Source organism: Python bivittatus, unplaced genomic scaffold (assembly GCF_059951505.1).
Source record: "Python bivittatus isolate LINGU-HERP-01145 unplaced genomic scaffold, Pbiv_v1 ctg000220_np1212, whole genome shotgun sequence".
NCBI classification, from domain to species: Eukaryota; Metazoa; Chordata; class Lepidosauria; order Squamata; family Pythonidae; genus Python; species Python bivittatus.
In genome coordinates, this window is record NW_028277048.1 from 34565013 (window position 1) to 34709191 (window position 144179).

General features: G+C 38.5%; 2 protein-coding genes across 2 annotated transcripts; both read left to right on the plus strand.

Moving 5' to 3' along the window:
* Positions 1–25322: 25322 nt before the first annotated feature.
* Positions 25323–66254, plus strand: KCNJ16 (potassium inwardly rectifying channel subfamily J member 16). The gene is made up of 2 exons (XM_007421677.4): positions 25323–25399; positions 63509–66254. Exon 2 carries the CDS (start codon positions 63599–63601, stop codon positions 64868–64870), a length of 1272 nt encoding a protein of 423 aa, XP_007421739.1. The 5' UTR covers positions 25323–25399; positions 63509–63598; the 3' UTR covers positions 64871–66254.
* A 16953-nt stretch (positions 66255–83207) lies between these two features.
* On the plus strand, positions 83208–93227 carry KCNJ2 (potassium inwardly rectifying channel subfamily J member 2). Its single transcript, XM_007421675.3, has 2 exons — positions 83208–83319; positions 88878–93227. The coding sequence occupies exon 2, from the start codon at positions 89098–89100 to the stop codon at positions 90373–90375; it is 1278 nt and encodes a 425-aa protein (XP_007421737.1). The 5' UTR covers positions 83208–83319; positions 88878–89097; the 3' UTR covers positions 90376–93227.
* Positions 93228–144179: the final 50952 nt, after the last annotated feature.

Sequence of the window (144179 nt, forward strand, 5' to 3'; positions counted from 1 at the left end):
CATTATTATAATTTCTCCTCCACTTTTCTTTTGGGAGAGCACATGATTCCAACTAAGTTATACTAATATTATGTTGCTGTAAGCTAACACTGTATTATTAATTTATCAAGAGTCTCCACTCACTGTCAGGAAGAATGCTATTTTCTCTTTGTCCTCTTCTTCATGGCAGCCAAGTGCTCTCAGCCACAACAGAAATCTTTGTTAAAAGCATCATCTTTGGCCTTGCGCATTGCCAGTAAATCTGGTGGTGGCCTCAGAGCTTTTTAAAATTTTTTTTTATTGCATTGTATTCCTTGTGGCTGCCACTACTAAGGTAACACCAAAGAGGGCACTATTCTCTAATGGCTGCTTAGTAAGGCTGCACTTGCTCTTCTAGTCTTGTGCTGATGATGTGATCTGAATGGGCAATAATATTCACATGTTCTTGTTTTAACAAGGTGGTTCTTTTTCTTCCTCCAACTTTGGGTTTATAGCATGCCATTATTGCTGCATGGGAATTTGGTTTCACTCTTGCTCTTTTATGAGGTGGCAAAGGTACAAGAGGCGAACTGACAGCTTATTAATTGGACTTTATAAATTGGACAGATAATTATTTGACTCAGTTCTGACCTGAAACAAGAAGGAACTTAATAGATTGCAAGGAACTCCCTGTAATACTGGAAGTTTCAACTGTTGCTAAATACCAACTTCTTGGAACCACTGGATTATTTGGGCTGAATCTCAAGTAAAATTTAATAGAATTTCTACATTTATTCTTCCTGCCACTGCTGTTTTCCCAATCAATTTGTCATCTTCAGTTATATTCCCCTTTGGTTATAGTAGATGAATTGAGGAAAACAGCAGTATGTGTTTATCTTGTATATTTAAACGCAACATGTTTAGAGAGGAAGTGTCTATATATGTACAAAGACTGTGTGAAAGTGTGAAATAAACAACATGAGGGTGTCCATGTTGACAGTTCTTGTTACTATCACTAATTTCTTAAAGACTGCTGCCAACGTGAGAAAGATCCATGGGTATGTGTGAAAGAGTCTCCCCACTACCACCCTAAACTAATTGGACTTGAAATGGATTGTTCAGTAAAGATGCTTTCATTCATGGCAGATATCTTGATTAATTAGAGTTCTCTCTGACACATTTACTAAAGTCAGAATGATTCACACTGGCACTTTGGTTTGGTTACTATATTCTGAATTTAAGACAGGAGAACAATATTCTGGCTAATTTGCAAACTGATATTGATGAATATATCACCAGGAACCATTCCCTGCCCCCCTCCCAAAAAAAATAATTCCAGGAGGTTTCTGCAAACTTATCCTTATCCTATTTCTGAAATCTCACAAGATTTGATGATTCTACGAGATTTCAGATATGTTTTAATATTCTTTAAATCATTTTTATTTTAAATGTGTTTTAGATACCACAAGCACTGTTAGCTTCAGTAGATGCTCTGCTACCCGTTTCTGCTGTGGTCCCTTGATTAAGGCTGAAAAGCACTGTAATCTATATTTTAGGAAACATAGCACAGTATTAATTATATATTTTTAACTGTTATAATTGTTTTTGCATTTTGTAAGCCATCCAGAGTCTACTGGAATGGGCAGCTATAATAAATTTAAATAATAAGAATAAGAATACTTAATGTCAAATACTATTATTATACATTTTCTGTTCCTTGGAAAAGTAAGTAATTGCCAAAAGAAATTACCCCAACTATATCTGATTTACTGTGGAATTCAGGTACAAACAAACAAGGCCTTTCCTTCTCATAGAACAGTATTATGATAGGTTGTCTTTAGATATGATTGTTTCTAGTACCAGTTTGATTTGCTGGGTCTCACAAGGATGTTCTGGTTAGCGTCTTCATTTATGTCTTTTCCACACATACTTCTTAACTGATCTTTAAGAGACAGATTTTCTTCTATTTACATATGGTTCTGACCCCGGTCCTCAAGGCAAAGAGTCCTGTGCAGTGGACAGTCTGTTCTTCTAAACTGCCTGATTCTCATATAAAAACAGGACACCTGCAAACTGTGAAACGTTTCCCCTGAGTTTATGGCCTACATCATGCTTGGAAAATTGCAGACAAGCAATCGATGAAGTAGAGCAAAACAGCACGTCTATCAGATAATGCTTCAAAAAATTTTATATAATAAATGGAAGATTTATAAAGACTGGGGGGAAGAACTAGCATGGTGGTTGGACATGTTATGAATTCAAAAAATCTTATGCTCAGCTGCTGTGATTTGGTCATGGAAGACCACTGCCAGTCATACAAGATAACAGTGGATTGTACACACACACTGTTTTTGTGAGTAACCATTTGTGAACTCAGGGGGTTCCCTGTGATTCAAGAGGTCTCTCTGGTCTGTAGGAAAATTCAAAAGGTCGAGGTAACATCCTAGTGAATGTTATATTTCATTTTGTTTCTGAAAACTTCCTACATTCTCCTCACAGTCTTGTTGGAATAAAACATGAATTAATCTTCCACATGAGAACCAGTTTGGTGTAGGCACCAGGCTAGAAATTGGGAGACCATGAGTTCTAGTCCCACTTGAGACATGAAGCCAGCTGGGTGACCTTGGGCCAGTTGCTTGCTCTCAGCCCTAGGAAGCAAGCAATGGCAAACCACTTCCAAAATCTTGCCAAGAAAACTGCAAGGGCTAGTCCAGGCAATCACCAGGAGTCAACAATGACTCAAAGGCACACATACACACACAAAATAAAATAAAAATAAATCACAGCTTGGATGCTTTCTTTGCCTGGTGTTTTTTCAGCATTCCTTTTTATGCACTATACGATTTTGGCTTCTCCTTACCACTCCTACTTGGAGCTGTCATTTTAAACACAGCCTGGTGACTCTCCTCAATTCTGACCCTTTTTAAAATTGAACTCCTCAGAAACAGGTTTAGTCAAGCCTAAGAACCTTGAAGGAGGTTCAAGTGTAGGTTGTTTTGTGCTACTGTTCAATTAACCATGTTTTCTGGCTGAGCACATTGTACAGCTGTGGCTTATTCAATATGCCAGTTATATACAATAGGCTGATTACTGGCAATTACTGGGAATCTGGATGGGAGAGAACTGCTTTGACTTAATTCTAGGGAGACTGGGTGGTTGTGGGTTTTGGACCTCCCAAGATCCAGATCTGGGGATTTTCCACCTTTGGTTCTGGGTGGGTTTACACTTCCCTGGCCAGAGTTGGTACATGATTTGGGAGTCTTCCTGGACTCATAGTTCCTGCTTGAAGAGGTGGCAGTTATGGTCAATTACACTTGTTTCTGGATTGGGGGACCCTGCTCACTGATGCCTTAATCGCCTCCTGGTTGGATTTCTGCAATTTACTCGACATGAAGCTGCCCTTGAAGATCATCTGGCAAACTGCAACTGGTCCAGAATTCAATGATACTTTAGCAGGAGGAAAACCTCTTAGTAACATCACTACTTCAGGAGCTGTATTGGCTCCCAGTAGGCTTCTAGGTGCAATTCAGGGTATTAGTTCTCTCCTATAAACATGACATAGGACCAGGCAATTTGTGAGACTGCCATCTCCTGTCATCCCACAACACTGCACAAGATGGGAAAGCTGTAGGTCTCTTCTTTGAAGCAGTGACACCTAATGGGACTTAGAAGATACCTTCTCTTGCTGCATATGCCCTTTGGAACAAAGTTCTCCCCATTTTTTCATTAGTCTGCTGTATTTATTTATTTATTTATTTATTTTTTCAACTGCCCATCTCCCCTCAATGGGGGAACTCTGGGCGATTCACAACAAACATTAAAAACATAAAATATATAAATACATAAAACCTTAATTAAAAACATTACTAAAAAAGAGAAAGAGAGTCCAAGAGAATGAAAAAATCTGAGGCTGAAGGCAGAAGGCCTCTACGGGGCTAGCCATCCCCATGCTTGAGGTCTTCCCACCCCACCCCAGGCCAAGTGGCAGAACCAGGTCTTCAAAGCCTTATGGAAGGCCAGGAGTGTGGGGGCCAATTGCACCTCCAGGGGCAGAATGTTCCAAAGAGCGGGGGCTACCGCAGAGAAGGCCCGCCTCTGGACCCCACCAGTCGAAGTTCTTTCACTGAGGGGGCCCAAAGCACACCCTCTCTGTGTGATTGGGTGGGACGGGTTGAAGTCATAGGGGAGAGGCGGTCCCTTAGATAACCTGGTCCCATGCCATGTAGGGCTTTAACCAACACCTTGAATTGGACCCAGAAGCAAACTGGTACCCAATGCTGCTCACGGAGCAGAGGTGTTACATGGGCCCTCCTTGGGGCACCAACAATAGCCCGTGCGGCTGCATTCTGGACCAGCTGTAGCTTCCGGATACTCTTCAAGGGTAGCCCCATGTAGAGTGCATTGCAGTAGTCTATCTGGGAGATACCAAGGGCATGAGTGACTGTTCGAAGGGCATCCTGATCCAGGAAAGGGCGTAACTGATGCACAACCCGAAGTTGTGCAAAGGCCCTCCTTGCCACGGCTGCTACCTGCTCTTCAAGCAGGAGCCGTGAGTCTAGGAGGACCCCCAGAATATGCACTGGGTCTGTCTGGGGCAGTGCTACCCCATCCAGCACCAAGGATGACAAAATCCCGGATACAGAGGAGCCATTAACCCACAGCCACTCTGTCTTACCAGGGTTCAGCTGAAGCCTGTTGTTCCCCATCCAAACCCTTACAGCCTCCAGGCACTGTGAAAGGGCGGCCACGGCATCACTTACTTCACCAGGGATGGAGATGTATAGCTGCGTATCATCAGCATACTGATGATATCTCACCCCATGATGACGGATGATCTCGCCCAGCGGTTTCATGTAGATGTTGAAAAGGAGCGGAGAGAGAACTGAACCCTGCGGCACCCCACAAAGGAGGGGCCGAGGATGGGGCCTCTCGCTCCCTATCACCACCGATTGGGATCGGCCCTGGAGAAAGGAGGCGAACCAGAACAAGACCGCGCTGCCCACCCCCAATTCCCTGAGCCGTCCCAACAGGATACCGTGGTCGACGGTATTGAAAGCCACTGAGGGATCAAGGAGAGCAAGGATGGTCGTACTTCCACCATCCCGCTCCCACCAGAGGTCATCCATAAGTGCGACCAATGCCGTTTCTGTTCCATATCCGGGCCTGAAACCTGACTGGAAGGGATCCAGATAATCCATTTCCTCCAGAACCCTTTTTTGTAAATGGTGCTAGCATAGCTGGTCCCTCCTATCCCTGTTGTTGGAGGAAAAACTAGGCTGCTGGGGTAGCCATGCCAGCAGGGCCAGCCCTGTAAGAGACCATGACGAGCCCTCTGGAGAATAAAGAACCATCCATCTGCAGGTTGCTGGGTGAGAGTGACCCCATTTGCTGGGCAGCCTCTAATAAAATCCCAGTCTGGCTTATTACTTTACAGCTTCCACCCTAGCTAATTGAAGACCAGATAGGAAGTAGGCTTCTGCATGTATCTGAAAGTCTCAGACCCCTTCCTGAAAGAGATAGTGAGAAGTAAAGGCAGAGAAGTATTTTGCTGGTAGCTGGAATAGGGCTTAGCAGCAGGCTCTCTTCTCTGCCCATGGAAGAAGATATCCCTAATATCCTATAGTTAATGACTCCCAAAGCTGCACAGAATTGCAGCCTTAATTTATTTTAATGAATGTAAATTTATCTGAATAAATGAATAATATTTATTTGCTTACTAACTATATCTATACTCCATTTTTTATCTGCGAGCAGAAGATGGCATATATGAGGATCTCCCCACATTTTATCCTCACATCAACCCATGGGGTTGCTTGTGCTGAGACAGGGAGTGATCACTGAACTGAAATGCCCAAGAAGAGAACACTATCCAGCTGCCTATAAACCAATTCAGAAACATTAATATTTCAATATTCATGTTTTCTTTCCTTCTCTATTGTTTACTTTTTTAAAAAAAATATTTGCTAAGTTCAGGTTTGACAGCAGCCAAAGGTCCAATGAATATTTGGGACAAAGTGCAACATTAACTGCCTTGTAAAAATTAAATGACGCCATACATAGATTGTTGTTGAACTGGCACAGCTCAATTCTAGATACTACAGATGCCTTCCACTTTATTAAATATTTTCCAGCTGAGAAATTGCATCTAAAACTTTCAAGCACTTTAATGCACGTATTGCATGTATTAAACATTAATACATTAACGTTTAATGTAACATCTCTTTTGTAGATAATTTTTTAAAATCTTTTGAGATATATCTGAATCTTTAATTAAACATAACTAACATTTATTTGTTCATAATAAGCAAGCAAAATACCAGGAGGCATTTGACAGTAGACTTGCTCCATTAAGCCCACCTTCTTCAATCTGATTTTGTCTAAATGGATTGAATTTCAACTTCCATAATTTTTTAGTAATTTTTGGTCCTTCTGGCTGAATACCAGCCCATCTGGAGGGCACCAAGTTGGTGGAGGCCGAATTAGGAGAATAAGCTGGAAGAAGGGAATGAAGTATATTTTTTAAAAAATAGCTAAAATATGAAAGGATACAAACTAAAAATGTCAGTTTACTATGATCTGGTGTGTGTTGTATCTTCAGAGATAAATATTATTTCCCCCAGAAGGCTTTGGAGCATCTCAGGGACATTTCCAACCAAAATTCACTCTTAAATTGACTGGCAATCTTAATAATTTACTTAATGATCCTAATAAACAATCATATCTCTGCCAGTATGATGCTATGTTTCACATAATCAGATATGGCTATGCGGGTAGATAAATAACCAGCTTACAACTAAAATAAAACTTGAATACAGTAATAAACTACATAATAAAACTCTCTAATAATATTTCTCAGCTTAATTAGCAATGATTGGCTTATATGGAGGCACTGCTCAGCACAAAATACTTTCTGATTTCAAATATTAATACCAGTACTTTGAATTGGACCCAGAAGTGGGCTAAAAGCCAGCGTAATATAAAAACTCTTTTTAACCAGTTGGCCCATCCTGGATAGCAGGTTTATTGTCTTGTTTTGGATGAGCTGAAATTTCTACATCATTTCAAACACAGCCATGTCCCCAAAAACATGCAAACTGAGGATATCAGAATGTCAATAATTCTACCACACCAGCTTTGTCCAGATTAGAACTGCAGTTGATACAACAACCTAAATCAGAGATTTACAATTAGAGGCCTCCAAAAGTTCATACCAAACTTCAAAACTGGGGGAAACGTGACCAGAGAAAGCAGTTGAATAATTAGATTTAATTTGCCATTAAATGTAAACGGAACAAAATCAGACTTAGCCTTTGTCCTATTCTCCACTCACTATTTTTTGGTGTGAAGTCCCTGGCACATTGTTCAAAAGTCACAAGACTTTTGACACAAGAAATATGGGTCTTATCCAAACCTTTTAGGATAGGATAGGGAGAAAACTTTTTAAATTTAGCTTAGGCCAGGAGCAGAAAACAAAAAGCCAATATACATAGCAATGATAATAATCACAACAACAACAATAAAATTCAATTGTAATCTCCTGATATCACCAAAGAATAGACCTAGAGCCAGTGAAATAGAAATGGAACTCTTGCAGAGGTTGCACTGACCCTCCAGCTGCCTCCAGTTTAGCTGACTGTAAATCCAAAATAGAGGAGCTCCGCGTGCTTCTCCCATGTTCATCCGAAGCAGAGAAGAAATACCTAATAAACTACTGAGTGTTCTGACATCAAGTGTCAGGACCAGTGTTGTCTCATCCTTCTCTCCAAACATCCAGTTAATATATGGGGGTGAAAGAGTGGGCAGGGCTTTCTATGAAGCTGGTGCTTGCACTGAAAACTCTGTGTGCACAAAAGCTTTTCACAGTGCAAAGCACTATGAGAAGGCAGGCCACATATGACCTTACAAAAAAGGATTCCTTGATCCTTTTAACACCACAGAGTGATCAGCGCGTGAGTGAGTCAGTGAATGAATAAGTACAAGATATAAGACAGGCAGCAGCTCCCGGCTCTCTGCAGAAAATAGAATTGAAGTGTTCCTCCTATGTGGTAGAGTTAGTTAGGATCCAGCTTGAGACCCAACTGAAATCTCAGCATGCTGGGTAAACAGTATAGCCTTATGCAACCCTTCTCTATATAACTGCATAATATTTCAATCCAAGTCTCAATTTTATATAGAAAGAAAGGAAAGTGCTGGAAAAAAGCCCATGAGACAAGGATTTGCTGCATGCAGATCCACATGACAAGAGCCACGTGCTTCTGAAATGAAATGGAAATCTGGTTTTGATCGTGTGGGAGGAGGTCTTACATGAAATAGACTTAAAAAAAAAAAAAGTATTTCAGAAGTTAAGTTCCTAGAATCAGCTGGAAATGAGGTGACTATTTTTAGGTGACATTTATTTCATTTAGAAATGATTGGGGGGAGGGAAGAGCTGCACATGCTATTTTCATTCATTCCTCATCGCAGAGATGAGATGCGGAGCTACTTGGTAAATTATATGTTGCCAGCTGAGTGCCTTCAGCCGTTTCTGCACTTAGCTCACTGATTGCTTCCATCCACCAATGGAAAGATTTCTCTCCAGAGAAGTTTAAGTATTCTGGCCTTGCTTGTTACACTACTGTCTCTTGAACACATGGGCATTGTTTCCAAATGGGCAAACTGTTGTCCCTTCTTAGGAGAGTCAGTAAGTTTCCCTCTCATTTCACATATAAATAATCTCAGTAGGTTCCATTTGATGCCAAATACTATAGGACATAATGAATGGCCTTGAAGGACAGGAGGAAGAGCCACTACCAAGGCAATGGTCAGATAAGCGGTGCCTGAGCCCAGGCCAAAGAAATAGCTTGAGAAAATGTTTCAGACACGCTCAAAGAGAAGGGGGGGGGGGAGCACATTCAGGCTTGCAAGATTCTGTTACTAGAGCTGTTACAATAAAAGTAGTCCTGACCTATTGGTTTCTTAGTCTGGTCTACTTTGTAGGGCTGACAATTTGCCATTTGTACCCACACCTTGTCTATCCTTTACCTAGGAAGTATATAAAATGAATATGCAACATAACAGAAGGAAACCATCAGCATTTTTATTTGGCATTAACTATAACTAGTGATAAATGAATCTGTCCATTTCAGTTTCTCATTTACCCAATCTAATTTAATATTAAAGTATTTAATATTGTTTCTACACCAGTTTACAATTTTTGTAAAATTGCACAAAAATTCATATGCATTACTTCAATTTTTCCTATTATATACAGTTTTGTAGGCACTTCTCCTTAGTTCTTTTTAATATGAGGATTATTTTTGTGTACACATGAAAAAACAAATGCAACCATTTTTTCTTCCATCTTCCATCTTAGTATTTTCCACTCATTCTTTTACAGAGGAATGTAGGAGGAGGCCTTATACTGAATTACTGATTAATTGAGTTAATGAAATTCATTTAAAACACAGCTTAAACATTGCCTTTTTTATTGTATGAAAATATCTTAACATTATGCATGTATGTGAATGGATGGGTATATGGAGAGATGACAGAGAAAGAGAGAGAGAGACAGAGAGAAATATAACCTCTGTACAATTCATAGGTAGTGAACACAATTTTGACCAATAGTGTCAGAGGAATCCTATAACTTGGGTTCTTGCTAATCCAACCCCTTTCTTCCTATCTATCTCAATTTGCAGTTGTCAAGTAAAGAGAGCTGGTGGTTTAACAGATGCAGAACATTACCTTGAAATACATTTTTTAAGCGAGTAGTGAATTTTCATAAATGGCCATGTATGGTTCCAGGCCTGACTTTGGTGTGGGTGTGTGTTCCTACAAGCTGTTACTTGAGAGTAATCCTTGCTTAAGATTAAATCGATGGAACTTATTTCTTAGGAAAAATTGCTTTAGAAGCAATTCAGACTAAAACTAGCAAGTGCAAAGTAAAATTTCACTGTCTTCATGGACCTACTGGAAGCTGGTACTGAGCAAGGCTGGCCTCCTAAAAGGACTCACTAAGGATTCAGACCTATTGAAATTTGTGGGATCCATCCATCCATCCATCCATCCATCCATCCATCCATCCATCCATCCATCCATCCATCCACCCAACCAAATCTATCTGGTCATCATGCCACTCAAAGCTCAATTGTGCTTCTTGGTCTTGAAGAGGTTATGGAACCCTGACTTAAACTCATTTCTTTCAGAAGAGACTTGCACAAGCATGTATTATAATTCTCCTATTTATTCTCCTTCCGATGTAGGAAACTTGAGCCCCAGGTATAGTTCAACCCTTTTAAAAAAATAATTTGCAGACTGCACAAGCAGAGAATATAACATAATTTCTCCAGCCAAGTTAAGGTTTTTGATATTTCTGAAATACCGAAATGACTATATGAGATGGGGTTCTCCAAGGAGATTGGATTGCATCAGATGTAGTTATTTGTGCTTCCTAGGATGTACATTCAATATACTGCCCACAGACATGCAAATGAAGAATGTTAGCTCTTTCATGTAGAGAGAGCAGGACAAATAACATATGACTACGTTGAGAGGTAGTAGTTTCTATTGTCTTAAGTTATAAGCACTAATCCACTAATTGCAGGAATGAACAACACGCTACTGGTTAGGGGAACTGTTCTTTACACTTTAGAAGAGGCTGAGGGCTGTAATGGGGTCACAAAAAAAATGAGTGGACTTGTGTCATGTGTATGAGCAGTGCCAAATTTTTATGTGATTTCTAGAGTTATTGGGGAGTTAATAAACATGAATCCAAACTCTGTTTTAGGGCTTAGGTTACAGTTTTTCATACAAATCCCATCCAAAGTTATGGAACACCATGCTACTAATTTTTAACCTTTCTGGTTGGAGCAAGCTGTAAGGGCCACAAAAAGGGTGTGTGTGGCTGTATGTGAAATAATGCATTTGGTCCTGGAGCCTCAAGTTGACCACTCCTGATTTATTAAGAATAAGCATGGTTTTAGTTGACTTTTGTTAATTCAGTATTTAGAATTGCATTGTAAAGCTGCAAGGTAAGTCAGCTGGATATTGGTTTGGGAAGTAGACTGCAAACATCCAGAAAATCACTAGATGGAGATACAGGAAACTAACTCGACATTTTTGCAGCCTAGATTTGGTAGCCTTAATATTGACGGGGCTTATTTTTTATATGCATAGGCATCCACACTTCACCATGATGATGGAAGGATGGGAACCATGTTGTCATAATGGAAATGTCAGCTGTTCCTTCTTGGATCCTGGAGTTGGATGCAGGTGTTGAAATTGGAGCTTTGCATCCTGACATCCTGATGCATGTCTTGTCCCTCTTGTCCTCTCCCCCATTGATGCCTGTGCCTGTATGCATTGCATTACATTGTAAATTGGCTACTGATAGAGTAGAGTAGAGTAGAGTAGAGTAGAGTAGAGTAGAGTAGAGTAGAGTAGAGTAGAAACCAGAGTTCAAACATGAGAGATGAAGATGGAGAAACAACAAGAAATAACAGCAATTTGTTTTTCTAGTGGAAGAAGATGGCCAACATGAAGTGCAAAGAAATGGTCAGGTTCTGAAAAATATTTCTCATTGTTGGCATCAATTGTACAGGAATAAAGAAAGGATTCTCTTCCAATGATTTGTAATAGGAGCCAAGTATCATAATTTATAGTTTTATATAACTCCAACCAAAGAATAATATATAAAATCATTAGCAGATTCACAGTGCATCCATTTAATTTCTGTACTGGTATTTGAGTAGAATGATCTTGTCTTCCCTTTAATGGAAAGGAAGCACTGGGAAAGGAGCTAATCACAGCTACCCAGCATTACATTAACCTGCCACAGTTATAAGACTAATATACTTCTAAACATGCTTCTCTTTATTAGACTTAGCACAAGGGCTTGTACGGTTCCAATGTTCTTTAATGGAGATTAGTTTAAATGGAAAATGTGTTTTTTATTTAAGTACCTAAAACATAACATGCACTTCTGTGCTGAGGTTCCATAAAAGCACAGTTTGGTGTTACATAGAATTGATGCATTCGGTGAAAGACAATAACCCTTTGAAATGCAAGGCCTGGGGTATCCATATGGCAGTTATGGAATGGTAATCCACCTCTGATGTGTATATTATTTACTGTAATATTCTTGCACAAGTAATTGACCATGAGAGACAATGCTGTTGTAGGATTCAATGTTAATGAAATAATCACCCGTCTCTGTTATTTTTCTATTTTTTTTCCTACTCTATTAAATTGTTCTATCTCAGATGGCAGCTTTCAATAAATGAAAGGCACCTTCTAATTACATTCATCCTTGTCTCTGAAAATCACTTTGGACAGCTTGTCAAATGTTGTTTGTCTGGGTGCCCCATGGAGACAAGCTGAATAGATTAGGTCCTTCTAAACTGTACTTCCACATATGTGGGATCATATCTGCTAAGTGGGATTATAATGAAACATTCCTCAGTAGTGTGGTTCATGAACTAGTGTCAGGTCTAGCCCAAAGAACTCCAAGAGACGATGCAAATTCAGTTCTACTGTGTTTATTAGCTACAACCTCTAGACAGAAAATCTCCCCAGACTGAAACCTAGCTCCCAAGCCAGCCAGCCACAACACCATGAATTCCTCAGGGAGGTGCCAGCCTCATCCTCTTGAACTTCCCACGCTCCTCCGGCAAACTAAGAACATGCTTATCTCCCTGAGCTTGGCCTTCATAATTCCATTCCATCACATCTAGCTTCCTATTTCTCTTTCTTGCTTCCTTGAAAATAAATGTGGATTCTTAAGGTACTCATTCTCCTACTTGCTAAAGCAGGGGTCCCCAAACTCTTCAGCTCACCTACCTCTTCATGAAGTTTCAGATTGTTTATTGACCCCCAAGCATTTGTTATGTGAAAATAATTTAATACATAATAATAATGTGGACCACCTAGTTAGCTGCTGCAAGAAGATCGCACAGACTGACTACAAACAACAGCATGACAAAGTAGCAACAAGGGTGCATTGGAATATCTGCAAGAAATACCATTTGCCTGCAAGCAAGAACTGGTGGGACCACAAAACAGACAAAGTAATAGAAAATGAAGACGCTAAAGTGCTCTGGGACTTAAGAATTCAAACAGACAAGCACTTGCCACACAACAGCCCAGACTTAACAATTGTTGATAAGAAAGACAAAAAAGACTGGATAGTGGACACTGCAGTACCTGGAGGCAGCAGAATAGAAGAGACAGAAATAGAGAAAATCACAAAACACGAAGACCTGCAAATAGAAGTAGAACAACTGTGGCTAAGAAAGCAAAGATAGTACCAGTAGTAATAGGCGCCTTGGGTGCAATCCCAAACACCTGGAGCACCACTTGAACACCATTGGCATTGACAAAATCACCATCAGTCAATTGCAAAAGGCAGCTTTACTTGGAACACCTTACATCCTGTGACACTACCTTTAACATCATCAAACAACAACATCTGCCTATCCCAGGTCCTTGGGAAGGACTTGATAGGTGGATAAAAATGCCAAAACTAGTCTAAACTTCTGGCTGACTGTGTGACCACCAATAACAACAACAATAATGGATAGTCTCACTGACCCTTTGGGGTCATTACTGACCACTTTGGAGAACCCTGCTCTAGAGGAATCATCACTTTGGGCTGCTATCATGGAAGATAAAAGAAGTCATCCCAAGGGAATGGCAAGCACATGAAGTCCTGAAACCTGGCTAGCTACACAACTACTTCTAAGACTGGGCAGAGTTATAAAGGATGACCTTGGTGGAAAGAGGGAAGAACTGCTACCAAGGCATTGAGTGGATAAACATTGCAGAGGCCCCAGTGAGGAGAGAGGGTTGTGAAAACCCCCTAATTCACTTGATGTATGAAAGAGGGAGGAGGGGAAGCACATTCAGACTTGCAAAATTCTGTTACTATAGCCAATTTTAATAAAAGTAGTTTTAGGTCTATGTGCCATCTGTTTCTTGGGCTGATTTACCTTGTAGGGCTGACAAGAGTAAAGTGGAGACTTCTGTGGCTTGGTCACTCCTAGAAATAGAAACTTTTACCTAACTGAAATCCCAATCCAGATTTGCCTTCTCTTAGAACAGAGCCTGCACACTATGTTATGTGAAAGGGCAGAGCAAAAAGAGCCCCAACAGCACAGCTGTGGCTTGAATGCTGTTTGAATTTGTAGGACTTCTGGAATTGTAGTGAGAAGAAGCAGCAAGACCTTTTGTACAACACAAAGTGATAAAATGTCAGGAAGTTGTTGCTTAGTTGTTACCAAGTTTAAGATGTGAGTGACCCAGAGGCTGCATGTGTAGCTTTAAGATTGCCAAGGCAGTAAATCATTAATTCAGAATATCCTGTTACTTGAATGACTCAGATTCCAATCATTCCTTTCTACCTGTTGGACCTAGTGAAGCTTTAGTTCTGCTTCACAACCATCTAGGACAGTGTTTCTCAACATTGAAGTCCACCTATCTTCAAGTTGCCAAGGTTGAGAAACTCTGGTCTAGGAAAATGGAGCATCCCAGGACTGGGCAGGAGTCGCTCTTCCTTGCTGAAGACTCTTAGAGAAGGACTATTTCTAGGTCAGGAATTGGATTAGCTGGGTAGCAGAAGATCAAAGTCTAGAGCAGGGGTTCCTAAAACTTTTGCCATCACACCTCCCTTTAGTGTAATCTTAATGTACATGCCTCCCCTAAAATTCCAAACACCAAAATGAACACAAATGAACAATGAAAACAATACAATGAAACTTTAGAAAAGGTGGATTTATTGTAACAATGTAGTTAAAAGGTTCTTCACACCTCTCTTGGACTCTGTTTGCGCCTCCCCAAGGGAGGCTCACCTCACCATTTGGGAAACTCAAACTCTAGAAAAATGTTTCTCAATCTCAGCAACTTTAAAATGTGCGGACTTCAATTCCCAGAATTCTCCAGCCAGTGTTGGGGAATTCTGGAAGCTGAAGTCCAAACGTCTTAAAGTTGCTGAGGTTGAGAAACAGTGCTCTAGAGCATTAGGGAGACGGATTAGCATTACAATATGAAGAATGATTTCTAAGGAAATAAAATCTCAATGTTTTTAACTTAAGGGGAAATGGGATAAATGTGTTTTAGAAACATTGGCATTTATTTCATATCTGCTGTGAGTCCTTCCTTCTATACTTTTCATTCTGCAGTGAAATTAGTTTGTTCTAAATGCAGATGAACAAAGAAAGGCAGCAAATTGTACATAGTTCAGGCTCAGCAGCAGAAAGACAGGATTGATTGCTTTAAAATAAATTTAGAGTAAAGAGATGTAAAAGAAAAATTAATTCAACAACTACATTTGGAGGGAGATCTGTGAGAGGCAGTAAAATGGGCACTGAGGGCTGTATATATTCTTTAGGAAAAGTTCATAGGCAAGTAGAATACAGTGGTACCTTGGTTCACGAACTTAATTCATTCCGCGACTCTCGTCGCGACCCAAACTGGTTGCAACCCGAATCAAATTTCCCCATAAGGTTCAATGTAATTATGGTTCTGAACCATATGTATTTTTTTTTAAAACCACAAAAATATGACACAAAGTACAGTACGAAGAGAGAGAACGCTAACCTTGCTCAACACGACTTCTGGCGTGGAGGACAGGAAGGCGGGTGGGGAGGCGGTTATTGCTTGGAGGGAGAGTCCCCCTCCCCACAGGAAGCCATGACCACGTGTCACTGCAGGGAAAATGGCCACGGATCCTGTTCGTCACCCGATCCAGCATTCGCGAATGGAAGCAAAATTTTGCGAACGGTGCTGTTCGTGACCCGAATTGGTCGTGAAAAGAAGCGTTCGTGACCCGAGGTACCACTGCATTTCCTGATTTGGAAGAGTGAGGAAAACTCTGTTGCACATTTCTATGTATGCCATACTCTATTGCCCCCATCACAACTGGAACTGAACACCCATCCATGCTGAGTTGCAACACTGAATTTTGTGTACTTTATGCAGCAAGGCAGCATACCTGCATTGATATCCAGTGTGAAACATGTCTGTCTGGAGATGAACTGGGGTGGGGGTGGGGGAGGAAATAATTCAGAAAGTAGTTTGATACTTCAGATGGAATAAGAAGCTAGCAGGCTGAAACTCTGCCTGATGTAGTACAATTGCTCCATCCAAAATGGCAGTCCTTGCTATCATAGACTCATATACATGATGAGTCATATGGTCACCAAGGTGGGCACCACTTCCAACTGTAAACTCTTCTTTGTTCACAGGCTGAATATTTGGATCATGTTATGTTTGTTTAATTGAAATTAGATTGAGGGAGTCTTGTGTTACTTTGGATTTCTAGAGTGGAAAAGACAACTAGCATTTCTTACTGGGAACATTAACTACATTGTTCAGATATCATAAATATCTGAGTGAACAATGATGAACCTTGTTTGTAATTCTTAAAATATTTTCCACTGGTATTCATTCTTGTTGATGCATTAAAAGTCAGTCTTATAGGATTATGTTCAATACAAAACATTAAATATCTATCCAAGAGTAATATATCATTTTGCTTAAAATGCATGACACCAGCTAGTTCAGAGAGGTGTACTGAATCTTCATACAGCCCTGTGAATGCAATCAAACCATGCAGATTAATTTAAGGAAAAATAGTCCAATAAATGTAGAGGTGCTTAAATATGAAGGTTTGCTCCAATAGCTTATGAATGTTGCACTCCAATATGATGCAATGTTTCTAAAATACAAGATCTTTCCCCACAACTCTGTATGATGTTTTGCACCTGAATTTTGACAACTGTTATTAAAAAAGCTCTAAAAGGAAATATGATTTATTGCATAAATCCTGAGTGCGATCATTTTATTTTTTATATCTCTCAGCTTGTAAAGAATCATGATGACCTTCTTTTCAAATGTTTGAAAATGTTGCTCACATAGAGCTATGGAATAAATGTATTTTATGTATTCTGGGTGATTTGCCATAACAATCAGTTGAGGCTATAATGCAATAATATAATAATATATTCAGGTCAAGACGGCACCAATCCAATCTCATTTCTGCACTAAATGGCCCTTCCTTCCTTCCTTCCTTCCTTCCTTCCTTCCTTCCTTCCTTCCTTCCTTCCTTCCTTCCTTCCTTCCTTCCTTCCTTCCTTCCTCCCTCCCTCCCTCCCTCCCTCCCTCCCTAGGATCTGCATATATGTTTATATGTATTGTTCCAAATTTTGGTACAATTTTCCTAATACATACATTTTTCTAAACAATTTCTCCTACTATAATGGAATTGCAAAATGGGAACCTTTGTATTTAGTTGAGATTAAATTATTTTTCCCCATCTCCAGCTTCAGCTAATACAGAATGGAACCGTGGAATCTCTTGTGAAGTCCTGTACTACACCAACTGTATAAACAGCCAGTATAATTCTATGTCCAGTTCAAAGTATTAATTGTTATAGTCATGCCTTAAATGATTTGGAAGCAAATTATTGGCACCAATGTGAGTCTGCACAACCATTAAGAGAAGCCAAACGGCTGGTGGGCAGAAGAAAGTGGGGCATTTTAGTAATGAGTTCTTCATGATGGAATTGTCTGCCTCTAGATATTTGTTTGCTTTTCTCCTGGTATGTTTTTCCTAATCCTCTGGAAAATATTTTGAAGGCAGATTGGGGGAGAAGGGGAGATTGGAAAGAAGAGGAGGAAAAAAATCTCATTGTATTACAAGAAGTTGTTTAGCAGAAGCTCCTTGGAAGTTCTACAGACTATTTACCCTGGGGGCAAATCAAGATTTATTTTTATTTATTTATTAGATGGCAGACATTTGGCTATACAGCTGCCAAGATCCGCAAGGTTCAATGGCACCTACCTAATTATGTTTATTGCCTTCAAAAACCTATAGAGAACTATATACAGTTGTTATCAATATTTAAAACAAATAACATAAAAACCCTAATATTTTTATCATTATCAACATAAAAGCATGAGCAATATATATAGCAAATGTGGAGTGGCTTTTCCATTTAAAACCTTATGGAAGACTTAAGTACATATTCCTTTTGACTTTCTGATTTGGGCTGTATCAATTAAATGGTGGATTGATGATTACATAAATTACAGTACAAGGCAGTTGAAAAGTTAGAACAATGGTTCCTTTCTTACAAAATTCCTTTATAAATGCTAAAGTATCCTTTCTTAATAAGTGAAATGCAAAATTAGAGCAATGGTTGAAATGAGCTCTAAAAATCTCCTGCAGTTTCTGCACCTTCAAACAACCTTCTACTACAGTATCAGCATCAGTCTTACTGGTTAATAGTATTAAATGGTTTCTTAATTAATAATTTTCTGTTGGTTGCATATAGTGAAGCTTTTATTGGTGATTTTCTTCTTTTTACTTTTATTTTGGAAGGAAGGAAGGAAGGAAGGAAGGAAGGAAGGAAGGAAGGAAGGAAGGAAGGAAGGAAGGAAGGAAGGAAGGAAGGAAGGAAGGGGTGAATGGAGAGAATTTAACATTCACAGCTCTTTTTGTATGAAAAAGAAGCTGACCAATTAAGCAACTATTATAATCATTAATATTCTGACTTTGCTGTACAGAAAGCAGTAAAAGGACCAGAACATTTAAAGGGCAGCTTTTAATTAAAAGTACAATAGGCAAGATTTCATTTAAAATTCAGTAATCTGCATTGAATAGGGGAGCTTTGCAATGGCCTTTCAATGAAAACCTCCCACATTACTCAGGCTTAAAATAATGCAGGAGAACAGCACAAAGAATAATGGAACACAACTTTCTGGTTCTTCACCAAAAGAGAATAACATTTCTGAGAAAAAGCCTAGAATTGTCCCCTACTTTGAGATTGTTTTTACAATGAGTATGTGAATTAAATATTTCAAAACAAATAAGTATCAAAGCACCTATTATTATAAGCTAAGCAAGTCTCTTATGAAAGAACCTTAGAACTGAGCCTATGTATTTAAGTTTCTTCAAAGATTTCTCAACAATCTCATTCCCTGACCGACATGACTCTGTGACTTATACAGATACCCATCTAGGCCATGTTCTTCAGGCTGGTAGGTTTGGGGTGAGGAGTGGAACAAATTCAAGCTCTGGTTTCAGTCTGGTTAAAAGAAGAAATACAGTTAACTCAGCACAGTCCATTCAGTTACAGTGTTAAATTACAGCTAAGAACCATAAAGCAAAAGGTGAGGGAGGAAGGGAGGGAGAAGGGAGAACAGAAGTTTGCTGCACTATCCATTTTTTAAAGGATGATGCTTAACTGGTTGGCAGCAGGACAATTGCATCAAATCCTTTTCGAAGTAGGAGTTCTTGCAAAGAAGCAATTAACTCTGATAATGCATGAAGTATCTTCACTGAATTCATTTGGAAGACTGTACACCTTCCTTGTGCCTTTTAAAAATTAAATTTAACCAAGTACAGCAACTAGAACAAAATAAAATAAAACCATTCAGCATATAACACATGTAAAGACAATTTAGAAGCAATCTTGTCAAAGATGCTTGTGAAGAAGAAGGAACAGAAGATGTCTGGTGATGGGAAAATGTAATAAAAGGAAACCCATTATCATCACATGCATCTTTGTAGTCTGATCTCCATGATTTCATGATAGCATAAGGAAATTCTTCAAAGGGAGTTAAAATGCACACACATCCTGGTGGCTTTTACCTTGAGAGATGAGTAGCTGAGCTCTAAGTGGCAATTTCTATTCAAGCTGCTCTAAAAGTAGACCAATTAGTTTTTGATGTGCCACATTTACATTCCTACTGCCCAATAGATAATAACAGTAATGCTCCACAAAATGAAAGATGTTGATGGGTAATTTCAGAAATAGTGTATAATATACTACGCCAGAGGGGGAGTGCTGTAGGACAAAGCAGCCATGTGTGTTGAAAAGAGCCCAACCTTTCACATCCCCTCCAAAAATGTACAGAGATTAAAGGAAGTCGGCAACTCAACCCCTCCAATGTCTAATGAGACCAACGAACCGTGTTTGGTACACACCTTGTTTTCATAGGCTACTGGGTTCATACCTCATACCATTGAGAATTGCTGAATTATAATTATATAATTATAATTATAGTATATGTGTGTGTGTCTGTGTGTATATTATATCCTAATTCTTTTTTGATTGGAATGATTTTTATTTGTTCAAACCATCTGAGCTGTACACAAAGGTTTTCAGATTGAAAGTGCAGGGCAGCCTTTACCAAGTGGATGGTCTCCAGATGCACAAATTCATTTCCCATAATACACAGCCAGTATGAACATGGCTGAGAATTTGGAAAATTTGGGGGGGGGGCACCCACACTGGGGAAACCTGGCATAAGGGAAAGTGTACACTTCAATAAAAATGTAATAACATATTGAAATCAGTTTCTTTAAGTTTAGGTATTCTTACCTACCTGGAATTATGTCTGGAAAGGCAGTGGAAGTCTGACTGGGAAGGGCTACTATAGGCATTCAGACTATAGAGAATTTTTAGTTTAATGACCACAATGTGCTATTATAATATTGAGTATGTTAATATTTTTCAGATAACTGAACTCAGTCATCACATCAGAATTATATTAATGTAGAAGATGTTGGAGGATTGCCATTTCTGCTTTACACTGAAGACATGCAGTCTTTGTAACATTGACCTAAGACTTTTATTGGAGTCAATGAACATGTTGTTGCCTAAAGATTAATGATACATTACATTTTTTTGTACAGTTAATCCTTCCCAAAAATAAAACTTATAAAATAACTTTGGAACAAGTGCTAATGAGGATGTATGATCTACCCCCATTATTAACATAGGCAGTTTAAATAAGGAACTACTACCATTTCTGTCTTGGCCTGCAGTGTTGGATTTCCATGGTTTGTTCCTCTCTATGCTGTATGTAAGAAAACCAGGAGGAGTTATTTCCATAAAAAACAGGCCAAACGCAGTTAATCTACTAAGTACAAGTTATAAAGACTTTGGCAAACTTCCTGGTTTTCTTGGGACTTCAGAAACATTCAAACATTTGGGTTCAGCTTGGTAGTTCACAGGTTGTGTGGGCCAGATCTAACCTATACAATGCTTGATATGCTTGGTTTGATTTTTATAGGCCTCCAGAAAGCCTATGACTAGATTGAGATAACATGAACACATAGTATGAATTTAATGGTGTCTCTCTATAGGGGATGGTCCGGTAGCTACCATAATTTTGACAAAAATCATAGCAACTGCAGAGAGGTTTTCCTTTGTCACCTTATTCTAGGAGCTATATTCACCCTCAGTCCTCATGTTCAAATGCTGATTCATGCAAGCAGCACACGCTCATAGTTTCAATTATGTTTCAAGTACACTGATAGATTGTTTGCCCTGTTGATGATATTGTAGGGCACAATGTGCATCTGATTAGGGCCATGAGATAAATGGCCTATCCTTTTACTTGGCCTAACAATTCTGAGATTACAAAGAGCAATGGAGAAATATACATAGGATCACCTCAAAAGTTACATTTCTTAATATGATACAAAAATAGAAGTAAGTAAGGCTGGGCATGGATGGCTTTGTTATAATTATAAATACCTAGATTCGGTCCTCACGTAAGTCCATAAAAGGGCCAGCTGGCGTTGAGCTGAGGTGACCATACCATTCCTACTAATGTCAAAGTCTACATGAAAGTATTCAACCACATTTCAATTGAGCTTATAAATTGGCCCAGCCTCATATATGGGTATGGCTGAAAATCATCCTGATGTTGCAGATGCTGTCAGGACAGTGACTCGTAAGCAGAGGCCAAAACACTCTGTAAATACAGCAGCAGCAGTAGCAGCACTTTAAGAGCACAGGTCATTCTGCTCCAAATCCTACTCATTGTCAGCTTTTCTTCGGTCACCATTAATCTCCAATAGCAAGGTATGGATGAACAATATAACTATACTCTATTTCACCTTTATTCTATTCTCAGTTTTCTAAAAAAAAAGGGGGGGGGGATAATGGATATGTGTTTTTTTCTGAAACAGAGAACAGCATTAACAACGGCCCCCTCCAAGGTCACTTCCTCTTTGTTACCAATGCAACCAGAGGCAAGTGAACAAAAGATGTTATCTAAGTTCAGAAACTGGAATCCTGAGACCTAACTCAGTTTTCTGGACAGTAAAAGCAACACTGGCTTATAACTGACTTTAGGATATTTTAAGATATTTTTATAGTTTATAGTCTCTGAGAGTATTTGGATTGCAGAGAGTCCAGAGGGAAGACGGATGGGGAGAGAGAAGATCCGTTACCAAGGCAATGAGTAGATAAACATTGCTTAAGCCCAAAGAGGAGGGGGGATTATGAAAACGCCTCAGACAGGAACCCCCCTAATTCACATACATATAAAAGAGGGAGAAGGGGAAGCACAATCCGATTTAGAAGATTCTGATACTACAGCCAATTTAAATAAAAGTAGTTTTCAGGCTTCCGTGGAGTCTATTTCTTGGCCTGGTCTGCCTCTTAAGGCTGGCACAGCAGGATAGAAATGTGATTGATTGATTGATTGATTGATTGATTGATACATAAATAAATACATAAATACATCCAGGTGATGGCACTGCACTTTCCAAAAGACATGTCAAAACCTTTTGGGGGAGTGCTTGTGAGTGGTGTTATGCTGAATGTTCCTCTGCAGGTCAAAAGCATCTTAGGCAGCAGCTGAGGGAAACCCCACAATGGGGACCCTGAGGAGTTGTCCTGAGTGGACAAGAACAGACAGAACTGAACAGGCAAGGCAGACACAGCACTGTGATCTTCCTCATTTATTCACTGAGCTTTCAGTCTGGCCAGGATGGCTCTATTCATGAGTAAGCAGACTAAGAGAACTTGAGGGGGACATTTGCACTGGGAAAATGGCACAGGAGGGAAGGATTAAGTTTCTTGTTTTTTAGGGCAATATCCCTCAATTTTCAAAGCAGATCCATAGGACTGTTACTCAGGGAAACAAAAATGTCAAAGAAAGCTCATTAAGGAACTCTCCCATCCGAGGATATGACCACCTTCAGGACAAAGGGACTTCAAGCTTCCTTCTGACGTACTTCATAAATGAAAGCAGGTTCCCCTGAAGAAGGCTATCAAGGTGGGGACAGGGACCTCGCTCAGTCATAATCATAGCCGGAAAGACAAGCCAGCCAAAAGAGAAAAAAAATCTTCAAGTGAAGATGTCGACAATCAAATTGGCAGCTAGACCCCAAAGTAACTGTTTTAATTTCCAAGCAGTGTGTTGTATGCGCATGCTGGAAGCTTCAGCTTGCAAAACGAAGATGTTCATCTGTGAGATATTTTTCCCCCAATTTTCCTTGCTCCAATACAATTGTATTTTCTTTTTATATCTTGCGTGCGTCGTTGCTGGCGTTGCCTTTGTAGTGGTGCAGCCTCATCTTTCCTACAGGCGCAATGTTGCCAGGGAGAGGCACCCGGCACTTTATGGTAATTAAAACCTTTATAGAGCATGCATATTTTAATTATGACTTGTTTTAATGTTGAAAGTATTGACTCAGGCTGCCCACATAAGACACAGCCACACATTCCATGAGGGCCAGCAATGACGGCCAGTGCATTCCTGAAGAGCCCCAAATATTAAACAGACATGCACTCATGTTGAGCCCAGTCTGTTCTAAATATATAAAAATCAAGCTGTATAATGGGGGGGGGGGGTGTAAGAGAGGAGGGAATAAACTTCCATATGTTGGAAAGTTAAATCAAAGCTTTAGATTAAGTGGCAAAACAGTGGCTGCAATAGAGAGAAAAAAACTGATGGTTTTAGAGTTTGCCCAGAATATAAGCGTGCCTTGTCTTTGTTAAGGGACAAGCGGGAACGGGTTTTCCACTAGCATGGCCTCCAGTTCTGTTATCCAGAGGGATTCAAATGCTCTCAAGTTTCAACCTGCACAAAGGCAACTTCCTAAACTCTGCTGAGTTTTCATCAGTGGCAAGGATGTTCAATAATCCAGAAGTGCCCTAGAGAAAACAAAAGGTGTAGACAGGATGGAAATACCTCAGCTTGAAAAATCACCTGATAGGGATTAAAGGCAAACATATACAAAATATTAGCAAGAGTTCAAGAAATGAAAAAGTTCCCTGCCTAAATTTTCTGTTCTTTTTGTTGACTGAGGTGGGAAGGATTAGAGTTCATCTGCCACAAAGAAATAGCATTTGTAAGTGGTTCATTCCTATCTTTTTTTTTTTTTGGTCTGGGGGGGGAGCAGAGAGGATGCAGACCTTCAACCATTCCTCTCATTCATAGTTTGCTCTTGTATAATGCCACTCAGAGTCAGCAGTGGCAGGGTATCCACAGGGTGTGGTAAAAAAAAATTCAAAATGGTGTAATCAAACCTCCACCTGTTTTTTATGTATCACTTTGATTGCACTGTCACAGCTGACATCTTGACTTTTTGACCATACCCCATGGACAGCCTAGACTCCACAAGTTCTCTGGAGTGATTGAATGAACAAATGAACTCAGTGGCCAACAATAATTTCTTTCCTCACCACAACCTCTTTTACTCATGAAGGAATTATACTTTGTTGTGGAGAGACATTAACCACCATCCTCACCTCTTTATTCAGTCTTCTTCTGGTCCTACCAGGAAGGGCAAAGGTCAGTTATTTGCATCCTCACTGGCCCCTAATTTCACAACACTTCTTCTTATGAAATCTAGTGCTATCTTCATCAGCCGCTGATAGAAAATTAAGTGAAAGGTAGAGTTGTTTACACCGCCCCCTTGCTGGCATGGAAAAGTCATGTTATAGAGTGGGTGGTGATTTAGCTGGTGTGTTCAAAAGAGTTCTACGTACTGCTTAACTTGCGTTTAGTGATATAGCTGGAGTATACATCCTAATGAACATTTCAGAACTACCAGATGTCTGAAGGACATTGTGTTGGGCTTGGGAACCCCCCTTATTGCTAACCATTTCCCTGATTAACAGGCAGTCTCATCCAAAGCATACTTCTCCTTGTTAGCCCCTCACTCTTGCTCTGGAAATTTCCACTCAAACTTAGGGTAAATAGAGGAACAGAAGACTGGCAAAAAAAAAAAAAAAAGGTAGGCTTTTTGTTTTTTTCAAATAAATGTCTTTGTCTCTTAGCAACATTTCAATAGGTAATACCAAACCAGCCTTGATTGCAAATATTTGTATTCTGAATGGATTTTTAAAAAATCTTCCTCCTTCTTGCTATTGTTGAAATCCTAGCCTGAATGTCTTTCGTGACTTTTGTGCAAGTTTCAGCACACGCTTGATGGGGCGGGAATGGCAGCAAGCAAATGGACCGCTTGTCACCTGATTCTTGAGGTGCCAGCAACTACCTAAGCAGATTCCTGAAAGGAGATTGCTGCTCCAAATTGGGGTAAATGTTTAACCGGGGTTTGTGAAGGTTGTGGCTTTGGAATTGGTTTATTCTTAACCCAGCCTTTGCTTTCTTTATTGTCAGTTTCATGATTGCGGGCATGAAGGAGCATAGGAAGAACAGTAAGTAGCTCTATATTTCATATTGCTAAGACTGTTACATCTATAAATTGGATGGAAGACTAGTGTTTTTCTGCCGGTATTCTGTATAAAGACAGACACAACCAGGGGATCAATACAGTGTTAACATTATCCCAGGAGTAAGAAGAAGATGAATGGCTTAGAGAAAGAAAAACAGAGGGAGAAATCACAGCTGCCTGACAGTAAAATCTGAGGTTGTAAGTTATTTAGCTTTGTTAGCCTCTGTATTTTTAGCCAATTGGGCCCTATGTACAGAAGAAAACAGTTATTCATTCAGTGAAGTGTGTGGGGAAGAAAGAGAGTACCTCTGAAAAAGTCAGGATTGATTCTAAAGAATGTGTTTCCCCCCTAGAAATCAATATTCTCAGAGAAACTCATCTGAGAACTATTGGAATATGAAATCCACATGGGTTTTGAAAGATTCATAATCAGGAGTGTGTAGGAAACCCAATCTAATGAAAAAGCAGCAATCATATTGAATTTGATTTGATGCTAAAACAAGAGTTTTGAGAGAGAGAGAAAGAAAGAGGGAGAGAGGGAGGGAGACATCTTAATGGCACCCTAACATTTTCCATATGTGTTCTTCTATAGGTATTTTTCCGAGGAAGAAAAAATGTTCCATTGCTTATGTGCTCTCTCTCATTCTTTCTTTGTGTTGCCGGAGGTTGAACAATAAATGCACACCCTCCAGGAAAGACTCAAGAGAGACATTCTCCCCAGGGTTATGTTTATTATTTAGGGAGGAACATAGGGATTGATATCTGAAGGGAAATGGTCCCAGAAGATAGGTGTTCACAAAGAGGTCAGGGCAGAGACCAATGATGATTAAAAGCTCAAAGGAAAACTCCACTGGTAGTAAATGATTAGTGATCATGAAATACAATATAATTAATAAGGAATTATGGTAGACAAGAATTGCTAGTGGATTCTTCATCTAGTTTATAAATAGTGTGTTTGTTCTGTGTGTGATTCTGTTGCAATGCACCTTTGCTGTGTCATGATATTACTAAATGCTTTCTATAGGAATATTTTTATTTGAGTATAAAAAGCATGTTCTACTTTCATTTGGGGAGGCTGACCTACAGGTTCTGTCCAGTTATATGACTTAGACACAGTGTGACTTTACAAGCACAAATGGCAAATCTCTATTGGGAGCAACATTTTTCACTTTTTAAAGTGTAGAGCCCATAGTCTTCAAGTTAAGGCTGATCTAAAGTTTTCAGCATCTCTTCACGCTGGTTGGGCCTGCTGGGAGTTGTCATTCAGCAACAACTAGAAGCCGATAGGTTTCCCATCACTGCATTAAAATATATTTCCAGGAATCACCTTCATAACATGTTCCAAATGATGACCCTTCGGTAGGCAAAGTACATTAGGGCAATAATAAAGCAGAGGCAGTGTCTGAGTTCTAGATAAAAATTCACAGAATCTACATACTTTGACTTTCAGATTTCCTATCTTCATAGGAATCTTTCTGTATTTACTTCCTCATCCAGGAACTCCAACAAATCTGAGTATTATTGAAATTTCTTGGTTTTCTTTTACTGTGCATGCTCAGTTCATATAGGCTACATTGTTAGGCTTCATCATTGCCAGAACACACAGAGCATGTTCCTCCAGTTGCACATTGCTGAACTGGTCACTGCAGTGGAGGAGGAGCTAGGCATGGCATGCTGCCGATTACATCATCATTTGCGGTAGATGATGATGTAATTCATTGTGCATCATGCAGCACTCAGCTTTTTGTGCACCAGAATAACATCTGCCCCCACCTTTTCCACCCTAACAGATGGGACACAGCTGGTCATGGTGGCTGGACACTTCCTTGCCCTTGCTGGTCTTCTGATTGAAATTTCTGAGAAGTTTCCAGGGAAGGATTTTAAAGAAGACCATTTGAAAACAAATGAATTAGAGAGATTAAGGCTCCTAAGTCAGGCAGAAGGATTTCCAGACAAGCTTTTTATAGACAGATTTCTAAGCATCTTTCTGTTTCGAAATGAATTTTATTCTTAAATTATTGTGCATGTCAGAATGAAGCAAAGCATGATAAAAGAGTCAGCTTTTCCACTTAAAGTCATGGCTACCATAATTCTGGGAAATTTGAAAAGCCGTTGCAACCCAGGTGCAATAAGGGTAGGGGTTTTTGATTATTCCTTACTTCTCATTCTGGTTTGTCCTCTCCTAAGTACTATTGGGGGAGGCAGGGAGAAAAGATCTTTGTTGGTTATGGCTCATATTCACAGTAACTAAAAAGATCCAATAAAACTCAGATATGCATGGGATTTTTGACAAAATAGGGCAAATCTAGTTGTCCATTCCTTTGGGAATCTAGTCAGAAGCAATGCATTATGGATAAGAGATTATTTTCAGTGTTTTCAGGGCTTTTTTCCTTTAAAACTTTTTTTCTTTTCCTACTCAGATTTCTGATCATTTCTACATGCTGGAGGCAGAAGTATTTAGTGTGTACTTATGAGCATTTCTGAGAGCAGGAATTCCATCTCAGCAAGGCTTAGTAAAACAGGTTTTATAACTGGAACAGAAAGGAGGCTTATTTAAAGGAAATACATTATAGGAATAGGCAAAGCTTAGCACTTAGCCAACTACATCCTACCAGAAGAGTAAAGAAAGGATATGCTCTGTGCATGTGTCCTGAGAAGAAAAGCAGAAGGAAGTGAGCTCTGATTAGCCATCGCTTAGACAAAGAGTAGGCAAAGTGATGGATAAAGAAGGGCGCAGAGTAAATGCTTAACTTATGGACCCTTATGGCCAGTCATGAGGTGATGAAGTGCCAGTACCACTGAACCTGTACCACTAATATCATGATCCATACAGAATTTATGAGTAGGAATGTAGAATGTATTGGTAGGGGTAACCCATATAAGTGCTTGCCATTACTATACTAATTCTTTCTTTAAATTTTAATGTTCCCTTTTTTCTACCAGTGATCTGGTTCATACATGTAGCAGAATAAGATAACAGTTAAATTAGGAGTAGACATCCTGAAGCCCCAAAACTACATGTTACCCTCAGACCTCTTCTTGGTGACCCCATGTCCCATCCAATCATTTTTGCTTAGAAATAATGGCATCATTTCCCAGTACTTTGAAAAGAGAAGCACAGAGAGACTGTTACATAGATCTTAAGGTAAGCTTCATATACATAGTTAAAATCACCTAAGAAACCCCCACATCCTTCAGAAGAAGGAAAACAAAACAAAACGAAAATAAAAGCAGAACATTTTGGCCTAGTCCACTTTGCAGCATCTATCCTCTGTGCGCCTTGCTCTCCCCCAGATGGGAAATATTTAGCCACCAAAATTTGCCATTTTCAACTGTGGAAGCATCTTGTGGCTATAAAGATGGGCTACAGGTGAAGTGATTGTGGGCTTAGCACTGTCTAAGCTGAAAAGAACCCCAAACTCTGCAGCCCAAAAGCAGCCCAGCAAGTTCAGTCTATGGGAGAGCAATAAAAAGGGCACCCGACACATACCCCATCAGCCTGGAATGGTGCCAACCACTTAATTGCCTCAAGATCCTACTACTTCATTCAGCTACATGTATAGACACGGCCAGTGTCAGATTGCAGTTAATACAGATGGATGTAAGCTGAGATCATATTGCTCTTATGCTCTTGGTAGGGTTTAGTGTGCTTTTAATGCAAACATACACATTAACCAGTAGCAGTAACATCAGGGCTCTGAGCACTGACTTGCTGGAGGAGACCAGGTTTTGTCTAGCCTAGTCTTCTTCAACCTTTTGCCCTGCAGCTGCGTTAGATTACTTTGTCCAGATTCTCAGCCACAGCAGCCAAAGTGGCTGGGAATTCTGAGGGCTGAGTCCAAGACATCTGGATGGCGCCAGTTTGGAGAGAGCTGCTCTAGTTCAAAACACTCTCTCCACCACTGGTTATCCAGATGCTTCAGTTACACTAGAACTGAATCTACTGATTTCACAACACCAGTGAGAGAATCTCTGAAAATGGGTGAATTTTTTTTTTTTTGAAAGAAACAGAAATATGTAAGTTGAGTCCTCACTTCAATGCATTCTACACAAAGAAAAATAATCCTGTTAAGAAATATAAAACCAAGGTAGGGTCTCTGTCTTTTTTCCTAATTATTCCTTTTAAATAATGTTTTGTCCCAGACAGTAAATAGTAACTATATTTATAAATGGATTTTACTGGCATATTGCAAAACACAGTTTCAAGCTTTGGAAAATCAATACCCATTTACTCGGACCCTCAACTCTGTAAGCAAACCCAGATTTCCATTGGGACAGACTGATATGGTCACTTTTTAATAAACTGTATTTCATGTCCATTAGGTGTTTTCACAAACCATTCAGACATATCCTACTGAAATAAAATCCCCCAAATCATACTATCAACAAAGAGTTTTTGAAAAAAAAAATTAAGCATGACTTAGGAAGACCTTAACCTGGAAAGCCTTGCAATGTGTTAGACTAAAACTTCCAGAATTAGAAGGGTGCCAAGGTTGGGGAAGATTGGTGTGAACAATGAGCTAATTGAGGCCCTAGGAATGGGACTCCCCATTAGCCTCTTTGCCTGGGTATATTTAGCTCTTTGAATGCTCATGATTTGACAAGCAGGTGCAGCCTTATCTAACAAATGGCTTGTCAGATGATCTCACCAGTTAAGCCATATAAGGCCAGGCACCAAATGCCTTCCTCACATTTAGCAACACTGACAGAATGGACAGAAATGCTTTATTTCAGAAACAGAGTTCATAAGACTGAGATATTGAATGTAATCCCCTACATTTCATTTTAAATATGGTTGTGGTCTTGTATTCTTTTCTGAAACTCTTGATAAGAGGACCATAAGTACATGTGCATAGGCACCCAGGGGTATGTGTCTGTGGGGAGTGGAGGGGAATGAGAGAGAGCGAAAGGATGCTGAGGGGCAGATAAAGCAAATCACTGCCTGATGTTCCCTTATATGGAAGGCAAAATCTTGGCAAAATCTTCAGCCTGAAAGAAGCATTTAATGTATGATATAATAGAGTATGCCAGAATTTGGAGCTTTAATGCTGTTCAGAAGTATTCAGTGCTTTAAACAAGCCTGCCTGCGAAGCACATAGCCATGTTAACCTAGGAGAAGTCTTTGTGGAATGGAGAGCAGCCTTGATTGTGATACTCAGGATTTCATGGAGAAGCATATAAATATGGACAAAAACAGCTGATGACAAGCCGACCTATTGTCTACTAAAATGTGCGCCACATGAAAAGTATATCTCTCAAGCACACACCCTAGCAATATACTGCAAATTATCCTCATTCATTCATTCTTTTATATAACTTCCCATCTTGCAACATATCCCCTGAAATATCTTTCAGAGAAACTTGTCAAACATGCTCCAGGTACGTCTGGTAACAAGGCTGTCAGAAGCAGAAGAGGGAAATGAAACACAGATTAGATCTACTAAAAATCATAATTGAAGAAGGCCAAATCATATCCGCATAACTTGTACTTTTGAATTGGGCCATGCTTCTGATTGACCAGTTTACTTCCTAGCTACTCTCATTGTTTTTGATCAGCTGCATTTTATTCTACCAGGTAAGAAATCTATCCGGTCTCTATTTGGGCAGATTCTGGGCATGAAAGTAACATACTAGTGAGAATAAGTAATAGTGATAGAGTGTGGCTGTATCTGACAGCTACAGAGGCTATTTATGGATTGAGGTGTAGCAGACTGACTGGAGCATTATCTATGGAGATACTAGCAACCTTGACAGAGTAAAGCATCTTTTATCATCTGGGGCAGATACACCTTTAGAGCCTCTCCGTGGATAGACAAAGCTTCTCTGGATGTTTAACAGTGCACAGGGGACTGCTTCTGAACACTGGAAACTTCACCTAGTGCAGAATACAAATCAATCAAATGGAGGAAAGCGGGCTGATTTTGAAACAGCTGGAATAGTTTCTTCCCTGAAACTGATGTTATGCATAAATAACTTGGCAAATGGGATCCTGAAAGAATTTGTGCATCCATATAAACTTGTCCAATTACTGAGATAGCTTCAGAATCCTTGCCTGATCTTCCCCAAAAGCTGTGGAAACTTGATAGAAACCTTATCTTGGGAATTCCCTTTCAGAAAAGCTTGCCGGATACAATGTTGATTTTTTTAGCAGCCAAGGGAAAATATTTCTCTTTGCCAATGCCTTTTTCCTCTTCCTTTTCTTCTCCTTTGTCTTCTCTGCAATCCTGTATGCATGCATCTGAGTTTATATCTCCTTGCTATCCATGGGTATAATGGAATAGATACGTAGAAATTGACCCTGCTGTTATTTTTGCTTCCTGTGGCTTTCGTTATTCCTTTTTATGATAGTTTGGGATTTAGCTGTTAATTCATCTCAGTTTTCCCTTCCTATGACTGGATAGAATTGCCTCATGTCATCTCTCAGTGTGTGGTTTGGAAATGTGTGATGACTGTACTCCAGAAGTCAAGGCCAGATTTGGTTGAGGAATCTCCAGTTGTTGATGGGGTTGGAGCTGGGGTGAGGGAAGGGCCTAAATTTGGTACTTAAGCTCTTACCTTTAATGGCCAAGAGACTGCTGCTTTGCCTGACTCTTGCGAGCTACAATGTACTAGACTGTCAGTTTCAGGGAAATATATTCAGTAAATAGCGGTGTCAACTTTTTATGTGACACAATTATGCAATGTAATTGAGGAATTGGGAATAATATGTTTTTCCCATTTCCATTTATTGTACTTTGTACTTTCATTGCTCAGCTACCTTGCAGTACTTTGCTGACCTTGCTTGATGTCAAAAAGGTAATATTTTAGTTCTCAGATGGCAGACCACTAGGACATACAAAGGCTGCAAGCTAGATTGGGAAAAATAAAATAAAACATGTCCTGAAAGAGGGCAATGAGAAAACAGTTCTGTATTGTTGACAAAAAAATACCAATAGAGGCAAATATGAGGCTCTCTCCAACTGTTTCTACCTGACGAAGCCCATGCTCCCTCCCATATCAAAAGCCACTTTTCCCAGATATAGTAGCTGACAGTAGGCAAGGTTTTTGTTTTCTCTAGGCTATGAGCAAAAAAATCCCACACAGTTATGGCAGCTGAACTTAATCTGAAGGCACTCAAAGCTTTTCAGTCTTATTGGTCTAATTCTGATTGATTGGTAAACTCAATTTGAATATTGAATCATGCACAATATATGACAGAGTTTGGTGCTTTGGTGCTATACGTGCATGGACAAAACCCTGTAGAAAGGCAGTTTTCACCACATCTTATGTAGGATTACAGCCTTGTTGCTGATGCTGCTGTTGTTGCAGGGCTTCATCAATGCACACCTGCAGAAGTTTATTTAAAAATTAACATTGTCAAAGTATTTTGAGATTCACTGTGCAGCATTTTACACACTATTCTTTTCAAAATATGAAAAATATATTTTTTCAAGTTCTAAAGAGATGTATACATTATTATGCATAAGCCTGCATTCTGTTTATCTTAATCTGTGATGTGCTGTTGTGGTGCTGAAAGGATAGCGCCTGTTCTTAAAACAATTGTCAGGGCTTAAAACAAAACAAAACAAAACCCCCCAAACTCTCCGTTGGGCTCAGGAGTAATTCAATTCTTCTTATTTATTTGTTGAAATAAACCAAATCTGTATTATAACTTCAGAAGAAGACCCAGACAGTTCTATGCCAAGGTGATTTGGGCGAACATCTAAGTCCTAGTCTTTGCATTGTTTTATTATGTAATGCAACTGCATTTATGGGAGAGATAAAACTTAATAAAGTCTAAATTCCTATTTCTTCAATAAAATATATATGTAAACAGCTATAACATTTTGAAAGCATTTTAAAAAATTGTCTGAGGAAGCCCATGCTCCCTCCCATATCAAAAGCCACTTTTCCCTGATATAGTAGCTGTCAGTAGGCAAGGTTTTTGTTTTCTCTAGGCTATGAGCAATTCTTGACTCAAAAAATATCTATAAAAATGCATATTTTAATGGATATTTCAGTTATTATTTGGGGAAAATATGTATAATTTAAATGCACATTTTGGGATATTTGGAATAGAACAGAAACATGTCAGAGTCAAAATTAACAGGAAGACCTTCAGTTTATAGCGCAGGATTAATTCTGTAAGTAGCCCTGCAAGCTCAGTATTATTTGCTAACAATGACATACATTCATTGAATTCCATGGGGAGTCACGTTTACGCCTGGGTTATGTTATTACATCTTATTGAACATTTACAATCAAAATTTGAGTTCTATATCAACAGAAGCTGCAAGTCACAAAGTGGTCGTGTGAACAAGCACAACTGTAAAGTCAAAGAGAGACAGGAAATAGCACATATAAAAAAGAATAATGCACAATTTTCTACCTAATATACACCCAAGACCTCAGTAATGGCCAGTAGGATTCTTGTTGCTCAGACTACTTTGTGTCCAAAGCTACAGAAGAAAGCTCTTATAAAACTAAATGAAAGCTGTTCCATCTCTTGAAGCATGAAGAATGTTTTGTCCAGTCTGTCTATTCTAGTTTTTGACAGTACTTGTCTATAATTGTATTCCATCTATGCTTTTGTGGTTTTATCTATCTCCTTGGACCAAAAAACTAAGTGGATAATATTTATGCATTAATACAGTGATTGTGTCATTCTTATTCTTCCAAGAATTAATTTTTTGGTAGTTAATAGATTGCTAAACATCATGTGCAGAATAAATGTCATCACTTACATGTAGCACAAAACACCATTTTATGTCAAGTTGACACGAGGTTTCACAAAATTAGACTTCATGGTTAAATATCTCTCCCACCATCACCCAATTTGCGCATGTAAAATATTGACTAATTGATAATAAAATTGAACAAATAAAAAAGCCAATATGGAATTTTTTACGCGACTTTTGCAATCAAATTATTTTTGTTTGTTAAAGGGTTTATGAACCATGTTAGGATAAAGCCTTTCAAGCTGGCTTGTGACACAGTTAAAGCCTGAATCAAGCAGAGGAGATTAGACTAAACCTAATGGGATTTAACTGAGCAGATCAATAAACCCACTGAGGAAAGATGGAATTTGCAGGGATCCATGTCTTCTTCAGCCTCATCTTCTATCCTTACCTTGAAGAGAGAATTTTTCCTTCCTATTTCTCAACCTGCTCAGCTGCCCTTTTACCTATTACCCCTCACTCCAGAATTTGTTGAATCTAGATAACTTACTTCTACATTTCTTGTGAATCTCAGTTTTATTGGAGATTATATGGGCAACATGTTCATTTGGGTAGTTTCATGGTAAAATTTATGAAGAGCTATGCAAACAACTTATTCTGGTTTTTCTAGGAGGATGGAAGAAGAAAGAGATATGAAAGCTACAAGAAGTATAAAAATAGTGTTTCCTGAAAATGCTAAATAAACATTTTTCCTTAATCTGCTGCTTTTGAAAAAGTTAAAATCAAAATCTGAAGTAAAATTCTAAACATAAAAAAAATATTGATAATTTATCTGGGATTCATATTTCTAGTTGGTATTTTGACCAATCTTTTTTTCCTGTGTACATAAAAGGGACAATATTGAGCAGTTGCTATCTGCAGTTTTTTTATTATAAATATTAGTAAGGTTTTTCAATTAATTGGAAGAAACTATGTAATTGATTAAGACTGAAATCCTGTAATCACTTGCATGAGTGTAAGACCCATTACAGAACTGTGCTGTAACAAGTAAGATACATGTGGATTGCAAAAACCTGATTAAGCAGGAGATGGTAACAAAAAATTAGCATTTCTTATCTCTTTGATGTCATCTGGTGGTTGCCTGGATTTTGGCAGCCTGCATATTGTACCTCCAATAATTGTACAATTAATTCTCATCACATTCATGGGCTTTGCTCCCAGGAAAGTGTTTATAGGACTGAAGTAAAAAAGGCAATTAAATCCAAGATTCCATCATTCCAGGAGGGTGTCCCAGGGATCATTCAGATTTTTCAGATCTCCCCACTGAAAACTCTTCTTTCTGTTGAAAGAGAGATTTTGCCAAGCAAGCTTCCTCTGTGAGACTGTGGAAAGATCCAGAGCAGGCCCTTCTCTGACATTATTCCATGTGTGTTCCAGTTTTCATGGAGTCCTCTTTGATCATTCACCATTGCTCAGAAAAGAAAAGACATTTGCCTATTTTGATGTTCTTCTCCATCCACTAGAACTAAGGGAGGGAAAACTAAATAGAAAATAGACCCTAATGGTCCAATTCTGCAGGTACAAAGAAAAATGGGAAAAGAGAAGACCCTGGAAAAGAATTCTTCTGCCGCAGTTAATAGTTGGAGTGCACGGAACCTAGAGTAAGAGTGCACGGAACCTTAAGGTGACATAGATCTGTCACTTGGGTGGCCTCAGTCTTGCATACAGTATCCACTGTTCTGCAGGTTTTGGTGTCATTTCCATTGTATGGAAAGGAAAACTCAGTATAGAATTAGGATTATTCTTCATCATGAATTTGAATCTAGATATAAATAAGGACAGTATGCTAAGCACGTTCAACTGCTAGGACAGAACGGTAATTTTAACATGAAATATTTGGGAGTATTTCCAGGCATGAGATGTTTGCTTTACCATTTAAAAGCAGGAAGGCCTAATGTGCTTTATTGCAAAATATAAGAAAAACAGACAACCCCTCTCCTACGCAAGAAACAGTATCCTCTTGCTACATTCAGCTTCGTTTGTCAGAAATCATACTTCTTCTCCCTATAACTGCAATGTTGCTGCTTCCAAGTTATTCAAATGTAGAGTTACTTCAGTTGCCTTGGTGTTAAAACAGTTACCTTAGCAAATGGAAGATTCCATTCAACTGTAATTTTATCATTTGAAAAGAAGGTGCTGTGCTAAAGGGACTTAGGGCATGTCCACACTGTAACTTTATGCAGCTCCTGTTGCAGGCTGATAATGGCTGGACTCTGTCTTAAGAAAAGTGTGTCCGGGTTGGGATGTTTTGTCAGAAACTTGCTGATTGTTCCATCTGGACTGCTGGCTGCCATAATGCCCACTGGAGAGTTTCCCTGTAGCTGCGCCCTTCCCAACTTTCCATGTCAGAAAAGCAGTTACCAATCACTTTCTTTTCTTGGGCAGCGGGGTGGTGTTTACTGCACATATATACTTTATTTGTATGTACTGTATATGCACATAGAAAATATGTGTGTGTGTATATATTTGTTTCTTTATTGACTTATTTATTTATTAGAGTTGTTAAGGCCACGTGACCTCAAGAAGAATCAGAGCGGCATCCAATAAGTCCAGCGCATATATTAAAAGCACCTTCAAAACACATTAAAAACCATATAATTGCTGGGACACAAGCAACACCCTCCCCATGCAAAAACTACAGTAATAGGGGCTCCACAGCCACCCTAACCCCATGCCTGGGAAGACAGACAGGTCTTAAGAGATTTCCAGAAACCAAGGAGAGTGGTAGCCATGCATATCTTGGGGGAGGGGGGGAGGAGGGATGCTGTTCCGGAGGGTAGGGGCTGCGATAAAGACGGCACACTTCCTCAGTCCCATCAGATGACAACATTTAATTGAGGGAACCTGGAGTATAACCATGGCCAGAATGCGCCGACTGGAAACAGACGGTCCCTCAAATAACCAGGCCCTATTCCATATCAAAGTTAAAGCATCAAAATGCACATATATACAGGCACAACAAGCAGCTTTCAAATAAAAATGTCTTCCTTGCATTGTTCCCAGGTTTACCTTAAAATCTGCTGCAACAATTGTTACAGGAGCTTCTCAGCAGCATCATGGTTATAATATTTGCCTTTCATGCACCTTGAACTTCCACCACTTCAGATCTGGCAGAGTTGTTTTGTTTTCAATTATTATATTTCTTTCCCCAAGCTATTCACTTTCTTGTCTCGTTTCTTTCTTTGACAAATCCAATACTTATATATTTGGGGTGAAACCTTTGTACCTCAAGTGACTAAAAAAATAATGAAATGGTGTACTGATGAATTGGTTAAAACAGAACAGCAGAAAAGTATAACGCATCTGCTGGTTTTCAAATCAGTAACATTCTGCATGCCAGGCAGATGTTATGCTCACTATGTAACCGGTACACCACTGGTAACAGTAGCTGCACCAGATACTAGACGGCTACAGGTATCGACTGAAGGGAGGTGATATTCCTGCCACTGCACACAGAAGCCAATGAAAATGCAGGATTTGCGTAGAAAAAACTTAAGCATAGCAGGCAAATCAGGCAGCCCTGTTCAGTTCAACACCATCTGGAAAACACTGCTTTCAAAACAGAGCAGGAAAACTCAGGCAGATGTTGCATTTGCAGTGGGTAGGGTAAAGGGAGGATGTCATCCATTCCTGTCCTTCAGAATATGGTGGTCTGTACTTCCAAAAGGGCAACCTGACAGTATGGACAGTATGAATGGGAAGCTAAGAATACCCCTGTGCCTGGCCTCAGATTCTGTTCTCTGAATGTAGAACTTTTTTCCAGTCTAGGTCCCTTGATTTGCACTAAACGAATTTTCAGAATTCCTTGTATCTAGCTTATTTGTAGCCATATCTGTTTCTACCCAGTTCAGTTTGAGGTTTTCCAGTTGTTCTCTGCTAAATATATATTGACACTGGTCATTTTAGGGCTTAATTAGGCCTTATTTGACTCCACAGACTTTTAGGCTGCATAAATGGAAAAGTGTGGAAAATTGGAGAACTTATTTCTGCAGTTTCCCACAATGTTGTCTGCAGGCTTAAACCTGTTAGCTTGTGAGATCTCTAGCGTGTACTTCAATAGGCTTATTGGCCTGATGATATGTCATGAATTAACATAATGGATAACACAAAACTTGGAGGAGGGGCAATAATCAGTTACCAGTTCCATACATTAGCCATTTTAGTCTGAAGTAACTGTATGTAGCTGTTGGTCTGTACATAATTTTGTCCTATGTTGAATTTTGATATTGAAAATCCATTCCAGAATCTGCTAAAACTAGGCTAGTCTAGACTAGTTTTCTGATTGTATCTTTAATTCAAAAACCCAACAGTTCCTTCAGCGGTTACAGGAATAATGTGCTTAGTCATCTCATGATTTATCTGATGTCTGCAAATATGTAGTCAAGAACAGGTATATAATTTCACTTCTTTTCACTTTTGGGCAACCCTGCAATCTCATTCTGCTGTTTTCCTCCATAGTGTAAGCCAAGCTTATATTTCTGTTTTTTTATAAATTTGTCTAGTTCTTCAGAAAACTGGTGAGCTAATTGGCCGTTCATCTATTCCCTGATGAATTGCTTCAAAGTACAATAAGATGGATGAAAACAAATTTTCAGTCTATTTGTTTTAGACTTTAGGAATCTTAATACAGCAAGGTACACCATTCCTTCTGTGTTCTTTGAGAGGATATGGGCAACTGTACTCTATTCATTTTTTTTTTGCCACAAACAGCATATTAATAAATGTTATTATGAATGCTGTATGTAGGTTTTTTCCGTTTTGTTTATTTGAGTCCAGGAAAGTTGCATGGTTGTAAAAGTAGTAATCAGTGATGGAACCAGACAGACCTTTTAAGCAACTTGTGGAATGCAGATTTACAGGTGGGGCATTCATTCCAAAGTATTTTGAACTACTGTGAAAAATATCATCACCATGGTAACTACTTGTCATTTTTAGTGACTCCTCTGACTGGGGTAATGCAGTTTCAATAGTGGTGTCAAATGTTAATGAACATTAAATAAAATGTCCACTGAAATGATTTATAATCAGAGATTGGTTCTGAGGTTGGTTTAAAATCAGGTCAAAAAATCCATTATGGATAGCAAAAATGTCCCTGCTTAGATAACAGATTTTGTTGGGATTTTGAGGGTCAATTTCTACAGTTTACTAGAAATCAGTCACACTGCACGTTCTGAAGCTGGGCAGGGTGGGGCGGGGGTGGTAGATTTGGGAATTTTGGCACTCTACTATAATGAGAGTGAGGACTACAAGCAGAAGAGCCAGATCAGGTCCACAATGTTGGATGTTGACATAAAATGTTCTATCTTGATACCTGAACATTATTCTGCCTCTGGCCAATGATTGGTGCTGTCCCCTTTAATGGGGGTCAAATTAAGGAAAACAATTAATGGATTTCCCTGGCTTTGTCTCTCCTCCCACCAAGCATTGTTCGCCAGTGGGAAATTAACTATCAATGACTTTCTTTAATGTGGTCAGGGCAAGATTGGGCTAGAGTAAGTGGGTGTTTGTAGCCAATTGTCTAGTTGCCAACAGGTTGCAGGGACAGAGGTGCTCTGTACCTGATGCCTGTCAGTTGGGCTGTTTCTGAAGAAGGGTATAGCACTCTTCTGAAAGAGTATTAAATCCATCTTTAAAAATAGCCCAGCTGACAGGTAGCAGACAAAGAGGAGGGGCCTAGGATGAGATGGGTGGGAAGAGGTGATAGCTGTTAATATTGACAAGTGCTGCAAGGGAATAGGAATGCTAGCAGCAAGTCCAGATCTGTCCTGTTGCCAGAAGCACCTAGACATAGCCTGTGGACAGCCATGGAGCTTCAATGAAGTAGACAAAATGGCAACCCTCCCCCACCAAAATAATAAAAAGAGGTAAAGAGTATGGCCACATGAAACCCTTCTTGGCAGAAGCAGTGGAAAACCTGTAATACACCCAATGGAGGCAGAAGCAGCACACAGCTCTCTTTCCTGGTTTAAATGGAACTTCTGTGTGGCATAGGATTGGCTGCACAGGATTTTTTAAAACCAGGTCTAGTGCTCTTCTAAAAGAGCACTAAACCTATGTCCATAAGAAGTCCACTTAAGACCAGACAAGATGTTCAAAAAAGGTTGGTGCCCAACCTTTCCTGCAGCCCAAATGAACATGGAGGGCAGTTCCCTGCAACCAGTGGGAAGAGGCATGCCCAGGGCAGCCTAAAGTGGCCAAGAGGAGTTAGGCAGACCCATCATTGATGAAGTTTTCAAGATTGCATCCAAAGCAAAATTATATCAGGGTAGGAGGGAAAGCAGTATTTTAAAACTTGAACCAGCTAAAGATGACTTTAAGTTGTCTCAGGTAAGGGTGAGGTTGTGACAAAGGCAACATCTGGAGGCCATGCTACAGGAAAGCTTGCCAGGAGCATGTTTCTGCCATTATTAAGGACACATGAGGATGAAATATTAAACTGTCCCTCTCCTCTCCTCTCCTCTCCTCTCCTCTCCTCTCCTCTCCTCTCCTCTCCTCTCCTCTCCTCTCCTCTCCTCTCCTCTCCTCTCCTCTCCTCTCCTCTCCAGAAAACATTTGCCCCTACCATGGAAAATTTAAATAGTCACAACATTAACTCTCTTTATGCTCACATATCATAGAAAAATTCTGGCTCTCCTTCAGCAACAGCACGATTTAAGAAGCATGACAAAGTATGTGTACTTCTGATCAGAATATTCCTGTCAAATAAAGCTTTGCTTTGAAACCAGGTTATCATGTTTATGACAATCTATGTGTCCCCAAAGAATGTATTTCCCTTTTTGGTGGACATCAAGGTCTCCTTGCAGTATTGCTTCATCCCTGCCCAGTTAATCTGTTCTTTTTCCTTGGACTCATCCTAATATTAAAAAAAAGAACTGAGCTAGACAATGGTCCAACGTGTTTTGTGTTTCTTTGTTTTTGTTCTTGAATGGGAAGTGGGCTTTGAGGTTATTGAGGTCTTCATAAACAGTTTAGGGCGTGTATGGAGAACAATGCCCTCCGAGTGATGTTAAGTGGGTAAGAATAAAGAGCAACAAATTTCTGATTTGAAAAACATGGAGAAATTCAATGACTGTAATTGGGTCCAGACTAGCAGCACTGTCATGGCGTTGTTTGATTTCCCTTGTTGACATTTGTGCTTCAAGCTCTCGCATTGGCCTGCAAAGAAGGAGAGTTCTTCAGGAATGTTTGCTAACAACGTGTTGCAAGATAACTTCATCCATTTAGTATTTGCCTGGGAGTGAAGATTCCTTGTTTCTGCTTTCCTCAGGATGCGGTGTGACGTCACTGCCCCCGGCTTGTTTATCACTTCTTATAGCATGACTGGCTTCCTTCCCATTTTTTTTTATGTTATCTGTGCTTCCTGCGCTGAGTGCAAACTACAGTAAACATGACAGTTACCCTGTTATGCTAAGAGATATGTCAAATCCTTGTAATATTGTGCTTAGTTCTTCCACATGAGTAAACCACTTGGTCTTTCTTCCATCCTTCATGTCTAGTATCTGCCAGTGATGTTCCATTCTGTTAACCATGCACTTTGAACTACTATATAAGCCACATATCTCCTCCTATCTCTATATTGATAACCCACATGGTAGATATCAAAAAGGGTCAATAAGAACTATTTATTTAAATCCTAAATTAGCAATTTGGTCTTTTTCAGGATGTTCCTTTCTTCTCTGGCATAGAAAGTGGTAACAAGAGAAAGCCATGCCTGATCAATTTTCTCTTTAATTTTTGATAATCAAGGTGGCAACATTTCCCACCTAGAGAGATGTCATTTATTTATGGCTCCCTCTCGCAAAGACAAACACAGTGTCTCAGTTTCTGATAACCTTTCATTTGAATGCCAAAACAATACCAGAATATGAATATTCATGAGGCTGAAATCTGGGATTTTTTGTTTTAAATCAAGTTACAATGAGCCATCTTGCTTGAATATTACTGCATACCTGATAGAAAGTAAAGAAGGATGAAGGAAGAAAGAGTTGGTGGGCTGTTATGAAGCATCCTCTTCCATTCTCCATATGTATTACCAATGTGGGAAGCCATTTTAGCAATCATCTTCTAATTATGGGAGCTGAAGACCATCAAAACTGGAGGGTGTCTGGCTGGGGAAGGCAAATATACAGGATTTTAGCCTTATTTGGACAGTACATAAATAAATAATAACAAACAAACCAAAAACCTATTTGAAACTGAACAGGCCAGACACTGATTAGTTCTCTTTCACTCTCTCTCTCTCTTCTCTCTCTGGCCACATACCTAGACCCACTCCTCTGTTTATACCTAACAGCGGAGAGTTAAATTTTATTCTGAAATGTTCCCACTGGCTGAAACTGCTCTCAGTTCAGTGGGATCTCTTTCAGCATTTTTTTAAAAAACAGCTTGTAATAAACTGTGTAGAGACTATAACACATTAGATTGTAATACATTAACTTCTCAAGGGTCAGTTGTATCTATAGGCAAAGCTAAGAAAGTTTTGTTTCCCAAAACATTTTTTCAGGAGTTGCTCAACGGCAGTAAACAGATTCCAAGGCCAGTTTAGACTGATTTTTATTGTCCCTGTTGCTAGTTCTACTGTTTTATTTAGATAGCTCATTTAATGCCTTTATGATAAGATCGACCCACTCATTGCCTTTGGGGAATGAAATGAATCTCTGACTTACATGAAAACAATATAAAGCAAAGCTGTTTCAAACCAGAATTAATGAGCGGTGGAACAGATGACTTGGTAGCCTATGAACCTATTTGTTTGCTATAAAGCCAATGATTACATAACACGCAGCGGAATATTGTTGAGACAGTTGCCTTTTTATTGCATCTATATATTGTCTTTCTTGCAGGGACCTGACAGCTATATATACCAATTTCCCTACCTTTTGCTTGTGATAATTTAGACTAAGAGATTTTGAAAGGTCACTAGATGAAATGTATACCTTAGTGGGCAACTGAACTCACAGTTCCCCAGTTAAGAGCCAACTCTTACACCAAACTTATTATGGTGTCAAAACAAGTGTATTCACCTTGATGAAGATATGAGGCAATACTGAGAATTGATGTTGAGGAATGTGGTAGTTGTCCTGGAGAAAGTCTATCAATGTTGTAGCTCAGCACAGTTTTGAGTACCCCTGATTTATGGCATAGTAAATATGGCTTCTTTGTCCCCATTGTAGATCGTTATTATGTAGAGATCATGTTAAAGCATATATCATTTTGTAGTACAAGTAAGAGGCTGTAAATAGTAAAATTAATATTTTCTCTGGGAGGGAGAAATGGAGGGAAGGAAGGAAGGAAGGAAGGAAGGAAGGAAGGAAGGAAGGAAGGAAGGAAGGAAGGAAATTACAGAACGGAAAGGGAAGGTAGTTACAGTTGAAATCTATCTTGCTTTCAAAAGAAGGTTACCCACAAAAGTTCAGTATATCACCTGTAACTCTACATCATATTGACTGTAGCCATAACACCACTGACATCATTCTCCATGGAAAATATTATGAGCACATCATACATGAACAAGTATCAAAGAGAACAGAAAGTAATCTTTCAGCATGAAACCTTGAAAGCATTTGGCTTGTGTATTTGCAAATGAAGAATGAAAACAGGTTCAGAATTTGGACAAAGCTTCAACTTCACGGTGTTTGATGAGAAACCTTTAATGGCATTTCAACTATGATATAATTGTGTATATTCCAAACTTCAGATTCTAGTATGTGAACTAATGTAAAAGGATTATTTTGCCATTGGAGATTAGAAGTCAGAACTTTGAATGAAATTTGTGTTTTAGTTATCACATGAAATTATTTTTTATGTTGCTCAAAGTTCAGCTTTAGAAGATATATAACCTGACTCATCCAAATGGTATCATTGAGAAGCAACTATCCCTCCCTCCCTCCCTCCCTGGATATTGCCCAAAACAGTTGTCTAAAATTCAGTTCTCTCCATGTCATAGAAGGACTTTTATCTTGGGTCAACAAAGTATTGTGGCATCTTAAGTCTTAGGCATGTATTGCAGCATAAACTTTCATAGGTTAATCAGGCGAAATGACCTGAGACCATGACAATATTTCATGCAATGAGTCTACAAAATGCCACATGACCCTCTTGTACTTGCTACAAATAAAATGTCATTCCACTTTATTTCTATACATTTCTCTCCAATCCCCAGCAGTGAGGTGACTGAAATGTTACATCATTTATTTAGAACTTACTGTCAAGGAAACATGTGTGATAAAGTTAGAGAACTGAGTCTGACTGGTGGGTCAGATTCACTTGCCCATGTGCTTCAGACAGCCAGATGTCAAGAGCCTGATGGTGTAGAAGCTTTATTCGCTGATGTCTCTGATTTCTTTCTGTTCTTTCCTCCTCTTTTCAGTTATTACAGTAATAAATGCTTAAGTTTCAGAGTGTTGGAGAGAAGGTGACAGAACAAATTGCAGCATGTTTCATTACATTGAGATTTATTGTTGTATACTACCTGGTAGTGGAGAGCCATATTAATAGATAAGCACCATCTTGATGAGTTTGCCCCAGGTCATTTCTATCCAGGCTTGTGTTTCTTATGTCAGCCCAGAAAAAAGATGCAGTTGTGCTTTTCTAAATCTTTGCATTATCCTAAACGTGATACAGTTTCTTTTATAATTGGTTCACTGATTTAGCCATTTATTATTATTATTATTATTATTATTATTATTATTATTATTATTTAATTAAGTTTAATTTGCCAAAGTGACTGTCCTATCACTAACATGGCAGTCCCATGCCTGTTTGCTCAACAGTAAGTCCACCAGTGCTTGTCTGGGTTTATTCACCAATTCATTGAGTAGAATTAAAAGATGGGGTAGGATCATTGCAGCCCATGGTAAGGACCCGTGGTATTATTCTGAACAAGGAAACATAATAGAGTTTAGTGAAAGGGTTTCCCTAAAGTTTAGTTGAAAGAACAACAATAAAAAAAAGAAGTAATATATTCATCAACTTCTGTTATGAACACATTTAGAAATATTAAAGCAGCATTTGATGGAGAGTCAGATAGGTGATCTCAGTTCAGGACAAGTTGTTGAGGCTTATGAAAGCCTCTCTTTCAAATGTATACTTCATCCCTGACTGTAAAAAACTTTGTTCTGTGCCTTGGGAGAATCGGTTGCGTGCACAGTGTTAAAAGTACCAAAGCAGAACACTGGGTTCATTGTGAAAGCTTTGGGTGAACAGTAGCAAGACATCCAGGAAGAGATGTCAGAAGAACAACACTAAAAAGATGGAGGGCTGTAAATCATTAGAATACTGATTGGGCTGCTTAGATTTATGCCAAGTTATTTCAGGAACTGGTACGAAAGAGTTGACCCAGCTAGAAGGTGTACAAGAGGAACACCAGCCGGCTAAGAGGAATGCTTTCTTCTTACCCACCACTGGGGTTTAATAAAATAGGATGCAGTTCATAATACTATAAAGCAGTATCATAAACCCACACTTACAAATTAATGTGGTTCATGAATAACTGAAAAGCAATCTGGAAAAGTATAATTAAACTATTTAAAATAAATTGTTTAGTAAATATACCAATCATTTAGCATAAATAGTATACTAGAAGTAATGTGTACTACTTCATATTGCTATAAGTACAGCATTGTTTGCTTAATCTGTTTTATTTTCAGCAAACCCACTCAGCCCCCAAACCAAATCGCTATGCATGAGGCGTTGACCTCCCGCCATCTTTCTCTGATTATTTAGCGCAGAGAGTCCCTTCTTTCATTTTCCTCCAGGCAATCTCTATTAAAAGTTAGACTTTTTCCCTTGAGGCATCACAATGAAGTTATTTTTCATTTCTCACTTTGCCGAGGCGGAAGGTGCTTTGTACACTGCTTTAGATGCAGCCAGATATAACCCACAGAATCATTTTGCTTTGAAAAGAACCTCTGCATAAACCCCTCACTCAGAAAGAGCAACACATTTTTCTTCACTCCTAACGTTGCCTTGCTGATGTTTGGAATGTAGGGCATCACCTTTTTATAAAATCTTTGCATAATGTGGTATAGCAAGGACTTGATGGGACAGACATCCAGGGCCCTACAGCCCAGGGGGTTTTCTAACCTAATGTGGTTTGGGGAGGCTCAAATCTCTGTGCAGCACTGGAGCAGTAGCAAATAGCCCAGGGTCAATTCCCCAGCTTTGCTGAGCATGCACAGGCCCACTTGAGGTAGGGCTATTCTGCAAAGCTTCTCCTCTAGTTTACTAAGTCAAGAGACAGTCACATGACCATGTGTAGAATTGTAGGTACATATTTTATTAGATTAAACATGTATTCTTCTTTTCTACACCAGAACGATTCTTCATCTATTGGGTTGTCCAAAGATAGGCCTTTATTAAACCATGAAATCCAGGATTTAAAGTGGCCTAGTCACACCATGGTGTGACTGCTTACAGGCACCTCTGTGGAAATAAAAAAATACAATCATAGCAAGGGTCTTTCATGACACCCAACCCCTGCTGTCTGAGGCAGCTGCCTCACACTGCCTAATGAAGGGGCTGGCTCTTTGTGGACTTTATGGAGAGAAGGTCATCTCTGAACCTGCCTCCCTCTGTTTGTAATGAGCCCTCTTGGGCAGCACAGCTGTATGTTAAAAGAAGAGAAAATTTGTGGTGCTGCCATGCCACAATTGTGCTAGTACTCAGACCTGGAGGATATCACTGGGTCTGATTTCCTTGGAAGAATATTTCCAGTGGGAAAAAGAGGTGATAAGATTAGAATGACACAGATATTACTCGAATGAAGACGATGCTTCCTGTTTTTCACTGACCACTTTATTCTTCTCCAATCCCATAGAAATCGAACATATGCATTTTATAAAGGGCAATTTCCCTTCTCCAAGTGTATTTCCTCTGCTTTAGCTCACTCCTGATCCCGTCCCAATCTCTCTTTTATAGTGTAAAAATAAATTTTGAGCTCAAGGATACTTTTAATTAGAAGCAGTAGAGCTGCTGAGACTGTCCATTGAGAGAGTCTCATGAAGAATGGGAGCCTCACAGAAAACACACACAGATTATTTTAATTGTCTGCCTCCGAAAAGGCTGGCATGCTGTATATTTTTAGTGCACCACATTTATATATCCTTTTCAAACACATGCAAGTCACATCCTCTTCTCAAACTGATGCTTGAAGTATTGCCCAAATACACAATTACAAAATCAATTAAAACTCAATCCCTGTTTTATTGTTTCAAAAAAGCATACATAGGTTTTAAAAGTAATTCTAAAATACCAGCAAAAGTTAAAACAGACCAAATTGACCAGAACATGAGAACCAAATTTAGGGGGAAGGAGGGGGGAGGAAAAAGATCCATTAAAAAAAAAAAAAAAACTGTTAAGAAGGATGGAGCAAAGCCATAACAGTGATTTAAAATTGAGCTGATCTTTAGTATGCAACTTTCTCCCTGTCTCTCTCTCTCTCTTCTTCTGTTTTTTTTGGAAATATCCAATACTTAATGCGGAAGCACAAACCTGAATGTCTGCCAGAGCTATTGTGAAGTGCCAGTTTGTCCTAAATGCTCAATGAGCTGTGGGAGCCAAGGTTGCTTAGCACCCCATAGATTCAAGATCTCAAGGAAGAAAGGCTAGCTGTACTGCAGCTTTTTGAGATAGGGTGCGTGCACAAATAAGTAAATTAAGAAGAACACAAGTTGGTTCCACTTCAGTGAACCTCAGTGGTCCTAGCTAGCAAGCAACTTGTGCTGATGGTCCATCTGCCTTCTTGGGCAATCTAACTGGTGAGTGAACTGGGGACCCATATGGTAATAGATGTATTGAAAAAATGGGCTTCATAGCTGTGGGGTAAATAAATGTTATATTCCTTTGTCAATTTTGCAGAGAGAGAGCAGGTGAATTGCCCTTACGGAAGAATACTTCCATACCCCTGTGTAGCAAAATAATGAGGAGAATGAAAAAGGAAATTAGGACACTCTTCTATAAAACAACGAAGACCGTTTTGTTCAGATTCAAAGCTATGGAGAGATCCTAGTTTCATTGACAAAGCTAGTATGCTGCAAATATCAGGGAAGGGTCCATGTTGTAGAGATTCCATGCCACGTACAGTGAAGCATTCCATTTGCACATGATAAAAAGCAGTCCTTAAGCATACTAACAACCTTGAGCTTTCTTTGAGGCATGTTGCTCCTCGATAGTTCAAGAGGTAATGCTTGCACAGAAATCAAATCAAATCAAATCAAATCAAATCAAACCGATCTTTATTGCGATCATTTACCAGCATACATTTGCATTGAAAGAAACAGTCCAGAACAGAGTCTTGGCTGTTTACCCTTGTTGCTATTTTCTGACCTTAGGGCTTCTGGGAGAGATAAGGGCATTGGTAATAAACACGGAGTAACTTGTATAATCAGAATCTTGTTAGTGCTTTTCTCTGAGCTTCCTTTAATGAAATTGGCTCTCTAGAAACACAAATCGTGGAATACTTGGAACTGGAAAATTGGGGAAGGAAGAAAGCAATCAGCCAGCAAAAGAAGAATAACATTGGTTTAAAGGTTGCTGTGGAAGAACAGGGGACTGTGGCAGAAAAAGTGATGAGTTTGATGCTGAGGAAGTGTAAACGTGCAGTAGCAGTAAGGAGATAAAAACTTGGATCCACAGAGAGTGAAGTTTAGACTTTGTGTCTAAGCTCTGCTCATCTGCTGTTTTGCAAAACACCAGCATTGTGGATAAATACCCATATTTTTCTCCCTATTTCAGTATTATCCTATGGATTCCTAATCATTCAGGAAGCCAGCTTTTTAATTGCTGGCTTCCATTGGCTCCATTTCTTCTTAGTGCTCTAAAGCTCTCAGCAGGTATCCTGGTCTCTCTTGTACAGCGGTCTTTTTCTCTTCCCCCCCAGCTCCTTGACCTGCCTGCCTGCCTGCCTCCACTGAGCTTGACCTGTGACCTGACCCATGATGAAATCATTCTCTTGCTCTCGACCCTTGTTGGAAGACTTTCTTCCAGTCCTTACATTCGTGTCTTTTTTAGGTGAATTTTTCAGCTGTCGGACTCAGAGATAGGCTTTGTTGGCTAATTTTGGCATAAGCTGTTCCAATAAACACTGAGTAGCTTGTATTATCAGAACCTCATTAGTACTTTTCTCTGAGGCCCTTTAATGCTATTCTTACTATTTCATGAAACAAATATCGATTAAATGCCCAGCAATAGTGTTTTCAATTGATGTCTGGGCAAACGTTCTTATTCTTTCCTTCCACCTACCATGGTTTTCTGCAGATTTAGATGCAAACAGACGCACTAACATTTTGCACCAAGGCCATAACTGCACCATCTTGAATTCTAGACAACTAGAAGAAGAAAGAAATGTTTAAATGGGAGCTTTGAGAGGAAGTAATTGAAGCTGGAATTTCCAAAACATGCAACTGGTGACTATTGACATTTTAGTAATAAGATGTGGAAAATAAGACTCATATTAATTCCAGCTTTAGATTCCACTAGCTTACGCATCTACGAGAAATTCTGTGAACATTAACCTGAACCAAATATCTAAATTACATGCTCATGCAAAAGGGGGAAAAAAGAGAAAACAAAACTTAAATGGTTACATAAGGTTTAATGAAAAGTTTTCTAGGATCAAGAAAAACGTGTGTGTGTATGTGAGACTAATACTTTCCAGGAACCTTTGTTGGATTTTTTTTTTTTATGGTAGTTATCAACTAGGAAACTATATACTAAGTACATAAGTTAGGGAAAAGTTATGTTTGAATATATGAAACACTGACCCAGGCAGGCTTGAGACAAATTCAAACATTCTTCTAGTGTCACCTCCTCTGGTTTTTTCCCTCTCTTTCATTCAACAGACCAGCAGATACTTTTTTTATCCTGAAGACATATCAGTTGAAAACTTATTTTTTATAAAAATTCTGTGCAAACATTTGTTCATATTTTTATGCCTTTCTCCCTAATATCTGCATTTTCAATAATATTCCCCATAATATATGCCTTTTATCTGCATATATTGTGGGTTTTTTGTTTTGATAATCAGAAAGCAGCATCAAAAACTTGAGAAACATGAAAACAAAAGGATAATGATGTACCAATGTGTACTTTAGTTTGGAAAGTGCAAATTAAGCTGGAGTGTGTTAAACTATGAAGCTCATTTTATTATTTTTTTAAATCAACACTTTAATATTTTTCTGTAAATAAGATGGAAAAATTTCTTTTGTTTATGGATGGGCAAATCTGTCAGTTTGGTATGTCTCCTGTATTTGGATTTTTAACAATCTCATATTATTTTCTTCCCATTTACAAAGAAATGTTAAACTGTCTGTTAATTCCAACCTAAAACAAGGTGAACATAATTTTCACCCATCTGTACCTTTCTCAATCAATAGATACAGCTTTTCTCAACATGAAATGCTGTATTATTGTGTACAGAGTCTGATAAGAAAAAATAGGTGGCAGTTGTAGTTCAGAACATCAAGAATTTTGAGGGTGCTAGGGGGAGGACACTAAAAGTGGTAATGAAGAAAGATCTGCTTATCGCAGGTATCCTGGAAGGAAGAATTGGTATGTTGGGGCATTAGATGCTGGGTTAAAAAAAAAAAACTTCCCTCTGTACACTATATAATATGCAGGAATGTTTCAGGAGAAAGAATCTCCCCTCCATCACTTGCTTTGGTTCTGGCTTAAAAGGCTCTTTAGAAATAGCAGCAGCTAGCACATTTATTAATATTAATTTATAATAATGATTTATATTCCACTTTCCAGGGGCAACAGTCCTCCCAAAGCAGCTTTCAGATTACAAGTAGATCCACCCTTTCTGCTTGCCCATTGCCAGCATGGGCCTCCCATCACTTCCTAAGTGCAAGAACCGAAGACGTAGTCCTCTTCCTATTCCCAGTTGTACTCTATGCCCTACCCCTGAGTTTGTTCCGCTGGAAAACCAGTGTTTGGATAGATTCATGAGGCAACAGGGGAGTGATGCTCAAGGAAGAGGGCTAGATTTAATGAATGAACTTTTGTTTTGTGGGAAAGTTTAACTTCATTCTGCTAGAAAATTTTTAAAAAAATGTATAACTATTCGCAGCTTATCTCTGTTAGTTCATAAGAGAAAGTATTTTTCACTTGAGTCCAAATAACAGAAAACAGGCTTCAATTCATCCAAAATCAAAGCCATAAAGTTCACATAATGTACAGCTCAGCTGCACATTCATTGATCATAATATTGTGATCAGTGCATAGCCAGATAATTGGATAGCAAAGAACATTAATTTCTAAGTAAGGAAACATATCCCTTAATTTCTTTTTTCTTTTTTCCTCCTTTTAATGCTTCTTTTAATGGAAGAAAGAATAGGGTGGTGGAGGAAAAAAAAATTACATTTAACAATGTCTTCTGAGTTCCCTGAAAAAAAGGAGAATCTTAATGATGACCATACTTTTTAAGACTAAAGGCATCCCATATTTTTCAGTGGATATAGTGCTAATAAGACAAGTAGTTTTCCAAACTAAGCCTGACCTCCAATCCTAACCAGGTTGTAAGTACACTTATTTCATTAGGTTCTACTTCTGAGAATATGCTTAGTCCTTAGGCTTGCAGGCCTTAAATATCCTCTTCCTCCTTTCTTTCTCCCCACCCCCCATTTATTGTTAAATATCTTTGAAAGAATATAAGAAATATATGACACAAATGGAAGAATCAGGTACTGGTAGTGAAATATTGGTGGATAAGGAACAAATCTGAAATAACATGATATATTCCAATGCATCATTAGAAGCTTCTGATATTATAAGATATTTCATATCCATTTTCTAATCAAAACTCACATGTCCTGGTTGAACTTTAAGCTAAAAGTGCTTGGTTAACACAGTTTAAGTTAGAAAAAGATTGTAGTTGGTAAACAATACAGTAAATCAATACTATAAATTATATATCCAATTAAGATATGAACTCTAAAATTCACATTTTGGATGTGGCACAATTCCATGTATAAAATTATACTCCAAGAATGGTTTCCATTTAGAATTAAATTCTATAGTGGATTTATTTTTTAAATAAATATTAAAATATTTATTAAAATATTTTTAAAATTTTTAAAATTATTCTATGGGAGGCATACTCGCACAATTTCATTAGTTATTCTTCTGAAGAGGGAGAGATCTTTTCCAGTGAAAGGCATATAGAATCCTTGCATCCATTAACATATAATAAATCTCCACTTCTATTGTTAAATCCAATCAGGTAATTCCAAGTTTATACCTTATCTAATTCAATAAGCCCAATCAGGTGAAAGGAATGACCCTACAGAGGCCTTGAATCTGTTCTGTGAAGGAACCTGTTCCACCCTATTTCAAAGGCCACCTTCTGTCAAATCTCAAAGGCCAAATATCATCTGCTGCTCCTACTATAGGATCTGGTTTCAGATGGATGGATTAAATGTCACTGCAAGATGTCCTGCCGTGGATGACAGCACCTTTGCATGATATTCAAGTCTGCAGAACAGCCTTTTGCGCGGAGCTGTTTATGTCTGTCCATTTTTAATAGATTAATATTGACATACGAAGGCATTGCTCTTCATTGAGACTATGACCCAAGTATCATTTTGCTCCTACCCAATATAAATTCCAAATATCAATATTTCTAAAATTACACTAGTATACCTTGATCTCTTTTTAAAGGAGAGAAAAATAAGACAAACCTTAGTAATGAACAGAGGAAAAAGAAGTTTTCTACTCCCTTTCCCCAGATCTTCTGTCTACTATTGTGACTATTATTTTATATAGTCAAAATATGTTCTCCTTTCCTCCTCTCTATCCATATGTGTATCATATACTGGAATTTCCCATTAAGATCCACACATGGATGGAAAAGAAAACAGCAAAAAGGAGGCATTTGTGGGCACATGATGAGAGCAAGGGAAAACCACCTGCATTTTCTAAGTATTTTGAAGTGTATTCTGGGGGATACACATACACTTATATGTGCTCCCAAGTCTTTAACGTATACTGTGTTGATATTTGATTAGAGAGTACATGGATAGATACATCTCAAAATGGCTCCGGGTTAAGAAGGCTGTTATAAGTTTCCCTGAAATTTGTCAAATGTTGTAAACTGATGGGATTCAGATGCCCAGGAAAAAGTCCTCAGGATCAAAGTGGAAAACTCAGTGAAAATAGCTACTCATGTTCTAATTGCAGTGAAAAAGGCACATAATTTAATGTTCAAATTATTAGGAAAGAGCCTGTAGCTAGCAAATATAATGTTACCGTGAAACTCCATGATATAACCACAGACAGTATATTATAGGCACTGGAAACAAAATACCATGAAGCTGAGAAAGATAATACACTGAAAAGGTTGGGTCTCTTTCCCTAAATGGAAATTATGCCAAATAGAAATGTTTTCATTCAGAAAAAGAATAACTATGGGGTAAAACAGACATTTTTACATGTTGGCATAGTGTATCCTTAATGAGCAGACGATTTTTTTTTTCCCACAGTGTCAGAAGTTTGGATTTTCCAGGAATACACAAAATCAAATTTGTATGCAGTCTCCAAAGACATTTGGAGCACGGTTTATTACCCAAAAAGAAACAAGGGGGAAAAAAAGAAAAAGAGAAAAAGAGAAGGGTGTTGAAATGTTTGGAGCCACCATGTTTTTAAGTGGTGACAATGCTGTAACTAGAAGATTGTTTCCATTCATAGCCGGATGAAAGTCAGATGGTTCAAATGGTTATTATTTGATTGGTTTATCCATGGCTTCTATGGTAGCAGCTTTCAAACTATATGAGCATCAGTGTCCATAGGAAAAATGTACAAAACTGAATGTAATGCTATATTCCAAGACAGTTAATAGCAGGAGGAAACAGTAGACTTCCAGGAAGGAAAATTAAGATTAAGCATGAAGAGAAACTTTGTTGATAAGAAAGCTTAGGCAGAGCAACATTAACAGGGGAAGTTGTGAAGATGGAACACATCTGCAAAAGAATCTTTAGATAAGGGTGGGGACTGCATTCCTTTAAGGGTAATATTTCAAGGACATTTGCTAGTGACGAACCTCACAAAATTCTTTCTTCCTTTCTTTAAGATTGGCATCATCCCACCCTCTTTTCCATTTCCTTTCTTCAGATAGTTTTTACTAAAGACGATTAAGAATTGCCTAAAGTTTAGATAATTAATTTGCAATGCATTTTCCTAACTCTATTGTCTATGGCTGGCTAAGGTGCACTTCTGCCATTGTCTTCATAAGTTAGCTGTCTACTTGGAGAGATAACTGGATGAAGAATCTCATATCTATGTTGTATGGAGAAAAGATACTCATTATGGAACAAATATCTGGTTTACATTTTACCATGAGCTTTTTAAGCTATATATTCAGTGAGCTTCTTATGCACTATATTAACCAATGAAGATTACATATTTCATTTCTCTGTTCAGGTAGTTTACAGTAAGAATCTAATTAAAAATCATTTGCTAAACAATGCAGGGGAAAAAAATCACAAGGGAATCCCTTAATTCCTAAGCCCCTAAATCTTTCCCAGATCAATGCTACCAAATGTCCTTTCACTGAAAGAATTAAATATTAAAAATTGAAATGCATTATTTTAAGGTTGTCTTTGCATTAATCAAATGCTGTTTTCTGACAACTGCTATAAAATCCAAAGACATGAATGTACATGAGCTGGTTTCAAAGTTCTGAAGTTATTAGAGGAGGAAAGGGTGGGAGACCATGTACACTTAAAGAAATAAAGTAATCTTACTGATATCTAAGCAAGCCATGTGCAGACAGAACTCCTCAGTAATGAAGGATTCCATCCAAAGATTCTACATCAGCTTCAAACTACTTCAATGGAATGGAATGATGGTGGAGCGCTCAGAATGTAAAGCCTCTGCACATATATAGAAGTTCCCAAAACCCTTTGAACTGGAGCATTTAGCTTCACAGATAACTATATTAATCAGAATATCACATGCAAATATTTATTTAGGGTTTTGGCAGCGGAAACATTTTTCCTGTAAGAGGAATAAAATGGAGTAAGATTCTTCACACTGAAAATTATTGGGAAGAAGTGTTTCAGAACTTGTGCAAGCACAGCGCTACTCTGTTATTAATTAAAGCAGCCTGCCTTTTTACAATCTTCCACGTGAGCCTGAAAAATAGTTGTGACTGCTTTAAGAGTCATATTAACTTCAGTGAGTCAACTCCTTAAAGCAAGTAATAGCTTTTTTTAGGCTCTTCAGAGCCTGCTGAAGGCTCTTTAAAGAATATAAGACTCACCTTGAAGCTGACTGGATATGATGTAGCAATGCCTACTTTCAGTCTACACTGCATCCTATCCTGCAACCAACAGAACAAAGCAGAGACAAGAGTTTATTATTTTCTTCAGAAAGCCCAGTGATGGAGCCCTCAAAGACCTGCAAGGCTTTCTGAAGATAAAATCACTTGTCTGTATGCAACTGCAATGCATTTTGAGAAAGATCACACGGAGGTGTCTCATTTGGCAAAGAAAGATGGTTGTAGTTGCCTAGCTTATTGTATGCCCTCTTGACCTCTGCCTTAGTTTCTTTATGTTAGCTGAGGATGGTTGCCTGGGCGGATCCAGACAATAATGAATACAGAATATTGTCACATCATCCACTGATATTCATGGCCTTAAAGAAGTCTGTGGAATGTCTACAAGAAACTTTCCTGGATCCAGACACAGTCCATTCTTACACTTGATTTTAGCCAAAAGGCCAAGAAGCCACACAGTCATAGTCAACTATTGCCCAAATAGAAATATCCCTTGCTTGAGAGATGGTATCTGTATCAGCTGCACATGTTCTTGAAGGAGTCTCACTATCTCAGTCTAGGTTGTAGCCTCATTTGTGCACTGTCAGGCATTTTCACTCTGATAGATGACCACATGTTGGAGAGAAACAAGGGGAATATGGCTCTGTTGATTGTTTTTGATATCTTGTTGATTTTTGATACTGTTCACCATGTTATATTCTTGGACTATCTTTGTGAGTTTGGATTGGGGGCCTTGTGTTGTCTGCTTCTATTGTGAGGGGCAGCCTCAGAGACTAGCACTGTGTTCTGGACCTTGGCTGCTATGTTGTATGGCTACATTAAGCACTATTGGAACATCTAGACAAGCCATTGGGGCAATCATCAAAAGTTTAGGATGTGTGTGTGCATTTGTTATTGTATTTTTTATGTTTTGTAAACCACTCTGAGATTCTTTTGTATAGCCAGAAGTATGTAAATATATTTAGGAACAACAATACAACAGTAAGCAAGTCTGCAAGTTGTCTTTTTTCTCACCTCCTCTAAGAAGCCCCTCCCTCTGTCTTTGGTGCTGAAGCAGTATGACATGCATCTGTTACAAAATTGTTATTTCATATATTTTGAAGAAACAGGACATCATCTGTGTTACGTAGACAGCAGAGTTGGGCCAGAAGTTAGACCAAGTGCCATTACATAGGGAAATGGAGTCATAGGAAATATTTACATCCTGTTTCCATCCAAAATACTGCTCAGTGGATAGCTGTTCCTTGATCTGACTTTTGACTGACCAGAACCATCTCTGTCTAGTTGGTTTTAATGTTAATTTATCAGTAACCTTGAGAACCCTAGGTCTCAATTCATCTGACCCTTGAGTTTTAAACACATTTAGAGTAAAGAGTGATTTCCTAAACATGTTCCATATTTGCTAATATCAAGTTTCTTGTGCCTTCCTCCACTCTCTGAAGAAGAAAGTTGTCAGCAAGACAAATCAGGAATTTCCTGAAGGGACAATATTTAGCGGAGCTTATCTCTCACAGATGGTAAAGTAATTAAAGTCCTCCATCAGTAATACATCATGTTTTTTGAAAGATCTTCAGTTTACTCTTTGTTTTTATACATTATAACTGCAGCAAGATTATTATATGCACAAAAGTGGAAAGATTCAGCACTACTGACAACGGAGGAATGGTTGGCGAAGGTGATGGAACTTACTGAGATGGCTAAATTGACTTCTTTGATCAGAGAAAAGACAGTATCTACGTTTATTGCTGCCTGAGAACCCCTTATGGACTTTTTGTGTGAAACAGAAACAAAGAACGTATGATTTATGGTTTTGATGATTAGACAGGATAGATTGTAGAAAAAAGTGCTATGTTGTAATCACAGAGTAAGCAGTAAATTTATAATTGTACTTATAACTGCTGTAAAGAAGATCGGATGCTACCTCTTTGTATCTTTTTTCTTTTTCTTTTTTTTCTTTCTTGCACTTTTAGCTTTCTCTTTGATTTCTTTCTTCTTTTCCTCACTTTATTATTAGTTTGTGTGTGAATGTATGTATGTATGTATGTATGTATGTATATACAGTGGTACCTCGGGTTACGAACTTAATTTGTTCCGTGACTCTGGTCGCGACCCGAATTGGTTGCAACCCGAAGCAAATTCAGTTTCTTTGGAGCCATGCTAACAAGCACACCAAAAACCTTCCAAAACGCCATGAACGTCTCCTTGCTACCGCGATCTTGCCCACAGGAAGCCGCGACCGCGTGTCAGCAGGGAAAATGGCCGCATATCCTGTTCATACCCCAAGGTGGAGTTCGCAAACCGAAGCAAAATTTTGCGGCCGGAGCTGGTCATAACCCAAAAAGTTCATTAACAGAAGCGTTCGTAACCCGAGGTTCCACTGTATATGTATATGTGTGTGTGTGTGTGTGTGTGTGTATATCACCCCTATGGGTGGTCTATGTCTTCCTCAATCTTGGGTCCTCTACCAGAGGCCTGGGAGTTTGAGGGTTCTGCACAGTATCTTAGCTGTTCCTGGCACTGCATTCTTCTGGACAGAGAACTCTGATGTTGTTCCTGGATCTGTTGAAGCCACTTTCTCAGCTTAGAAGTCACAGCCCCAAATGCTCCTGTCACCACTGGGACCACTTTGGCCTTTACTTTCTACATCCTCTCTTGTTCCTCCTTCACGTTCTGGTACTTCTCCAGCTTCTCATACTCCTTCTTCCTGATGTTGCTGTCACTTGGCACTGCTACATCTATCACCACTGCTGTTTTCTGGTCAGAAAGATCTTCATTTGCTTTTGGAAAATATTATCCACATTTACGTCTTGGTTGAGCAAACAATAGTATATACCAGCAATAAATCTCTCTCTCTCTCTCTGTCTCTCAAATTTGTCACTGCCCATCTCACTAACATTGCTTTTATACCTTTCTTCACTAATTTTTGTTGTTGTGAGCCACCCAGAGTTGTGCTCTAAGATGGGCAGCCATACAAATCTTAAAATTATCTAACATGGATATTCTCTACAGGATCACCAAGCTGATTCATTTGGATTTTTGAGCTGGTGTGGACAGTTTTAGCACAGAGTAGAACTTCTTTTCCCCTCCTATATCTTCTGCTCCTTTTGAACAAGATGAATCCTTCAATTAATATATTTTAATCACAGGAGTTCCACCAAGCTTCTCATATCTTATTAAAGAGTATTTGCCTTTCTGTACTAAGAGTTCAGGCTCAACCTGTATATGTCTGTCAGCATTAAAGCATGGATTAAAAAGGCCACAAACTTTATAAGGCACATTTTTACTTTTTCATTGAGTAGTTTAATAGGCCCCATTATAGCAACACCCTTCTCCTTTAGACAGTGTAGAAAACCAGACCACTCAGTATGACCAACATGTACTTCCTTGTAATGTAATAGCTGCATGGAAAATAGCCTTTTCCCATCTAGGGACAGTCCTTCCACCAGAATTACACTAGAGATTGACTTATTAAAATTTAAAAAGGTGTTAAAATATTTATTTTTATGGATTTTTGAAAAGCTGGTTTATGTATTAACTTTATGCAGAAATTTCTTCTTATAATTTTAATGATTCTTTTAAATGTTATGGGCTATTCAGGTTATTGAGGCTCTGTATTTTGGTAGTGATCTGAAACTGAGTTGCAGTGAGTTATATTATTAACGTTTTATGTACTTTATTATTTTGTACTGCACTTATAGGCATGTGACAAAAAGCTACTACTACTACTACTTTAATTGACTATCATCAGTTGGTGGAGGTGAATCAGAGCAGGTGTCTATGGGCTCCTGAATTCTGCTGGTTATTTTGATGATGCAGTAATAACTGCAAAAGATGCAGTTGCCTTTATTGTCCTGAGTTAGGCATGATGATGTGTTCTTATCCATGAGTGGTCATCTTCATTTCTTTCTTTCTTTCATCATATTCATATGGCTGCCCATCTCACAGACAAGTGACTCTGGGCAGTGTACAACAAAGCTAAAAACAATACATACAAATGCTAGTATTGTTATTATTAAAAGCTTTAAAATTATAAAAGGCACAAAACTCTATACACACACACACACACACACACACACGGCAAAGAGAAGGTGTTAATTACAGTGGATCCATCTCAATATTTCACCAGTCCCCTGGGGTCCCCAGGCCTGATGACACAATGAGATCTTGAGGGACTTCTGGAAAGTTCAAAGGGATGAGGCCAGTCTCACTTTGGGGGGAAGAATGTTCATGCTATGATGTCCAGCATATCAGCTCTCCTATCTACTTCATTGCCTGTAGCTCTTCTGAAAACCAAAGTTTTCCTGACTGTACAGTAGTAGAGTGAGAGATCTTAGGCAACTGAGCCAAGAGGGCATCTCATCACACTATCCCATAGTAAAACTAGATTCTCAACTGAATTGCCAGATATCTTGTTTGGGACCCAGCCTTACCCAGAGTATCCAGTAATCCTTTATATCCTATCAATTTCTTAAAGCAGAGTATAATGGGCCTCCAACCCTTTCAGATAAGATGTGCCATGACAGTACCCTGTTTGACTACTCACATCTCTCAGATTCTTTTTCCTCTCTCTCACTGGGATGCATGGGAAAGGGAGGGAAAGATGCTCTCCTGCCTGTCATAGAGTTCATTGAGGAGGGAGATGTGAGTGGCCAGCATAGTGTATCTGCTCATCACAAGGCCCAAGAAGCCATGCTGAAGTCTGTGATTTGGGTGGCTGAAACTATGAGCTGCTTCCAAGTCAAACAACTGTTTTCAGAATGATATTTCATTTTCAAGAACTGTGTGAGTGCTGCAATAAGGTTGGTTTCTAAGACAGGGGTTGAAGAAACTGGCTAAGGGCAGCCCTCTTTGTGGATCTCTTGCCAGGCATGAGAATTTAGCCTGTCTCCTGAGAATACAGGCCCTGGTTGCCTTCCTCTGAATCCACACCTGTGAGAAACTTTGTATTAAGAACATATCCAATTATATAATACTGTATTAACCACATTCTTATTTATAGGAGAGGGCTCTTGAAAAAGCAATGGATGAAAATGGGAAAGGGGACTTAAAGCCAGCGTTACATCAAGTCTATGAATATTTCCAATAACTGCATTCCAGAAGTATTTCTGGAACCATGAATGTTATGTTGTTGTTGTTTTAATGAAGGCCACATTCTGAGGATATGCCACCATATGTCACATTCATTCTTGTCCCGGAAAAGAAAAGGAAAGTATGCTAGGTTTTAAGTGTTTTGGAAAAGTGTCTTAGCACAGCTGACATTATTGTTCATATGGCTAAGGAATTCTTGATCTTTAGCACATCCGAAATGAGATGAACTACACTTCATGGGGCAGATATTTTACAATGAAAAGCTTGAGTGTGGGGGAGTATTCACGGTTTTACTAACATTTTAGTGACTCCAAATCTGTAATCTCTACTTGTGAAAGTTATGCATATCAAAAGCATAGCACAGAGGGGGGTTGGAGGGGAGGAAGAGAAAATTAATGGATGTGTCACTGAGGTAGGAAACTTTGGACTGACAACTGATTTGAGTTCAAGTTTCCATCATTCTCACCACATAAATTCTTTGGACAGATAGATAATTTTCTCTTGCTGCTCATAAGTAAAGTAAAGTAAAGTAAAGTAAAGTAAAGTAAAGTAAAGTAAAGTAAAGTAAAGTAAAGTAAAGTAAAGTAAAGTAAAGTAAAGTAAAGTAAAGTAAAGTAAAGTAAAGTAAAGTAAAGTAAAGTAAAAGATACCCAGCAAATTGTGATGGAATGGACTTATGAAGGCCATGCTCAGGGAGATAAGCGTGTTCTTAGCCCCCAACAGGAGCGTGGGAAGTTCAAGAAGATGAGGCTGGCACCTCCTTAAGGAATTCACGGTGTTGTGGCTGGCTGGCTTGGGAACTTGGGTTCAGTCTGGGGAGATTCTGTCTTGAGGTGGAAGCTAGTAAATGCAACAGAACTGTATTTGCATTGTCTCGTGGAGTTCTTTGGGCTGAACCTGACATAAATAGACAATACTAAAAAGGTACAGGGTTGAAATAACAGAACTGATTATACTACTTCAGAACACAGGGAGATTATAACCAGGCAACAAGCAACAAAATTCTCTGCAAATATAAACTTAACGTCTAAGGGAAAAAAAGCATTAAAGTAGTGCATAAATGGCTTCTCAAAAATTTTCCACCATATTTCTGAGCAGAGAAATTGGGGAAACCATTTTGTCTTAATTTGGCGGGATTTATGGTAGCCATGAAATAAACCCGGTCTCTCCCCACTCCCCGTTAAGATTTCCTTCACAATCACTGCATACAGCAACAGCAGCCACTGTCCTAGTTGTGTGCCGGGGTCTAGAGGTACTTTGTGGTGTAGCTCTTACAGAAGAGAGGTAATAAACTGAAACTTGACAATGCAGCAGTGCTCTAACTTTAGGCGCGAGGGTGGGGGTGGGGTGAGAGATCTGCTCCAGAATGAGGACTTGCTCTGTTTTGAATGGGATGCTTTAAAAGTCAGCTTTTGCAGTTTGGATTACTTCCACACCTGCTTTTATATCTGCATGCCGAGATAGCAGCTGCGACCTCTGTTCATTGCAAATGTTATTCTGAAGATCAGATGTGGTCATGATGCTCTTTCCATAGAGGATCACTATGACAAATCTTCAAAAGCTTCAATCAGTCCAGAATGCAGCAACACTGGCTACAAATTTAAATTTTGGAAGGCAAAAAAAAAAAAAAAAAAAAGGTGAAAGGTGAAAGGAAGAGGAGAAATCAAAAGCACAAAGTTGAGGCTACATGTTGTAACCATGAGGACTCCATTTAAATTAATTCTTAAGATGTAGGTTGCAGGTTGAATCAATTTGTTTCTGAATTTGTTTTTGCTATGTGTTATAGGAATCAGATTGCATTTAGTATGTTGAGGTGAGGCACAATGGCTGACCCTCATTTTTTAAGTATCAATGCTGCCTTTTACTGCAATCTAGATGTTAAGATTTAAAATAAACCCAAGAGTTCCTAATGTGACAGTCTTTATATTACCAAAGCTAGGGATGAATTAAAACCATAAATTCATTTTGGGTGATCAGCCACGTAAGAAAAGCTGCTACACAATTTTCTAAAATGTGCAGACGTGCATTGGTTTTAAAATTTGAATCACAGTTAACTTTGCTTTGTACCTATTTGGGGGGAAATTCAATAATTTTATGGGAGATTTAGTCAGAGTTTTTCATTGGAGGTGCCAAGAACATGAAATGTTGACAAAATGTGAGATATATGTAAAATACATCTCAGCAGGTGGCAGCACCGGTATGAACTTCTCTGGGTCTAGAAGTGAAGCTGAGCTGGGCCTGGTTTATATCTATTTATTTTACAATATTTGCAGACCTCCCAACCAATTAAGAATCTGGGAGATGAACAACAAAGCAGGGATAAAAACATCATCAGAACAATAAAAAATATGATGTTCATACATACAAAAGGTGGTGCCCACAAACAATTTGGTCTAGAGGTGCACTGAAATAATAACAGGTTTCACTGCCTTGTAAAAGGTAAGGAGACAGGGGGGGCAAATATATCTCCAGGGAAAGCCAGTTCCAGTGCTTGGAGACTACAAAGGAAAAAGCTTGCTGTCTAGACCACTCTCTGCATACTTCTCGGCGGGGGGCGGGGGATCACTCTCTAGATGTTTGGATGTTAACACCTGGATGGGAAATCTCCAGGGAATAGCAGGGCTATAGACTAGACTGGGGAGTTGGAAAAACAACTCCCCAAAAATCATTGTCAAATCCATACAGTGGAAATCCATACAGTTGCCAAAGGAATGACCTGATTGTGTCCACTTTACTTTGACCGTGAGCATTGTCTTAGCATCTACTTAAGACTTAGCATATCAGGTTACAGATTCTAAGATAGGATCAAGAGGGCAGAAAATGACTAAACCACTACCACCACCAGAAAAGTGCATTCAACTGAAAACTGTATATTGAGTTAAGGGTCAAGATCAAAATAACCTGTTTATTGTTTCAGTCTCCCACTTAAGTTAGTATGGATTCCACATATGGCTTCAAAAATGTAACTGGGTCCCAACTGAAAATGTCAAGCCTTTTCTCTTTGTTTTTTTTTCAGGTTATAAATGAAAAGAGAGGAACAGATCCACAGATGAATGACTTAATTCAATGTGTCTCCTAAAATAATCTCACAATACTGACTTGAAGCATGGCGGAGCACAGTGATAAACTCATAAGCATGGAAGCAAATAAACTCAAGCATTCACAGAGTTACCAGGAAACTACTTCAGTGGGGATTAAAAGAATGCAAAAGCGATTCCTTCAGAAAGATGGAAGTTGCAATGTTTACTTCAAACATATCTTTGGGGAGTGGGAGAGCTATGTGGCTGATATTTTCACCACATTGGTGGATATCAAATGGCGCCATATGTTCGTGATCTTTTCCTTATCTTACATCCTATCTTGGTTATTGTTTGGCTTAGTGTTTTGGCTCATTGCACTCCAGCATGGTGACTTATCGCCAGAAGAAGGCGTCACCCCCTGTGTAGAGAATGTTCATAGTTTCACAGGGGCTTTCTTATTCTCTCTTGAAACTCAAACCACTATAGGCTATGGATCCCGCTGTGTCACTGAAGAGTGCTCTGCAGCAATCCTGACTGTGGTCTTACAATCTGTATTAGGCTGCATCATTGACACATTCATTATTGGAGCTGCCTTAGCAAAAATGGCAACTGCCCGAAAGCGAGCTCAGACCATCCGCTTTAGCTATTATGCCACAGTAGGCTTACGAGATGGTAAACTCTGTCTGATGTGGCGGATTGGTGATTTTCGACCTAATCATATGGTAGAAGGTACAGTAAGAGCCCAGCTTTTGAGGTATGTTGAAGACAGGGTGGGCAGGATGATCCTGGAATACAAAGACTTAAAATTGCTAAATGATCAGATCATTCTTGCTACCCCAGTGACCATTGTCCATGAAATTAACCAGGATAGTCCATTGTATGATCTTGACAGGAAAACTCTGGCTAAGGACAATTTTGAGATCCTGGTTACCTTTGTTTACACTGGAGATTCAACAGGAACATCACATCAGTCAAGGAGTTCCTATGTGCCTCGAGAAATCCTTTGGGGGCACAGATTCAATGATGTCCTACAACTGAAGAAAAAATACTACAAAGTCAACTGCCTGCAATTTGAAGAAACCACTGAGGTTTATGCTCCTTACTGTAGTGCCAAGCATCTAGATAACAAGGAACAAGAATACACAAGTTTTGATAAGACAACAAATGGAGAACCAGAAATCGCCTCTTCTTCCTCCTCAGGAATCAGAGTCCGGTCATTTAGTGCCGATGCTTTAATTATTCATTCTGAAGTTTCTGGAGAGTCAGCCAAAATTTCCAATCCAGTTAATACAATGGAGGTACCATATAAGAGAGCTCTGGAAACTTTAAGTAGAATTTCAATGGAATCCCAGATTTAGCAATCAATGGCTTTTGCAGAAGTATAGCAGCTATCAAGCGCACAAGGTTCACTTAAATACAAATGGTCCTGATCCTCAAATGGAAGAAGAGAGTTACTGACATTCCTTTTAATATATAACTATCTTCTTTAAATTATCCTTTTCACAAATTATTAAATTCTGAATAGTGACACTGATATTTATTGAAAATTCAAATTTGTTATCACTGAATTCACAAAGAGATAATCATTTGAAAAATTAGTCACATGTAATTCTACAATTTAGACACATTTTGTAATTAATCTAGGTTTATATAATTTTGGAGTTTCACACAATTTGCTAAGATTAAGTGTTTCAAAATTAGTTATTTGCATGTTGCAGCATAATTAATCCCAATTTTTGTTTCTTTATAAACTGTTAGGCTTTTCTTCAATTTATGCATTTTTCTTTTCTTGTTTAAAATTAGAATGTTTTTTAAAAATGACTTTTTTTGGGGACTGAAAATAGTACAATGAGGAAACAATGAGGAAAAAATACTGGTTTCACAGAAAATGAAAACAAGTAGCTAGTTTTGCCAAAAGCACCTTATTAGTTTGCACTTTATGTTAATAATTTAACTGCTACTAATCGGTTGTGGGAATATAAGGTCAAATGCATTCAAATCTGCATTTGTAGTATTTTCAAATAGCGGTTTTTAAATCATTTAATACTTCTGTGCAGAAAATGTTTAAAATTGGTTCTGCATATCTGAGGAAATACAGCATTTTGTAACGTAGAGTAGTGCTAAGTGTGATTTTTAAAATTAACATATAAACATTTTCTCCTCACTAGTTGGGATCTTCTTTTATTTTACTCTTCATTTTTAGGTACTTAACTAGATCGGGGCATTTTTCTCTTATCTCTATTTCGCAACCTGAACAACTGATCTGTAAACCAGGCAAACCAGTTTCATTAAGTGCAAACTGATGGCTCTCAGTTCCCACTAAAAACATCCTTAAGCTTGCTCTTGAAAACATGGGTTATGACAAGCCCTCATTGGCTAAATAGTTTGCTGAGAACCTAGAACAAACTTAACTATGCTCCAATTATGTATTTTCCAATCAGGAGCTCACAGGTTTTCTGGGCAAACACCAGATGTGATGATGGAGGCACGTGAGAAGAAATGTCTATGAAACAATGAGTATCTTTCCCATAAAAGTGTTCAGTTGTAGGAGGAAAGCTGAAAATGTGGACCACTGGTGCCCTTTGCAAAACTATGGGTTTTGTTTTCTTTTCATGGAAAACGTCTTGGTAGCTAATGTGAAATGAGAGAAAATCGTAGCACTCATTTATTCTTAGAAGATCAGCTTCATTGAACTTATTGACAGAATGAGCCTTTTTGAATAAAACAGATGTATTAAGACTATTAAGGGTTTAATGTACCTATTTTGCTGCTTATTACTTAAAAAGAAAAAAGAAGCATCACCAGGCCATAATAGGCCAGCATGTTCTCAGGGGACTGTAAAAATGGGACTTCTGGGACAGAAGTGGTTCATGGTTTGCCCATACCTAATATAAACACCAAGGGAAGGTGTGGTGTATACTACAGTCAATAGGTACAACGTCTAAAAAAAAAAAAAATTACTATAGATAATGGTATCCCCATGTAACAAAAAAGTCTAAATCAGGTGGTGTCTTTAGTGTCCTTACATAAGGAGCTTCATGCCTCTTTAATGCAGGAACCCACTTCTTAGGCAAACACAAACAAACATCACAACATTTCAAGGTGTAGTCAAGAAAGGCAAAGGTAGAAAAGGGAATGCTGTTATGTCACAAGCTGCGCAACTGATTTCCCCAAGATTCTGCAAGATATCAAGACTCTTACAGCACTTTAAAGACAAGCAGGTTGACATCGTGTAACTTTTTATAACTATATCATACTTAAAAAAAAAAAAAAAGGGGGACAAGACCATTTGATTTTACTGCAGTGGGCTGACATTCCCAGTCCTGTAGAAACTGTTGACAGTACTCAGTAACCAAAATGGAAAACAAAGCAGTTTGGTAAATGCCAGACCACATAAGGAACTGGTAAATGTGAAGTGCCCGTGTGCAGAAGCTGCCATCTGAAATGAATGAGGTTGAATCTACATGGAGGTTTCAAAATCTTACAATACCTCTCCCAAATCGTAGCTCAAGTTCCACTTCTTGGGATGGAAGATCATGTGGACAGCTCCCGAGCAGAAGTTCTGGGAAGGATATGAAAGCAGGGAAAAACAGACTCCAATGCCAGCAGAATTTGACACATTGTCCTCAATCTTATGTTGATGTAAAATTAAATCTGTGCTCGATATTTTGGGAGGCAGCTTTGCTTTCAGCTTTAAGTGGTTTACTGTAACTAAGCGTCATGGAATTTGAGCAGGGACACTTGCATAAGGGGGGCAGCTCTGCTTCCATTCTTGCACGTGGAGTTGAGTTGGACACAAGCTGGCTCAAGTGGGCCATCTGCCTTTGTCCTGTTTACATCCTTCCTCTGTCTCTTCTTGGGTCTCCACAATAGTGTTGGTGATGCTGGTAGTGAGAAGAACATCAACAACTGGAAGAATACAAACAGGCAGTATTACTGCTCTTTAGCTCTGATGATTCCTGGACAAAAAAACAGTGGGCATTGTCACTATGCTGGCAAAGTAATTTTCATTTTGGAAAGATGTGTCTGATAAGGGACAAACATCCAGTGTGGATCACCAGGAGCTGCTACTATCTCATTCTGTGCCCAAGATTAATCTTTTTCATGGAGGAGAGAGAGCATGATATGGTAACTGATATCTGAGAGGGTCAGGCCTCTCAACTCTTTTTCTAAATGCTTGAAATTCATCGGAGTTCCTGAGAATTTTTAATGGAATTCACAAAGAAATGCTGGCAGTGGGATAGTTATAATCCCTAAATGCAGCCCATACTATTTAAATATATATGAACATTTGGATTAAAATCTTTCTCCCCAAAAGCCGATACTGGTTGAGCATTTCAGAATCCACAGGCCACACTGAAGGTTGACCTTCCTCCAACCTGTTTCAGATTCTTTCTGCAAAGGAATTCTGGCTTCTTGAAGACCCAAATAAACTTTCCTCTCCTTCTAAATAAAAGTGAAATTAAGTGCAAGCCAACCTGGCTGTCACTTCTTGACAAAAATTAGCTCCAGGGATAAAGCTTCACTCCAACCCCATTCCTCCCTGTAGTTAAAAGTATGCTGCAAGAATTTCAGAGCTGTGTATCATTGATGTAGCTATATTTTTATTAATTATAGTTCATTTGCCACTTTACCTAAGTCTCTGTTTTCAAACTGGAACTCTACCAAAAGGACACAATACAAACAAATACCCAAATACCCTCATCTAACCTGGTTCTCTTGCAGTCACCTGTGGTGGAGCATTTGGGGTCATCAGGCTGCCATCCTGTGGCTCAAACAAGTACAGCATTTAATGGGCGAGGAACTGCTGCATGCCTTTGATTCATGTGATTGAGACTTGTAAGGAAGCGTTGCTGGGAAGTGCTTGCAAGTGGAAAAATTGCCTCACTGTATTACTTGCTTATTTTCAGAATATTATACATACTGAAAATGCCAGAAATTTAAACAACAATAACAACAGAAGCTGATCATCCTAGTCCAAATTCCCTTTGAAAGATTCACCCAGAATTATGTAGTTATTATAATTAATTATATCCTGTTTTTTATGGTGAGCAGAGAAAAACATCTTTTTGCTCAACTTATATTACTTCTTTTGGCCACTCCATATTCCATGTACCCAACTACCTGGTCATTATTTTGTTTTTCAGTCCCTTTCTCCATGTCTTTCATTGAATTTTTAATTTAAATTGGAGAATCAATGTCAGAACAGGTGGTTCTCTGCCTTAATTTTACTTGCACCCTTTAGACCTGGTTCATCTGATACTTCATTTTAAGTCCCATAAAGGAAACACTTAACTTACAAAACGAGGAAGTGGCAAGTAGGCAGCAAAAGGCTTACTTTGGAGATCGTAGAGGCTTATGAGATATCTTCTGCTTGTAACCTAGCACAGGACCAGGCAACCTGATGCTTCCCAGTTATGTTATACTGCAACTTCCACAATCCCTTGCCACTGCCCACCATGCCTGGGACAGAAGAAAAGGGAAATCCAAAACATATGGAAAACATCAAGTTGTTTACCTCTGAATTAGTGAGAGCTGTTGTCAGGGTTCATGGGGTTGAAATATGGGATTTATATCCATCCCAGAAAGCCAATAGTTGTGTTCAGCAACATCTGGAGATCTAAAGGCCCCAACCTCTTTGTAAAGATTGCTGGCAGCATCATTTTTAGCCTGGGGTCACAGGAGAAGGTATTAATGGCAAAAAAGGGTGGAAATAGTCTTCTCTGTAATGGGAAAGTCTCTAAGTGAGGTTCTTCCAGTTTGTCTTAACTCTCTGCTACTAACTCACTGACGCAGTAAGCTTTCCCCCCCATTCTTACAGTACGGATCAGCAAGAGGAAGAGGGAATTGGGCCCCACAAGGAAGAAGAGCAGTCTGACTGATGTTCAGGGCAAATCTTAGGTTTCTCACCTAGTGTCCTTGGAAGGCCCCACCTAAATGTCTGAATTTCACATACTGTTATTTGTATGAATGTTGAAAAGTGCTACAACCAGTCCAACAGTTTAGCTGGCAGGCAGCAAGCACCTCGATGGACTCACTTGGGCAAATCACTATGCCCCGAATGATACACAGGCCAACATGCCCTGCTTTGAACAGGATTCCAATATCTGCTTATGTCCTTTTTTTGTTCTACTAAAGAACACAAATAAAATCCCACTTATTCCCATCTCTATCTCCAGGTGTTGCTGTAAGTGTATTTTTCCTTGACTAAGAGGCAGAGGGCAGCTGGATTCACAAATCATACTAAGCTATGATACAATTTGCTTAGTTTTGGTGTAGGGTGAAACATGAACCTAGCCGCTGGAAATAATACACCTAGCTGTCCTACATTGTTCAAATAACTGCTTTCTGAGACAAATCTACATCCCCACCATTAACAGTCTTTGGATTCTGGCAGTGTATAGATGCGATAAACAAACAAGAATGCACCCAGGGCACCAGGCTTTACAAAATAGTGATGCTGCAGATATCAAGTCTTGAATTCTTTTAATTGCGTATATGTACCAGTTTTTCTACCTATATATACACTCCCGCAGAAGCATGCGTGATGGTGGAATTGTTTATTCGGCCAGGCTAAGTGCATAACAAAATTAATACCAGTTGCCCTCTACAAGGAACATTCCAAAGACAGCAGCCGTCTATTTGTGGCACAACGTAACTCCACCAAGGGGATATCCATTTCAAGAAACTAAATGCTGCCAAGTCACTTACGTCTGCACACGCTGGGTGGGTGGTTAAAGAAACGTTTCAATCCTTTTGGGGTAACTCAATTATCTAAGCCAAAGAAAAATTCTCGTGATTTTCTGCTAAGTGATATGCATATCGAGCTCAGAGGTAAGCACTTCCTTTATTAATATCTAGCAGTGTTTTTCAATCTTGGCCACTTTAAGATGTCTGGACTTCAACTCCCAGAATTCCCCAGCCAGCATGCCAAATGCTGAGGAATTCTGGGAGCTGAAGTCCACACATCTTAAAGTGGCCAAGTTTGAAAAACACTGATATATAGCATCACCCGCAGAAAAATAATTACACTGAATGGGCTTGATATAAAGCACTACTTCTGCTTTATAGAACCTGGCCCCAGCCAAAGGCAAGAGCTAACAATGCTTAAGGGCAATGAAAATGCTGAAGGCGAGATAGCCTTCTTCTTGTGGCCTCCAGATGAACTATAGCTTTCAGAATTCTTATCCAGCATGCCAACAATATATTTTTACTCCTGGAAAATAATCCACTAATGATCAGGTTACATAGGTCTCAAACTGTTACTTCAAAAATCTGACTATGAAAAACAAATGGTAACATAGGTAAATAAGAAAATATCAACATTCATCAATCCATCAACTGCAAATGCCCCAAGTATTGAAAAACTTATCCACACAAAAAATTGGAGATGTATTTTCGATGAAAAAAAATCAGTAAGCATGATTGTTTTAACATCAGAGAGGCATACCAACTCCCTGTTATGGTTAACCCTGGGTTTCTGAATCCACCATCTCGGAATAGGATGAGGAAACACAGCAACAGAACACTAATCTTTTTGCTTTCAGCTCTAGATGAGCCTAAACATAATGCTGAGCATCTTTTACAGCAAGTCATACGCTGTAGTGACTGGCATTTCCATGAACGTTCTTGACCATTTCCCTGGGCACTTGGTAAAAAAAAAGCTTTGTCTCTCCAATATTTGCAACGGTTGTTGCAAATATAATGTGAACACTAGCATATTCAACAATTAGCGGTAACTTACAAACTGTTGATCACAAACATTATATATATATCCACATCTGCAGATCAGACAGATCAGTAGCATGGGAAAAGTTTAATCCTTCACAAGGATTCCATGAAAATTTAGACTGCTACTGAATCAGCCTAATAAACCCAACTTGCTGCCAACAAATTACACAACCACGGGAGCTTCTTTTCACATGGTGCCAAATATGTTCTCAAATGTTGATGTCCATGCAACTGGTGAGAACCCATCCAGCCTATGATGGGCCCATACAATTGTAAGAAGTCATCTGACTTTCCATAGTGACTTTCTCTGGTGATCCGTGATCCTTCTGCATTCCATCAACTTTATATTGGATATTTGAAACGGGGGTTTGCCATACACTTTCAAGACCCAAAGATGTGATTTCTAAAAACTTGCAGATGGCTTCATCTTCAACGCCATGTATGGGAGCTGTAAAAAGACACACTAAATTGCCTGAACAAGAAAAAAGGAAGAGGTAATTTAAAGCAAAGGAGGATGAAACACTTCAGAGAGAGGTGCTTTTTAAAAAAATGTTGCATTGACAGCCACATTCCTCCCTGATTGGGTTTTCAACCGTTTCACTAAATGCAAGACTACAGGCAGATGTGTACAAGCAGAAGTAGCCCAGATACATGTCAATATTGCACCCCAATACATTTCATTCTTTTCTAAGTAAAATAATAATAGCAAAATAATTTTAAAAAAACAACAAAAGCAAAAAAGCCCCTTCTCATCTTTTATTTTTCTCTCTCTCACAGGCACAGGACTCTGTGTCACTGTGGCTAAAATGCAGAGCTATCATTCAAGGTACAATATGGTTTGCTTGACTGTACACAAAGGGATACAGACTCTGGAAACTGTAATGCCATTAACGTGACATCTTGTGTCACAAAACTGGGTACAGAGTGCCCTGTACACACAAAAAGCCAACAGCTAATCTTCATTCCCTTTATTGAAGCATACCGGTCCTAAAAAAGAAAATAGGGAAAAAAAAGGCGGGGCAGGGGGTACATGTCACCTTTGCAATAAATACATGTTTTTTTTTACAAGAGACCCTTTACAATGAACGAATGAATGCATGTGCTTCACAAGAGACCCTTTGCAGAATATTTGAGATGGGAATGTCAAGAAAATAAGCCTCTTTCCTCCATAAGCTATTCAGAAGATATTACTTACTCATGCTACTGATACCAAAGTCCAAATCCTACTATCAAATAGGTAAAGTTTCTTCCTGTGATTAGAACAGAAATCTGATCAACACCTGTTGAAATAGGTTCCTCCCACAACATACAGCTTCACAAAATGCTTACACTATTTGGTTTTAAGCAGCTTTTCTTTTGATAATGTTGATAATCAGTGTGATGTTTCACCTTAAATAACTCTCCCTAGGTTAATCTCACCAAAATGTACCAAGCATCTGGCTCTTCTTCCCCGCCCCCAAGCACTTGCATCCCCCCCCCCCCATTTTATGAACCTTCTTAGAATAGTAGAATCAACATCTGTGGTTTTTAAGGAAGAGGATGAAAGCACTTTCACACATGGTTGCCTTTGTAAATTGCTGGCTCTTAACCCTTTTCCTTCCAGGAATTGTCAGTTCACTTATGTCAACTCAGGGAAGGTAAAGAGTATGTTCCCAGCATCCAGCCATTTGTTTAACCATTAACTTGGTTTCTTTTTGGCACATAGTATATATTTCCTTTCATAAAAGTATTATCCATGTTTAGTAGTTCTAAATCAATGTTGCCACTGTCTTCAGAACAGAATGTGCTTAGCATCCACCTTAGCCATCAAACCATATCAGCAAACAACCCTTTTTCACTTTACAAGCAAGTAGTCTTGCTTCTGTACTATTGTAATGTTATATGGGAAAGACCTTGGGAGACTGGGCCATGAGACACTGCCAAGGGAATGATCAGATAAGAGGCAGCATAGCCCACAGTTGGATAGTGGACAGAGCAAAAGGCCCAGAAGGAACCCTCCCTAGTTTCTTGGGCTGTAAAGGAGGTGCGTGCGGGGGCGGGGGGGGGGATTTTTCTTTCACACTTCCAAGATTCTGTTAATGTAGCTTTACAATAAGTAGAATTAGCTCATCTGGTCATGTTTCCTGTCTGGTCTACCTGGTAAGGCTGACAGCTGTTAACTACAACTAGGTACAAAAAATGAAGCTGGTGGCCTTTTTACCTTCTCTGCCTCCATGCTCCTTGGCTGCTTTTATGTGCCAGGTGTATTAGTATAGGATTAAAAAAAAAAGCTGGCCATTTGCTCACTCTAGTTTTACTAAGCTACATTTAAAGCCCAAGCAAGGCTTCAGACCTAAATTAAATGGCAGTATTATATAAAAACAACACTAAAGTATTAAGAGAAAAATATTTGTATTTAATAAAAATATGCATACTGGAATAAGCAGCTCCCAAAATGTCTGCTTTCTTTCCACGGAACTCGATGAGAGAACCTAAAACTGAGGATTGGAAAACAGAATTAAAATTGATGTAGTTATCTACCCCTTATTCCAACAACTGAATGTAATTCCCAAGATGCTTAGAACTGTAGCTGCAATCAGCCCAATTGCAGTGTTCTTATAAATATATGAAAATCTATACATTTCTAAGTGCAGATTACCTTTACCTTCAGTGCTGTGCATACCACTGGCCTCTGCCCTGATATCTGTTCAAGGCAGATGTATATGAGAACATTTCCCAGCAAGCTGGGTGATACATGGGTGGATGTCAGAAGAAAGGGCTACATGATATACCCAACAGCCAGGGATGGAGCTACTTGGCACATCCCTGCCCAGTTGCTAGGCTAAGAATCTGCACAATGACTACAAAGAACTACAGCATCTGCACTTATCACAATGGGAACATGCATGCTTCCTTTCTCTAGTCATGTTACTTGCAATTTCTATTGCTGCTTCAAGTCTTCAAGATAGGAAGAGAAAAAGGCAAGACCACATTCTCTTAAACCAATGCTGATAAGTCATTTCGGGCTTTTCCACTCTACCACCTTTAGTTGCTTGATTTGTGTGTGTAAAGCAGCTGAAAATTATGATGGCTTTAGAAATCTCTTTCCAGAGTTCTGCCTGTTCTTCTGCATTGGCCACATATGCTTATCATGATCTTTGATTGGTAGGTCTTTGAGAACATGTGGCTTACATTGATAACACTTGCACTTCACTCTTCTCATCCGGGGCGTCCACTGACAGACCAACAACAACAAAAGAAAACAGCAGTTTTACCATTATTCCTATCACTTGGACTAGAAGAAAACAATTTTACCTGGTTCCAAAAACAAACCAACCAACCACAATTCCATGGGTACGCCTCTAGAAAAAAAAAAGTCCACAGAGATCCCTCCCCAACCCAAAGTGCAGCTTTACCTCTTAAGATTCCTTCAGAAGAGAATGGGCAGTCCAGGGTAAAATGGCCATGGGGGGAGCAACCTGTAACTGGCAGCGACAGAAATTCCTGCCACAGTGCACAGAAGCCAATTGGAGTGGAGGAGTTAGCTGACAATGAAAGGAAGGGTAGCAAGCGCTTAATTAACCTTAAGGGGCAAGAAGTGTTAGCAAGCTTTGGGGAAAGTGACGTACAGCTCAATCTTTGGGGATTAGATTCCAATGACGCTTCACCAAGGCCACAAAATGCTGGGTTTGCTGGGGAGGGTGAGATCATGGACTATCTCGGAAGACGACATGGCTGCCTGTAATCTTGAATGGAACTGTTCCACCATGCACTGCATTCCCAGTTGTTCAACTATTCCAATACTTACCTGAAAGGCCGGCCAAGTTTTCTTTTCCAAAGAGTTTACCTTTGAATTTGGAGAGTCTTTTTAGTGCTGCTAAGCATATAGTAATGGATGCAGACTTGACAGGAAAAAAACTTTGGGGGTTATGGGGTTGTATATTAAATGCACAGTCTTCTTTTGGGTAAATACAGTAATTTGTACAACTGAACAAATCACCCTTAATGCACTGCTGTTACATATGCCATCCACGCAAAAGTTACTTGTCACTGAACAGAAATTAAACAATGAGCTGTGAAACAAAACCAGCAGGAAAATGGAACGTATTTTAAAAATAGTATGTATGTATGATATATTCTACACTGCAAACAGATGATAAGTTATTGAGCCAATAACTAGAAGAAAACAAACCTTCACCTTTAGTAAGGGTTAACATTTCAACTGTATCTCACCCCTTCTTTCTTAGGGTAGTAATGTAACAGGAAAAGGTCATTTTTTAAAACAAACTTTTCATGTAACATCAACTTCCTTGTGTGCTAGTCATTAAGGAAACATTTGTCTTTAAACAGATGGGTTTACTAAGCATTTAACAACAGCTAGCATCTGAAGCTGTAGTCCTGGAGCTGTTCCTGGGCTTGTAAATCTGGGGAAAACAAGGTACACACCACTAACTTTCATGCGAGGAGGAGTTTAGGCTATGGAGGATTGGCAAGAGCCAATTACAATTCTTCCCTCACGTACCTTTAACAAGATCTGGGCAACACCCGAAGCCTGACAGCATCCCTACTGGGTAAATTAGACTGCAAGACAGTGATTTGTCCAAAGCTAATCAGGAAGTTCCACTGTGCTAAGCAAGGAGTTTAGTCTGCCTTCCCACATCTACGCTCGGCACTGTAGCCAGACAATTAAGGACAAGCTACACTTCACCATTGCTCCTGTTGAATTCTGGTGCCAGCAATGTGCAAAAATAGCAATGATAAACTGAGTAGCTTCCTTTCTCCAAATTCTTCAAGTCTATCACATATTTTATTTAATGCTTTAAAGGAAGAGATGGAATAAATTGATTCCCAAGTATTTTCTCATAAACTTCAAACATTAACCAGATCTTCTCTTCCCATCTATTCCCTATAGGTAACAATGACTAATGTCCATATTTGTAGGAAATCTGGATGCTAATCATGTGATCTGTGATATTTTGATGTGTGATTTTCTTACTTAACAAGCCATCTTTTCTTTTATTCCTAAACTCAAACCAGGAAGCTACAAACACTGTCAGGACCTCTGCGGTACTGGAAACAAGATAACTGAATGGTGGGATTTCATAATGCTCCTTCAACTGCCCTCCCCAAAACTACTGCATTATTGTAGGAAACCTGCTTCTGTTCCTTCAAAACCTTTGCCAAAATAATGGCTCACTATTATCTTTATCAGATATTTAGTCCCAGCAATATAAAGAGGACATTTGGCCTGCATTGAAAATGTTTGTGCATTTTCAAATCATAAGTGCACTTACTTCAGTCTGGCTTGTGCAAGGTGTAAATCAAATACATGAAAGGTAATTATAAAGTGCATGTACAGCCTGTTGACCTTCTGAACTCTATGTACTGTATTATTTATATCATTAATATGGGATAAAGAAAAAGAATATGTTGGGTGTCACATTGTCATAGACTAGCTCTCTAAGCATACTGAGGGTCCTATCTAACTGGAAATGCATCTTCTTACATATCCCTGATTCACTTCCCTTCTTTCAAAATCACACCAAACTTTCTTCCTCCCCTTCTCCTGTATCACAGTCCTTCTCAATTAATATTTGTCTGCCTCCTCTCTACAGCCATAGTTCATTTGGCTTGTTTTCACCAGTCTTGATGTAAATTGTAGGTATTTCCAATCTCCCCTCTTGGCTGTGCCAGAAGAAGGAAGCATGTAAACATGGAAGGAAGCTAAGTTCACATTTGTAATGCTGTGCTGTGGTAGAGTATCATGACTGACATAGCCTCTATTTTTCTGTTTCTTAATAATTTCTACCTTTAGCCACAGGTTCAGTGTATGCTACTGCCTAAGTCCCACCTGCATGGGCATAGCCACATTTTCAACTTTGTGACTGGCCACTGATTCAAGAACGCCAGGGATTTACTCTCTGGAAATAGAAATACTCCAAGTGAAAGGCCTTGGTGCACACATACTTTCTTCTGCTTGGAAAAGAAATTTCTTTAGTAAAATTGACTGCATTTCCTGCATTCTAGTCATGACTGCCTTTGTAACTACATGACTGTTATTACTATGGATCTCTTTGGAAGATCTCTGGATCTTCTTCCACTGGCAAATATGAAGTTGCATTATCTAAAGGAAGGCAGTGATTGCGTTTTACATGTACGGTGCCTAGAGCCACTTGTATAGTGAGATTGGTGGCGTATAAATTTGACAAATAAATATATCCAGGTAAATGAGGTTACACGCTTACCATCACTTGGAAGGCTATGGGAGGAAGGCCCAGAGCACACCACCCTGTTACTCTCCATACATTATTTCTGAAAACACCACAAGGCAGCAACTTGCAAGATTCAATAAAGCAGTGGGCAGAAGCTACATTAACCCAATTAGTAACTCACATCATGACACTGTTTGTGAAAGATATGCTTCATAAGTAAAACGGAACTAATTAAATAGTTCCCCTACAGCTAAGTGGGATTTCATCTGACGCTAAGTGTTTAAGCCAAATTTCATAAAGCACATTATCCACTATTATTATTATTTACCATATGGCACATTCACATCGCAATTCAGTAGAATAAAAACCCAAGAGATAAAATACAATATATAAAATATAAAATTATCAACTTATGTCTAAATTACAAATGCAATGTTTTACTTCATTTGTCACAGCCAGGAAGTCAACAAAATCTCCATCACAGCCTCTGTTTTGGATAGTTTGTTTTTCAGCCCCACAATCACAATTCGGCGATCTTATTTTACCCCACTTATAAAGGTGCCAAATTATCACCAGATTATCCAGTGAAATGACTTGTTGAATTAGGGAATATGCATTTTCTGATGTGTGCCACATTTTTTTGTGGTTTTTTTTTTTTTTGTTAGCCAATAAGATGATGATTTCATCTGTAACCTAAGGTTGCTTCCAGACAAGGCTTTTATTATGCAATTGCCTTGCCTTATTCATAGAATTTTTGGCAGTTCTGAATGATGTCTTATTTTTCTAACTATCCATTTCTTCCCTCATAGCTTCACTGTTTTCTTACTATAAAATATCTGATAAAGAGGGAAAGACGGAATAGCTGCAGAGTCATCTTTTGATTGATGGTTCCTGAAGCATTCTGACAGGAATGTGCACCAAATGTAACCAAGCAATGACAAAGCCAGGCAAATAAAGTCTCCTGCTGTCAGAGTTTTAGACTAGAACATGTGGAACAGTATAGAACATTTACTACCAACACCAAGTATAGGAGTATGTACATTCTATATAAGATATACACAGCATTAAGTAAATGTAAGTTTCCAAACACAATTCTGCAAAATTTCCCACAAAAGAAAACGGAGTATTTTTTTACTACTTGTCTACCAGTGGACTACTACATTAGAAGTTTATTACCATCTACTAATGGAAACCCTCAATACATATGTTGATATGTTAGGAGATTAGCAGACAAAAAAGTCAAAGTCTAGTATAAAGATGATTTCACTTTTGTCTCAGGATGAGTATTGGACAAAGTGGAGAAATACTAATCAAAACTTTTGCATGGAAAGGCTGACATCTTTCATACTCAGTGTCAAACAAAGATGAGGAAAAGTGTACTTAATGTTGCTGCTTTAGATTTAAAGGAAGAACAGCCCATTGGTGAGTGAGGCAATCAAACTGTGATTCGCAGTCTCTGTTTCCCCTGCTCAGTACCACCCTCTGGGGAAGAAAAGAGAAGAGACATCCTACTGGGAAACACCCCCACCACACACGCACACAGGTACCTCTTCTAAATTTTGCTACTTCTGGAGGACAACAGGGCAATGATGCAATATCCAGACACAAAATCTGAGTATAAAATGCTTTTAAAAGGAAGAAATCTACCTACTCCAGCCCAGGTGCTGACCCAGATATGTTTGTTGGTGGCTCCATCAACTCGTCCAATGGTTTTCTGTCCAAGCAATTGGGTCTTTCTTTGGGCCTGAAGTCCAGCCATCTCTCACTTGCTCATCCAACCTAGTAGGGAAGATTAGGCCCCAGTGCCCCTGACTCTGGCTTCTCATTTTTCTCTAGGCATACATTTGGGCATATTGTAGAAGAAACAGTCTTCTGGACACTTTTAGTCCTCCCCTTCAGGACTACTCTGCTAATGGGAAGGCTCATTACCACCTTTAAAAAAAGCTGATTCTGCTTAATGATCTTTCTTCCTCAGCCCAATCCTCTTAAGTCCCTCAAGACCTGGTTATGTGATCAGGCCTGGGGCTCCCAGGGGACCGGGGAGATTTTACAATGGCTCCCTTATTAATTTCATCCTCTCCTGTTTTGTGTGTTTTTACAGTTTTTTATGTGTAATTGTTTTTATATATTTATTTTTTAATTGTTGTACGCCACCCAGAGTCACCTTGTGTGAGTTGGGCGGCTATATAAATATGATAAATAAATAAATAAACAAACAAACACTTCCCAGAGGCTGTGTCTACCTAATATGCTATCCAAAGCTTACTGAATGAACTCAGTCCCTAAGGCTGGCCCACAAATTAATCATTTCAGCCTAGCATGTTTTACATACAGCACACCCAATTTTGAAGCGGGGGGGGGGGGCGGAAGAGAGGATTATATGACCAGTCAAGCACTTGGCTGCTATTCCTTTAAGTGTGGGAAAACTTTACTCACTTCCACTTCCTCCTGCCAGAAAAAAAATATACAAAGAGGAGGAGCATTTTGCAGGGCCCACACAAGTGAGCCAATGGAGGGAATTGGTACCATCATTTACTCAGCCCTTCCTGCCCAGAGGAAACAAAGCAGGAGGACTGAATGGATGGTAACCAGAAAGCCAGTGCTAATTGTACATCACCCCCCTCCTTGCCGTGGATGACACATTCTTTCTGCAGGCAGGCTGAAAAGCATTCAGCCAGGAGGTAGCAGCAGCTCCTCCAGCTCCTCCTCCTCCTCCTCCCTCTCCGTGGGCAGACTGGGGGAGTGGGCTGCTTAGAGAGTCTGAACACCTGCTTCTGCTCAGTCACTGACTGTCTCTGAGCTGCGCAGTGTACTGGGATCCTCATGGAAAAACCACAGCCACCCACCTGAACTCTCCTTTGGGTAGTACAATAATGGAGCTTCTACCAAATGAACGAAATGCTGGTCCTTTGGCTGAACTTCAGGCACGACCAAGAGTACCTTTCCTCGAAGCTGAAGACATGACCGCTTCCTATTCTCTTGACCTCTCCCACTGGATGGTGCGGAGAACTGGACAACCACCTCACCATACTGCATGGAGGTGAAAGAGGGGAAAGAAAGTTCTTCTTGCTACCTGCATGACCTGGGGATAGGGTAATTCAGCAGGCAGGGACTTTGCTCAGGTTGTGCCCTGAATGTGCACTGTAGTCCACGAGTGTGCCAGAGAGGATGACCAGGAGAAGATAAAGAGTATCTGCTCTCTTCTCTTTCTTGCATATGTCCTTTCTGCTCTGAGAAACATTAGAATTCAAGGCTTTTTTTTTTTTTGAAGGGGGGGAGTTCCCGTTCCTTAATCTTTCCTAGTCCTGTCCACAGAGCAGGGGGAAAGAGGAGGAACAGCTGATGATCCTTTGATTTCTTCTTTTCACCAACGCTTTGTTTCCCTTTCAAGTTAAAAGTGGCAATGTTAATCCCCCCCCAAAAAACAGGTATTTAAAATCCCACATAATTTTGCCCTCAGTTTTATTACCTGCTGTAATTTGCAATTAATCAGCAAATTGGGTGCTATACAAAAACAGATTTTTACAAGGAGCATGTGTAGCAATGTGAGTTCTTTTATTTGAGGTCTTTACAAAACAGCAATTTGAACTGCTAGTAAATTTATGCTTTTTTTCCCCCCTTGCTCCCTTCAGGTCAACATGCCCAAATTCTCAGACCAACATCAGCAGCTGTCTGGCTTGTTGTTCAAAACAACCCTTTATTTTTTTCCTTCGCCAAGCAATGCCCTCCTTGCTTCCATCAACCTCTCCCTCTCTCTCTCGACGTTATTACCCTTCAGCCCCGACTTTCCCCAGAGACTGATTTCCCAGGCAAGTCCTCTTTCTGTCCCAGCTACGCTCCGTCCGCCAGGAATCAAAACGATCCCGCAGTCCCGGCATTTCGGGGGAGCGTCAGCGGCCGGCACAGAATTCGCCAGGATAAAGGAGGCGGACAAAGCTTCTCCCCGCTGCCTCCTGATTGGTCCTTGAGGTAGACGGGAGGGAGGAATAGGCCAATGGGCACCATAAACAGAGGCGCGGGCCAGGGGGCATCAGAAGGCGTCGTCTCAGAGTTGGGTGATTGAGAACTTTTTTCCCCTGCTTGAGGGATTATTTAGGCACTGATTTAGCTGGCAGAGACGTGTGTTTTCTAGCAGCAGCCACCCGTTTGAAGGCAGAAGCGTGTGATTTTATACACAAAGACTCATTTAAGTGACGGAGAGTTGTGATTCCATATCGCCAGCGCTGGTTTAAGTGGCAGGGTCTTTAATTTGTGAACGACTGCTTCGGGCCCGGATAACTTTGATGAAAATGATGGATCATTTAATCCATCACGGAGAAAAATCTATCTACGCGGTCGCTAAAAGTCAACAAAGACTTGATGGCACGTAATCAATCAATCGTAATCAGCTTAATGACCCCATTCATAATTTCACGGCGACAAAAAAAAGTACGTAATTAATTTGCTGGGCTACACGCTGCAAAAGCAACCCCCTTCCTTTTGTTTTTAGTCGAAATCTGCTAAACCTAAATAATGCCCCCCCGTATCTTATCGTCGCTTCTTCCAACTTTTTCTGCTCCGTTTTAAACTTCTCCGATTTTTATTGCTCCCCACAAGATCCCTTTTGCCCAACAAACTTCTTACCTTCTCAACCCCCCTGCTTTGGAAGGCTTCACCCCCCCCCCCCGTTCCCCAAGCTAGCTTGCTAACCGGATCCATTCCTTTCTTCCTGCTCACCACCTCATCCTTAATACAGGCCCTCTGCCTTTTTAACAAGTTGAATTTCAACAGTATGCTATTCTTTTCCTACCATTACATGACTTGACGGTAGTCTGCACCTGCTAAATTGCTGTTTGAAGCCTCTTCTACAGGTCTAGGCGCCAACTCATCGCGGGGTCAGCCTGTGGATCCCCGTAACCCCCTTTCCAACGCCAGACCTCAACATAACTTTTCTTCCCACCACCTCTGCCCTACCGCAAGCCCTCGTCAACCCCTTCCCTCCATTCTTTGGTTTACCATTTGCGGCCCCTCCGTCCCGCTTCGCCGCACAGAGCTTCCTGCCGTCTACGGAGGACCGAAGGCTGAAGAAACCAAGCCTGCACTACTGCACTGTTTTCCCTCTGCCAGTTCCACACAAGACTCTCCCCCCGATTCTCCTGCTGCTTGATGCTGCTTCTCCGGCCCCCGCCCCAGCAGAGCCCCAGCTCCTTCACGCAGACGGCGGGACCTTCGCGCCTCAGCAGCGCCCGGCCAGCCTCCCCTCCCCGCCTCACGTTCCCAGCCACCTGCTCGGCAAAAGCTGGCGGCTCCCGGGCCTGCAATCCGTCCAACGGCGGCAATCGCAGGATTTCAGAGCTCAGAAAAACTGGGGAGGAAGGGAGCCTCCGTGGAAAAGGGCGCAAGACACCCATTTCCCCCCTTCCGCGCAGATTAACCGTGCCTCGCTCCTGCACTTTCCCTAAGATCGGCGCAAACCCCTCGGCGTTCTGCAGAGTTGCAGCAGGTCTCCGAGGCGCGCGCGCGGAATTCGGCGCCGCGGATGGAAGCTGTGAGCTGCCCGAAGTTAGTTTCAACTTTTCCTTTTTAACCCCCCTCCCCCCCGCTTCCCCTTCAGCTTAGCTCCATCCCTCCGGCTTCCTCCGGCAAGAATCCCTCAGCCGCGTCGCTGCAACGCAGCCTCAGGATCCGCAAGACAGCCCCGCGACTCTCATTGGTCTCAAGAGGTCTGGGGGTGGAGACGCGCGAGCCGGTATTAAAAATCACATGGGTCCTTCAGGCGGTAGCGTATTCAGTTGTTTCATTTGGAAAGGGTGCAGCGGCCGGGAGCGGCGCTTCGGCATGGTTCTCTGGATCTTACTCTCTGGTTAATAATAATCATAATTGCGTAGCTTAAAACTCACCCGCAGGTAAGGAAGACTTTCTTTTCTACAGAACGCTTACTTTTGTTTTCCTAAAGGAGAAAGCAAGCTCGAAAGCTGGGCGAGTGCTTTGGGGCTGCTGAGATTCGGTGCAGAATTGCAACCCCACAGCGGTGTTTCTGAGCGTCTTGGAAATAATAATAATAATAATAATAATAATTAATAATAATAATTAAGTTTCTGATTGATTAGAAGTAGGGCGATTTTTCCCCGGCGCCCCCTCCTAAACCCTCCATTTAGCGGCTGATTGAATCGCCCCATTGGGATAGTCGGTGAAGTAGTTCTGGGTAGATCCGTGTATAATTGCAGCGTTTTAGGCTCTTGGGTTTCACTGCATGAAGCCGACTTCGCGGTGCTGCTCTGCATGGAAGTTAGCAAAGAAAGCTGCTAGTTATTAGGGGCTCTGTCTTATTTTTGCTATTTCCTTTTTTTGCCTACGATTACAAAAATGTTGTGACTCAGGAAAAGGTCATAGCATCTAAACCCTTAGGTTTGCCCAGTGCGTTCTGAAATGTCTTTCACAACAACCTAAAATACCACATGTTGACTTGAGTGGGTCTTTCCCTTTATAGAGAGAGAGAGAGAAAGAAAGGGAGAGAGAGATGATTCGTGCCAAGGACTGGAAGCAAAAAGCTGGTGAGCGTTTTACAGCTTGGGAGAGATTGCATTGCATTAACTTGATTCGTCAGGATTTTTTCCCCATTTAGATGAAATAATTTTGGTTATGCTATAGCCTGTTACAGATTTTGCCATCTGAAAATAGTTTGTACTTGGAATGCTTAGCTGGAAGCAGCTTCAGCAGCTTAAGGACTACTGTGAGAAATTAAAGGATGACCTATCCTTATCAGGTTCTCCTACTCAACCCGATATTTCTGCTTTCCAGATTGTGCTGGGTCAGCCTCTCTCTATGCATATAGATATATATATGTGCTGCATGCAGGCACATATTGCGTATACCATGTTCTGTTCTTGTTATATTTTTCCATCTACAAAAGTGGCTTATCAGTGGCCAGCGATGATCCTGTTATTTGTAATGACTTTGTCATCCTCTAGAAATATCTTCTCATCTTCTTCAAACAAGCTGGCTAGGTGTATTCCCACCACATTTCTCCTCACTGACATTGCTAGTGCCTGTGTTTTTGTTTTTAAGAGGCTTTCCATAGATATCTTTGATTATGTCATTAGGGAGATTTTGCTCTCTACCCACAAGGAAAAAAAAAAAAACCCAGATAGAATGGAGCTGGGATGAAGAGACAGTGAGTACTGGGAGACTGCACAGATTCTGGAACACCTAGAAGAAAAGAGCATTGATTTGCGCTCTGGTTCAGAGCCATTCTGTTTACCCAAGGCACGGAGCAGTTAGGTTCACTTAGCAACATGTGCCTTGAACAGCCTCAGTAGAGGTGTGTGCTGGCAACTGGGAAATAACTGCTATATGCTCATTAACTATTTCTCCCTCCTCTTCCCTCCCCAGTCCTTTTAGCAACTAAAATCTCTGATCAGTTTCTCTGTGTGTTTTTGCTCCAGAGCTTCTGTGTAGGTGCAGTTGATTTAGATTCAGAACCCATCAGCTGTACCCCTTTTCCTTGATACTCCCCATCTGTCAACACCTACTTCCAAAGTTTGGTTGGTTTTAAACAAGAGTTGCTTTCCCTTACTAAAGCGGTAGAAGAGCTTAAGAAAAGGTATTGAGCTGATCCATGAGGCTAGTCTCAGACATTTTTTATTCTCATATTTGGCATGCGAAAGAGTCAGCTCTGTGGTGTAGTTCTGTAGCATTCAGCTGATGTTTTCTCCAGGTGGAGTGTGGGATGTCTGGTGGTGGGCAGGAGAAAAGAGAGACAGGTGGGGTTGAGGGACACACAAGCTTTCAGTGTTCTCAGATGTCTGATGACATGCTTCTTAGTAAACATTTGCAGCTATATGAGGAAAATGCACTGTCAAACATGATGCTTGACACCTTTTTGGATAACAAGGCTAATGTGACCACATTGCTGCAAGAAGTGTGCATGTGTGTTGGAAGAGGAAGGGAAAGAAATGTTAGGTTTCTGCAACAAAGAAATGACCATTCTGTTGTTAGAAATAATTGCTTATAAAGCACTTTGCATAGCATTTTCCACCAAATTTTGTACGTTTGCTACATAGGACACTGCAGGAGTTCACTTGTGTATCTGAGGCATATCTGCAAAAGTTATTTGCTGTTATCTCCCAAATATTTCCAGAGCCTGATTCTGCCTGGATTGATATTAGAAACCAAATTCCTAATATGCTGTTCTCATTCTTATCTGGAGATTGAGTGTAATTGTTAACCTCTGGCCCTATGCCTTTTTCTTGGTACTTAAAGGAATGTAAATTGTTGAAAGGGAGAAGTTAGCCAAGGCTGTAGTAAAGTGAGTGTGATATGCCACACTTTATTCCCCAAAATTCTAGATGCAGTCTCAGAGAATTATAGAGAGTTACAGCTCAGGGGTTTTTTTTTTCTTTAAAGGTCACTATCTGACCTGTGTGGAGGCTTTGCTTGCAAATATATAATGCTTACAGTGATTAAGTGATTAATACAGTGATTACTCTCTACTTAATAATATAACGGAAATGTAGAACATATGAAGCAGTTGCTAATACTGATAATGGAAATCTGCCAATTATAGATACTTCATGCTCTTTCTAGGGTTCTATACTGAGCCAGTGTTTCATAGGAACCTGATTTTATGTTTGAGTGGATCTGATCAAATGCCCACTGGTGAATTTGGCTAGTAAAATCTCATACTGTATAGACATCCTGTGCCCCATTTAAATTCAAGGATTCTTCTATCTCATCACCCCTCTCTGAAGGGGTGTGTGTATGTGTATATATGTATAATTTGAACATGAAAGTTCAACATGATAGCAGTTACAAGCAAGTAGTTCCTGACAAGGATTAATCTGCAGATTGGTTTTTCAGTTAGTTTCTTAATTTGAATAGAATATCGTAATCTGACTCACTGTATGTAGATATTCATAAGCCCACCATAACAATCAAATTCTGAAGGGGGATTTGCCTTCAAAGCTTAATTTAAAAACCATATAACTGGTTATATGAAAATTGAAATTTTGCCTTGCAAAGAAATTATCAACTGATTAAAACATAGTAAGGCTTATAGTATATTTTTACAGCCTCAGAACTAATGTGCATTTGAGAAACAGTGGGTTGTTGGAAGTTGCCAGAAGATAATACAACAAAAAGCTTGCAGATGACAAATTTCAGGAAGTTATGTATCAAAATCCAGGGATAGGGTTCTGTTATCCATCTAGGTTATATTTTCCTTTTTCCATTATTTGGGAAGAAATACTTCTAAACTGCATAGTATATGCAGGTAGAATCCAGAAAATTAGATAAAAATTCGTACAGTGTACAAATCATACAGTATGATTTGAAGGCAAGAAAATTCCCTTCTATTTTTAAAGTTTTGGACTACTAAAAAGTATGGCATAAGCTGATATTGAGTATGAATTACTAACTCTGTGTAATCTATTTGATATCCTGCCTTTCTTCCAGGAACTCAAGGCAGTTTACATGGGGATCTCCTTTCATTTCATCCCCACAACAACTCTGTGGGATAGATTGGGCTTAGAGAAAGTCACTGGCTCAAGGTCATCCAAGAAGTTTTCATAGTGAACTTAGGCCTGAATCTGGGTCTTCCCAGTTGTAGTACAACATTTTAGCCTCTGTATCACACTGGGGAAGCTTTGATATTTTATTTAAACCAGTGAATTTTTCTTCAAGTCTCTGTGGGATTTCATATCATAGAACCTTATTGTTTCTTTTTAAGGTACAGTATTAGGAAGGTGCCTTCTGTATAACTATAGAAAGAGGACTCTGAATAAGAGGCTGTAATAAAGAATAACAATAGTAAATCAGTGCAGCACTACTAATGGATAAACACCTGCTGCAGTTTAAAATCTTTGGATTTTTATGGAAAATGTAAGGATAGTGAAATATATCCATTTATTCTAAGGAAAATGAACATTTCTTATGGTTTCAGAATGAGGAAAACTGCAATCCTATACACTGGGAATACTCTACTTCTGAGTAAGCCTGCATAGGACCCCTGATTCCCCAGAGTAACCAGTGGGTATTTACTTCTGAATAACCATGGTTAAAATTGTGATTTATGACTGCAGCATGTGATCCTAAGGATGCCCACCTGCTATTAAGCAAACTTGAAAACAGTGAAACTTTACTTTTGAATATAATATATTGAATATATGTATGTATATATACTGTTCAGTTAGTCTTTCATTATTTGTTAGTCATTTGAAAAAAAAACATAGCTCTCTTGCTCTTCAGGTTCAAGAATGCATACTTGTCTTGTAGAAATATCTTTTGATTGAAAGATATTTTAATTAACAGCATTGACTATGAAGAATTAAAAGCATACGTCATCAAAGAAGACTTAAATGAAGAAGCAGGTTTTTAAATACGCAGGCAGTGTGATGCAGATTAGCTGCTAATTGGCTGGCTGTATCTTTTGGCTTGGCTTGGAACATGGATCCCAATCTGAGTCCCTAATTGTTGTATGTCACTAATAAGGCAAAATCAGGGCTATTCTTTACCTTGCTCATTAAATGCTTTGGTGTTTGCATCTCTTAATCACAAGATTTATATATGTAGAATAAATATGCCTGTTTCTGATGGTTGCTGTATGTTTGGACAGCATAAGATATATGCTTATTCAGTTATACTCATTGGCTTAAAAAGCACAGGTAATTAATAAATTTAACCTTCCCCCTATAAAGTTAATCTTGGATCCTGTTCAAGTTTCCATTAAATATTTACTGCATTGCCAATAAATACATTTTGTAGCTTTCATTCCATTAAAATAGCTACCATGAAACTACTTTGCTTTTACAATCAGTACAGAGCTTCACAAAAATAATAAAAATGATATTCAATTATTGTTTTGCAGTAGATTTGAACAAACTGCCTTGAAAGGGAAACCTAACCTGTTGAAAATGCATTAAAACAAGGGACTTAAAGAGTTTTCTATTCCAAAATCTCAAAATTGTGTGAAAGCAAAAGACTTGGCAATGGATATGGATGGTCTTTAAGAAGGAATTCCCTTTGATATCACTTGGAAGGTTTCTAGCAGTCTTAAGCCAGAACTGACAAGCTGAACCTCACATCGCAAAATGCTATCAGAATGATCCTGTTGCTGAATGATTTTCAAAAGGCTCGCCCTCTTGTTTTGCACACAGGAATTAGATGGCATCCCTAACAGTTTCTGAGACTGGTATACAATTTTAGAATAATACATTATGGCACTTTTAAAAAACATAAACATTCTATTTGCGTGCGCTGCAAGGATGTCGATACGGTACTCAAGATATTTGATGTTGCTTTCTTTTCGAGGAGAGTTTGACTCTACAGCTATGCTGAGTTACTACTGAATAAATTACGTGTTCCTCGGCTGAACAAAATTGAGTGTGTCAGGGATAAAAAGGGAGAGAGAGAGATGTATGTTTCTAGCATTTGCTGATTCTTTTTTTTTTCCTCCCTCTTATTACAGGCCATGTCTCTTCCTGGTAGATGATTAGCTGTGACATTAGCTCTGAATATCAGAAGGCTCTTCTTGGCACAGTCAAGGGTTGACGGAGACACCAGCTTCTCCCTTATTTTTTTCATCTGAGTGTGTTCCACTAGAACATTCAAAACTGTTTCTCCAAAGAGTTCTGCAGAAACTCAGACTGTTTTCTAAAGCAGAAGCACCACAGTCCACAGCGGAAGCGATGGGCAGCGTGCGAACCAACCGCTACAGCATCGTTTCCTCGGAGGAGGATGGTATGAAGCTGGCAACTATGGCAGTGGCCAACGGTTTTGGGAATGGGAAGAGCAAGGTACACACCAGGCAACAATGCAGGAGCCGGTTTGTCAAGAAGGATGGCCACTGCAACGTTCAGTTCATCAATGTGGGTGAAAAAGGTCAGCGTTACCTAGCAGACATCTTTACCACCTGCGTCGACATCCGCTGGAGATGGATGTTGCTTATCTTCTGTTTGGCTTTCATCCTCTCCTGGCTCTTCTTTGGTTGTGTATTTTGGTTGATTGCCTTGTTGCATGGGGACCTAGAGGAAATGGACAGACCTTGTGTTTCTGAAGTGCGCAGTTTCACTGCAGCCTTTCTGTTCTCCATTGAAACACAGACCACCATTGGCTATGGCTTTAGGTGTGTCACAGATGAGTGCCCTATTGCAGTCTTCATGGTGGTTTTTCAGTCAATAGTTGGCTGCATCATTGATGCCTTCATCATTGGCGCTGTCATGGCTAAGATGGCGAAACCCAAAAAGAGAAACGAAACTCTCATCTTCAGTCACAATGCGGTAATAGCCATGAGAGATGGAAAACTATGCTTGATGTGGCGGGTTGGTAATCTGCGGAAAAGCCATTTGGTGGAGGCACATGTGAGAGCTCAGCTTCTCAAATCCCGAATCACCACTGAAGGAGAATACATCCCTCTAGATCAAATAGACATCAATGTTGGGTTTGACAGTGGGATAGACCGTATATTTTTGGTCTCGCCCATTACAATTGTCCATGAAATAGATGAAGAGAGCCCTTTATATGACTTAAGTAAACAAGATATGGACAATGCAGATTTTGAAATTGTAGTAATATTGGAAGGCATGGTGGAAGCCACAGCTATGACCACTCAGTGCCGTAGCTCATATCTAGCAAATGAAATCCTGTGGGGCCATCGCTATGAGCCTGTCCTATTTGAAGAAAAGAACTACTACAAAGTGGATTACTCAAGGTTTCACAAAACATACGAAGTGCCGAACACGCCCTTTTGCAGTGCCAGAGATTTAGCTGAGAAAAAATACATCCTTTCAAATGCAAATTCATTTTGCTACGAGAATGAAGTTGCCCTCGCAGGCAAAGAGGAAGATGACAGTGACAATGGGGTGCCTGAGAGCACAAGTACAGATACTCATCCAGACATTGACCATCTTAGCCAAGCAGGTGTGCCCCTAGAACCAAGACCTTTAAGGCGAGAGTCTGAAATATGACTGGGGGAAATACTTTCTGCAATGTTGAAAATGTATCTGACAATAACGGGCATGCTGCATTGCGAAGTGGCTGCAAACAGGTTTTCAGCTGATGGTACTGTTGGACGCAGATGGGCAGGCAGCCCTGAGGAATCAACCTGAGCTGGTTTTCAAGCGCTGTCTTCAGAGTAGGTACAGCAAGGCGTGAACTTGGAACCTGAAGCACTATGTCTATAAATTGCTAGAAGGCACATATGTTGTAGAATAAATTATGTATATATTTTTTTACAAAACTTGAACTTGCGGGCAAGCTTTGGTTGAGTTCTGTTGTTTGTCATCTATTGTTTTTCCTCCCCAAATGGTTCTCCCTTGGGAACAAGAGCATTTTTAATGGCATCACAAAGGCAAGAGTTTGCCTTGGGTTTTTTTTTTTCTCTCTCTTAAAATTGCTGCTAACTACTTGAACACAAATTGTAATTAATTTTGTTGCAGTGTAGTACTTGTTTTCTTTTATATATCCTTTCAATCGAAGCAAAAAGAAAAAGAGGGGACCCCCAGTCTTGAATTTGTTCATTTCAAAGCTCTGTCAATCAAGTGACTGGCGATCTGGGAAATCTGTCCGTTGAGGCCAGTAGCTAGAATCAATTTCTTTCTGTACTATCCAGTTACAGGAGAATTCTTACGTAACACAAGGTCACGCAGTAGCCTATAGCGAGATTTTCTTTTTTCTTTTTTTTAAAAAAATAGTGCTTGGAAATGGCATGAGATTTGTTTCATCTAATATATGTTTTAATTTCCAAACTACCTAAGTGAATACCAAAGAAAAAATGCACACTTTTGCACAGTGGACTTCTTATTTAAATAGAACTGGCTGCTTTCAGACTATTTTTCCTCCCTTCAGGTCCTTCGTGTGTCTATTTTTTATAATGCACCTTATTCCAAAAGTCAAGTTTAGGATTCATTTAACACTCTTTTTTTGCTCCATTGCCCTGGTTCAGGGAAATACCACCGCCAAGAGTTGCTTGATTGTGGCAAGATAGATAGATAGATAGATAGATAGATAGATAGATAGATAGATAGGCTTCTGATTTTTTTTGTAAAAGGAAAAGAAAAAAAGTTGAGTAGACGGAAGCAAACACCTGTTCTTTCCTGTTTGCTAAACACCAGAAAACTCTGGCATAAAACTGAATGTTAAGCCATGCATACATTCCAAAGTAAGGTCTAGGATTTAAGCCTATGCTAGAAGCAGACTGGCATTTAGAGGAAATGAACCATTACATGCAACCAAGGGTAGGGTTCTAATCTGTGACTGTTAAATTTGTTAGAGACTGGCAAAGTGTTCATTCAGCCATATAGGTTAGTTTAAGGGCTGGGAACAAAGTTGTCAGCTGGTCTCAGGAGAGAAGAAACTGACATGGAATAATCTGATGCAAGGTTCGCCGTGCAGCGGTTTTGTGTTTTTTGGCACAACTTCTCCTTACCAGAATAGGAGAGCAGAAAATGCCCGCGTGCTGTTAGTTTCTAGTAAAGGGAACATTCGTTTGAAAGGGACAATACTGTAAAAGATTTCCCTCATTTTGTGTTTAATGGCTGATACGTCTTAGGGTGATCAGTGGGTGCAGTAGCTCTACCAAAGCCTTTGAACCATGACTTTAATGGTATATTTGGGTCCCTGGCCAAGAATGCTGTAACACTTATCTGTGCCTCTAAGATCAAGTGTACCCATTTAACTGCCCCCTCAGAGTCCTCCCAAAAGGCCGAAAAGAAGGATGTCATGAAGGGATCACGCTCCAGATTCTTTTACAGTATTGAATCTCACTGTATGCCATTAAAAATAGCTTGTTCTGGGTCTCGTACTGTTTACCGAAACACAGCTCTAGCGTGTTTTGGGTGCCCTGTTTGCTCTGTCTGGAGACGGGCATTTTCCCAGAGAGGATGGAATTTGAGCAGAGTAGGTGGGTTTTAAGCTGGAGAAATTGTAACTGTAGACAGGTTTGTTTTGTTTTTGCTCTTCCTCTTTATCCAAATATTGTTTCTATGCCATGGACTGAGGTTAACTCTAAGAAAACAACTCTCAACGAAGGGAGATCTGCATGGCAACCTGACTGGAGCCTAGTCAGGGAAATAAATGAAAGCAATGGAAGGTGACTTGTGCTGCTATTGTGATATATTTTTGCAAAGGAAGATAAAGTGCAAACCAAAGAGTATTTAGTAACACGTTAAACAAAGAAGGGAGGAAGCTACTCCAAAATGCCCAAAGTTCCCACTTGCAGGACTTGAGGCATTAAGCGGAAAGGTGGGTTGACAAAGTGTTGAATATATTAGTTTTTAAAACAAACACATTCAGAAAGGGATTTTTCTAAAAATCGTAATGTTCTTTTTTGGCACAGAGTTGAGATTTCCAAGATGCAGGGTTTTGTGTTTTCAGATTTTTTAAAACAAATAGTGTACATTTTTATAAAGTTTATCAAGTATTTTTCATATTTAAAGCCAAATGTAAATAGAAGTCCATTTTAAAAAAGAAAAATGACAGAGGATAAGGCCAAGTTGGCATCATTTAGAACCTGCGATGCTACTGGTTAGCATGGTTTTTAGCAAATACTTGCAAGCCTTATGGGGTTTCTAATGCTATGAGTTTTTTTTTTTGGTTATTTATTTAGGCATGGATGTTTAACTTTGTTGTGTTTTTTTCCCTTGCTATTGGCATTTTTTTTGTGTCAGATTGCTAGAGACTTGATGAGAGTGAATAATCAATTGCACTCTTTGTTGGATTATATTATTCTTCAAGTAACCCTTTGTCTTTCCCTATGTGTGTTTGTGTATGTGTGTGTGTGTGTGGAAATTGTTCCAAAGAAAGTTCTTACATCATGGTACCTAATGGCCCTAACATGTCTCTATAATTATTTTTAAAACAAACAAAAGCATGCGTGAGGAGGTGTAGCCCAGGTTCCATGATCCTTCTGAAGATATACAAATGGGTTATTTTTATAATAAGGGCAATTATTCCTAATAATAAAGGGCAGTTGTTCAAAGAGTTGAGATGATATAGATTTGTGATGCAATCATTGACCACTTACACTGATGGGAAATTTCCTACTGATTTCGTTGGAATGTGAATTGCTCACTCAAGTCACCAAGCTGCAAACATGAGGTCAGGGACAAACAGTAATTTTCCTATTCCCTGAAAAAGAAAGCCAAAAATACTTGAATGGGGGCCCTTCATATACAGATCTGTTTTACGCAAGGCACGCTCGAGAGAGACTATGAATTGCTATTGCTAACTCATCCATAGTCCGGTGTGCAAGATTAAATAAAAAAATCTCAGCTCGCTCTGTGTATTTTGGTTGGGAGTTAATGCATAATTAAACCACGGTTGCTCTTCATCCTCTTGCACATGCTTTTGGCAAAGACAAAGGGTTCTGAAGTGGTTATTTTTGTCCTCTTATGTCCTTTTTGTGTGTGGGGGGAATTACAAGGTAAAACTGAGAAGTACTGTAACGTCTTTAAAAAAAATTGGCTGCTGTTAACTGTTTTCAAGTAGCAGAGGGCTGCGTCGTTGCCATCCCACAGGCAACCTGAGAGAACTCCTTTTTTTCCTTCTCATAAAAGGATTTCTGTCCTGCAGCTATTTGTAAGGTGAACAAAACTATAGGCATTTGACAATCCTTCTCCCTTACTATTTCCTTGTTTGCAGCCTTTTGTATCAAAGTCTTCCTAATGTACTGCACAAATCATGAACTGTACAGATTTTTATATATATTATGTCTTATTTTATTATTTCTAAATAAAGAAATGAATATTCTTGCACATTTTATATCCTATCTTTTTTTTTTTAATTGCAAGTTATTACAGAGATTAATGGCACAGTAACTTATACAACCACTCTGCTTTTGGTGATAGCTGACCTTGCTTCTCGAGCTCACTGTGCATTCGTATCCTGTGGGAATAACCATAATTGAATCTTTATAAGAGCTGAAAAATAAAATATATTGAGTAGATTAATGTTGTTTTGCTTCTCAACCCTCAACCCTACTTAAAACTTTCCCAAGAAGATCCTTAAGAATTGTATTTCCTTAACAGCTTTTTACTAGTGTAGAGTCGCCTACAATTGCAGCTTAGTGTACTTGTAAACCAAAAAAAACAAACAAACCCAAAAATCCTTATTCATTACTTATTATACATTTTATAAAACGCAAGCCCTTCTGGTGGTTTCCCTACCCCTTGCCTCTCCCAGGCCAGGCAACATTTCAAAAATGAAATCCTTCACATTGCTAAGGCTTCATTAATAAACATTTTCTGTCTTCTGTTTATCTATTCTGGACAAGGGAAGTCTCAGTTCTGCATGAGATGGAAGAAGAAAGAAGGTTGCAGTGACTAATATGGCATTAGGAAGCCTGCTGTTTATGATGCTATTTCAGTCTGGTGATAGAGCAACTGATTCCAAGGCAAAGAATGATAGCCTAAAGCAGTGTTTCTCAACCTCAGCAACTCTAAGATGTATGGACTTCAACTCCCAGAATTCCCCAGCCATCATGGCTGGCTGAAGAATCCTGGGAATTAAAGTCCACACATCTTAAAGTTGCTGAGGTTGAGAAACACTGGCCTAAAGCAAGGGCCCTGATGTTTTTGAGCCAATGGGTACATTTAACATTTGGAGAATATCTCATGGACGTGCTCAGAAAACATTGCTGTATTTGCCAGAGGATGATTTTTTAGGGATTCCTTCTGACATGCTCATTGTTGCTTTAGTTTACTATTGTTGCTCACCTGTCCAGGGGGAAAAAAAAAAAATACAAAGCATCAGCTGCAGCTACCCACAGCATTTATTTTTGGAAAAAAAACCTGGAATCTGTAGGGCACCCAGAAGCAGTCTTGATAATAAATTATTTATTAGATTTATATCCTGTCTTTCCTCCAGAAGCTCAAGACTGTGTAACATAGCCACCCCTCTTCCAATTTTTCTCTACAACTTGTGAGACAAGTTGGGCTAAAAAAGAGTGACTGGCCCTGAATGAGTTTCCATGGTAATGCTCAACTTGCACCTGGATCTCCTCAGGCCTAATCCAACCCTCTAACCCTAAATATGTTGGAGAAGGAAACTATGTGCCTTTAAAAAGAATGATTAAAAGAATGTTTAAACATGTGGAACATGGAATACTTCTTGGTCGTTACAGTTTAAAAAGTGATTCTGGTTGTCTATGGCTTGGTCATTAGAAAAACAGGTGTAGAAACCTGGTGAGGTTGACCTTGTGTGAAGATTGTGGAAGTAATGAATCACCTAGATAAGGTGCAGAAAGGATGCTGTGGTCATGGTCCATGTTGGTACCAATAATACTGGGGAAAATATTTCCACAATCATGGAAGGTAAATTTTGAATGCTAGATAGCAGATTGAAGTCCTGGATGGTCAAGGTGGTGTTCTTAGAAATGCTATCTATTCCTTACTTGATACAACATACACAGCATAAGTTAAAACTTAGAAGCAAATACATATGCTGCAATTTGTATCTGATTTATTTATTTCTTCTTGATTAATTGGATTTGGATGGGGAATAATTTTGTTTTAATTGTTTTTAATATTTTAATATTAATATCCTGGATGTTTTTATTTTGGGTCTATCACGTAAACTGCTGAGAGGTTATTTCACGGTAAATACATGAAATAAGTAAATGACTGAATTATATGTGCCATGTGGTTCCATGAAAAAGCAATAATTGCTCAGGATTTAAAGCAAAGATATATGTCAGGGAAGTTAAGAAAAATTCAACTATGCGAAGTATAACTGTCTCAGTGCCACCATGTTGCCAGCTAAAAAAAGGAGGTAAAACTCTATACACTTGTTATTTCCATGATATTTCAGTTAAAGAAGCCTTAGTGCCTGGTGTTCAACATATCTTCTCTGCCTTGCCTTGCATGAGCTTCCCTAAGGGTAAAGAAGGTTTTGAGAGATCACAGAGTCCTTGGCATATTTTCTGGTTCTTCAATTACTTCCTTAATCAGCAAAGATACCGAGCATAACAGGATAAGATAGTTTGCTGAATGCCAAAGCAATAAACATGTGAAAAACAGCATCTCCTTGCCATTTTGCAAGTCACAAATTACAGCTCTGGATTTTATAGCTTTTTATTTCGATTATTTGTTTTTTGGCACGTAGGAATACTTGAGATTTTATACTTCTTACCCTAAGCAAAATTTAGAATTAAATAATGTTAGAACTAGATATGGGCTGGAAATGACAGTTGACTTGTTTGTAAATCATACTGTAGTTGACTGTGAACTGCCCTGTGTTTCTATCCATCATAAATTAATCTGGGATTGATGACCCGCCAAAATAATACAACCTTCAGTTTCTGGGTGATATCACGCTTAGTACACATTTCTACAGGTTGATGCCTTTGAGATGTTTGCAGAATTTGCCTTTCTTTGCCTGGCATTTCTGGAAATTGTGGCCTAATATCTCTGAGAGGTACTAGGTTGGATAAAGTGGCCATATACTACCCTTACAGAATGTCAGTTTAGTTTAGTTTAATTAAAATATATGGTCATAGACCAAACACAGAGAAGTTGAAAATACATAGCACAGCTATCCAATAAAAGCCTATTTGTGCCTGAACTAAATATACCTGTGGAAACAATGAGGTCCAGAAGCTTCTAATTGTCTTAGATAAGGTACAAAGTTTGGCCAGAATTCTAGAAACTTCCTCAGCATGGTAGCACTAGACAGCCATCTGAGAGCAATCTGAATAGTTTGCAAGTAGAGGGGGGATTGAATCTGTCCTCCAGAGAATATGCTGACATCTTAATTTTCAATGAGCAATGCTTAAAGGAAAATAAGAAATATCAGTGAAAAACATTTTTTCCTTATGTCCCCCCCCCCAACTTTCCTCTCCAGCTTCCCCACCTCTTTTGTCCATTACTGCTTTCATTTATGAAACAGTTTGGACCAGTAATTAAATGTTGCTCAATGGGACCTGCATACCATGAAGAACATTAAAAAAAAAGAGAAAAGAATCCTTATCCTGTCTCCAACATTACTGCTCCTGCCTCTCTGCTAGCTGCTGAACAGCTGGTCAGCATGCCAGATATTTCTTTGCAGCCCACCAAAAAAAAAAAAAAAAGTATCAATGTGGCCCTTTCCTCTCTACAAGTTGTACAGGCATCTGGCCTAAGGATCAGGTTTTGAGAATCTTTTGAACAAAGTCACGCTTCGAGCCAAATGAATCTCTGGAGGGTGGTTGTGCCAGAGGCAGATTCTGCAACAGAGAAGGCCCGCTTCCTAATTCCCATCAGAGGACATTGTTTAATGGGTGTGACATGGAGCATGCCAGCTATGACTGAACATGCAAGATAGGCAAAAACTGTGGCAGATGGTCCCTGGATATCCAAGCCCCATGCCATGAAGAACGTTATAGGTAATAACCAGCATTTTGAATTGCATCTGGAAGCTATCTGGCAACTAGTACAGCTCACAAAACACAGTTGTTATATGGGCATGCCATAACTGCACATGCTGCTGCATTCTGGGCCAGCTGCAGCTTCTGAGTACTTTTCAAGGGCAACCTCCTATAGGGTGCATTGCAAAACTCCATTTGCCGAGTGACCAAAGTATGAGTGACTGTTCAAAGGGTCTCCTTGTCCAGGTAAGGGTGCAGTTGGTACACAAGACGAATTTGTGCAAAAGCCTTTCTGGCCATATTTGCTCCCTGTTCCTCAAGAATCCAAGAAGACCCCCAAATTGCATACCAGTTCCAAAGGGCAAAGTGCAACAGTGTTCAGGACTAAGGATGGAACATTTCTGATCTTGGGTGGTCCAAATACCCACAGCCACTTGGTCCCATCAGAGTGGAGCTTGAGTCTGTTCCTCCCCATTTAAGCCCTCATAGCCTCCAGACACCTGAACAAAACTAGTTGGTCTGGCCGAGATGTGTGTATCTCCAACTATATGTATAAATTAATCCAGCAAAACCATGTTCCTTTTTGTTTTCTTGTTTTGATGATATATTTACTCTTTAAAAAAGCTTAGTTTTTATAAATTTTCATAAACCTTCACTTTTTAACACAGGTTCAGTATATCAAAATAGTTCACCTATGAGCTGTCCCTGTTTCAATATTTAAAAGCTGCTTTTTAAAAGTCTGCATAGAATTCATCTTTTCATCCGATCGTGTTTCATAACTTGTTACTCATTAGCATGGATATGTTATGTTATTCATTAGCATAATAATCTACAGTATATTTTGTTTTTCCACTGGTTGCCTAAAGGTAATTTGGCAGACTTTGGCTAACACAGTTCTTGGTGCTAATATAGCAATGTATTGTTATTATTCTTAGGAATCTGATTTCAATATTTCTTGAAAGGATATTTATGGATATTATCTATAACTCAGAAGTAGGACTTCTCCAGAACTCTGGATGATCTCATTCCAAAATCCTTGATCAGATGGAAGTATTGCTGTCTTTGAAAGAAATGTCTCTGTCTTTATACACTGGCAGCACTTGTCTGTAACTGCTGGGAATATTTCCCACATTCTGATTGCAGTATAGTATCACATATAGATAATTTTATATGTTAATCCTTTGGAATTTACATCTAATACATTTTTTCAAAAAACTTACGTACCCATGATACCATTGTTTCTTTCGAGATTGACATATTAAACATATTCTCCCAATATTGCTTGATAAGATCTAATGTTACCACTTTGTATTTTTAGACTTTTAGGTTTTGTAAACCATTCCAACTAATTTTTCAAAGGGCACGTATGAGTCCTAGCATCTCTTTTCCTTTGTATGGCTCCTGGATATACCTTGTGAATTGCAAAGGACCTAAATTATCATTGAAATCCACATGTGGGAAGTTCCAACAAAAATCATATTAAAGCACAAAGATAATGCAATGGAGTAGCAAGCTGAATACATCTGCAGTGTTGCTGTGTATATATTCCTGGCTTTTTAAACCAATGCATTGGCTATTTCACTGCAGTGCTCTTTACAATGGCGTTGCATTAGCATTAATGGAGCTCAATAAATTAATCAGTCTGTTCTTTTTCTAATTTTTGTCCTGATAATGAGCTTCTTTGCAAGTAACCTTGCATGTAGAGATGATAAAAGCTAGCCAAGGGAAATTTACACAAATAATTTTAATTGCATCTGATATTGAACACAGATAGCTGAGTACCCATCAGTTGGAAGAAAAATGGGACTATCCCAAAATAAAGTAGACTTGTTAGCATCACAGCCCTATTCCTCCTAAAATTCCTGAAGTCCCCTTCATTTGGACAAACTGTGAAAATGATGTGCATTCAGATAAAAATTCAGAGGAAGGTAGACAGTGGAGGGCAGAGCAAGAGGGAGTGGCTATGCATGAGTTTCAGAGAAATTATTATAATCATCTGTGCTAATTGTATGCTTATCAAATGCCCATGTCTGCAACTGGCCTTAGAGGTCTGTGTTTGTCACCCATTCCTGTGAGTTCCCACTTGTAATATATGGTGAAATCAGGATTTGACCAAAACATCTCACTGCGACCTAGCCCTGAAACATAAGTACCTCTGATTAAGAGTCAGAGGGGCAGATTGATGGGACAGAAGAGATACAATAATGTACAAAACACTGCTGAATGTTAAATTGGATTATAGAAATTAGTGCATAAAATATAAAAGATGATTTATATTAACAGGTATAAGAACGCTCAAACTCCAGTAGAGGGCCTGAGATTGAGGAAGACACATACCACTCGTAGGGGTGAGAGGGGATGTGTGTGTGTGTGTGTGTGTGTATGTGTGTATAATTACCTGCTAATTTATATTGGCAGGTGATTTATATTACCCTATAAAAGGCTACAAGTCAATTGCAAGAGTGTCCCTCCTTTCGTTTTCTCCTCTTGAGTTCCTTCCTCATGTTGCATCTCCCTTTCCAGATATTCTCAGATGGCTGTGAGTGAGACTTCCAGTGAAAAACAGCAAGCAGCTAGAAAGACGTAGGTGCAAAAACTTCTGCCTTGCACCTATTATTCTTTCATTTAACATTATCTCCAACCAATCCCACTATACATGTCTTTGGCAACCTGCACATGAAAACATATCTGCTGGCATTACTTGTATTTAGAACTGCATGTCACTGGACATAAGTGAACTTCTATGTTCTTGGGAAGCAACAACAGTTTCTTGAAAGCATCTACACTTCCTTCCCACAAGCGCATAATCTTACACCAACACAGGATCTAATTGATTTTTACAGTATTTTTATATTGGTAATACATAACTGTTTTTAATCCATCAGCAATGCAGTCCAACTTCTAGCACTTCCTTGAATCAGAATTGATGTGCTCTTTATTACTTGTTTTGAATAATGACCTTATCCTGATATAAGGAAAAATCTTTAACACATGATCTTTCATACCAATCAAACTCCTCTGTTACTTCCCACTATGAAAACAGTACAGTATGTCTTGTTTTAGGAATAAAATTGTAGTTGTGCTGTAAAGAATCTTTCCTTTTTCATGTTTAATGATTAGCTTCCAGAGTTTTCTGAAACTAAAAAAAGTGTGTGTGTGTGTATGGGCATGGGTATGGGTATATGTGCGTGCATGTGTGTTTGTGTACACACACACACACACACACACACATATGTAATGTATAGCCCAAGGAGTTGATAATGGTGTTTTACTTTTTCTTCATTTGTCTGATTCCCTCTGATGCTGAAATATTCAACAGTATAAAAGAAGAATGTTCTGGCCTAGAAAAGATAGGTGATGAATTGTGCAGAACTACACACAGTTTCAAAGCAAGACAGGTATAATAGCCATTGTTAATGCAAGTATAGTGCTGATGTCATGGGAGTCTGGCTCCACTTTAAATTCCCTACCATTTTTCATGTAACATATGCAGTTCAGTGAACTCATGGAGAAATGGGACTGCTCTCTCCCTGCAAACTCCGTGCCATCAGCCAAACCTCTGAAATGCAATCTACATATGTGCAGTAGTGTGCACTCAAATAGCTTACATGTGATTCAAAACTCTGCTTTCTATTGATCTAGATCCCTTGAAAAGAGCTTATTATATACAAATTGTTTACTCATAGGCCTCTTTCATGTCTTTTACTTGAATTTATGGAAGCTGAAAGCAGAACAAGCATGATACTGATTTCTTCCCTTCCCTTTCAAGGTGTATATGTGAAAAGAGTTGGCACACAATTCATTTCTTGATTGACTTGGATTTTATTGATGAAGATGCAAGGTTTTGTGCCTAGCAAGATATGCTTTGAGATGCCTTTGGCTGCTGGTGTTCATAATGATAAGAATTTATCCTTGTCTGGAATACAAGATTTTCTTAAATTTGTACCTGTTTTAACATGTAAGCCAAGATACAGTTATCTGTCTTTCATATGGTAGTTCTAGAAAATGTGGTCTTTTAATTTTGAGAATCCTAATAAATATGCGTTATGTTGCTCTTGAACATTTGCATTCTTTGCCATCTGTCTTCTTGGCTGTTCTTCTTCATTAGAGAGAAAATGAAGGATGTAATCTTAAAATGGGGGCTACTATCTCAATTCCTCTGCTTGTAGTGTGTGCCGCCCCGAGGCTTCAATACCATGATCAGGAGGAAAACATAGCACTATAACATTATCAAAGACCTTTGTTTTACATTCTTTTATTTCCAAATTGCACTATCAGTACAGCAAGAATACACTACGTGATGCACAGATGCAAATGTGAGGCCCTCCTGATATTAAATCACAAGTTCCAGCATCCTTCACCATTGGCCATGCTGACTGGTGCATCTTGGAATTATGGTTTGGCACACATTCTGAACCCCTCATTAAGGGTATAATGTCCAGGCTTAGGGTTTTGAGGTTGCTAATGTAATGTAGGAAGTTGCGTTACATAAAGCCAGAGGAATTGTCATCTGCCTCAGCATTGTCTGTGCTGACTTGGAAATGTTGTCTTTCTACAATTTCAGTCGAGTCTTTTCTGGTCCTACCTGAAGTTGCCAGCCCTGAATCTGGGAAGTACTAGGAAGTGAACTCAGGTTTTTCATGTGAAAAACAGATAGTTGTTGATGATGCTCTGCCCATCCTACTTCCTATACACTTTTAGTAAAAAAAACAAAAAACAAAAAAACTTTCGGTACATTTTGATGAACCTTCTCTATGTTTTGCCACTGCTGCCAGAGATAAAAAGGGTGCTCTGTTTTTGCTATTTCTTCCCTTTGGAGTGAATTTCCTCCATTGAAATATAACTTTCTCAAGCTGTGGTGGAAACCCGTTGCTCATGTTGGCCTTTTGGCACGTAGACCACAGCACGGTATCCCTTATGGCTCTTCCTTCTGTTAAGATCAGTGCACTTCAGGGACTGAACAAATACTAACTGAACTCTAGAAGTTTGACTTGGCATCAAATGCAACCATCACAACAATTTTAGTCTAACTGCTTGTGTGGATAGTTGAACTATCTCCATCATTCTTCACTCCATGTTGATGATCTAATAGTTATAGGGTCTGTATACAATTTTTATTGTTCATCTATATTACCACATATACTCATCTTGGTTCAAACAGGGTTCATTTGTTTAATACTGCAGGCTTTTTTTGATTTTCAAGCATTTGTGTAAATTGGAGGAAAATATCCCAAACAATATTGCCAAAGCCTAAGGTGAAAACAAGTAGAAGTGTGCAGTCTTAGGAGAAGATCTCGTGTATCTGCACCAACTCAGAGTATAATTAATGTAATCACACTCATTTTCTAGCTAGGCATTGTAGCAGTACTGAGCTAAGTAAATCAGTGGTCAAACTTGATACAACAGATTCCTATTTGTGCATATCTGGATTTTATTGGTCGATGCAACAGGTATTCTGATTTACAAACATACTGGTAACAAATGGATTGAATTATTAAAAGCAAAACCCTTAACTACTTCTGAAAGAATTTTTTTCTATTATTATATTCCTATCACTTGGTGGAAAAAAAAAAGAGTTTCCTGGTCTCCTGATTTTGATCTATTAAACATTACTTCAGGAAAATATAAGCATTTTTACTTCCAGGGATATTTAAGCAAATGGTTTATTTTTTCATTTAAAACTCTGGAGTTTCCCAGTGCTCAGCTTTGGCTGAATCTTTAAATGCTACCTGTTGTTTTGTTAGTGTTATACAGAGTCTTCATGGTCTGTCAAGTCTGATCCTGGAAAAGGGCTACCCTTGTTCACTATTTATGGGAATGTTTGGCAAAAAGGGAGAAAGTCATCTTCAGCTGCTGGATCATAAACAATTGTTTGCAATGCAGTGTGACACTGAGCTGGCCAAAAGTGTTTTTCATCCTCAGGAGGAGGACTGTACAGTACGTGATGATATACCCTTTTCATGCGTAGATTCCGAACTTTCCCCACTGCAGGGTTCTACACCATGCCACCTGAGCTGGCTGTGCCTATAAATTTCCATAAGCCTTCACTTTTTAACATAGGTTCAGTATATCAAAATAGTTCACCTATGAGCTGTCCCTGTTCCAATATTTAAAAGCTGCTTTTTAAAAGTCTGCATAGAATTCATCTTTTCATCCGATCGTGTTTCATAACTTGTTACTCATTAGCATGGATATGTTATGTTATTCATTAGCATAATAATCTACAGTATATTTTGTTTTTCCACTGGTTGCCTAAAGGTAATTTGGCAGACTTTGGCTAACACAGTTCTTGGTGCTAATATAGCAATGTATTGTTATTATTCTTAGAAATCTGATTTCAATATTTCTTGAAAGGATATTTATGGATATTATCTATAACTCAGAAGTAGGACTTCTCCAGAACTCTGGATGATCTCATTCCAAAATCCTTGATCAGATGGAAGTATTGCTGTCTTTGAAAGAAATGTCTCTGTCTTTATACACTGGCAGCACTTGTCTGTAACTGCTGGGAATATTTCCCACATTCTGATTGCAGTATAGTATCACATATAGATAATTTTATATGTTAATCCTTTGGAATTTACATCTAATACATTTTTTTTAAGAATTTACATACCTATGATACCATTGTTTCTTTCGAGATTGACATATTAAACATATTCTCCCAATATTGCTTGATAAGATCTAATGTTACCACTTTGTATTTTTAAACTTTTAGGTTTTGTAAACCATTCCAACTAATTTTTCAAAGGGCACGTATGAGTCCTAGCATCTCTTTTCCTTTGTATGGCTCCTGGATATACCTTGTGAATTGCAAAGGACCTAAATCATCGTTGAAATCCACATGTGGGAAGTTCCAACAAAAATCATATTAAAGCACAAAGATAATGCAATGGAGTAGCAAGCTGTAAACATTGTAAACACTGCAAACATCTGCAGTGTTGCTGTGTATATATTCCTGGCTTTTTAAACCAATGCATTGGCTATTTCACTGCAGTGCTCTTTACAATGGCGTTGCATTAGCATTAATGGAGCTCAATAAATTAATCAGTCTGTTCTCTTTCTAATTTTTGTCCTCCTAATCAGCCTCTTTGCAAGTGTAGATTCTGAACTTTCCCCACTGCAGGTTTCCATCTGAGCTGGCTGTGTGTAACATTAGGGCCAGTTCTACTGAAGTCAGTTTGGTTTTTTTGCCTTGTTATTATGTTAAGTAAAACTGAAAGAAGTTTCAGTCATCTACAATGGCAACTAATCCCCCCTCTGATGAATTTTATCCAGAAGACTGAAAAGTCTATAGCTTAATTACTGAGCATTGAAGACATATCAGCATTATATTTGAAAATAAACCATCATTTTCCAGATTATACTAATACAAATAGAAGCAGAACTGGGTTTAATTGCTGAAAAACAATGTATGTGTTATACTGTACTTAGTTTCCTGGGAACCTAACAAGAAAGCAAACTATTTTGGTCAAAGCAAGAAACATGCAGGGAAAGTATAAATTTGATTCCTTTTCTATCCCCGTCTCTCTTTCATATTCATTATTTATACCACATCATGCAAGTATGTTTAAGTAGGATGGGGGATGAAAATGTTGGTTCTATTTTAATTTGAGCTAACTCAATTTTCGAAACCTATGTGTGAACTGGGACATAGTTTTATGCCAATCAGAAAAGATACCAGCAGGAAATATATGTACTGTTCAGAATCTGTGATGCAGTTTCTAACTAACTAACTAAAAAAAAAAAACCCCCACTAAGTCTCAATCATTCTCTCTATTCTCTTTCTCAGCTGAAAACTGAATGGTAAGAGCCTTGTGTCAAGGACCTCTGTTGTGGTTTTCTACTCTGTAAGAACATAAGAAAAGCCTACTTTTATCAAATCAAATATTTATTTAGCATGGTATTCTCTTCCCAGGAGGGATAATTAAATGCTATGGAATGCTTATAAGCCGGGCATGATCATAGCATCTACAATAACGCCTTCCTCTTGTGTTACCTATATATGATGCTCAAGGTAACATACAATTATTGTGGCCTCTAACCATTCATAGTCTTGTTCTCCATAAAGTGGCCTAAACCCAAGTAGTGGTCAACATAGTTATGAAAATAGAAGTGATAATGTACTGTCTCATTCTCTTTTAAAATTGCCTATGCTGTTGTCCCTTTGTATTTCCCCTTATTTCTCATTCCACTTGCATGGGAGTAATCCCCACTGAAATAAGCAGGAAATACTTGCATATAGGATTGGTCAATCCTTCCTCCCCTATTTGTTCTCATCCTTATTTTGATTCATTATATTTCTTGTACTTTAAAATGAGAGCAACCATAATCTCCCCAATGTGATGTCATCTGTTGTGAATTAATCTCCTAAATCTCAATTCATTAAGTTCTTTGGTATATGCAGGGAGCTTTTTCCATCAGCTGCATTATACCTTTCATCTAAGGTTTCTTTGAAACTTGGGATAGAAATATGCAAGGACTGGAAATGTTACTATTTTAAAGATTAAAAATAAGTCTCCATCAGATAAACATACCTTTTTTTATGGATCACAATCCAAATGTGTATCCACTGTTCAGCTGTTCTATGTATGAGGATCCAATTCCTCTCATTGCTGAAATTCTTTTTTCTTGTTACATTCATTGTGTGGCTATTTCAGCTGTAAAATCCTAGCCAACTCAAAAAAATAAAAAATAAAATAAAATAAAACAACCCCCCCGCCCCAAACGCACATACCCACAAAGTATATAGAGATGGAGTGGGAGTACTTGTACGTCTGGTTCTTTGTCCCGAACAAAGGAAATCAAGCAATCATTATCTGTATATCCATCCAAAGTATTCTGAGATAAACTGGGAGAGTTTTCAATTGACCATTGTCTGCTACCATTAATTAAAAATCTCCATCATTGGACTTCTCCCAGAGTAAGTCACAGCATTAATATAAGGGGTATTTTGGCCAGCCACTGGTTCACCTCTCTATTTATTCTGTAATCCAAAAATTTATCAGTCAGGATTTCTACCTGCTTAAAATTGTGGACAAATAGCTACCAGCCCTATTGTATACATATGACGTGACAGTTTGCTGCAAGATAGAAATGGATCTGAGGTGAGCACTCCAGGCCATTGACAAATGAAACATTACATATGAATACGAGGAAACAAAACTGTTGGGTTTTATAAAAAGACCTACAAAGCATTGTTGGTCCATTAATGGAGTACAAATTGAACAGATTCAAAGTTTTACATACTCAAGGGATTATTTTCTATTCCACTGGATCCCATAATAAGCATGCTAAATTCATACCAAAAATGCCCAGCATGGTGTTCTTTTTTTACATTAATCAATCCATCAATCCTTTATTATGGCCTTTAAGTCATTTTCTTTTTACTCCAGAAATACCAATTTTCTTCCAATGGCTTAAAGCTTTTTGAGGAATAAGACCAAGCACAAATTCTGTATGGTGAATCTTGGGTCAAATCCTAATTCATAGCCAAATCCAAATTCTTAAGGGCAATCTTCCAAGAATTCCCAATGCTGTTTTGTGACTTGGGGCTGGACGTGAAAGTAGAGGTGAGAATCCAGATCATTTTTTTTTTCTTTTAAAGTATTGGTTAAAGCTGAGCTTAGCTTTATTAACAGCTTCTTGTGAATCTCCTTGGATTAATCTTCTGGAAGCTAGACTTTAATTATATGGCCTTTCTCAAGGGGCTGTATTGGCATTAGGTTTTTTTTTTTTTAAAGGGATGTAGAACACAAGGATGATTTGTCACTAATCCCAAGTTACATTAGATGGGAATGAACTGTTTTCTGAAGCCAGGTGATTAACTTTCTAATATAATTCCCAGTTACAGAAGTACTGGGAAGGAACAAGGTCTTACCTATGGAGTTCTATTTGGAAAAAAAAAATCTACATCATAGAAGAGTTTGCCTTGAAGCTCTAGGACATGGAAACAACAGAGCATGCCCTCTTAAGCCATATCATTCTATAAAGTGCCCATTAATCGCCACCAAAGTTATGGCCCTTCCAGTGTTATTGTGATAACATGCAAACCACTTTTTTTGCTTGATAATGCAGATCCAGAGAGAGAGATATAAATATGGCTAAATCTTGTGCAGGGTCTGTAGAATTGGAGAAGAACAACATGCCCGTCTCTTGATGGGTATAAGGCTGCTTCTGTAATTTATCTTAATTGTGTACAGGACCTGGTTATCTGAGGGATTGCCTATCCCCTGTGTTGTCTCCCCAATATGAGCTGATAGGGTTGGCATGCTCAGGGTACCTTCAGTTACACAGTGCCATCTTTTGGGACCCAGGAAGTGGGCCTTTTCTGTTGTAGTGCCTGCCCTCTGGAATTAGGTTCCCTCTGAGATCCAGGTGGCCCCCTTGATGGCATTTTGGAGGGCCTTAAAGACCTGGCTGTTCTCCCAGGCTCTGGGCTAAGGTGGGTGGAGGAGACCCTTGTGGGATATGTTTTATTTTCATATTTTCTATGTTGTTGACTGGATTCCCCATCTTGTTCTTTATTTTTATTTGTTCTTTATCTTGTTTTTTTCTTATTCGTATTGTATTTTATTTTCTCTGCATTATTGTGAGCCTCCCAAAGTCATTCAGGAATTGGATGGCACCTACATTAAATACATTTATATATTTTAATTTATATTTATTCAGGATCAATTTGTTCAGTGACTCTTGAGTTCTGGGTTATTTTATGCTCATTTATATTTGTTGTGCATATGAGCACATGAACTGATGAGTGACTGAAATAACTTCCTTGAATATTAGCATACCCATTAGGTGATCATCATAGTGATATATTAAAATATTATTTAAGTCGCTCTGCACTTAATTTGGAAATAGTGGAAAACTCTCTGTCCAGCCAAAGAAGAGGATGGAGAAGATGACAAGGTAACTCCTTTCAGTTTAAAATAGTCTGGAGAACATCTTTATCTCTGAGAGTGCCCCCTCTCTTCCTCAGAACGGTTGATGTCTGCCCCACATACTCAATATCTCTGTGAACTCTTTTTCAGGTATCTGAATTTCTCCCCAGACACTGCAGTGTCATTCATCCCTAGCAGTCATAATGTGCACTGGCTGTGTTTCGCTACACTGATGTCACCATTTGTGTCATTTGGCAAATGCTGACAATCAATATGGAAATCTGAATTTAAGATTCAATGACAGGGTTAGAGCCCTGACTTTATTTGACCTTGTCATTTCAGCTGATAGATAGCTCAAGGCTTTTTTCCATATCATCCATGTTCCAGAATAGTCTTTGGGTGTCTAATTTATTTCATATCGCATCAGACAATTGTTACAGACATTTTTAAAAATAAAGTTTTTAAACAATGAAGAGATTTTTGGAATCCAAGAGAAAACATTTTAGTTTCTTTGATGAAAGAAAAAGGGATGAAATATTATTCCAGTGAAAACCATTAAACTACTTGAAAGAATAATAAAAAGTGTATTGAAATCTAGTTTTTAGATTAACTTAATAAAAAATAAATTGAATACATTTCAAATAAACTATTTAAATCTTTATCAAGATTGCATGTCAGAAGTGGAGAACTTATGGGCCTCCAAATATAACTGAACTACAACTCCCAGGATCCCTCAATATTTGCTGGCTGGGGCTGATAGATTTTGTAGTTCTGAAAAGCCACAGATTTCCATTCTTGTGTATATTAACAATTACAGCTGTATATATTAATTTCTCTGTGTAGGCAGAGTCACCCTATGACAGCTGTACCTTTTTTGTTTCATTATATTAACTGCATTAAATAAGAAACTCTGAAAGATTAGTACAAATAATTGTCTAAATTAATCCTCTCAGCTTGCCATCTGTGTCACCAAAAGCAAGATACAGTACATATAACTCAATATGCAGCAAATAACTGTGTCTGAGATTAATGCTTTAGCAATTTTTTATTGCGTCACCATTTGTTTATTTGTGTCTCTAAGGGAAATAGAGTGAAGTTTTCACTGTTTCTGTGTGTGTGTCTGTGTGTGTGTGTGTTTCACCTCTCTTTCATTCCACTGTAAATGCACACAGACTTTGTAGCTCAGCCCTCTTACAAATTGCAGTCAGGCTATTATGACTTTCCAAAAGTTTTTCTTCTTTTTTTTCTTGTTGTAGCAGATGAGAGTTTACATTTGCTCGACTGAACTGGAGTAGTATCTACTCTAGCTGTCCATAGCATGGTGTCCCCTAAACACTTTAATGTCCATCATTTCCATACTTCCATGGAATGTCAGTGTCTCTTGGCCATTTTTTTTTTTTTTTGCAAATGTTTTTTTGCCAAAACATTTTTTTTCTGTATTTCCTAATACTTGATTGTAATTTCTGAGAATAGGTGAAGTCTGGGTCATGAAGCCAAGAGATTTTTTTTAGTCTTCCAAGCAATTTGTTGTATTGTCCTCTTCTATTCTAGATTACCTCTCTACTACACTTCTTTGACAGTGACATTGAATTTAATGGAACAAATCTCCCCCCACAAGAAATTCTTTGCATTTAGCTGCCATTTTGGTTATCAAATACTTCCAAAATAATCAAAAATAACACCAAAATCAATTTCTTGACCTAAAATGATTTTTGTGTTTGTGTGTGCCTTCAAGTCAGTCTTGTCCTGCCTGGACAGGTCCCTGCAGTTTTCTTGCCAAGATTTCGGATGTGGTTTGCCATCACCTTCTTCTTCCTAGGGCTGAGAGGGAGGGACTGGCCCAAGGTCACCCAGCTGGCTTCATGCCTAAGGCAGGACTAGAACTCACAGTATCCCAATTTCTAGCCTGGTGCCTTAACCACTACATCAAAGTGGCTCTCCAAATGACTTTGAGTAAATCTATATATTTATTTACTTTAGGTGATGGATGATGAGGTGTAAATCATTATGGATTACATGGAATTGGCTATATGCTAAAACTTTTGCTTCTGTTTTAAAGAAACGTAGTAGGCATTAAAAATGAAGAAATCCAAGAAGGAACCGTTAAAATGCAAGGCACAAATCAAGAACAAATAAAAACAAGTCACTATCCTGATCCATGATTTTAATTCAGAGCATGCAAATCTGAAACTGGGATCAGACTTGTTGGTTATTTTGATTGGAAACAGTAAGCTGGCAGGAATGTATGGACGAGGAAGTAAAACCATGAGCTGCTCTGTTAGATCACTCTAAGGTGATCCGATCTGAAAGTTTCCCCCAAGTATTGCCAGCACCACTGACAGCAAAAAGAAACCCTCGAGTTTACAATGCCCGGGAAGCTACTTGGCAGCAGCCCTGTTAAATCACTGCATGACAAAGTCTTATGATACTGGAAAATTAAACCATAGCCTATTCTTTGATGAAGGATTTGCTGACAAGCAAAAAACACTTTGTAATGGGATTCCCACCAACTACCATTTGACATATGGCCAGCTGCCCAATGTACAATCATTGTTTGGAAAGACATGTTCAGCTGGACACTTTCCTCGTGAAACCAAGCAGACTTCTCCACCACTCCCTTCTGCAGTACTGGATAGAAAAGCAGGAAAATTAGATAGCTCAGTGTGTGATTATGCTTGGTTCTCTCACATTTAGTATCAGTTTATATGTACTGCAGAAGGGAGTATGCTTGAATGCTTCTTCCTGAAAGCAACTCCAGCACAAATAAATTTAGCATTTCGAGGAGTTTAGACAATTTTCCTTAGTATGTGGAAGATACTGAAAGACGAAAACTATCACAATCTAGCTTGAGATAGTAAAGTCCCAGTAAAGTGTTCTAATTTCATCCAGCTACCTGTATAACTTGGCACTTATCAAATTCTGGCAGTGAAGTTCTTGCTAACATGTGTAAACTAAACATGACTTTAACATGGATTGTATAGTGTTCCATTGTATATACTTTTCTCTCTTGTAGGGAGGAGAAAAAATGGGATCTTTTTATTTGACAAGCCAAATGTTTTTAAAACACTGTAAGGCTTAGGAGACGATGGTTTTCTTCAGGCCTGGGCGATCAGAGAGTGTGAGATTGAGAGCAAGAGAGAGATCCCTTAGAAGTAGAAGGTTTCTGCCCATACCTATGGATACTTCATTTGGTCAGATATAACATTATAGATAATTTACCTGTACAAGACTGAAATACAGTCACTACCTATGCACACTTTAAGACTTCTTTCTCTCTGAGCATTGAGACTGCAGCCCAGTATGATGTAGATATTATCAATAAGGATCATTAAAGTAAATAGGAAAAAAAGTTATAGCAATATAATTCAATGTGAATAATGGTTGCCTTCTGTGAGATTAAGCTTGGAAGTTTCATTCTGATAAATGAGGATCAGGTTGTTGTCTTCTTCAGGCACATTAAATGATTTAAGCACTGATGTGCTTCCTTATCCTTTAAATGCCAAGAGAAAACTTCAGTGTGGGCTATGCTGCAGAAAAATCAATATATTTATTCAATAAGCAATGCCTACTCCTTAGTACGTGCTTTGTCTGTTCTGGGCAAAAAATGAAAACAGTGCTATAGCAACGTCTAATCACTGAAAGTAGAAAGCATTGAATTCCCTCTCAACTCTTTACAGATGACCACTTATATTGTGTTCTTAACCTGAAATGTAGAAAACACAGTAAAATCACATTTCACACACCCCAACTCAATTACTTCTTGCCATCATTAATTTCAAGAGATTGTACTTAATGGAAAAATAAGGAAATGCTACTTTGTTCAGAAGATCACACAGGATCTTTATAGACAGCAAATGCAAGAAAATATATATGTGAAATATTTCTTCTTGACCTCCCACTGTCCAGAGAGTAAGACTGTTTAAAGCAATTATTGGATTCTTTAGGTGATAGTAAGACATGATTCTATAATTGTTAAAGTCTCCTTTACAAATTGAAACAACAAGAGAATGAAACTCAACATATGAAGACCAAAAGATCCTTTATGAAGCAATGTGTAGTTATATGGACTTTGAAGAAATAGGATAGAAAGAGTTTTGACTCTTTTGAACTTTAGGGTTGGAGAAGACTTCTGAGAATATCATGGACAACCCAAGAAAACAAACAAATGGATCATATAACAAGTCTACCCAGCATTCTCCCTCAAGGTACAAATGACCAGGTTCAAATTATCATACTTCAGACACATTACAGTATACAAAGACCTAGCTCTCTGGAGAAGTGTATAATTCTGGGAAAGGTAGAAGGAAAGAGAATGACTAGCAACAAGGTGGATGGCCTCAATTAAAGCAGATAGGTGTACTGTTGGAAAATGTGAAGGACCAGGCTGGGGACCGTTTATCCTGGAGAAGGTCTATCTATGTGGTTGCTAAGAGTTGACATAGACCTGATGGTATATAATCAATCAATCAACCAACCAACCAACCAGCCAACCAACCAACCATTCCATCATAATATAGATATGGAGGAAAAGGATGATTTGCAAGTTTAGAAAGGTGAGGAGAGATATAGAGAATGATGTTAGTATAAATTAGATTTAACTATATTTTCTTTTTAAAATATTCATTTGTTTGTTTGTTTATTTATTTAATGTACCACTGCACTCCATATGGACTCATAGCAATGAACATCCCACAATGATAATTGAAAAACAGAATAATACAGAAATAATAACCCTCAAAATGGTCAAAACTTTTCCTAAATTATTATAACCAGAGATAATAGGCATAATGGGTACACTGATGACAGATCTTAAATAAGCAGTTCAGTTTTTAAGGCTTTTCTAAACAACAGGAATTATGAAGCTGTTTGGATTTCTGATAGTCATTCATTTCTTTGGCTTTCATTTCTTGCTCTTTTTCTGCACTTTGCATCATGTAGTAGCTTATCCCAAAAGAGAACAATGTGATGAGTATATATGTCCTTTAACCATTAGCTATTATAGTAGTTAAAAAACCCTGTTTTTTAAACAATATTTCATTGACAGTGATGTTTCCCTAGTCACAAAAATCCTGCACACCCATATCTAAACCTCTGTGAAGGCTTAATTTATTTACTCTAATTTGAATGCGTCTTACTGAGAACAAATCTGGGAGGTTTGTATCCATAAATCTAAAACAATTAAAATCACAACCAAAGAAACAGCATCATACCATTACATCTTAAACCCCATGTTCCGAAGGCTCTGGAAAAAGCACAGTTACCACGGAGCATGGGCCCTGCCTATGTTTTCATGGTTTGAAAAACAACACTCACCGTATTCCGGTTTCAGTGTTACTACTCTGACTTCTTTTTCCTCTCCATTATGTTAACATTATCATAACATCTTATCATTATCTTATCATTATCTTAACATCTTAGCATTCAACAGTAAGATGGAAAGAATTCTTCATGTTCCACTGCAGCCAGGGTACAAATGTATCCTTGTAAATGACGTTTTTTGCCATGTCTTCATGACGTTGTTTTCATCTCAACTTCCGCACATATCCGAGGAAGCTTAAAGTCATCCTCAGCTTCTTACTTTTAAGCAGTGTCATTTCTCGTTTGACAGAATTTTGGAAATGTGTACAATCTGATATACTTCACTAATGCTGTGGTACAGTATAATGCAGTCAGGAGCTGGGATCTATCAGTTCTTATTGGCCACTGTAGGTTGCTGCAGTCCTGCCCTTCTGACCTCTGGTAGTTGGTGACTGCCTTCCATGGCCATGTGGGCTTTGGCTGCAGCAGAGACCAGATACATGGCTTTCACAGAGATATCCACTATGTAATGCCTGCCTGGTATTTTCCATAGTGTTCATTAGATCCTACATAAACATCTTATATGTTTATGAACTGGGGTTTAGCACTCTTTTGGAACAGTACTAGACCTGTGCTACTGTACACAGAAGATTGTTGAAACCAGGATAGAAAGCCGAGTTCTGCCAGCGGTGTGTTGCTAATTCTGTCATCATATGGTACATTACAGGTTTTTGCTGCTTCTGCATCCAAGATGTTTTGCATGGCAATATATTTTTTTTTACTGTTATCATTTTGGTGGAAGTGGGTCATGGGACTATTTTGACTAGTCCATTCTGGTTTTAGAAGCATTAGGTGCTGCTGGCCATGAATCAGAGCTGGACTCCTTGGTCACTCACTGCCAGCACTACAATTTTCTTGCAGCACTGGTTGAGATTTCTTTGGCTTTCATTTCTTACTCTTTTTGTGCACTTTGCATCATGTAGCTTACCCTAAAAAGGAACAATGTGATGGGTATATATGTCCTTTAAAGATGAACTATTATAGTAATTAAAAAATCCTGTTTTTTAAACAATATTTCATTGACAATATTATTTCCCTAGTCACAAAAATCTTTGCTTTGGTATCTAACTCCAGCTTTACCCTGGGTCCCTCCTCTGCATGTTATTTGTCTTTCAGAAGAGCATGAGACCTGACAGATGACAGGGGTGGAGGGATGGAGCCAAGCCAAAGGGGCTGTCATGACACAACTATTCCTCATTGAGTTAAGGAAAGGATTTGGGAGATTCCCTTGTCTTCGTGTACCCTCCCACCTGCCAGAAAGAAAACAAAAATCACTCTCCCTAAGGTAAGGTGAGGTACAATTGGGTGACACTGGGGCCACTCCCTCCCACTTCACTTTGTGCATCCTTCTATGCCTACAACGTATTAGCCAGGCAATATGATGAGTGGCCTACCATTCTCCGTGCTCACCCAGTTGTACCTCACCTTACCTTAGGGAGAGTGATTTTTGTTTTCTTCCTGGCAGGTGGGAGGGCACACGAAGACAAGGGAATCTCCCAAATCCTTTCCTTAACTCAATGAGGAATAATTGTGTCGTGATAGCCCCTTTGGCCAGCCCCTTATTATTGCAGATTAGAGCTTGGCAACGGGGGCAGCACAGTTTAGGTGGCATACTTTCCTGCTGGCTCAAGGACTGTTGCACTGTATTTTAACTTTTTATTTATTTATATTTCAAATTTGTCACCGCCCATCTCACTGTGGGTGACTCGGGTCACCTAGAAGAGCCCAGAGACTTCCATAAATTTAGAATCCTAACTGTGAGAAGCAGTTCCAAGGTCTAGATGCCCACCTATGTATCTGTGATTCCCACGCACACCATGTAATGGGAGATAGGGATTGATAAATTTACACATGGATATTGGCTGAAGGAAAAGTGGCAGACTACAGTCCTCTATTCTTACCTTTAGTGCTGTGCCAGGTAACCTTAAGGATCCTTTCCCCCTATATGTATTATCTGTACTTCCATTGGTTGTAGTTCATGGCCCCATTTTGGAACACGCTCCACAGGGAAACCTATCAGGTTTATCGCTGCTTTCCTGGTGACTCTTGAGGAAGCATTTATTAGCATGACCATTTGTTTTATGTCACAGAGGACAGCCCCTCTATTTGAAAATCTGCCAGTTTGATGGTTGTCTAATCCAGTGTAATAAATTACCCTGAGAAGAGGAGCAAGAGAGAAACCTACTGTAATTCTGTTTGCATACAATTATAATTTATAATTATATACTGTAATTCTGTTTGCATATATATATAATTTACAAGATATATATATATCTTGTAAATTAGCACATGCATTTTTATGAAAATAAATTTGCAGCCTGAATTAGGGAGGTTACAGTTTTGAAAAGGCAGAAGAACACTGCAGCTTCAAGTATGAAAGCATACTTTTTTATTCCAAAGAATTTATTTTCAAAAACTGCACACAGTACAAGCTATTTTTGAGCATGACCTATTAAACATTATCTCTACAAAGACACAATAGTACAGGATCACTGACATGTTTAGGGTGTCTTGTTGACATAGAACCCCAAGTTCAGGGAAATATAAGCACTCTCTGATATGTTAGATGGTTGTTTTCAGTCCAACTGACATAGTGTAGCTGTAAGCTGAGAAGAACATTCTTAACTTTAATTAACTTTCCTCACGTGGGTATAGGTGCTTGCAGAACAATAAATTCTATCAGTTTAAACGAGTGGTGTAACTGAAGTTTAAGAGTAGTGGGCTTGCGGTTTCCAGTGTATAGTACTCATATATTTTAAGGCACATTCTGTTGTCTTTGACTTTTTTAATAGCATCAGTGTGTGTGTGTGTGTGTGTGTGTGTGTGTGTGAGTAAATAAATGTTACTTCTTTTAACTTACACAAGAGTGATTGTACAATCCTATAACTAATGGGTGGGAGGAGAAAAAGCATTAAGGCATTTCACCTAGCAATTAGAGTACTGATAAGTTGTTTATGGAGACCAAAGAATTTTAGGGTGAGAGCTGTGGCAAATTGGTTTATTATTGATATGGTCTCTCTTATTCAAAACTTTGGTTGGGTGAAGGGATATCTGTCCACTGGTTGTTGCTATTTGCAGGGTCCTAATCAAATATGGTGTCTTTTCCCATATAGCAACTATATTATTTTGGCATTGTAAGAATGGCATTAGTAATTCACAAAGGTCTCTGAAGACAACAGCTGGCATTAGTGCTTGGACATGTGTGTTTACATCAACTCATGTGGGTATGGACAAGTGCACTAAACTCTTAAACCAGTTTGTATAACTCAGTCCAAGATTCACAAGATCCATCACTGAGTCCAAGACTGGCAGAGAATTTGCAACTTTCCTGAATCCTTCTATCTCTGTAGAGGTGCCAGATTTGTAGATGCAACTTATGTATCCAAACTGAAGGAAATTCCATCATGCCTGTAGAAGGATCGTTCTGCATTGTAATAATGTTAATATTAAGTGGCAATAGAACAGCTACTTTAATAATGACAAAGGAAGATGTTTGTGAAGCATTTTTGAGTGAAGCAGGATGCTTTTCTTTATACTGAGCAGGGAAGCAGGAACCCCACTGGACAGCAAAACCATTGTGTGGAACAAACACATTTTTCTTGTTTATAATTTCTTCAAGCATTGCTGCTTTGCTGCTCTTATACAAAATAAATTGTCTAGTTAGATAAAAGATGGGAAAGGAAGGGGAATAGCTGAGAAATCAATTTGTAGGATGCTCCACATGTCAGATGGGGGAGATGAGGAAGGAGGAGGATTTTATGGTGTCTAATTCCAAATCAACATGCTATTTGTAAGTTTAAAGATACGTGTAAAATGCTTGTTTCAATTGTTCCCATTTCAATGTTTGAAAAGCAAGTAACTGTCTTATATTGTTTGGTGGAATAAATTCAAACTCAGCTCAAGATTTTATCTGTCATTTTTTTTTCAAACAAGTTAGTTCAATGGGCCTTTAGTCTCTTGGAAAACTGAGTAAACATCTCAAAAATCCATATTTTTTTGGAATCAGTTTATACTCTGTACATGCATCTACTTTCTAAAGTTCATTCTATACCTCAGATTTTTCTTTCTTAAGAATTGAGGGAAAATCTTGTTTACACTATCCTGTGCAGAAATTGTCTATTTGATTGTATGCTTATGTATTTGGAAATTGTGATAAAATAGCAATATTATTTCCACCTGACAGCATATAAACATGCACACATAGGCTGGGTTCACACAACATCATTAATTTGATTGCACCCAGAAGCAAAATGGCAAGCAGTGCCAATCTTAGAGCAAAGGTGTTACATGGGTAAATTGACTGATGCTCATAACTACTAAGATTGCTGCACTCTGGACTAGCTGAAGTTTCTAGGTGGTCTTAAAAGACAGTCATCTTTGCAGTAATCTAAAGAGGAGGTGACCAAGGCACGAATGATAGTGAGCAAAACCTAATGATCCATGGACGGCTGTAACTGGTACACGAAAAAGAATTGTGTAAAGACCCTCCTAAGCACAGCTGTTACCAGCTATCTGTGCAGCAGCTGTTTATTCAGGAGGATACCCAAACTGATCCAGTTCCGAAAAAGGAAGTATGACCCTATTCAGAGCCAGAGCCAGATTATCTCTGGAATCACTCTGCCTTGCTGGGACTGTTTGGCTTGGAGTTCAGATATAAAAATGAATATCATCAGTGCTGCGTCACCTAGAGTTGCTTTGGTGAATGAGGCAGCTTATAAATTAATAAGTACACTAATGGGGCCAGATCCATGCCAATAGATAATTTTCCCCAATAGCTTCATGCAGATATTAAATAAAAGGGGTAAAGGGGTCAACTCCTGTGGCACCCCACAGAAGAGTACACTAGTACTAAATCTTTCACTCCCTTCCCCCATTGCCACCAACTGGAACTGCCCACATAGGAAGGAGAATCACTGCAAGACAGTGCACCCCAGTCCAAAAAGTTACCATGATTGATGGTATCAAAGGCCACTGAGAGATTAAACAGGACCAGGAAGGCCACACTTCCCTTACGTCAGTTCCACCACAGGTCATCTGCAAGAACAATCAGTGTGGATTTAGTTCTGTAGCTGGTTCTGATGCTTGACTGAAGAGTCAGATAGTTGGTTTCCTACAGAGGTTTCTGCAACTCCAGCTCCATTACTCTCTAAACTTCTCTCCAAAAAATGAAGGTTGGAAACTGGCCAGGTTGAGTGATGCTTTCTTGAGGAGAGGGGCTCACTGATTTCATGGCAGACAGAAACCCAGTACACCCAAGGAAACATTCACCACTACCCAAACCCAGCCTCCTATCATCTCCTCTGTAGAGGCAGGGGACCTCGTCTGCAGGTAGCACAGCTGATATCTGTGAATTCTGTTCATTTTCTCAGGACAACCAATTCAAACTCATTCCAGATAACCTTGCAAGACATGGGCTCTGTCACCTCACTAGGACCTTCCCAGTTAAAAATCACTCAGATTCATTCTGAGCTGCATGTTATCCTCCAGATGCCCCATAAGCTCTTCAAAGTGGTTGATCAAATGCTCTTCCAGGCCATCCTTCTCCAAAGGGTCCAGATCACTTTAGATAGGACTACTAGCCAGGACTCTGAGGATGCTCATAGTATGACAATGTATGCTTAAACCTGAGCTCTTTCTTGTGTCAATCAGATTCATTCCTCATTTTTCACCAGCAGCACTCCAGGTCTCTCCTCTTCTGCCACTTATCTTCTGGAGTACCTTTATTCCCTCAAATGTTGGCTTTTGACTTAATTAATGTGATTGTGTACTGCCAGAACTGGGAAAGAGCTATGACTGGATTAGTGGCTGACTTCATTTATTGTGTTGTACAAACAGGCTGTAGTATTGTACACATACATTGGAAAACATCATATGTAAAACAACTCTGATACCTGAGATTATTTATTTGACATTGTTGGTGTAACTATTCTACAGTTGTGGCATTTTGACTGAGGAACTGCTGCAGCTAGAGATAAAATATTCAGGGTTGCTATCCAATTTCCCAAGGATAAATTCATACCTATATGCCTAGGATCTAATCATCATATCTGGGATTAGGACTATAAATTTCTGTTTCTTAGCTTGCTGGAGTTACTGTTACAACAATAAACTCTATCAGTTTAAACGAATGGTATAACAAGATCAAGAGTAGTGGGCTTGCTGTTTCCAAGGTACAGTACTCATATATTATATAGAGCTATTCTGTATATGCCTTAGGTCTTTGCTCGTGGCCTCCTGTAAGAGGTTAATATGGAGTCTTTACCTTTGGGTAAGTAACTTTTCAGACATTGAACTCATGTTTATCCCAAGCCATTTGCAATAACGAATCCATTTATTTCTTTTATAGGAAATATATTTTTCCTTCCTTCCTTCCTTCCTTCCTTCCTTCCTTCCTTCCTTCCTTCCTTCCTTCCTTCCTTCCATCCATCCATCCATCCAAGAGAGTAAATAAATGGTGGTAATCCAATTTAGGTAATACACCAATAGTTCCTAAGCCTTTAGACAAAATACTAACTGCTCTTTGAGTCATCATAGATCTGAGATTGTATTGATCATTACAATTGTTAGCATCCTGTTTCATGTCTGTTCTGTTCTGTGTTTGGCTGAGAGTTCTTTGAAGTGCAATGTTTATATGTAATAAAAGTGTAAAAGCGGAAGAGTTGTTTTTATGTTAAGACAAATGAATGAAATTACAAAGAAGAAATTCACATTCTGTTGAATTAAAATTGAAACAAAAATTAAATAACTTAAAATTCTTAAATTTCAGGATCAAAGAATAATGTAACTCATGCCAAGACAGCAGTCATCAGAAGCATTTGGAAATGTATTTTCTGTCCATTTTTTACAGGAAAACCCACTTATCTATTTTTCTGCCTTCTTTTCAGAAAAGAAAATCTACCATCAACACTCAGGCTACAATATAAGCTGCAGGGTGAGTGAGTGAGAGTAAGAGAGAATTTCCAATTAACTTCCCACTTCAGGGCTAAGGCTGACATTTGATTCAGGCAGAATTCAGCACAAAGCCAATTTTTTACTCCTGCCCGCCAATGAAGTATGCAAGATTTTAAGGGTGACAATAGAAGAAATAACACAGTACGACATGCTGAGAGAGCGGAGGAAGAGATTCCAAGAACTGGTTTTACTTGCTTGACTTAGCCATGGAGAAATGGATACCCAGACTGACAGCTTTGTGGGTCTGGAATAATGCAATTATTTTAAAGGTACAACTGTTTTGCCAGAGTCTCAGTTGACTACTAGGGGGATTATTTTCCATTATACACCTGGCCTCAATTTGATACTGCATTTTTAACTACAGGAAATAGGATGGGGAGACAGCAGGCAATTTACTTTGATTTGATTTAGAGGATGAGGTTTCTAAATCTTTTATAACTGTGCTAGAGGTGGCCTTGAAATATCCAGGTTAGGAAAACTTGCACCTAATGAAATACTTACGTATACACAGCTATTAAATGTACAGAGTCTTTTTCTTTCTTTCTTTCTTTCTTTCTTTCTTTCTTTCTTTCTTTCTTTCTTTCTTTCTTTCTTTCTTTCTTTCTCTTTCTCTCTCTCTCTCTCTCTCTTTCTTTCTTTCTTTCTTTCTTTCTTTCTTTCTTTCTTTCTTTCTTTCTTTCCTCATTCTATGTGTAACATAGCTCCATATATAATAATTATAATAATTCAGTTCTTATCTGCTTCTACTTTGCCTGTCTGGTTTGAGCTTCCAGTCTATTTATTCCTTAATATTTTAATTTTTCATTATTTTAAGTATTTTTTTCTTTACCCCAAAACCAAAGTTTTTTACCAACCACAAGTTTTATTTAAGTTTTTTTAGAAAACTTCTGTGGAAAAAAAAATGCCACTCAAAACTGACTGATTATGTGTTATCAATTTGTTGCTCACTCTTAAGGACCACATAGATAGATCTTCCCCAGGTTGATCTATCCCCATTGTGGTCCTTCAGGTCTTTCAATGGTGGACCCATCGTCATTGTTACTGAATCCATCCATCTTGCTACTGGTTGTCCTCTTCTTTTTCCTTCTACCTTTTCCAACATTAGAGCCTTCTTCAGCGAGCTAGGTCTTCCTATCATGTGTCTGAAGTAGAATAATTTGAGTCTGGTTATTTGTGCCTTGAGTGAGAACTCTGGGTTGATTTATTCAATTATCCATTTGTTTGTTTTCTTGGCTGCCCTCTGTATTCACAAAAGTCGTCTTCAACACCAATGTTTGCAAGTATCATTACTGTTTCTATCCAGCTTCTTCAAAGTGCAATTTTTGTTTCCATAAAGTATCACAGGGAATACATTTTTGCCTGCCCTGTTCTGATCTTTCACTCAAAACTAACTGGAATAAAATAAAAGAATAGTAAACTTCCAAGCCTTCTGAATTAGCATCAGAAGCACAGAATGACAATATTGTTTGTCCCTTGTGTGTAAATGGGACATCTTAAGAAAATAATCAGAAAAATGGACACATAGACTTTTTGTACCATATAACATTAAAAAGGGAAGGATGTGAATAGCAAACACCTGACAGTTGCTAATAGTCACAGTGAAGAGCGTATGTTCATTGCATTGCAATGCATTATGTTCTTTCATTAGTTACATTTATTCACGGCTCATTTTAACAACTGCAAATGAAATAAATGAAAAATCAGTTTGCCCTATGGTGGCTTTCCACCATATGAATTCAAATCTAGAAAATTGGCCAGTCTTCAAAACACATCTTCCTCTTAACTTCATGTCCTTATTTAGTATCCTTAAGTGTCAGAGTGGCTGAATTTACATGTGGGGATGACCCAGCAATCCTGTTCCCCAGTCAATTTGCTCACCTCCATGTGATGACAAGGCACGAACTGGTCTCCTCATCCTTTCCCCAATAGCTTTCTTTTACTCCTTTCTAGAGTGACCTTGTTTTTGCTTTATGTCAAAGCAGTTAGAAAAAATGCAGAGGTGCAATTAGGATTTGCATTAGAGTAGCTGGGATGGGGGGTGGAGGATGATTACTTTGGGTCAATCATGGATGTCAGAAGGGTCACTTAATTTCTTAGTGAGTTGTTTAGGTGACATAGCTGACCAGAGGAACTTATTTTGGCTTCCCAGAGTTGTTTGGAGATAAAGCTCCATAGGTTAATTGGCCGAGTCATTTGAACCTATTTTTTCTGTTTGCACAATATGGTACCTCCCATAACCCAGTTACGTATGCTGTGCAAATAAGATTAGAGTGTTAGGTTACATGGGGTGCTTTTATTTGTGGATAAATGAATGAATAAATGAAATATAAGAGCAAACATTTTCAAAATTGTGAGTGCTTGTATTTCCAAACTGTACCAAATAGCTCCCACCCTTTTCATGAATGTTAAACCCTGAAAGGGTTCTCCATAATATACATTCTAGAAAGCCCAGAGGTTCAAATTCATTCAAGAAGGACATTCAGCTGATTCATTCAGAACTACCTAAGGGGAAAGCAAGATACAGTTAGAGGATTAGAAGAGGCATGATGAGTCACAGCAAAATCCTACATAAATGCATCTTTTAAAATTTAAATAATAGTTGCTGGTTTCTCTGTGTAATTATTATTAGGATTTCAGCAGATGGGAAGAGAGGAGGTTAGCTTTCTCTTTCCTACTTTATTCTTAGCTGAAATAACTTTTATTATGTGTATTGAAAGGAAATCCTCTATTGACATCTAATGTGGCCCTTACAAATTTAATCTAGCCTTAGTGCTACACTGTGTCTTAGTAGAGAACCATACTTGTGAATGTGACAGTTATCCTCTGAAGTGTAACTCTTGGCTGGTTTTACCACACACAGTGGGCAAAAATGTAATTGGTGAATTCATGGGTCAGTTGTGGAAATCTAGCCATTATGGTTATGGAGGTGGTTCATGTGCTGTGTGAAGCCAGACAGTTGACTGACAATTTAGTAAACTGTGGGTTAATGTGTTGTGCAAATCCAGTCCATGTGGTTAATTTGCTGTTCAAAGTGTTATATGAACCTAGAAAATAGGATTCACTGAATAACATCATGTTACATTAACTAAGGATCACTTCAGTCACATCCATTTTTATTTCTATTGGAGGTATTAATACTGTTTTCATTGCTGAGAAAGAGCTGTCTGTAGGTGTCTATTTTTGTGTGCAGATGAACAAGATGAAAAAAAAAAAAGATTCCCTAACATTCTGAGGGTCAGAATGTAAGAAGAACAATTTCTGGTTTCATACTATAAAGAAAATACATGCATGTGCATTGATATATAGATACACACAGAGAGAAGGTGCTCCACTAAATCTCTGTCAACACGCTAGTTAAAGGTAGTCTGATTCCAAGGTTCCTCTACAGAGATTGGGATTGATATTTGCAATTAGGCAGGAAAAAAGGACTTGTCAAGCACAATATTTCTTTATAATGAAGAGAAAGACACCACTGAGAAAAACCACAAGGCTTATTTAAGCTGCTTAATGCCAAGCCAAAATTGGACTGTCTGAGCAATATATAGCATCCAAATGCATATGGTAAAAATGTTTGCTACTGAAAGAGAAGTGATCTTTGCTAAGCTCATAAATGTAGTGATTAAATCCTTCATAACTGCAGCAGATTACACAATTGTACATTTGTGTCTGATGTAAGTTTGGTTGTGAGCTGAAGCACAACTAATAACACAGAAATACAGATTGTGCTATGAAAGGAATCAGAACAGTATAGTTTCAGCCTCCAGAACACTAGTGTTTGACTCTACTTTACATACTAACTTTGATAGCATCCATGTCATATTTGCAAACCATTCTTCAAACACAAATTCTTGTAATACAGTTCTGTGTGATGTTCACACAAGGCTCCTCATTTACTGTTTAAAGAGCTGCTGGATAACTTTACTGATGTTCCATGTGGCAAATTATCAAACTGCAGCTGGGAACTTCTCAACTATGTAACTTAAGGACCTGGGCTTACTGCTCATCAAGACTGAACATGGGTCCATCTTAAGTAGGAAGGTGTATAAGCTGATTCATGTTTCAGTTGAGCTTGCCTGGTCCCAAGGTTTTCCTGAGTTCTAATATATTCCTGAGCCCTAGGTTAGTCTTGTGTAGGTGCACTTTCAGGTTTATCCTACATTTCCTGACCTATCTTAAACTACTATCCACAGCATTGTTCTGATGTACTGTCTGTCAACAGGGTTTTTGTTTTATTGTTTTACTGTTTTATGATAGTTTTATAGTTATTGGTTTCATTGTTGTGAGCTGTCCAGAGTTGCTTAAGATGGGTGGCCGTATAAATCTTTTAAACAAACAAACGAACAAATAAATAAACACAGAAACTTCTAGGACCTTTCTACACAAGTATCCCCTCTGAAAGTAGCAAACGGAGAAACTTCTCTTTTGAAGCTGCACATGGATGTTAAGCCCATGCATTCATTCCTTATATTTCTTCCCTTTGATTACATCATCATCATCATCATCATCATCATCATCATCATCATCATCATCGCTGTTACTACTGTTGCTGCTGCTGTAATGGTTATGGCGAATGCTGAATGAGTAAATATTTGAAATCTAAGGGACACAAGGACAAAGGACAAAGATTTGTGTATACTCAATGACTTCTTCCTGATTGGGAAGTGAATATCATAGTAAATCATAACGCCTAGTAGAATAAGTCAATATAACACCATATAAAGCTTCTTTGGATACACAGGAAACAAAACCCAAAAAGATTTCAAACTAGTGGTTATATCCTGCCTATAATAAAAAAGTTATATAACTCATCACTAGGCCAAAAATCCATCAGTAATAAATCTTTATGAAACTTAAAATGGGAATTGGCTGAATGGATGGAGAGACTGGTGCATGAAATTTCCACATTAAAAAAACATTGATCTTTTTATATTAAGAAATTGTCAGGACAATGGACCATTTGAGAAGGAACAGGCAACTTCATATGGGGTGAGGGAAGAAGAGAAGCATTTATTATAGAGAAGACAAGCTTATGCTAACATTTTGTTCAAATTAACATGACAGAAACCAAATTTTCCTGTCCCTTTATTTGTATGGTTAGTCTAAATAGTGATGAGACAAATTAAAGGCTTATAAAACTTTATATTCTGTTTTCATGGATCTCTACCATGATTGATTCCATTTGACACCAGCTGTTAAAATATCTAACAAAATACACTTTTTTTTCCTGAAGTTAAATATACTAGGGATGTGATGTTCTGTACTAACCTCACACCAAGTCTAACATATATTTTCTCATGTGGAATGCCTTAAGATTTGAAAATTGGGGTGGATTAAAATAACAAATTGGTGTTTCTTTCTATCAAAGTTTATAATTACTGTAGATTCAAACATATATACCAAAAACAGTTGCTTGAATTAGTTTGGCAGGTTACCACACATAATTTTTCATATGTAATGCTTATTGAACCAGGAATTGAATGTACAGTAATGCTGGGTGTGTTAAGTAAATGATCACTTTGGAGCTTTTTCTTCAAGTGGTGACCAAAACCGAAACAGAATAAAAGCAGAAACCTGGGTGGGAAAGGAACTATCAAAGTGATTGTGTGAATAAAATCCCTCCCAGCCTGTGAATCAAAGCTGCTCATCCACTACCGCTGGGCAACATAGGATAACCAACAGACATGTCAGTATACTACCCAGGCAGTGGGTAAGGAAACCCAAACCATAGAATGGAGGTTGCAAAAGGCACTGCTCTGTTGATCAAGCAACGACAGAAGTCAGTAGTCTTCAACAGAGGCACGGCCAATCTAATTGCTTCATACCACTGCTAACCATTGATGCATCCAAGTATTTTTTTCTGGGACTGAAGAAGATTTCAGTAGTTAAATTCCAGATTCATGTGCTAGGGAGAAAAAAGAACAAAAGGGGAAAAACTGTCATTGCTTTAAACAGCAGCATAAAACCAGAACTTCCAGAGTGCTTCTGTGAACACTTACATTGCATTGTAAATGGAATAAAACATATTGCCAGGAATATCTAAGCCATCTCATTTTCTCTTTATTTATATTAGGGATGTATGACCTTTTTCAAGCTATGGGCCACCTTTAGGAATTGACTGGGTGCCAAGGACTGTACAGTAGCCAAGAGTGGAAGGAATCAGGTGAAGGAGTGTTGGGTCCAGAACAAAAATTAAAATATTATCATTTCTCTTCTGTCATATTAAAAATTGTACTTTGGAAATTCATGGATGGTACCGGAGGCTGTACTCCAGTGCTTTAGGGAACTATACCCGAAGACTCATGCTGCACTGGGGTCACAGGTGTTTCGAGAGGGCCGGGGGCAAGCAATAAAATGGGCATTGTGATGGACATTTGGCATTGGCATTGTCAGGATGCCAATCTGATGATTTCTGTGCATGGACCTGAATGTCAGACACACAAGTTTGCTAGGTTTGCGTTGTGGCCTCTCAACACACATTTTGTCATTTTTTTTTTCATTGTTGCAACTGATAGCAGACGCCTATGAGTCTGCATTCCTAGACAATTAATTCTCCCCAAAGAAGGAATAGAAAAAGGAGGAAAGGGCCAAGAGAGCCAGGCAGATCTGCCAAATTGGTATTCTGGACTGGTATTCACTCTGGTAGGTGTCTTCAATTATTTCAGGTAGGATATCTTGCCTTTGGGCTCAGCGAAGAGAGATGCCACCTAATAGAGTGAGGGCTGCAGTATATAATTTGTCTGAAGTCCAGAGCACCCTTTACTAAGGCTAAGCCTGATTCATTTCAATGTTATCACTTCTCTGTTAGCTCATTCTTATGCAAATTGTGCTGTATTGAAGGGACTTAATTTATAGGTGTTATAATACTAGCTTGCACAAATGCCCAAGATTTAGGATATACTACAATATGTAGTTGTTTCATAATTGAGAAAGCCAAATGACATTAAAAACTATATTAGATAATTATTAAATGTATGATTGCCAAATATTTCTGCTGGTATGATGGAGCACAACGTTCTACAGGTGGAGTCTCCAAGAAAGGAAAACCACCTTTCTTTTTCTGACCTTGGAAAATCAGAAAATGAACAACCCCCATCCATACTCCCTGGAACAATGAACACAGTCTATTTTCATTTCCTTTCTTTTAGAAGTACTTGCGGGGGGGGGGGGCGGGGAGATGGAAAAATTGTGAATTTCTTTCCTGGTTATGCCCTAACCAGGAGGAGATGATGATTATGTCCTTAAAAGGATGCATATATCAAAATCTGCATTGTTCAGCTTTCTTTCTTCTCCATCATTATACCCAGGATCATAACTAAAAGAAAAAAAAAAGTTTGTGCGGCCACATTACATTATCTACCTCTCTCTGGGAATATTTGTCTTTCACTTGTTAAAAAGAAGATCCTTGGCCTTAGAGGAAAAGATATGTGAACAAATTAACCCCTTAGGGACCTCAAGTGCTGCCCTCAGTCACACGGTGTGCTGTAGAATTCTAGCACTTGGTACATTAAGCAAGGCTAATTGCTGATGGACTAGATTCTAAAAGAAAGGATTTTGTGTCAGCCACATTCCACAGTGCTTCTAATCCAAATGATTTTAGTAATTTGGGATGTTTACCAGAAACATGAATTCAACTGTGCATGCATAAAAAAGCACCAAGGATGCACTTAGTCAAGTGGCTTCTGACTTGAAAACTCTCAGCAGTTATGACTGTCCTTGGTTGTTGGAAATGATGGTTCACATTTGGAAGACCATCTGTATCTATTTGACAGACATTTTTACTGAGTTGCTAACTGATATAAGCAGGATAGAACTTTCAATATTTTACTGTAGCGGTTGGTGAGGCCTATATGTAGAGAAAAATAATATTTATCTAAAAAAAAACATAGATAATAAATTTGTATATATAATCAGTAGAAATCTGGAGTTTTTTTCTACTGCTTTCAGGACTCTGAACGTATCCAGTATGATTGAGTGGATATAGTACTATAAAGGGCTGGAAGAGCAGGGTTAAAATTCTGATTGCTAATAAAAAACATGGGTGGCCTTTGGCTAGCTCTCAGCCTTACCTATCTCAGTGGATTGATACCACCTTTGAGGAAAGAGAACTCTCATACATGATCACCATCTGCTGTGCTGTTCTGAACTGAGACTGTACATAGCAAATGGGAGGGAACACAGCATTTGTACAGTGGTATACTGGTAGTAAACTGTGTCCTAACGTTTCTGGCTTGCATTATATGTAGGATGCTGCTAGCCAGAAACTCATGTACTTTGCTGCTATGTAAGGCTTAGCAAGAAAAGAGTAGGGCCCTTCTTTCTGTTCAATTGATTGTCAGCCATTTACTTTAGTCAGACCCCTTCTCGATTTTATTTTTTATTGTTTTATTGTTTTTAAAATAGTAACAGAAAAAGAAAAAAAGGACAAAACACAGAGATAATCATGATTAGAAATGCATACATTGCCAAGGAAAGGAAAAAAAACCCACGTAACAAGTGATACTTATATAACTATCATGTTTTTTTTTAATGTATTGTACTTTGTATAAATGACTCCCATATTTCACTATACTCGTCCATACAAAATCTACATCTATAGGCAATCTGGTCATAGGTGGCAAGTGTAATCAGGTCTCCGATCCATTGAGTGAATGGGGCCATACATTTATCTTTTCAATTCTGCAATATCAGTCTTTTAGTTATAGTAAGGGCATGGAGAATCCATTTACATTGTCCAGTCGTCAAATTCCAGGTAATAGGTATGTAGTTTAAGAGAATATTATCCTCTGAAAATTTTAACTTTTGTCACACTGTCACATTTATATAGTCCATTACTTTCTCCCAAAACTTAGTAAGTATAGGACACTGTAAAAACATATGCTTTAAAGAGTCTTTGTCCTTGTTACATCTCCAACAAAATGCTGTCTTAGGCAATCCTTTTTTATACAACTGTAGTGGAGTCAAATAAATTCTAAATGTTATTTTTTTGTTGTATAAGCCATAATTTAAGATCCATTGACACTCTTGCTATAAAGTGGTATAGAGTGCTATAGGTTCCATTGTCTAGGCAATATAGGAACCTCTAATTCTTTATTCCACTTATTTCTTAGCATCTGCGTATGAATTTGATTTATTGATAACAAATATCTATAACAACTAATAGTAGGTTTTTTAGTTTTAAAGGATTTAACAAGTTGTTCTAATATCTCAGGTGTCTCAGAAGCTGAAAATGCTCCTGGTCCAAACAATGTTGTTAACAAATGTTGTAGCTGTAACTATTGCCATTGGGTTACATCTGATATCACTTAACACAGCATGTGTTAAAAATTCATCTTCATCATCTATCAATTGGTCCAAAGTCAATATCCTTGCTTCCATCCAATTTTTCCATATCACCATGTTTTTTTAATTTTTAGTGTTGGGTTTACCCAAAAAGTCAATTTAGCATGGGAAAAGGGATCAATTCTTTTTTTTAATTAAACATTACATTCCATAGCTTTCTGACTGATGTAATTGTTTCCAAAGATACTAGAGTTCTTGTGCATTTAGATCCTAATACTGTCCATCCAACCAGGTGCTATATATGTATATTCCAAAGTTGCCCAAATGGGAAAATTAGCACCAATTGTTGGCTTCCAGTATTTATTTATTTATTTATTTGTATTTGTATATGTATATGTGTGTGTGTATATATATGTATATATGTATGTGTGTGTATATATATATGTATGTATGTATGTATGTATGTGAGTAGAATATCACAGTAGAGCCATATAAGAATGTGTCTGGTTCCCAAAGATCCCCAGGGCTGATGACATATCCAGGTCTTGAGGACCTTCCTAAATGACAGCAGGGAAGGAGTGAGCCTCACTTCAGGAGGGAGAATGTTCCACAAGCAGGGAGCCACGGCAGAGAAGGCCCCCCTCCTGGGACCCACCAAATGCAAGTGCCTGGCCAATGGAACACATACGTGTCAGGTCGAATGGGACAGGGTGATGTAATTGGGGAGAGGTAGTCCCTCAGATAACCCAGCCTGGTATTTAATACTAGACAATAGGTAAGCTAGATGATGTAGCTCCAGATTCAGAAAACCGAATCCTCCCTCATTTATTGTTAATTGCATTTTCCTAGGGATATTCTTGGAATCGAAGAACCCCATAAAAATTTTCTAAACAAAGAATTTATTTTCTGAAAATATTTTCCAGATATCTGAACTGTTATTCTTCTCAGAATATAAATTAATCTGGGAGTAATATTCATTCTGAGAGCCTTCACCTTTCCCCAAAGGGTGAGGTTTAATGACTCCCATCTATCAATATCTGAAGAAACCTTGTTATATATTTTATTTATATTACATATTACTGAGTTACATCTTTTGGTATGCACATAACTAAATATTTAATGGATTCAGTACAAATACGGAATTGATATTCCTTAAATGAATGGGTAACCAATTTTTCACTTATTGGCATCAATTCTGATTTGGACCAATTAATAGAATATCCTGCTATTTTATTAAAGGGGTCTATCATTTGCATCAACACTGGAACAGTGGTGTGAAGTTTAGAAATAAACAGAAGAGTGTCATCTGCAAATAAAACCAATTTGTGTTCAACTGAATTATGTACTACCCCATAGATCTCCCTATGTTGTCTAATAGCACAAGCTAAGGGTTCCACTCAGATATTAAAAAGCAAGGGTGAAAGTGGACATCCTTGTCTAGTTCCTCTAATTAGTGGAGAAGTAGCAGAAAACATGCCATTAATCTTTACTTTAGATGTGGGTGACTCATATAATATCTTGATCCATTTTATGAATTCCAAAGGAAATCCGAATCTGTAGTATGGCAAATGTACTGTTTATATATTTTGTCAAAGGCTTTTTTAGAATCTAATGATAAAATTCCAAATTGATCTTTATTTTTATTCAAGTCTATTAGATCTACAACTAACCTAATGTTGTCTGTGGCTTGCCTAGTTTTTATAAACCCTGCTTGATCATTCTTAATAATGAACAGTATCACTTGCTGTAATCTATTTGGTAGCACTGCTGTTAAGATCTTTATATTAACATTAATCAATGAGGTTGGATGATAATTAGCACACCGAGTATGATCTTTACCAGATTTTGGTATAACTGTAATATAGGCCTGATTAAATGGCTCTGATAATGTTCCCTATGAAATATCTCATCATACAATTGACAAAGTTCTGGCACCAAAAGATCTATAAATGTTTTATACCATTCTATAGGAAATCCATCCAATCCTGGTGTTTTACCACTTGCCATTTTTAAAATCATTTGTTTAATCGCCACCTCAGATAGTGGAGCAAACAAAAGTTGTTTTTGTGTATCATTTAAGTGTGATAGATTAATATTATTTAGAAAGGCCTCTATATCTTTGTTTGATACATTCTCTGGTTTGCTATATAATACTGAGTAGAATTTAAAAAATTGACGATTTATATCCTTTGAAGTTTTATATATTTCATCTCTTTCACCTCTAATAATTGGAATCATTGCCCTATCTTTCTTTTGCTTTAAGTGATTAGCCAAAATTTTACCAGGTCTTTCACCATTCTCCCAATATCTCTGTAGTAAACATGTTAGCATGAATTCTATCTGCTGTGCTATTATAGTGTTTAGTTCATATTTCTTCCTCTGTACTTCTCTGTATAATGTAGTAGATGGGCATCTAACTATCTGTGCCCATAAATATTTCAATTCACCTTTCAAGTTATTTTCCCTTTTATTTTTAATCTTATTTTTGTATGATGCATAAGCAATAATTTGACCTTGGATATATGATTTATATGCTTCTCATTCAAAAATTCGGGCACTTGATGTTTCTGAATTCAAATCAAAGTATTGCAAGGTCTCTACCTGCATTTGTTGTACAAATTCTTTATCATTCAATAAGGAGACATTGAAATATCAATTTCTTGATCCCTTGACTGGTTTCTGAAGCACACAATTCAAAGTAATTGCATTATGGCCTGATACATCATAAACATCAATATTACAGTCTTGAGTTTGGTGATATAAAGCTGATGATATTAAAAAATAATCAAGCCTAAAGACATTCTGGTGCACATTTGAATAAAACATATATTCTCTTCTCCTTGGATACCTCAAACACCTAGGGTCTATTAAATTCAATTCTTCCATATGTTTTCATTGCTTCCCTCACTAATGATTGCTTTTTTTGTGCCAATGTATTTCTATCAAGCTCAAGATCCAATATTTCATTAAATCTCCTCCTATTACCACTTTATCATAAATGCACTCATTCAAGTGTCAAAAACATTCATAAAACATAATAACAGAATCAAAATTAGAACCATAAACATTAACCATAGCTATTACAGTCCTTGCTATTTTAGCATATAAAATTAAATAACACCCATTTACATCAGTAATGACTAGAAATAGTTTTCGAACCAAATTGGCCACACCTTTAGCTTTTGTCGAAGTATCTGTGAGGTAAAGCTGTCTCACCCTTCCTTCATTAGTAGAGATTTATCCTGTTCAGTTAGATGAGTCTCTTGTAGATAAGCAATACCTGCCCTTAACAATTTTAAATATGCTAAGATTGCATTTTGTTTCTTAGATTCTCGAGGCCCTTTTAGATCCCTTCTCAACTTGCTATTTTCTTGTTCTACTACATGTCATTTTTTTCATAATCATCAGTCAACACTTTTAATAGTTTTTTTTTTTCCTTAACTGATCTTTTCAATAACTCTTGTAGTAAACTTAAAATCTGTTTCCTTGAAGTCACCTTGGATGGCCACACAGATATTCAGAAATAAACTGCTTTTTATAATTAACATTTTCCACTGGGGGATAATCCAAGGATAAATGGTGAAAAGGAGATTCTCTGAAAATATCCTACTGCACACTGAGTCATAGGCTTGGCATACCCCTTTCACTCTGTTCAACACAGAATGGCCTGGACTTCACAGTGTGACAGACTCACTTTGGTTCTTTTTGAAAAGCCCCTATATTTAAGAAAGATAGATTTCCATTCTAAAATAACTAAATAATTGATACAGATCTATGGTTACACATATTAGACAGGCTTTGGCTCCCAGGTTTTGAGCATCAATAGTTGTTGGTCCTACATGAAGGAGAAAAATTTATCTTTTGGCTGGCCATATTTATATCAGATGTTGACTATGATTTCCTGTCAAACCTGTCTATCAGATTAGGGGAGAGAGTGGTGCAACTTTATTTATCTTTTTAAATATCCACATCGTTGAAGTCCTATATCAGGAAACATATTCTAGATCACCATGTTTAGCCTCCCACTCCCTTTCTGTTCCTTTCAAGGAACAAAAATCCATATTAGGGATAGGAGCTGTATATTCATGTTCTTGTATTATAGATCTGTCTTTCTGCCTTTTCTTATTAATTGTAAATTAGCAGAATCTGTATGCTGTAAGATTCTATCTAGTTCAGAGAAACAAAAACAGATAGTAGCAGGAAGTAGATATGAGGGATAACATTAGAAAGAATAACATTCTAATAACTAGAACAGAATGTATGAATTATTAGATACAATTGACGCAATTGTACTAGTTGCACACTTGGTTTACATGCTGGAAATAAAGGGGAGTTTTGAAATATACACTTATTCATGAGCACATTTATTACAGGTGGAGTTTTTCCTTTCAATGGATGGCCTTTTGTTCTTATAAGGGGAAAACTGTTTTCTTTCTTTCAATAGCTTTGTCCAACCCACTAGAGTTTGGTACTGTTCAGTGAAAACACTTCTATAAATTGAGCAAATATTTAGAGAGCAACTAAATGATACTGAGTTTTGGAGACACTGGAAGTGGATCAAACTGGTTCATACCTCTAATCTGCAGTCCTTTTTTTCCCCTCTGATCTGAACACTTGACAGCTATGATGTGGGAGTTGATGGAATGTTATATTTATTATATTACAGAGATGACTGAGTCATTTCATATACGCCATTAAACAGCTCTGCATTACTTAACTCTGATCAGTGAAGCTACACTAATTCATTTGCAACCATATTTATGCATTTGAAAGGAACATAAAAGAATGTAAAGAAATAAAAATATTCAAAAGTAGTGCCATTTAAACAGGGGTTGAGGAAGAGGTCTACGGGACAAATAGCTTTGTCCAACCCACTGAATTTTGGTACTGTTCGGTGAAAACACTTATAACACTCTTCTATATTTGCCTTCTTAAAAAAGAAGTTCTGTTATCACTGCTACTGTTATGGTGACATGCTCAAAGCAACCATACAACTCTTCTTTAGTTTAACTTAGATTGTATGAAAAGTAGTTTTCTTCAAGTTATGCTCATCCATATAGTTTTATTGGCAGCCAAACAGAAATGGTCTGCCTTCACAATGGTTTTCCAGTTTTGCAGTGTGGTGTTCCCTGGAAGGCTCCCACTCAAATACCAACCAAGAGTGATCGTGTTTAGCTTCCAAGCCCAGATAAGATCAGCCAGATGCTGCCATCTGTTGAGACCACAGATGGTTTACCACAGCCTAAATAGTATCCCCTACGCAGTGCAGCTACTTTGAAATTTAAAGAGACTGGGATGAAGTTATACTAGCAAGTTCCCTATTAGTCAAGTTGATCCATTCTCTTCTTTAGTTGATTTTTATGTATCATAGGATAGCTTAGGATCTTGTTTTTAAAGAAACAAGGATATCAATGTTTGACTAGAACGATATTCTTCTATATCCTTTTATGTCAGAGCTTAGAATGATGAATATTAAATAATCGAAACAAGGGAATAAACATACTGCAATTAAATTTGCTAGGGATGTGCTGGCAATTCTCTCTCCAACGTTCTTCAGTTGAAAACAAGTGCCGCTATGATAATAAAATTTGGTAAAACTTCAGTCCCCCCTCCCTCCCTCCCTCCCTTCCACTAAGCAAGCAACATGACAGCTGCATACTCACAAATTAAACTCCAGCCGCTACCCATAGTTAACCTGATCAGCTCTGAGAAGCATCATTAGGGAAGAACAATGACCTGTTCCATTCTTCCAAAGGAGGCAGGGCTCAAAGCAAGAATAAGAAAGTGGGACAAGGGAGTGAACCTTTGTGCCTTTTCTGTTGGAAAGGTGAAACCCATGGTATTAAATAGCCGGGTTAATATAGGTCAGCCACATTGGAAGGAAAGGAAGGAAATGTACTACTTTTGTTAATTCTGGGCTTCTTCAGGAGGATGAACAGCATAAAAGTGAAATAGATAATTTGTAAGAATAATCTGCAGTATGGCATGAAAAAAGTGCCACACATTATATTTACTATATAAATCACATTGCATAACATGTATATAAATAATTGATTTCCCCCATTGCTTTATAAATGTTATTTATATAAATAGATTATAAGTGGTTTCCAGATGCAGAATGCTTAATACCACCAGTCAAAAGGCATTATTCAGTTATTCTCTGTTATGTTCTTGAATTTATTTATTTGTTTATTTTATATAAAAAGCAAGTTGGATGAACAAGCTTAGAAAAATCAAGAGGCTTACAAAAATAGATAATGGACATCAACTAACTGCCTCCTGAATAAGGCTGGTGATCATGAAATAAAAACATAACCTAGAAGAACCCCAAAACATTAAACCTCTGCTCTATATAAAGTATGGAAGGATTGGAAATAAAAGAAGTCATTGTCTGTTTACCCTGTTATTTTCATGAATTAGAAAGACAAATTTAAATTCAAAATACATTTGGAAGTATCTTCTTAAGAGCCTTGATTGCACTCTCTATAACATCCATGTTTTCATACTGAACACTCAGTTCTCAAAGGAGTAAAGTCACTCTTCAGCTTGTAAAGCATATAAAGAAGGCATGTAATGAAATTCTTTACATTCTGTGGAACTGTGCTAGATTCTAAAATCAAAATTAAATGTTGGGTAATGCTGATTATCTTGCCCTCCAGACAAGAAGAAAGGCTGAAAAAATATAAAAACTTTGCATATGGTATTGAATGCTTTATCCCTGCTTTATTACTCTGAACTTTAGCTGCAAGTATAGATCTTCTCTTCAGGGGGTCATGCCTAATATTATGCAATGAGATTTCTATTCATGCAGCCGACCTTCTCTCACTCTTCTCCCCACACCACATGTTCACTTTCTATTAGTACCTGAACAGACTGTCAATAACAAGCTCTGTTAATCACAGAATGTGTACTTTTTATTCTTCTTTTAACAGTAGTCATAGTCATAGGGATCCTGATCTGAACTAGAGCCGTCTCATATGGATTGTGGAAGGTGAAACCTCCTCTCCTGACATGCTTTAATTTGAAACTCTTCCACCCATCTATGACAATTGAAAAAAGACTCTCCGCTGGCACAGTGAACACTCAGTCCAGATAGAGACCCCGTGCTCTTCTACTGGGGTTAAATAAGGGGGAACTTTATGTTATGCGATTAACCTGATATGGACCTTAAACCTTAAATCCTGCATTCTCTTAGGTTTTGAAACCTTCCAGAAGAGAAACAGGTACTTTGTTATTCAGGTTCTCTGCAAATGTATACAGGGAAGAGAGACAGCACCATTTTCCCCATGTTAATAGAGATGTTTGCAGGGAAACTAATGATCTGAGTGTTTGTAGTTTTTTCTGTGACTGTGCAGGATTTTTAGTTCTGTCAGGTATTACAACAGCACTTAGCTGCACAGTTTCCCTAAAGACCTTCTCTATTCACTAATGGAAGAAGAAAGATGGGGTCAGAACAAGTATAAATTACATAGGAATATAGCTTATATTATTGTAGGTTTGTGATCTGTAAGCATTAAAAGCAAGAATGAGGTTTCCCCCAAGATCCGGGTGGCTCCCACCCTACTGGCATTTCAGAAGGCCTTGAAAACCTGGCTTTTCACCCAGGCTTTTGACTAGGATGAGTGTAGCTTCTTCTGAGGAGTCGGTGCATGCTTTGTTGCTGCCTAGTTTTGCCACATTTGGTCATTTTGGGGGGAGGGGGGATTTTTTATTGTTGGATTTTAAAAATCATTTTATAGTTTTTACATTTTCTTGTGAACTTCCCCAAGTTGTTGGGAGTCAAGCAGTGTGCATATTGAAACAAGCAAGCAAGCAAGCAAGCATGAGGACAGGTCTCTGGCCTTTCAACCCTATAAGGTAGACTAGACTAAGAAACAGATACCGCGTGGGCTAAAGCTACTTTTATTAGAATAGCTATAGAAACAGACTCTTTTAAATCTGAATGTTCTTCCATTCCTCCATCTTTTATCTTCATGTGAATTGGGGTATGTGTGTATGCTATTTGAGGCATTTTTGAAAATCTCTCTTTTGGTATAGGGTCAGTCCACATTTATCTGATCATTGCCTTGGTAACTGATCTTCCCTGTGTCCATCAAGGCCATTTTCTATATTCTCTTCACTCACTAAACCTATTTGTTATATGCCAGAAATGCCTGGTGCCTCTTGGGGGGATGATTTTACTGGTTCCTCAAGTAGCCTTGGACTTGGAGAAGTTGAGCCACTCTGGCTGCATAACCCTGAGTTTCATCACATCAGAAAGGGAATCATCCCAGACTTACTCATCTTTTACAGAATAGACCTTGTGGCCACAAAGCAAGTAATTCAGGGATGTGTTAAAGGGCCATAGGTTTCCCAGAAATGACCACCTGTGTGTAAAAAGAATGAGCAGTGCTTCCTTTTAAAATTTATACTGAAGATTTTTAATCAAGCTTTTACATTATTGGCCATTTTATTTCCAAGCTTTGGCCTTGTCATTTGTAACCTGAAATTAGCCTTTCTCTGTCCCTCTGCAAAGTGAGTTATATTTTATTAAGCCTTTCATTACTCTTTCCTCTGCTTCAATACTGGAAATTGAACTAATTTAATAAATTTAATAAATATATTTTTACTTATTTATAAATTTTTATTTTATTTATTTTTTGCCATGGTCCCCACCCTGTGGAACATCCTACCTCCAGAGGTGCGGTGTGCCCCCACTCTCATGGCCTTAAGGAAGAGCATGAAATCCTGGCTATGCCAGATGGCCTGGGGGCCACATGGGGGCTCACACCAGTGGCAGTGGCTTGTGGGGTAATTGATGTTACTCCCCTGTCACCTTGAATGTTTTTTAGTTTTTATGTATAGGGTTGGTTTCTGTAGTTTGACTTTTTAATTAATTAATTAATTTTAATTAATGGATGGGGGTATTTATTTTTTAACTGTTTGTGGCTTTTACTTTTATTGTGAGCCGCCCAGAGTCACCCACTAGGGGAGATGGGCGACATGCAAATTTAATAAATAAATAAAATTTAGAAACAAAGTGAGTATTTAGTTTTGGCCCAACCATGTATCCATTTATACTTATACAGATACTAATTTGCCATGTGTTTGCCCATTGACTTGGTTTCCTGAGTCAATCATTTTGGCCCTTTGGGAAGTTTCTTGGGTTTTTGATATTCAAACAAGCCAGCTACGGTGTCACTCACTCTCTGTTTGGGTCTCCCTTCATTGTGCTAGCCAGCCATATATGCTTTGTCCCCTTCATCTTGTTCTTGGATTCTTTTATTTTGCATTGTATGGTGATAAAGGATGATTGCATGAAGAGCAAATGACCTTTGGTGATGCAGACATTAAAAGATTGCATAGCAAAGAAAATAAAGCATTTCATTTCTACTACATTTCCAGATTTCTTGTTCTGGCCTGTTTTTCTTCCAGCACCAAAACTGAGCTATGCACTTAATCCCCAGCTACTAACAGTCTGAAATGAGGTTGTAATGCATACTGTCTAAGTGATGGCGTTATACAGAATGTATCAACCGAGTAATCAATTAATTAATTATAAAGGAAAGTTACTCTTGTAACACAAATCTGTTCAGGGAATCTAGTTTCAGAGAGGAACCCTGTAGCCAGCCAGCTGAAGAAACAGCTCTCTCCTGGCAGAGTGACTTGGCTATTCTTACTTAACATTTCCAGCTGTGCTTTTATTTGAATGAAGACAGAAGTACAAGTTTAGTTTTAATTTGAAAACTTCTGAGCTTTTGGCAAAACAAAACTTAACTTAGAGCTACAGAACCTTACTAGCTCTAATCTCTTTGGAACATTCCTAATAAGAAATACGACCTATGTTCTCAGCCAATCTTCTCCTACACTTGCTAACTTCAGGACTTCCATATCAGTGGGAATGATTTAAGTCCAGGGACCATTCTTTTACTGACCCAAGGAACTTGCACATTAAGATTGTCAGTGTGTAAAATAACAAAGGTAAGCATAGCACTAGATCAGAGGAGCAAAGCAGGAACTAAACAATCAACCAGAATAGGAACAAATAAAATAAAAATCAATTTTAATATGGCATGTTCCTGGCACATTACTGTGAATCAAGTTATATTTATATAGCCTCCTGAAAGTGAATAGCAATATATAAATGCATCGAGGAGGAATGTTTCATAATTATTGTAACAAATAAACCAATTTATACTCTTGGAGCTACAGACTGATAAAATTATAATGGGAATAAAAAATTAATGGAATCAATTGATTAGTAAAGTACACGCTGTTTGCTTGCTCCTTAAAAAGACGTAATTCATCAAACGCACATTTACTTTAATGAGATTTTGTTATAGAGTTTTGAATAAGCCACCTAATGCTTATGCATTCAGTGTTATTTATAGCTCAATCTTAAGAACTGTCATTCAAGTGTTAAAGCATCTGTGACTGATTATAATATTCTGCCTGCAATAGAAGGGTAGGATTTTTACCTTACTGAGAAGGACGAGCCTTTGGTCCAGCATCACACGTCCTTTTTCCTCCCTTTGTTTTATATTAGGTACAGCAAATAGTGGCTGATAAGACAGCTGACTTTCAAAAGTTAATTGAAGAAGTACGGTAAGAATATTTATACTGTAGATGGAAAGGTAGTAAGTCTTTAATAAAAGTCACGATCCATAATGCAGCTGATTTAGTCAAATGAAACCTTGCATGACCATCTATAAAGCAATATCAGACATCTTCAAAGGTAAGAGATTTGCCTTTCTCTTCCCCTTGGTTCAAGCATAGATATGAGTAGATACCAAAAAACAAACAAACAAAAACCAACCAACCAACCAAACCTGCCCCCACCCCCCAATTTTTATAAAAGCAGTACAGAATTGAAGATCCTGCTGTTACTTCAATCAGACATTAGGTGAAGAGAAATTCAGGCTTATTAATCCTAATATGCAAGATGGGAATCATGTTTTCTTGTGACTTTCTAAGCAGGCCATCAGAAACTATAGCAGAAGGTCTTCCTCTGCTTAAACACTGTCCAGAAAGCTAGTCATTAGGGCTCTGGAGTGCTTCTCTTTGTAATACCAATGGAAAAGATTCAAGATCTTGCTTCCACCCCAAAATACAAAATGTAGGCACTCAGCCTTGAATCATGAAGAACAATAACTGAATTCAGTATAAGGAAGTATATTGAATTATTTACAGCAAATGAAGTATAACTAAGACAACTGTTTTCACCTGGAAACTTGCATACATAAGGCTCCCTTTCTCCCCACTGCAATGCACTGTAGGTGGCTGCTTGTGTACAAACCTTTTCAGTGGTACACCTTCAAATGTACATTGCTTAAATCTAGGGCTACCAGAGATCCAGATTCAGAGGGTAAAATGGGATCCAGAGCACCTGTGGATGTGCATGTAACACCTGTTAAAGCAACTTCATCTTTTCCTAAGCATGCACAGTCAAATGAGTTCTTTAAAGTTCCTCTCACTTTTCAGCAAAAAGTGATAGGGGTTTCTCTTATTTTTATACTTTCAATTGTACAACATGAATTTTCTGATCGTCCTGCCCCTTTTAAAATAATTGCATAACATTGAAGACTGGTAGATGAGAAGCCCCTAGCCCTCATTCCTGCCCTGAGAGTGAGAAAGCGCAACTGATATCAGAAACTCCCATTCCCGTCCTTGCTGGTTTGTGATTTGGTCTTCGTGTGCATTGCTTTGGATGTACATCTCTTAAGCTATACCGATTCATAGCACCTGTTGGGAACAACTGAAACCAAATCCATCTTTTCTCCTAGGAAGGTACATCAATTGTGACGGGAGGCCGGGAAAAGGGGGAGCTACTTTAAAGTGATCTCATTGAATGCTATCTGCATGTTCCCATATGCTCTGAATGTTTTGCCATTCAGATTCAAACCTCTGAAAATCCCTAGCAAATAGCATATTTTAATATAGTTTTATATGTTGTTTTAGATTGTATAGTTTTGTAATGACGCTACAATTATAATTTAGAATGCTAAGGTTATATTGCTTTGGAAATGAACTTGTGAATTTGCTGAAAGTTATAAATATTTATTATTTATTAATCCAATTTATACTCTGCCACCCTCATAGAAGACTCTTGGTGGCTGACAATAATAAGCAAAACACAATAATCCAATAAATTATAGATTATAATTTAAATAAATACATTTCTTGGATAAATAAAAGTTACATAAGTTCATTTTGTTTTATATGCTTTTTAGTCCAGATTATCCATATGAGCATCTTTAATATACTACAGCATACAGTGAAAATCAGTGATACAGAGAGCACACACCTGAGATTTTTAATCTATATGAAATCTACTTGGAATAGGGCTATTCACGCCTCCTAAATCAAAGCACCTACTGAAATGTAGTTTATCCACCATTTTTCACACATCTCAAATGTTCCAGTCCAGTTCTGTATTTAAAAAGTATTAAAATATAGAAAATCATATCTGGAGGGAAAATAATTTAGAAAAGCTTATTTTTAGGGAAAAAAATTGAAAGGACATGTATTTTGACTGTAGTTTCATAACACTTAACGTGGGTGTAAATCTCACTGAATTATTTCCAAGTAGATAAGAATAAGAATACACTCTTAAAATACACATTAAAACATGTATTTAAATGCAAATCTTATGCAAGTTTTTAAAACTGCAAGCTGGAATGAGAGAATACATAGAATGAACTCATGGGGGCAAATCTGATTATATTTTTCAATGAGATATGGTCAAATCTAGTGACATCTTACAAATACAGTGAGAGGCTCCAATCCAAGAGAGCACGAACGGCTGCTTCTCTTTTACACACGCATTGTTCATCACCTACCTTTTTGTCAATATGACACTAACACAGGCATTAAAATCTGACAGAAACCATTACCCGTGAGGTTTGTGTGCATTAAATAGTAAATATTTGAAGTGAGGAAAACCATTGTGGGAAGTTGCATAATACATTACAGTACAGCCTGGTTCATACTGAACGTATGTTCTAAGTGTTGCAGAGGGTAGGAAGAAGTTTTCCCACAGGCTTTTACCCAGAGTTACCCCAATTTTTTTTCTATCCACACATGAGTGAAAAGACAACCGTCCATCTCCCAATGGAATCTGCTTATCTATTTTTATGGCAACTTGATCATGTCTGTGGGAAGTAAATATATGCAAGAAAGCACAGTCTACAGCTGGTGTGGAGGCAACCTGAAGTGCTGAGTGAACTGAATGAGCTGCTGGAAACAATCAGGTGTAATCCAGAGAAAGTTGTGTGCCTACCTTTCACTAACATTAATGGGAAAGAGCCAGACTTTGCTCTACTTAGAGCAAACCTACTGAAATCAATAGGATTCAAATAAATTGTGACTTGATTTTGAATAAATATGTGTAGGGTATGCTAATAACTTAAAAACAGCCTTACTTCTCCTGTTTTCATCTATACAATGTCATTCACTGCAACTTGGATATAATTGATTGTCCTTTTATTGCATCCATTCTCTTGGAAAGAGAACATTTTTACCAAGAGTTGGAGCCCCAGGACCTTTCAAGCTATTCTCATACTTGATAGTCCTACTTTTCCTTTTTTCCTAGAGATACTAATATACTGGAGTGTGACCATACCTTCTGCCATATACTGTATGTTTTAGTTGAACTCTTGCAAGAACTTTTTGGATCCATCAGTCAAGAGCAAAAAATGGTTTCTAACAGTGCTTTTGGTAGCATTTCACTTATTTATCATAATAAATAAGCCAAACTGTACTTTCCCCTGGTAATATTATCCTGATATTTCAGACACAGTTTATTTTTTATTTAGACAAGTAAAGGACAACACATCTGAAGTGATACTTGGGTGACATAACAAAGAACATTAGAGGTCAGGGAAGATTAATTTGCTGTGGGATCAGCCGGAGAATATTAAACCTCTTAGCTGTAATCCTTTGATAACCAGTACTATCATGTAATCATCATGTACCTCCATATTAA

What these genes read in the sequence shown, in the direction of transcription:
- KCNJ16 (XM_007421677.4), top strand. Translation starts at nt 63,599, where the DNA reads ATGGCGGAGCACAGTGATAAACTCATAAGCATGGAAGCAAATAAACTC.
- KCNJ2 (XM_007421675.3), top strand. Translation starts at nt 89,098, where the DNA reads ATGGGCAGCGTGCGAACCAACCGCTACAGCATCGTTTCCTCGGAGGAG.